The sequence below is a fragment of the Giraffa tippelskirchi genome, chromosome 4, assembly GCF_054371585.1.
Source record: "Giraffa tippelskirchi isolate mGirTip1 chromosome 4, T2T-mGirTip1v1.2.pri, whole genome shotgun sequence".
Classification (NCBI taxonomy): domain Eukaryota; kingdom Metazoa; phylum Chordata; class Mammalia; order Artiodactyla; family Giraffidae; genus Giraffa; species Giraffa tippelskirchi.
In genome coordinates, this window is record NC_137278.1 from 55836034 (window position 1) to 55957929 (window position 121896).

General features: G+C 41.9%; 2 protein-coding genes across 5 annotated transcripts; one reads left to right on the top strand and one right to left on the bottom strand.

Moving 5' to 3' along the window:
- The first annotated feature begins 8867 nt into the window (after positions 1-8867).
- Positions 8868-15094, top strand: SPMIP9 (sperm microtubule inner protein 9). 4 transcript variants are annotated; one of them, XM_081592943.1, is made up of 4 exons: positions 8868-8927; positions 10132-10168; positions 10904-10996; positions 14565-15094. In XM_081592943.1, the coding sequence occupies exons 2-4, from the start codon at positions 10142-10144 to the stop codon at positions 14985-14987; spliced, it is 543 nt and encodes a 180-aa protein (XP_081449069.1). In that variant the 5' UTR covers positions 8868-8927; positions 10132-10141; the 3' UTR covers positions 14988-15094. The 4 variants fall into 4 exon arrangements, with proteins under 4 accessions (XP_081449069.1, XP_081449066.1, XP_081449067.1 ...); XM_081592940.1 differs by lacking the exon at positions 8868-8927 and adding an exon at positions 9097-9380; XM_081592941.1 differs by lacking the exon at positions 8868-8927 and adding an exon at positions 9097-9178.
- A 23546-nt stretch (positions 15095-38640) lies between these two features.
- EIF2AK3 (eukaryotic translation initiation factor 2 alpha kinase 3) lies at positions 38641-121628 on the bottom strand. Its single transcript, XM_081592939.1, has 17 exons — positions 121139-121628; positions 104746-104875; positions 81263-81457; positions 78923-79056; positions 76366-76600; positions 75202-75364; positions 74104-74244; positions 73130-73252; positions 70948-71165; positions 70472-70584; positions 65017-65139; positions 60034-60183; positions 57542-58322; positions 54068-54235; positions 49616-49717; positions 43829-43891; positions 38641-39838 (listed from the first exon to the last, which is right to left on the bottom strand). Exons 1-17 carry the CDS (start codon positions 121447-121449, stop codon positions 39638-39640), a joined length of 3351 nt encoding a protein of 1116 aa, XP_081449065.1. The 5' UTR covers positions 121450-121628; the 3' UTR covers positions 38641-39637.
- Positions 121629-121896: the final 268 nt, after the last annotated feature.

A 121896-nucleotide genomic window follows, 5' to 3' on the forward strand; every position in this document is an offset into this window, starting at 1 on the left:
AACAGTTTAATTTTTTTATAATATTCAACTTTTAGAAGAGTAAGCTTCATTAATGGGAAAAACGTATAATACAGGGGCACTCAATACCTCATCCTTCACCTATATTCCATAACTTGAGCCTTCTTTTAATATAGAGAAGCCAATAATCTGGATGAATTTTTTTAAATGCTTTTGAGCACTGCTGAAATAACAATAAAATGAATTAAGAATTGCAGTCTAAGCTCTTTCTGCCAGTCACCATGCTAGACATGGCTGCATGTTCTGCTGTTGAATCTTCTTTAAAAAAAAGAAAAAATATATATATATATATATGAAAGTGAAAGTAGCTCAGTTGTGTCCAACTCTTTGTGACCCCATGGACTTTATACAGTCCATGGAATTCTCCAGGCCAGAATATTGGAGTGGGTAGCCATTCCCTTTCCCAGGGGATCTTCCCAACCTAGGAATCGAACCCAGGTTTTCTGAAGATTCTTTACTAGCTGAGCCACCAGGGAAGTCCTATATATATATACATATAGACCTGGGTTCGATTCCTAGGTTGGGAAGATCCCCTGGGAAAGGGAATGGCTACCCACTCCAATATTCTGGCCTGGAGAATTCCATGGACTGTATAAAGTCCATGGGGTCACAAAGAGTTGGACACAACTGAGCTACTTTCACTTTCATATATATATATATATATATATATATTCTTTTTTTAAAGAAGGTTTGGCTGGATCAGGTCTTGTTTGCTGCACACAGGCTCTCTAGTTGCAGCTTATGGCCTTAATTGTCCCAGGGCGTGTGGGATCTTGGTTTCCCGATCAGCGATTGAACCCTTGTTGGAAGGTGGATTCTTCACCGCTGGACCAAAGTCCCTGTTGAATCTTCTTAACAATTTGTTGATGTCAATATGATCCTCACCATCACTTTAATGAAGAATTCTTTCTCTTTTCTGTAAAGGCGATTGTGTGTGTGCTCAGTGCCTCAATCGCATCTGACTTTTTGTGAGCCCATGGACTGTAGCCCACCAGGTTCCTCTGCCTATGGGATTTCCCAGGCAAGAATACTGAAGTGGGTTGCCATTTTCTTCTCCAGGGGATCTTCCCAACCCAGGGATCAAAGGAGTCTCCTGCATTGGCAGGTGGCTTCTTGATCACTAAGCCACCTGGGATTAGGGAAACACAAAGATGATTATAGTGACTCTTTCTGAGGCCACAGTCACGGCATAGCCTGACCAAGATCCCACTTCTGACTGGGAGAGGCAATCTGGGAAACAGCTTGGATATTGAAACACTGGGATTTCCAATGACTTGTCAGTGACTTCCATCCAGCGACTGTCAGGAACCTGCCTGGGACTGAACAGCTGGGGTTGTGTCCAGTTGAAAAGAGAGAAGACACACAAGGGGGAATTGTTAGAATGGGGTGTCAAGAAGTACTGATCATAGGATTTGGGCTTGTGTTAGGGTTTTGAGAGAGAGCTCGAGGAAGCAGGGCTTTGGTCTGTATCGGACAATGTTGGGAAGCAGGTGTAACTCTATAATTGGGTACCACAATAATTTTTGTCTATCAGGAAGGAGGGTTAAGTTGAGAAGCAGAAGTAGCTCATTAGCCAAAATGAAGGTGTTTGGCCATTTTTGTGTGTTGGACAGGGTTCTTCCTTTGTCTGGGTTCAGACATAATTACAGAGTAGTCTTGTTTCTGCCTTGATCCACTGTAGTCACAGGGGTCTTGTCGAATGTGTGTGTTATGTGACTCTTCACATTTAGCAGGAGGATACCACAGCCCAGCCATGGGTGCCAGTCTCTAGGTTAGGAACCACTTTCACTTTCTCAGGCAATTTCAGGACACTGAAAGGAAGACCATCCCCTGGAGTGCAGCATACAGGTTGCCCTCTTCTAGAACCCATTGTCTCTCCAGATGTGTGGAGGCCGTACAGCCCTGGGATGGAGAATGTGGACTCTGGCCCAAGGCAGCTGGGGCTGCAATCCTGATTCTGCCACTTACTAGGCACAAGGGACCCTAAGCAAGTCACTTAACCTCTCTGTGCCTCATTTTCCTCATTTACAAAATGGAGAGAGGGATGAAAAAGGCTTTGGGTAAGGACTTCTTTGGTGGTCCAGTGGCTAAGACTCTGCGCACTCAATGCAGTGGAGGCCTGGGCTGGGAAACTAGATCCCGCAAGCCACATCTAAGACCCAGCACAATCAAAAAGAAGAAGAATCTGTGTTGTAGGGCTACGATGATGCTGTCACGACAGTGACCAGCACAGGGTATGTGCTCTGTTGTTTGTTACCAGCATCTCCAACTGTCCAGCCAATTCACAAGTGCCCGGCTGATTGTAGAGGCTCCAGCTGTTGTCATTTCTGCGGCTGTATCCCCTTTCCTGTCTGTGCTGCACACTCATCCACACTGACCTCCTTAAAATGTCCCTTTCATCATGTTACTATTGAGCGGTATCTACCACACTCATTCTCCTTCGCTGAGTACATCCCATTTGCAGTATGTGTCGGGCATCGTGCTGAGCAGGACCAACACAGCATTTTACTCCTTTCTCCTGCCAGCAAGGCATTTTCAACCCCCATTTGACCACTTGAGAACATAAGTAACTTATCCAAGGACACACTGTTGTTAAGTAGTAGTGCATAGGTGCATGCTCAGTCATGTCTGACTCTTTGTGACCCCATGGACTGTAGCCTGCCAGGCTCCTCTGTCCATGGGATTTCCCAGGCAAGAATACTGCAGTGGGTTGCCATTTCCTTCTCCAGGTCTTCCTGACCGGGAGATCAAACCCACATCTCCTGCATTGGCAGGCAGATTCTTTACCACTGAGCCACCTGGGAAGCCCAGTAAGTGATAGAGCTGGGTTCAAATGCAAAGTCATCTGACCCTCAAACTCTTTCCTCTTCGCACTCAGCCTCGTCTGAGAGTCCACACTCCTTAGCATTGAAGGCCTTCACTGTCCTACCGCAACCTGCCCTTCCAGCTTGACCTTGAAAAATTCCCCAGACAATCAAAGAGTGTCATGGAAGACCCAGCATTTACAGGTCTAGTCTGGGAGGCCCAGAGGGTGTGGAGAGGCAAAAGGCAGTTCAGATCTCTTGAGGAAGTAAAAAATACATACCTAATGGAAATAGCATCTATAAAGTGACTGATGTCTGCTGGAGTGTCTTAAATGTTCAGAGAAAAGGGGTGTGGGTGAGCAGAGGTGGACAGGAAATGGAAACTTCAGAGAAGGGCCAGGTTCTGGCAAAAGAAAGCTCTTCATTTAAGACTTGGTTTCACCACCACGTCTCTGCCAGGTCTCCGGGCCCTACTCTATACCGCATGGTCCTGCCTCCACACTCCCACCTGTGCTGGTTCATTCTTCCTCCTCCTCCCCAACCCCCCACCCCTACTCACCAGGTTATAAAGTGCTAGATGGCAGGAATCTGGTGTTTTTCTTTTTTTGCTTGCACCCTGTAGCATGTGGGATCTCAGTTCCCTGACCATTGAAAGTGTGTATGAGCATGCTCAGTCGTGTCCAATTCTTTTGTGATCCATGGACTGTAGCCCGCCAGGCTCCTCTGTCCATGGGATTCTCCAGGCAAGAATACTGGAGTCAGTTGCCATGCCCTTCTCCAGGGGATCTTCCAGACCCAGGGATCAAACCCACATCTCGTGTCTCCTGCCTTGGCAGGCAGATTCTTTACCACTGCACCACCTGGGAAGTCCATTACCATTGGAAGTGCAGAGTCTTAACCACTGAACCGTCAGGGAAGTCTCATGTTTTCCATTTTTTATCATCACTCCAACAACACACCCTTCCTACTACTACTACTACTATTACTACACACACACACACACACACACACACACACACACAACAGCAGCAGCAGTATCTAACACATGTCTCGCTCGCCTAAGGCGGTCATTACGTGTGTGTTGAACAAATGAAGCCAAATGCCCCACATTCTTGTCCCAATTTAACAACTTCCCCAGCTCTTTTGGCATCATTTCTGAAGTACCCTACACATCCACCACAGTGTACCAATTGCAGCCAGTCGATTGACTGTCTGCCCTTGTACAAGATCCTGGAAGGCTCTGGGTCTCAGCTCCCTCCTGAAAAAAGGCTGGGAGTGGCCCAGCCAGGATTTCCTTCCAGAGGAGTGTAGGAATCCTAAGAATCACCGGGGAAGCTTGCGAAAAGGTAGATTCCCTGGTGGGCTCCCTCTCCCAGAGATTCTGACACTGAAGGTGGCAGCAGAAATCTGGGTTTTAATACGCATCCCAGGCGACTCCAAAGCAGTCACCGCGCTGCCCTTGAAGAAACCCATAGCTTGGCGACGTAGGAATTTCCCAGGAATCGGGCATGGAAGGGGCTAGCAGACTGTGTGGGGAGCTGGCGAAAGCATCCGTGTGGGGACAGACCTCGCTGATGCACAAACAGCTTAATTTTCAGGGCCGTCCACTTCAAAGCTAATGACCCGGTGGTGAGCGCACAGAGAAAACCTAGAAGAGCGAGGCGGTGGGACTATCCCGCGGCCGCTCCCCCTCCCGAAGATGCTTCCGCTGCTGCTGAACTCCACGGATCGACTTTTGTTTGTTTGTTTGCTCTTGGCGTGAAGGGGTTTCTATTTCTACTGAGGGCCTTCCCGGCTCAGATACCCAATTTGGAAAAAGCAGCGTTTGCTAAACCCTCCGAGACTCCGGGCTCCCGGAGGGGGATCAATATCCCCACTGCTCTGGGAGAAGGCCTTTGTAGTGTCGACTCGCTGTTTGTGCTTCAGGCTCTGGGGGAAGGTTTGCTCCTAATTAAAGGCGTAAATGCTTTAATCCCCGGCCTGAGGGCTTCCCAGAGCGCATTAGGCGAATTAGGAAGGAAATGGATTGTAATCCCTTTAATATAAGCCTGGAGGAACTCGAGGGCTTCCAGAAGAATTTCCTCCTGTGATTTAACAACATTAGCAAGCTGAATTTGCATAGACAGAAACTGCGGGCCCAGGTTTTCCTTCAGAGAAAGCCAATAGGAATTTCTCTCAGATGAATGAAAGTTGCAATAATTAAGCTCCTTCAGCATATCAGATCAGGTGCCAAGGCACTGTGCACGATTTTCTCCTTTCTTTGCCTAGTCGCTCAGCCCTTTTGGACTCTTTGCAACCTTAAGGACTGTATCCCACCAGTCTCCTCTGTCCATGGGACTTTTCAGGCAAGAATACTGGAGTAGATTGCAGTTTCCTTCTGCAGATCTTCCCCACCCAGAGATGGAACCTGTGTCTCCTGTATTGCAGGTGGATTCTTTACCAGCTGAGCTATTGGGAAAGCCCCTTTCTCCTTTAGCTTTCCCTTCCAATCTATGACTATGTATTTTGTCAATAAGGAAATAAAGATGATTTGCAGCAACAGGGAGGGACCTAGAGGTGATCATACTAAGTGAAGTAAATTTGGACAGAGAAAGACAAATATCATAGGATATCACTTACATGTGGAATCCTAAAAAAAAAAAACAGATACGAATGAACTTTACAAAATAAAAATGCACTTACAGAGAGGGAGAAAAACAAATTCATGGTTACCAAAAGGGAAGGGGAGGAGGGATAAATTGGGAATTTGGAATTAATAGATACTCACTACTATATATAAAATAAATAGCAAGGACCTACTATCTAGCCCAGGGATATCTTCTAATAACCTAAAATGGAAAAGAATCGGAAAAGAATGTGTGTGTATGTGTGTGTGTATGTGTGTGTGTATGTGTGTATAACTGAATCACTTTGCTGTACACCTGAAACAGTGTAAATCAACTGCACTTCAATGTAAAAAAAGAAAAGAAATAAAGATGCAGAGGTTAATCTCCTCCCAGAGGCAGGAGGGGAGGATTTTTTGAGAGCCTTTGCTGTGCCCTGTGCTTTTTTATACACTGTTTATTGAATCCTGTCCACACTATTTTTTGTGTGTGCTTTTTAAACAACATTTACTTCACCTTAACTGTGCTTTCAGAAATACACTTGTGTTGATGTATTATGAACTCATGTTGGTGTATTATGAAATTTAGTTTATTTTAGCCCACACAATTTGAAGCTAGCACTTGTATATGATTTAGGCTTAAAAATAACAACAACCAGGATTTGCTTTCTGGTTTCTTTTTCATACCTAATGAGTGTGGAAAAGAGTCCCCCCCTGCCCCACACACATACCTGCTGTTGAAGGAGAAGGCAAGAACCATGAGAAATTTACCTGTGTTGTGTATTTCAGAAAAATAGCACGTATTGCACTCTAACTGTTGTTTTTATCAGACCAAATCTGGCCCTGTGCATGCGTGCATGCTCAGTCGTGTCTGACTCTGCAACCCCATGGACTGTCAAAACAGTGAAGGACAGCGAAGCCTTGCATGCTGCAGTCCATGGGGTCTCAAAGAGTCAGACATGACTTAGCGACAAAAACAATAATCACACTGTACAAACTTAAAAATTGGCACCACGTGATATTTTGCGTGGTCCATCACAAGCTTTACAAAAATCCCTGACTCTTTGAAGTCTGGTTGGAGGAATTATGAAGCATAACACAGTGTTTCAACTCTCAGTGAAGAAATAGGGACCCTGAGGTACGCTGTCTCAGAAAGAGAGATCCTCTTTCCCAAGAGCTGGGAATGGTACTCACCAGCCCACCTTGGGTCACCATCTTCTCCCTGAATGGCAGCCTAGAGCTGGAATTTTCTGGGAACAACAACACCGATTTAGAGCTGGGGTAGGACCAGCACCACTCAAACTACATGATTCCTGAAAGGGAGAGAAACAGCTCTCGAAAGGGAAGCTGGAATGAAAAATGGGAAAGTCAGAGATGCACAACATGCTCCCTCTCTTGGTTGCATGCCCTCACCCACTTCTTTCCTTGGCCCTTCTTGTTCCACTCTTGTTCCTGTCTTACAAGCTTTGCACTCCTGACCCCTGTGCTAGGAAGCCCTTTTCTCCAGGTCTTTCTCCACTGAACCATTGGGAAAGCCCTTTTCTCCTTTAGTTTTCCCATCCAATCTATGAATATATGTTTTATCAATAAGGAACTAAAGATGATTTGCTGGCAACAGGGAGGGATCTGCAGATGACCATACTAAGTGAAGTAAGTTTGGATAGAGAAAGAAAATGTATGCTATCACTTACATGTGGAATCCTAAAAGAAAAATAGATACAAATGGACTTTACAAAACAGAAATAGACTCACAGATACAGAAAACAAATCCATGGTTACCAAAAGGGAAGGGGAGGAGGGATAGATTGGGGATTTGGTATTATTAGATACACAGTACTATATATAAAATATATAAACAACAAGGACCTACTGTATATATGGAACTGTATAGTTGCATGGCTGGTTCTTTCTATGCTTAGATTGCTGCTTTAATATCTCTCTCCTTTTTGGACAACCTCCACTCCAATCTGAAGTGCCTCAGTCATTCTCTCATCTTGTTTCTTTTTTAAAAAAATTTTTATTTATTTGGCTATGCTGGGCCTTGGTTGTGACATGTGGGATCTAGTTCCCTGACCATGGATCAAACCCAGGCCTCCTGCATTGGTAGCGCAGAGTCTTAGCCACTGGACCACCAGGGAAGTTCCCCTCATCTTGCTTCTTTGCTGGATCTAATGGAGGCTGAATCACTTAGTAGTTGGTTTATTCTGTGTCTTGTTCACACCAGAATGTAAGTCCTATGCAAGTAGGAATTTCCATCTATTTTGTTCACTGATGACTCTGCAAGGTTCAGAACAGTGCCCAACATCAAATAAGTCCTCAATAAATATTGGTTGGGTCAATGAAAGGAGTCTATGGTGTATCTAGAGAGAAACCAAGGAAAGCTTTGTGGAAGAGGTGGCCCTTAGAGTGGAATTTGTGTGTATGAGAGTAAATATATTAACATTTATGCAAATGGTATATATATGTAAAGTTTATCATTTGGACCATTTTAAGTTCACAGTTTGGTGGCATTAGATACTTTCACAATGTTGCACAATCATCACTACTTTCCATTTCCAGAACTCTTTCCTCTTTTCAAACTGAAACTTGATACCCATTCCTCCCAGCTCCCTGGTAGCCACCGTTCTACTTTCTGTATCTATGAATTTGACCACCCAGGTATTTTATATAAATGGAATCATACAATATTTGTCCTTTATGGTCTAACTTATTTCACTTAGCATGTTTTCAAGGTTCATACATGTAACATGTTCCAGAATTTCCTTCCTTTTGAAGACTGAGTAATATTCCATTGTGTGTATACATCACAGTCTGTTTATGCATTCATCCACTGATGGACTATTGGGTTGTTTCCATCCTTTGGCTATTGTGAATAATGCTGCCAGGAATAGATGTATAAATATCTGTTTGAGTCCCTGCTTTCAGTTCTTTTAGGTACATAGTCAGAGGTGGAATTGCAGGATCAAACAGCAAATCTATCGGAGAAGGAAATGGCAACCCACTCCTGTATTCTTGTCTGGAGGATCCCATGGACAGAGGAGCCTGGTGGGCTACAGTCCATAGGGTTACAAAGAATCAGACATGACTGAAGCGACTTAGCACACATGCATGCACGCACGGCAAATCTATGCTTAATTTTTTGAGAAACCATCAAGCACTTATCCGCTTATGCACAGTGGCTGCATCATTTTACATTCCTACCAGCAACGCACAAGTTTCTCCCCATCCTCATCTACACTTACTATTTTTTGTTTTGGATTACAACCATCCAAATAATTGTGAAGGAGAGTGGAATTTTGACAGACAGAGGAAGGATAAGCCAGGCTTTCAGGCAACAGATGCTTGGAAGGGCTCTGGTATGAGGTGGATTCAGTCACACAAAGTCTGATGTCATAATCTCCATGAGATTCTTTTTAACCTGAAAATAGACCGATTCAGTAGAGCGTTGGAAAGCCTTGCATCCTGGGTACCCTTCGATGCTGCCAGGGTTCATGTTGGCTCAGGTGTGCTGGAATACCATCAGCTCTCCATGAGAGAGGGTGGGCCAGGGATAAGGGTACGGACACACAGGAGGTTGGCCAGTCACCCCATCACAATGCCCAGGGACTGTGACCAAAATAGCCAACATTGTATGGGTCAGGGTTTATCTCACAGACTGCTGTGGTGAGGGTCACAGCAGCAAGACTGTCCAGGTGGCAGGGACACTTGGAATTGGTAGGGCTGAAACATCATTATCCTTTTGGCAGAAGGAAGGGTAGGTGCTGTTTGCATTGAAGTTGGCCCCCTGTCTGGGAGAGGAGCTGTCTATGTACAAAAAGGAAGGGACACGGGGGCTATTTGAGGTCTGTCAACCACCCTGATGGTCCACGGTCCCTGAATGGAATGGTGCTCAGGGCAAGATGCCATGGGAATGAAATGGAGGAGCCATCCAGAACCTAGAGAGCCAAGTACATGAGGTGGAGTGGGCTCAAAGAGCTCCCCCAAGCCCAGGCAGAAAGGCCTTCCCACTAAGATATCAGGACTGGGGAGTGATTGGACCCATCCACGGCTGTTGTCCACTGAGAATGCAGAGCCTCAAAACCTTCACCCTGGATCCCTTCAGTCAAGCACAAACTATGTTTGTGCTTCTGCATCAGGATGCCTCTAAGTTCCAGGCCTGACCATTGGTTTCTCAGGGCTGTTCAGAACCCTGGCTCCCAGGGACCCCGTGCACTGGAGTCATCCCAGCTCTGGGAGCACATTCTGTTTGCATGAGTGCTAAGTCGCTTCAGTCATGTCCGACTCTTTGTGACCCCATGGACTATAGCCCAGGCTCTTCTGTCCATGGGATTCTCCAGGCAAGAATACTGGAGTGGGTCGAAATGGGCCAGGGTGGAAATGACTTAGCAGAACTTCGCAAATGCTATAAACTGGGGTTTATTTGCCTCCCCCGCTCAAAAGGAGATTGCTAAACATTTACTAGCACATCACTTGCCTTGCTATCAGATTCACCTCTGCCTGAGGGGTAAATCTGATGTTTTCAACAACTGTGATTCCCTCTGAGTCCTGGTGTAGCCCCTTTGCCCCAGGACCCCTGTCCACCAACCCATTTATCCCTGCTGTCATCACCAATGCCTGGCGATTGAGTAATGTGATTGGTTGGTGGAGGTTTAAACTATTTTCCCTGCCTGCGGCAGAAGTGAGGCTAACCAGCTTGTCTGTGTCTAGGTCCTCTGCTATGTCAGGTGTGGTGTTCCCCGGACAGGTGAGTGTTGTGGGCTTCTGACCGCTGTGACCACCTCAAGATTGGCAGCGTTGACAAACAGCCCTAGGGAGGGCCAGGCTCCTTGAAGCTCCCTCTGGTTACCATGCCTGCATGGCGTTTTTTTTTTTTATTTTTTAAATAAGCAGAAGAAAGTTAAGAGTTTACGATTTTCTGGAGAGTCCTTTACTTGCTTAGTGTACATCTATTGGTCACCCTTGGTGTGTCGGGCAGTGCACTGGGCTTTGAGGTTGAAGAGATGCCTAAGATTAAATCCTAATTGAGTATCCTTCACTAAGTCAGTAATAGCACAACATAACTGCTGTAGTGAGGGATGTAAAATGTGCCGTAGAAGCAGAGGAACAAGAGTAATTGTTGGAAGGTAGAGAGAGATGGGAGGGAGAAATTTGGGAGGGAAGGGATTTAATATGGGTTTTGGAGGATGTGTAGGAGTTTGTCAGCAGGTGAAGAATACAGCTCATGTTTTCAGCTGGAGATAAGAATATGTGCCAGCCACCTGGGAAGAGTCAAAAGCAGTGAGGCTGGGGTAATGGGCATAGAGTTGGGCCAAGGGGGTTGAGATGGTAGAGTCAAGTAGAAGCCAGACCATGAAAAGCTCCAAATTCCGGGCTCAAAAGTTAACCTTTGTCCTACAAACAATGAGAAGTCATTGAAAGCCTTAAAGTGGAAGAAGGACAGGATGAAATCTCCTGTTTAGTGCTCTCCCTTCACCTTTAGGCCCCTGTGGATTTGGACATATACCAAAGCTCCTACATGATGGACTACAAACTGTATGGGAAGCACAAATATGCCAGGGTCACATCAGAAGAGGTAAGAAGTCACTCAGTCCTACCTTCCATTCAATGGCCCACTGAAATCCTCTTTATCCATTTCATTGTGACATTGAGGGCACTTATTGAGAACAATGTCTGAAGCCAGGAGATCTAAAGAGGTATTCTGTGTGTATGTGTGTGTACTGTTTTATTTATTTTTTTGGCCATGCCTCGGGGCATGCGGGATCTCCCCTGACCAGGAATGGAACCAGTGGCCCCTGCAGTGGGAGGGCGGAGTCTTAGCCACTGGATCACTGGAAGTTCATGTGTATTGTTTTCAAATATACACCAAGTATGTCATCCATACAACACATAGTAAATAATAAACATTTACAGTTTAAATAATGTTGATAAACTCCAGTGTACCTATTATCAGCCAGCTTAAAACACATTAGAGCCCTGCATGCCCCTCCCTGTTGCCACCCGTCCCCCGACTTCCAGAGGTAATCTTTCTTCTGAGTTTTGGGTTAAGCACTCCCTTGTATGTGTGTGTGTTTTAAATAGTTTTACCTTTTATGTATGTATCTCTTTAAGTGGGAAGCTTGGCATGCTGCAGTTCATGGGGTCTGGAAGAGTCAGACACAACTTGGCGACTAAACAACAATTTCTTTAAATAAATTATTTAAGGTTGCTTTTTTTGAACTTGTTTATATTATTGGATCATATTATTTGTCTTCTGTGACTTCTATTGTTTTGCTGAACATTATGGCATGTTATTCATTTTCTGCTGTATAATATTATATTGCATGAAGATGCCATGACACATTTGTCCCCTCTCCTGTCAGTGGACATTGGGGTTATTTACTTTTTTGTGACTCCTCCCACCCACAAATACTGCAATGGAGATGAGGCAGGGCCTCCTGTGCAGGAGTTCACCCCTCCCAGGAGTGGAATTGCTCGTTGGAGGTGATATCACTGTTCCAAATCAGATGTATCAATTTACTTTCCCACCAGGACAGTCAGGTAGCTCTCCAATCTTGTCATTCCTTGGTAGTGTCAGATTTTTTCATTTTTGTCAACTTCAGTTCAGTCGTTCAGTCATGTCCGACTCTTTGCGACCCCATGGACTACAGCATGCCAGTCTTCCCTGTTCATCACCAACTCCTGGAGTTTGCTCAAACTCATGTTCATCAAGTCAGTGATGCTGGGCTTGAAATAATATTTTCTTGTGGTCATAATTTTCATTTCAGTGATTTCATCTTTTCATTTGTTCATGGCTATTTATTTTTCTGCTTATGTCATTTGTCCATTTTTCTATTGAGTTGCTTGTCTTTTTCTTATTAATTCATATGGGTTCTTTAAATATTCTGGACATCTTACATGTGACAGTTATATAAATGGCAAAATTCCAGTCTGTGACTTGTCATTTCACTCTTTCACTGAATGGAAATTCTTATTTTAATATAGATAGATGTATCAGTCTTTTCCTTTATCATTTGCTCTTTTCATTGTTGCTTAGTTACTAGGTCGTGTCCAGCTCTTTTGAAACCCCATGGACTGTAGCGCAACAGGCTCCTCTGTTCAAGGGATTCTCCAGGCAAGAATACTGAAGTGGATTGCCATTCCCTTCTCCAGGGGATCTTCTTGACCCAGGGATCAAAACTGTGACTCCTACATTACAGGCAGATTCTTTACCACTGAGCCACCTGGGAAACCCTTGCTTTTGTTAAGTCTTGTGTAAACTACCACACAATTGCACTCATCTCACATGTTAGTAAAGTAATGCTTAAAATTCTCCAAGCCAGGCTTCAGCAATACGTGAACCGTGAACTTCCAGATGTTCAAGCTGGTTTTAGAAAAGGCAGAGGAACCAGAGATCAAATTCCTAACATCCGATGGATCATCGAAAAAGCAAGAGAGTTCCAGAAAAACATCTATTTCTACTTCATTGACTATGCCAAAGCCTTTGACTGTGTGGATCACAATAAACTGTGGAAAATTCTTCAAAAGATGGGCATACCAGAGCACCTGACCTGCCTCCTGAGAAACCTGTATGCAGGTCAGGAAGCAACAGTTAGAACTGGACATGGAACAACAGACTGGTTCCAAATAGGAAAAGGAGTATGTCAAGGCTGTATATTGTCACCCTGCTTATTTAACTTATATGCAGAGTACATCATGAGAAACTCTGGGCTGGAGGAAGCACAAGCTGGAATCAAGATTGCTAGGAGAAATATCAGTAACCTCAGATATGCAGATGACACCACCCTTATGGCAGAAAGTGAAGAAGAACTAAAGAGCCTCTTGATGAAGGTGAAAGAGGAGAGTGAAAAAGTTGGCTTAAAGCTCAACATTCAGAAAACTAAGATCATGGCATCTGGTCCCATCACTTCATGGCAGATAGATGGGGAAACAGTGGCAACAGTGGCTGACTTTATTTTTCTGGGCTCCAAAATCACTGCACATGGTGACTGCAGCCATGAAATTAAAAGACACTCCTTGGAAGGAAAGTTATGACCAACCTAGACAACATACTAAAAAGCAGAGACATTACTTTGCCAACAAAGGTCCATCTAGTCAAGGCTATGGTTTTTCCAGTGGTCATGTATGGATGTGAGAGTTGGACGATAAAGAAAGCTGAGTGCCGAAGAATTGATGCTTTTGAACTGTGGTGCTGGAGAAGACTCTCGAGAGTTCCTTGGACTGCAAGGAGATCCAACCAGTCCATCCTAAAGGAGATCAGTCCTGGGTGTTCATTGGAAGGACTGATGTTGAAGCTGAAACTCCAATACTTTGGCCACCTGATGCGAAGAGCTGACTCACTGGAAAAGACCCTGATGCTGGGAAAGATTGAGGGCAGGAGGATGAGAAGGCTGGATGGCATCACCGACTTGATGGATGTGGGTTTGAGTGGACTTAGGGAGTTAGTGATGGACAGGGAGCCCTGGCGTGCTGTGGTTCATGGGGTCGCAAAGAGTCGGACACAACTGAGCGACTGAACTGAACTGAGACATCTTTTCCTATCTTGAGGTAACCCCACTAAAATTAATAAGAAGATCTATACAAACAAAGGTGGAACAGTTTCTGAGATTAAATTATTTAGGAGAAACAAAGTGCAGACTGGAATAATAATATGTATCACTGGGTACAGATGGAAGGCATCTGGATACATACATATAAGTTTACATGGACATAAAGTATTTCTAATAAGACACAGAACACTCTGATGACAGTGGTTGTCCCTGGAGATGGGACCTGAGAAAGAAGGAAGTTAGGAAATAGACTTTTCACTATAAACCCTTTTGTACTATTTAAGTACATCCTTCTGCTGTATATATTACCATTCAAAAACTATTTAATCTCTGGAAACTAAAGAAAAGTATACCCTGTCTCATTTATTTATTTATTTTTAAATTTAATTTTCTTTTTTTGGCCACCTTGCAGTATGTGGGGTCTTAGATCTCCAATCAGGGATTGAACCCATGCCCCCTATAGTGGAATCGTGGTGTCTTAACCACTGGACTGCCAGGGAAGTCCCAAGTGTGCTCTCTCTTGGAGACTTCCTAGGAAGAAGCTCTGTTGTTGCCTCTCTCAGCCCTCTTTTTGTGTATGATTTATTTCCACAGCAAGCAAAGCTGGACACCCAACTTCGGGGCAAAGAGTTCTACAGACCCACCCCCAGCCCAAACCCCAAGCTAGAAGATGGATACCCTGCCTTCAAAAGACCCCACATGACCGCCAAGGACCTAGGGCAACCTGGCTTCTTCCCATCACAGGACCATGTGGCCCCAGCGGAGGATGAATGTAGGTTTACCAGCATCTGTCCATCCGTGTACCCAGCTTCCCATGCTCTCTACCTGGCCCACGGCAACCCTAACCGGATTCGACAGAGTGCTGACTTCCCCTGTCTCCTGGAGCCTGAGCGCCAGCCTGCCCCAGACGTGGGCAAAGGCTACTTTCTACTGCCCGGCTGTGCCTGTCCTTATCACTGTACAGTCAAGGTTCCCATATTGAACCGATGGGGGCCCTTGATGCCATTTTACCAGTAGGCAGGCTGAGAACACCGTCCAAGGGCCCTGTGGAAATTTCTCCCTCTCACAAGGAAATCCCTTGAAGTATGGATCGGAGAACTAAAAATAAAACTCTGGAAAGATGATCCAGTGGCACCAAGACTCTGCTTGTTTGGCTTGGCCTGCCTGGTTTGACTTGACTCCCTGGCCTGCCCTGGGGCACAACATCCCCGCCATAGAAGGAAGATGGGAGGGAGGGGAGAAGGGAAACTGGTACGTATGAAGGGCTGGAATATGTGTGTTTCAGTATAAGTAAGAACCCTGCTGTAAGGAGTCTTACCAAAGGGAAGACAATCATGTTTCCCATAGTCATTGAATGTTGGGTATGATTGTAAACCTTAAAATGTTGTTGGATAACTTTTTACCTCAATGCTCTTAATTCATTCGGCCCTCCCACCCTTGTAGCAAACAGTAACCATGTAGAGAGCTTCATTTCCTATGTTTCTTCTTGCTCAGTGGACCTTGGGGAACACAAATGTAAGAGTCAGTTAGGAAACAGGCTAAGGTGCTATAACAAAGAGAACCAAAGGACAAAGTCTTGAATAATGTACTGGTTTGTCTCTCATCTAACAGTTTAGAAGTAAGCAGGTGAGAGAAGAGGAAAGGGCATTCTTTGCAGCAGTTTCCAGCTCTGAGTCCCAGGTGACTGCTGTGAAGTTCATTGTGTCCCCCATCCAAATTCATATGTTGAAATCCTAACCTTTAATGTGACTGTATTTGGAAACAGGGCCTTTCAGTTCAGTTCAGTCACTCAGTCGTGTCCGACTCTTTGTGACCCCATTGACTTAGGGGGTAATTAAGGTTAAATGAGGTCAAAAGGGTGAAGCCTTAATCTGAAAAGACTGGTGGTCTTTAAAAAGAGAAAGAGAAAGAAAAAAGTAAACACACACACACACACAAAGAAAGAAAGCTCTACACACACACACACACACACACACACACACACACACACACACACACGCTCCAAAGAAAGGCTATGTGAAGATGTAGCAAAACGTTAGCCTGGGAGCCATAAAAGAGGTCTCACCCTGCCAGATCTTAATCTTGGATCCTCCAGCCTCCAGAACTGGAAGAAAGTAAATTTCTGACTGTTGTACTTTGTTATGGTAGCTGAACAGACTCATATAGTGGCTGATTTTGTGACTGATAACTTTCAGTTAGCAGAGAGTTAGAAACAGGGCTTCCCTGGTGGCTCAGTGATAAAGAATCCACCTACCAATGCGGGAGACATGGGTTTGATTCCTGGTTCAGGAAGATCCCAATGCCGCAGAGCGGCTAAGCCTGTGTGCCACAACCATTGAGCCTGTGCTCTAGAGCCCAGGAACCACAACTACTGAGCCCATGTGCTGCAACTGCTGAAGTCCGCATGCCCTAGAGTGGTTCTCCACAACAAGAGAAGCCACCACAATGAGAAGCCCTTGCACCACATCAAAGAGTAGCCCCTGCTCCCCATAACTTGAGAAAAGTCCTCATTGCAACAAAGACCCAGCAGAGCCAAAAATAAATTAATAAAATAAGTGCACACTTTAAAAAAAAATGTAAGAAACAACCAGGGGGATTCGGGCAATGTCCCTTTTAGGGGCACAATGCAGAAATGACTCTCTTTACTTCGAGTCTTGTCCTCTTGGCCAGAGCTCAGCCACATGGTCCCACCCAACTGCAAGAAAGGCTGGGAAACATAATCTTTGTCCCGGGTGGCCATGCACCCAGCTAAAAGTGAGAAGTTAATGTAGAAGGAAAGGCTGGACTTTGGTAGATGATTATCCATTTTTGCCATGACACATGAAAAGGCTTCCCCTTTATAGGATCACATTAAACACTGGTGTTTCTGTAGGGAATCTTGTTAACATGCAGATTCCAGTTCAGTAGGTCGAGGATGGGGATGAGGGACTTCCCTGGCGATCCAGTGGTTAGGACTTCTTCCAATGCAGAGGAGGTAGGTTCGATCCCCGGTCGAGGAGCTAAGATCCCACATACCTCGCAGCCTACAAAACATAAAAAAGAAGCAATATTGTAACAAAGTCAATAAAAACTTTTAAAATGGTCAATGGATCACATCAAAAAAACAGAAAAAAATCAAGGGAAAAAAAAAAAAAAAGAATGAGGACAAGATTCTGTATTTCCAAACAAGCTACCAGATGATGCCAATGCTGCTGGGAGATAGATCACACTTCAGTAGTGATGCTATACACAGTACTCTATCTATTCCTTTTCACACTCCATTACTTATAGATCCAATTCTTTTTCATGACAGCCAGATAGTACATTGAACTGATAGATTTTGATTTATTATTTTCATATTGGTGGATAGTCATGCTTTTTCCAATTCCCTCTCTACAAATAATGCTGCAATAATTGTTCATAAACATATATCCTTACAAATGGTGCTTTGATTTCTATTAGGCAGAATTGTACAAATGGGATTTCCAGGTCAAACCATATGAGTATGTAGTGTTAATAGATCCTACCAAAACAGCCCCCTTCCTGCCAGCAGTGGGTAAGAGTGCCTCTTTTCTCATCTCCCCACCAGCTCATGGATATTATGAATCTTTAAAATTTTTGCCAATTTGATAAGATGGAAAATGGTATCTCATCATGTTTTTGTTTTGACATTTTTTTTTTTTGGCCACACCACAAGGCATAGGGAACTTAGTTCTTGGATTGAAACCAAGTCCCCTGCAGTAGAAGCATGGAGCATGAACTACATGGGACATTCATCAGAATGTCCCAGCATGGTTTTAATTTAACTTCTAGCAATATATTGAATCTTTTGGCTACTGAATCTAGCCATTGGGTTTCTGAGTTGCATCTTTCTCCCTTGAGTTATTTATCTTTTTTCTCATCAATTTATAGGAGCTTTCTGCACATTGGTCCTGATAAATCTTTATCTAGCACATCCTCCAAATATGTTCACTATTTAGTTTCAAATATAAAAGTTTAAATATGTAATCTGCATATATTTTCTCTGGAATATGTTGCAGAATGAAGAAAGGTGTGAAGAAGAAAAAGAAACCACCTATAATCCCACTGCTCACTGGCAACTTTGGTTGACTTTTTGATGCCCAGGGAGTCAAGGTAACTGTTAAATTCTTGTGCAGTGGAGCCAGACAAAACTGGAGTTCTAGCAGTTTGGGGGAGCCAGGCAAAACTGGGGTTCCTGAGTTCACAATTTACCACCTGAGGAGTATTCTAGAAACTTATTTCATCTCTCTGAACAGTAACTGACTCATCTGTAAGGGGTATTAATAATGCTCATACCTTTTGAGTGAACATAACACCTGTGATATAGTCTGTGTTCAGTTATATGCACATTTTACATGTTTATTTGCATATTTACAAATCTCACACTGAATATATTATTTTACATTCTGCTTGGTCTTGTTGCATTAAGTATACACACTGTTACTCAACCTTAAACATTCATAAATATTATTGCATGAACGCATACCATAATTAGTATTGTTCAACATCCAAGTTTCCAATGATGTATTTTCTCTTACAAATAACACCACAGAATAAACTTTTTTCTCCAGTTAGGTAGAAAAAGAAAGACAAAGTTACTGGGTCAAAGTATATGAATATGTTCTTGATGCATATTACCAAACCACTTACTAAACAGGTATAGTTTTAAAATTTTATTGAAGTTGATTTACCATGTTATGTTGTACCTCTTAGTCCCATACCCCAATCTCTTGCCCCTCCCCCTTTCCTCTTCTCACAGGTAACCTCTAGTTTGTTCTCTACGTCTGTGGGTGTGTGTGTGTGTGTGTGTGTGTGTGAGTCATGTCCAACTCTGTGACCCCATGGACTATAGCCCACCAGGCTCGTCTGTCCATGGGGTTTCCCAGGCAAGAATACTGGAGTGGGTCGCCATTTCCTTGTGTGTGTGTGTAACTGAATATATGTATAATGGAATATTAGGCTTCCCTAGAGTCTCGGATGGTAAAGAATCTGCCTGCAGTGTAGGAGACCTGGGTTTGAACTTTGGGGTGGAAGATCCCCTGGAGAAGGGAATGACAACCCACACCAATATTTTTGCCTGGAGAATTCCATGGACAAAGAAACCTAGCAGACTACAGTCCATGGAATCGCAAAGAGTCCACGACTGAGCAACTTACACTAACTAACTAATAATGGAATATTATTCAGCCATAAAAATGAACGAAAATTTGCCATTTGCAACAACACAAATGAATCTGGAGAGTAATATGCTTAGTGAAATAAGTCAGACAGAGGAAAGACAAATACTGTATGCTTTCACTTATATGTGGAATCTAAAATATAAATGAATCAATATAACAAAACAATTGGACTCACAGATATTTGTCTCCTCATCAGTTGTAAAATGCTTCCTACCTAGTATGTTCCTTTCTCCCTTACCTATTATATTCTTTAGTGAATCTCTTTTATCCATGATGCCTTTCAACATGTCCATAAAAAAGGTATCTAAGAATGCAATTGCACACTTCTCAGTACTTATTAATAAATAACATTTTCTCTAGTGTTGTCATGTGAATCAGCTGACTGTTTGAACATATAGTTTCTTCCACAAAATGACTTAGTTGAGGTGAAAACATGAATAATAATGCTTTCTTTCTTTCTTTTTTTTATGTCTCCCTCTCTCTTTACATATTTCTTTTTTAAAATATTTATTTTTGGCTGTGCTGGGACTTCGTTGCTGGGCACGGGCTTTCTCTAGTTGCTGCCAGCAGGGGCTACTCTCTAGTTGTGGTTCTCGGTCTTCTCAATGCGGTGGCTTCTCTCCTTATGGTGCGTGAGCTTGGTTGTTCCCAGGCACATGGGATCTTCCCAGACCAGGGTCCAACCAGTGTCCCTTGCATTGCAAGGTAGATTCTTAACCACTGGACCACCATGGAAGCTCCCTTTCAGGGGTTCTTAATCTGAGGTGTTCAGGAGGTCCCAGGCTTCATCATAGCCTTACAAGGGGTATGACTGGCTCTGCTCAAGATAGACGATTGACCATCCAGACATGCCTGGACAGCTCCAGGACTGGACAGGGCAAGAAGACTAGCTGAGCCCTGAGTCACATGGAGCAGGAGAGGACAGTGGAGGGGAATCCCAGGAGGGATCCGCTCAAAAGAGGAGGATGAGACCCCAACACGCTGCATATGAGGCACTTGCTCCACGTTCTCAAGGTATGAAGGCTGATAAATTTGGCTTCTCTGAGCACCAGCCACTAAAGTCCCAAGATTCCACCTCAGAAATCTCTTGACTTGGTTCTCCCTCCGGACGCCGCTGGAGAAGTGTCCTCTGTTGGCACAGGAGCGCCCCCTGCAGTTCCTCCTTGTATTAGCCCCAGAGGAACCTTAGGAAAAAGGTCGGATAGACCTGGGTTCAATCCCTGGGTCGGGAAGATCTGCGGGAGAAGGGAATGGCAACCCACTCCAGTATTCTTGCCTGGAAAATCCCATGGACAGAGGAGCCTGGCAGTCTACAGTCCATGGGGTGGCAAAGAGTTGGACATGACTGAGCAACTAACACTTAAAATTATTACTATTTTATTTATCTTGGTGGCTCCTGGGATCTGGCACATAGCAGGTGCTGGATAAACACTGAAGGAATGAATGGCAGAGGACAGGCTTTCCAAGGGGAGACACAGAAGGGAGGTGGTCCCAGGCCTGACCTCCAGGCATCTCTGTAGCTGCTCTCCATGCTCTGGCCTCCAGCTGCATCAGGCTCCAGACAAGGTGGTCTGTCCAGCTTCAGCCAGGGAAGCTCTCTGTACCTGGCCATGTCAGGTGAAATTACCTGGGCAGACATTCTCGAAGATGGCTCACACCTTTGCCCACTGAATTCTACTCTCTACCAATCAGAGTCATCTATGGGAAAAGCAAGATGGTGAGAACTTCAAATAAAGTTTGTCAAACCCCACCTGCCACTCCTCCCCCTCCCCCACAAATCTCCCTGGCCCCATGCCTTCCCAGTCCTGATCCTAGCCTGGACTGTTTGATCAATGGATCCAGGAGAAGCCTGCTATGGCCAACAGACATGGCAATTTTCTCAGCAGAAGGCTTTTAGCTCCATGCCCGGTTATTCCTGCAGCAGAACATGGCTGGATACTAGCAGCCACCCTATCTGTCTTCATTGCTCTCCATGTTTAGAGCTCCTTGAGGTCTCCAGGCATAGAATAGGAAGCAGGGTCTGTCTATGGAGGGGACCCATGTGCCAGCCCCAGTGTCAGGCCAGGCACATGCCTTATGAAACACCCATCATAACCATTGAGGAGATAATCTACCTCTCACTCTGCTTTGTAGCCGAGGAATGTCAGGGACCAGGTGATTTAGCCAAATGTCACAGGATTTGAAGCTTGGCTTCTTTCTTTCATGAAATCTCATTTCCATGAAAACCTTCAGTTTTCTCATCTGTAGAATGAGGATAATTATACCCATCTTACAAGGTACAAATGTGCATGTTAGTTGCTCAGTCGTGTCTGAGTCTTTTGTGACTCCATGGATTGTAGCCCACCAGGCTCCTCTGTCCATGGAATTCTCCAGGCAAGAACACTGGAGTGGATTGCCATTTCCTTCTCCAGGGGATCTCCCCGGCCTAGGTATCAAACTAGGGTCCCTGTACTGCAGGTGGATTATTTACCATCTAAACCAGTACATGATAACACAGGGAACTATACTCAGGACCTTGTAATAATCTATAGGGGAAAAGACTCTGAAACAGAATATATACATATAACTGAATACATATATAAGTGAATCACTCTGCTGTATATCTGAAACTAACACAACATTGTAAATCAACTATACTTCAATTTAAAAAAATAAAGAGGTGTACTTAAAAGAAAATTAAAAGAATGTACATGAATGGATATTTAAAAATTTTTGGTAAATGTTAATAACGCGTTTTGCTTCATTTGCTTGAGACATGACACAGGCACTGAGTTCCCCGCCCCCACCATGATGTCAACCTGATGGGATGTTTTTGTCATTCCTTGGCCTGGGGTGGGGCCTTGATGATGAGGCTGCAGAAACAGGACCGGGAGGCTTCTCTGAGATAATGCTAACAGCCCTTACATGTGTATATTCTTCAGCGTTTACAAAACACAATCGCAGATGCTATCTCCCCAGATGTTCATCTCATCTCTGTGACTTAGGAATTCTTAGCCCCGTTTCACAGAAGGATAAGTACCTCTGTGGTAGGGCAGGGTGGGGCTGCAGACCTCAGGCTTGTACTGCAGTGCGCCCTCTTCTGGATCAAGTGGCCATTCACTGTGGATTGGAAACTGAAGTCACGCCTAGCAGGCAATACTATCTGAGCACCTTGATAAAATGCTGATTCCTCAGCCCCACCAGATGTGGGTGGAGAGTCACTAGGTCTGGAGCAAATGTCAAGCATCTGCATTTTTATCCAGTTTACCTGGAGATTGGCTCCCTGGTGCTCTGAGAAGCAGCAGAAGAGAATGCCAAGTTCCTGGAAGTCTTGACAAGATCAGCCAGTAGTAAATCTCTGATGGAGCTAAATCACAAAGTGGGGTGCAGGAGATAGCATGGAGGGGGTGGGGGTGGATCAGAGTAGCATCTTTTTTTTTTGACCGAGACACACTGGCTTGTGGGATCTTCCTTTCCTGATCAGGGATTAAACCTGGACCCTTTGCAATGAGGGCTTCCCTTGGTGACTCAGCAGCAACCCGCTCCAGTATTCTTGCCTGGGAAATCCCATGGACAGAGGAGCCTGGTGGGTTACAGTCCATGAGTCATAAAGGAGTCGGACGTTACTTACAGACTAAACAACAAACAACAGCAATAACCTTGACAGAGAAAGCCCCGAGTCCTAACCACTGGACTGTGAGGGAATTTCAACACCTATTTAAATGTCTCAAGAGTGTTTTGGCCATGCAACAAGCCAGAATGTGTGCATTAATTTCCAAACATCTCCCTTGTGGCTCAGCTGGTAAAGAATCCACTGCAATGTGGGAGACCTGGGTTCGATCCCTGGGTTGGGAAGATCCCCTAGAGAAGGGAAAGGCTACCCACTCAGGCTATTCTGGTCTGGAGAATTCCATGAACTGTACAGTCATGGGGTCACAAAGAGTCAGACACAACTGAGCGACTTTCACTTTCAAAACATGTGTGTATGTGTGTAAATATCTATATCTATATATGTATATGTTTCACTTATAAGAAGTACTTGGAGTAGTCAAACCCATAGAGACAGAAAGAAGAATGGTGATTGCCCAGGGATGGGAGGAGGTGGGAAGGTGATGATGTAAAAGTTCTGGAGGGGGATTGGTGGTGGTTACACAAAAGTCTAAATATACTCAATGCTACTGAACTATACACTTAAATGTGGTTGGAATGGTACATTTTATGTTATGTGTATATTTTATCACACACAAAATATATAAATATGTGTTAAGTCACTTCAGTCATGTCTGGCTCCTCATGTCTGGCCACCGGGCTCCTCTGTCCATGGGATTCTCCAGGCAAGAATATTGGAGTGGGTTGCCATGTCCTCCTCCAGGGGATCTTCCTGACTCAGGGATCGAACTCACATCACTTTATGTCTCCTGCATTGGCAAGCAGGTTCTTTACCACTAGTGCCACCTGGGAGGCCCATATATAATTCAATATATATGAAAAGGAAGGTGTGACATAAAACCTAGAAATCATTAATTTAAAAAATTAGTACATTGTCTACACAATAAATAAAATTTCTGCATGGGAAAAATACCATAAATAAAATAAAAAGGCAAAGAACAAACTGGGAAAACATTTAGAATACAAATGAAAGAAGCATCTGAGTCCCTTACATACTGAAAAAGAAAAAAGTCCAACAATGCAGGAGAAAAATTATTTTTGAATTCAACTCTTTACTTGTTTGCAAGTAAAGTGCTCTGAGAAGCAGCAGAATATTTGTTTAATGGTATATGCCACGCACAAGTCTAAGGGCTGGGAATATAGCAAGAACAGTAAGACAAGGAGATTCCATACCAATTGGAAAAATGATAATAAACTAAAAAAGGAAAGCAAGAAGGCTGAGCACTGAAGAATTGATGCTTTCGAACTGTGATGCTGAAGTAGACTCTTGAGAGTCCCTTGGACAGCAAGGAGATCAAACTAGTCAATCCTAAAGGAAATCAACCTTGAATATTCATTGGAAGGACTGATGCTGAAGCTAAAGCTCCAATCCTTTGGCCACCTGATGCAAAAAGCTAACTCATTGGAAAAGACCTTGATGCTGGGAAAGACTGAGTGCGGGAGAAGAAGGGGGCTTCAGAGGATAAGATGGTTGGATGGCATCACTGACTCAAAGGACATGAATTTGAGCAAGCTCCCGGAGTTGGTGATGGACAGGGAAGCCTGGTGTGCTGCAGTTCATTGGGGTTGCAAGGAGTTGGACATGACTTAATGACTGACCAACAATAGGAGATGTTGGTAGAATTAACTATGGCCCAGTTGTTTGTACTGCGGCTAGGCTACTGGAGGAGTGCTGAAATTAATGGAAAACCTCACCCACATCTACCTCAAACATTAATTTGCTTATGAATCATTTGGGGGCTCCAGTTAAAGTGTGGATTCTGAACCAGCCAGTCTGAGGTGTTGGACCTGAGATTCTGCATTTCTGCCCACACTCTTGAGCCAGCAGTTTTACTATGACTGTTGAGGCTTGTGGTTCTCAGCCTTATTGTATCTGGGAATCACCCAGGAGCATAAAAAAAAGCCTGATGTCTGGACCTCACAGACAGAGAGTTCGGGTTTTTAAGGCTGGAGTGTGGCCGGGGGTTACTGGCATTTTTAAAGGTCCCATCTCTGGGACCTGTTGCAGCAGTATTCTAACCTGCTGCAGAGATGGAAAAGGAGAGCTTTAAAAATCATCCAGGGAGCGTTTTTTTTTTTTTTTTAATGTAGGTTCCCAGGTGGCTCAGTGGTGAAGAATCCGCTTGCCAAAGCAGGAGAGGCGGGTTCCATACCTGGGATGGGAAGATCCCCTGGAGGAGGGCATGGCAATCCACTCCAGTGTTCCTGCCTGGAGAAACCCGCGGAAGAGGAGTCTGGCAGGCTACAGTCCATGGGGTCGCAAACAGTCGACAAGGCTTAGGGACTAAATAACAACAGGTTCTAGGATAACCATTCCTAAAGCCTTTGATTCTTTAAACCTTAGAAAAGTTTCCCAAAGAAATGTGCGTTTTAGCAGGCACCCCTAGAGACTCCACTGCCCACGAACCGCGTTCACGCGGGAGGGCGCCCCCTCCCCCGCTCCGAACGATGCCCAAGGCCAGCGATTATCTGAGTCAGATACAGCGGGTTTGGACTCCAGGCTCATTTAATAGCTGCATAATTGCAGGTAAATTACCTTAAAACAAAACAAAACAAAGCCTTATTTGCCTTTCCCACTAAGGTTAATATAATGTATGGCTATTTCTGAAGAATAGATTCCACAAGGGGAATTTCTGTATCAAGAAGAATTTGTTTGCAAATTTCAACAGATACCAAAATTCATTCAGATGCATTCCTCTTTGCATTCCTAACACTGTGGAGAATTCTTTTTTATCACACATGCACCCCCACAGGTAAATCTTTCAAATCCTTGCCATCGACGAGTGGAAAAATGGGATCCCCGTTGTTGCTTTCGTATGAATTTCCCTGTTGAGCAGCGAGGTTGAGCTCTCTTCATTCATATATTTATTTTAAAATATTAACAATCCGCCTGGTGTGGCTGATTATCCCTATTGTGGGTAAATCCTTCGACTTAGTTTTCCTTTCCTCCGCTATAGAATGGAGGCAATACTATCTCCCAAGGTAGTTGTGAAGATTAGAAGAGATCTCATGAATATACAGTGCTTAGTATAGGAGTGCTTGTATAGTAGGCGTTCCAGAAATGTTTGCCTTTGAAACTCGCGCTGGAGCCCACCCTACCGCGGCCAGTAGGTCTGAGCCCCAGGCAGGTTCATTCCACCCGGGGGAGGGGAAACGGAAAGAGGGTTGGAAGTGAGAGGTAATTAACAACGCGGAGGTACCAGCTCCTCCGCGCAGCGCGCACCATTCGCGCAGGGTCTGTGCTCCATCACATCCCCACTAAGATGCCCTCTGTCCAGTTCGCCTTCCTGCATCTGCCCCACAGAGGGAGAAGCCACTGGACCGACTAGGTACCATCCAGTCAAACCCCACGGCCCGCGGAGCTCCAGCCTTCCCTCGGTGTCTTATCGCCCCCACGTGGTCAATCGGAGCTCTCTTCCTCCCCGACCGGTCTTTGCATCAATAACAATTCCTGGCGCCGCTCCCGGCTGCGCAGGAGCCAGACATCAGACCGCGGGCCAGAGAATAGATGTCTCATCCACATACCTTTGGTCTCCAAACCCTCTGGCCACCCTGAGCCCCGGCTCCCTGCGGAGTCAAACCAAGAAAGATTCTCTGGCTGCCCTGTTGACCTGAAGCTTAGGGTCAAAGTTCTGAAAGAAAGGGGGAATTTCCAGCACCACCCCCCACCTGCCTGGCCCCACAGGGCAACCCCACACGGCAGCTCCACACCCCTCGGCTAACAAAGGGCGTCTCTTGATTACTTTAATAGTAACCACACTTTCATCTTAACCTAACACATTATCCTCGTAATATCAATTGTCAGCCTCTGGTCTTTGTCATATGTATATTCAATGTCGGTAGTTTTGCAGAAACAGTATGATATTTATAAGCTACATGTTTTACTTTGGGATCTTTCCTGCTTTCATCTCTTGTTGCCTTCCTTTCTACTACTTGAGGGTAGTTAACAGCCAGGGGTTCTTTCTCTACCTTCCCCTCCCCCCATCAGATAATCGTCGATTTGCATATATGCACGTTTGTGTGACTCTTTCACTCAAATTATGTCACTTAATCCTCATAGTAACTCGCAACAAATTATGCCCATTTTATTTATTTATTTTTGACTGTGCTTGGTCTTTGTTGCTGCTCCGGCTTTTCTCTAGTTGCAGGCAACAAGTGTTCATTGCAGTGTGTGGATTTCTCATTGCAGTGGCTTCTCTTGTTGTGGAGCATGGGCTCTAGGGCACTCTGGCTTCAGTAGTTGCAGCTTGCAGGCTTGGTTCCTCTTTGACAACTGAGATCTTCCTAAATTAGGGATTGAACCCCTGTCTCCTGAATTGGCAAGTAGATTCATTTCCACTGAGCCACCAGGGAAACCCTATTTGTTTACTTCTGTTGTTGTTTTATTTTTTTGGCCGTGCTGCGGGGCATGGAGGATCCTAGTTCCCAGATCAGGGATGGAACCCAAGCTCCCTGCATTGGCAGTGGGGAGTCTTAACCACTGGACCACCAGGGAACTCCCAAATTATACCCATTTTAGAGTTCAGGAAACTGAGGTTATGATTTAGTTTTCATTTCTATTTATTGAGTGCTTACTACTTGTAGGATTCTGTGCTAAACCTTACATATCTTATCCCCTTGATCTTCAAAACCTGTTACTTGCAGTTGTGGAAACAGATAGAGAGCTCAAGGAAAATTATAATAAACAAGTAAATAGTTATATGGCTGATTGTGACTACAAAGCAGTCTCTCTTGTTACTTGTCACTCTTTGAAACTGCCCTCTGGATTGAAGGAAATTCAGAGAAGTGAAATTGTGGGTGGTGGGATGATAAGTGGATTATTACAAGCTTCCTGTTATGTGACTGTAGTTATTTTAACAATGGTGTTGGTTCCTTATGGATAAAACTGCCGTAAAAATATCTGAGTTGCAGAGGGCCCAGCAGAATTAAATGAGACCATATCACATCTTTCTAAACTATAAAGAACAGGATACAAAGATGAGATCAATTAAAATAGTGGAAATATAGTTTATTGGTTTCCTTTTTCTTGTTTTATTAATTGATTATTATTATTTGATGTTATCATTTTATTTTTATTTACTTGTTTAGCTTTGGCTGTGCTGTGTCTTCTTTGCTGTACAGACTTTTCTCTAGTTGCGGTGAGCAGGAGCTACTCTCTAGTTTCAGTGCACGGGCTTCTCATTGTGGTGGTTTCTCTTGTTGCAGAGCACGGGTTCTAGGTCTCACAGGCTTCAGTAGCTTTGGCTCCCAGGCTCTAGAGCACAGGCTCAGTAGTTGTGGTGCATGGGCTTAGCTGCTCCGTGGCATGTGGGATCCTCCAGCACCAGGGATCGAATCCATGTCCCCTGCACTGGCAGTTGAATTGCTTATCATTGAGCCACCAGGGAAGCCCTTGAATATTATTAATCCTGAAAATAGTGCATCTGTTGGAAGAGGTCAAACGATGGGTGAGATGAAGATTGGAGTTAATAATCTCTTCCCTTGACCCTCCTCCCCTACTTCTCTCTCCTGAGATAAGCAGTGTGGCATTTGATGTAGATACTTCTAAACTTTATCCTGATGAAAATGTTCCATTTAAGCAGATATAGAAGCCATTCCATTTGGCTGCAATCATACTATTCACACTCTTCTGCAACCTGGAGATTTCTCATTTATCTGCTTCACAGACATTTAATCATTCCATCTAGGCTGCTGACTCATTTGCAACATATCAGAGTATGAATGTATCTTCATCTATTCAGCCATTAGTCTGAGTATTTCTTCAAAAGATCCTTTTGAAGAAAGAACACCCTTTCCCCTTCATTACTTTTCAGTATCAAAGCCTCTCCCTGCCACTGGGCAAATTTGTGAACTTTCTGGGGAGTGCAAATTTCCTCTGTCTCCTGAAAGCACCTGAGTTCTGACTAGTGAACTCTGCGTTGTCCAGGTTCCTTTTCCTACCCATGTTCTTACTGCTAGCAACAAAGCAGATGCCAAGGTTGAGCTGATCCCAGCCTTGCTGTTATCCTTCCTGACATATTCTCTGAGTGAGCTCTTGTTGTTCAATAGCTCAATCATGTCCGACTCTTTGCGACCCCACGGACTGCATCACACCAGGCTTCCCTGTCCATCACCATCTCCCAGAGTTTGCTCATTTCATGTTCATTGAGTTGATGATGTCATCCAACCATCTCATCCTCTGTCACCCCCTTCTCCTACCCTCAATCTTTCCCAGCATCAGGGTCTTTTCCAATAAGTCGGCTCTTTGCATCAGGTAGCCAAAGGATTGAAGCTTCAGCTTCAGCATCAGTCCTTCCAATGAATACTCAGGGTTGATTTCCTTTAGGATTGACTAGTTTGATCTTCTTGCTGTCCATGAACAGTATGAAAAGAGTGAGTTCTAAAAGTCCTTATCTCCCAATTCATCCCACCCCCCTTCCCTTCCCCATTTGGTATCCATACATTTGTTTGTTTGTTCTCTGTGTCTCTATTTCTGCTTTGCATATTGGTTTATCTGTACCACTTTTCTAAATGAATTGTGAGATTGGGAATGGCATATATATACTATTGATACTGTATATAGCAAGTAGATAACTAATAAGAACCTACTGTATAGCTCAGAGAACTCAGTACTCTGTGGTGACCTAATTGGGAAGGAAATTTAAAAAAAGGAGGGGATATATGTATACGTATAGCTGACTCACTTTGCTGTACAGTAGAAACTAACACAACATTGTAAAGCAACTATACTCCAATAAAAATTGATTTAAAAAAAGTTAAAGTAGAACTACAAAAAAATCATAAAATAAAAGCTCCCTTCTTTTCAGGAGGCAGAAGACAGGGAGCCTCCCACTGCAACATCCCCTGGAGAAATCCTTCCATACCTAGCACTAAAGAGTGATGACAGAGGAGCGGGCCCTGGGCTCCTGGGAGCCAGCCCAGGTTTAATCACTGGACAAGGGGTGTCTTCTAGCTCCCACAGACCAGGCTCAGGCCCTTTGCCCCCTCTGCTGGGTGAAGGCCTCTCTCTCTCTCTCTGGTGACTCCTCCTTCCAGTCCATTCTCGTCCTCACTTGCCACAGGGATCTTAAGGATCACATCACATCTGAGCTTCCCTGGCTCAGAAACTTGGAATGGTTTCCCATTTTCTCCTGACTAAAGCCCCAGGTTTTTTTTTTTTTTTTACCGCAGAGACCTGGGAAATCCATTATTGTCAAAAGGCAGCAATCTGTCCCCAAACCACCTCCTCCTTCTTTTAGATTCTATGGAAGTTTCTGCACCAGAAATCCAAGAGCCTGGAAAGGGAGGTAGGAGGGAGGTTCAAGAGGGAGGGGACGTACGTATACCTATGGCTGATTCATGTTGATGTTTAGCAGAAACTGACACAGTACTGTAAAACAATTATCCTTCAATTAAAAATAAGTAAATAATAAAATAAACCATAAGAAGAAAAGAAATCCAAGAGTCATCTTTTTCTCCTCTACCACCTAATCACTGACTTTATTTTTTGGGCTCCAAAATCACTGCAGACGGTAACTTCAGCCATGAGATTAAAAGACACTTGCTCCTTGGAAGAAAGTTATGACCATCCTAGACAGCATATTAAAAAGCAGAGACATTACTTTGCAGACAAAGGTCCATCTAGTCAAAGCCATGGTTTTTCTAGTAGTCATGTATGGATGTGAGAGTTGTAGTATAAAAAAAGCTGAGTGCTAAAGAATTTATGCTTTTGAACTGTGGTGTTGGAGAAGACTCTTGAGAGTCCCTCGGACAGCACAGAGATCCAACCAGTTCATCCTAAAGGAAATCAGTCTTGAATACTCATTGGAAGGACCGATGCTGAAGCTGAAACTCCAATACTTTGGCCATATGATGGGAAGAACTGACTCCTTTGAAAAGACCCTGATGCTGGAAAGATTGAAGGCGGAAGGAGAAGGGGATGACAGAGGATGAAGTGGTTGGTTGGCATCACCGACTCAATGGACATGAATTTGAGTAAGCTCGGGGAGTTGGTGATGGACAGGGAAGCCTGGTGTGCTGCAGTCCATGGCGTTGCAAAGAGTCGGCCACGACTGAGCGACTGAATTGACTGACTGACTGACTGACTGAATTATTCACTTAATTCCAGTGTTCCTGGCCTTCCTGCCTCAAAAATAATTGTCAAGTTCTTCTATTTCTTTCCACTCCCATTACGGAGATCTCACTTTCTCATTCCTCCCCTCCCCACCAAAGCTTGGGTTGGGCTGTTCCTCCTGCCTTCTGCATTTTTCTTATTGCACCAGCCCGAGCAGGGGAAGCAGCAAAAGAAGCTACTCTCTTGCTCTAAAGAGGGATGCTGAGCCAAGGATGAGGGATGCTAAAGCTGTTGGAAGTAGCCAGTACATATTGCTCTAGGTTTATTATTTTAAGTCATTGCCCACTTGAGGAATTTAAAAGTAGCTCATGGCAGAAGCATTATGGGACTTGTGATGGTTGAATTTTTTTATGTCTGGCATGTTTAAGTCAGTCACTGTGGACCTGCTTGTGATGTTGTTCTCATGATGTCTGGAGGAGGGGGAATACCTTTACAGGTGGAAGACTGTTTTCTATTCCAGCTCTCAACTACAGATTTTCCTCAGCTTACCATGCAGTTACATACCCATAAGCCCCTAAGTCGAAAATGCATTTAAAACAGCCAACATTCTGAATATCATAGCCTCACCTAATTTAAATGTTCTAGGAATATTAGCCTCAGTTCAGTTCAGTTGCTCAGTCGTGTCCGACTCTTTGAGATTCCTGTGGACTGCAGCACACCAGGCTTCCCTGTCCATCACCAACACCTGGAGCTTACTCAAAATCATGTCCATGGAGTCAGTGATACCGTCCAACCATCTTATCCTCTGTCATCCCCTTCTCCTCCTGCCTTCAATCTTTCTCAGCATCAGGGTCTTTTCCAAGGAGTCAGTTCTTCACACCAGGTGGCCAAAGTATTGAAGCTGCAACTTCAGCATCAGTCCTTCCAATGAATATTCAGGACTGATTTCCTGGGGATTGACTGGTTTGATCTTCTTGCAGTCCAAGGGACTCTCAAGAGTCTTCTCCAACACCACAGATCAAAAGCATCAATTCTTTGGTGCTCAGCTTTCTTTATGGTCCTACTCTCACATCCATACATGACCACTGGAAAAACCATAGCTTTGACTATACGCACCTTTTTTGACAAAGTAATGTTTCTGCTTTTTAATATGCTGTCTAGGTTGGTCATAGCTTTTCTTCCAAGGAACAACTGTCTTTTAATTTTGTGGTTTCAGTCACCATCTGCAGTGATTTTGGAGCCCAAGAAAATACAGTCTGTCACTGTTTCCATTTGCCAGGAAGTGATGAGACTAGATGCCTTGATCTTAGTTTTCTGAATGTTGAGCTTTAAGGTAACTTTTTCACTCTCCTCTTTCACTTTCATCAAGAGGCTCTTTAGTTCTTCTTCACTTTCTGCCATAAGGGTGATGTCATCTGCATATCAGTCAGGCAAAATCTTCTAATACAAAACCTATTTATTATTTTTAATTGCACTGGGTCTTTCATTGCTGTGGCAGGCTTTCCTAGTTGTGAGCGGGGACTACTCTCTAGTTGCAGTGTGCACGCAGGCTTCTCATTGCAGTGGCTTCTCTTGTTGCAGAGCACAGGCTAGGTTCACAAACTTCAGCAGTTGCAGCATACAGGCTTGGTAGTTGTGCCACTGGAGTTCTAAAGTGTGGGCTCAGTAGTTGTGGCTCATGGGCTTAGCAGCTCTGTAGCATGTGGAATCTTCCCGGACTGGAAATTGAACCTGTTCCGCTGCTTTGGCAGGTGGGTTTCTATCCACTGAACCACTAGGGAAGTCCTCATTTTTTGAATATAGTACTGAAAGTGAAAAACAAGATAGCTGTCTGGGTGCAGAATGATTGTAAGTGTACTGGTTGTTTCTCTTTCTAACTGTGTGGCTGTATTCCCAGCATCACTAGAGAATATGTCACACAATGTATCACTAGCCCAGGAAGAGATCAAAATTTTAAATTCAAAGTATAGTTTCTACTGAATGTATATCACTTTCACATCACTATAATGTCCAAAGATCCTGTTTGAAAGGTCTGTGAAAGTGATGTGAAAGTTGCTCAGTTGTGTCTGACTCTTTACAATCCCATGGACTATCCATGGAATTCTCCAGGCCAGAATACTGGAGTGGGTAGCCTTTCCCTTCAGGGGATCTTCCCATCCCAGGGATCAAACCCAGGTCTCCCACACTGGTGGATTCTTTACCAGCTGAGCTACAAGGGAAGCCCCTGAAAGGTCTGTATTTACTTCCAAACTTCTTGGGAGAAAAGGTGAAAATGCGCCCCCTGGTGCAGGTAGGTACTACCTACCTGCCCCCAGGTACTACCTGGTACGGTAGTTGCAAGATGAGAATCTGGAGGGGGAAGTCTCCTTAAGCAAAGTGCCTTAGAGATCTAGTTCTGGAAAGAGCAAACATCCCTGGAAGTGATCCAGAAAAGGTCCAGAGTTCCTGCTTTGCCCTTGACTTACTCCAGGAGTAAGACTCAGTCACTCCATGACCCATGGTTGCACTGGAAGCTTGTTCTGTCTCCACTTCCTTGGACAAATACAATCATTTTTGGTGTAAATGCATCCATAGGAAAGTATCAGTGAGAAACAATCTGGAAAAAGAAAACTGTCTGGAACATCCTAAGTGTCCGCTCTTCTGCTCTCCTAGGAGGCAAAGGACAGGCTACGTAGCTCATTTTCAGAATTTCTCACAGTCTTCCTGACCTCTGGACCAGTACTCACTGCCAAGGTATTGCTTTCCTGACTGGGGGAACTTGGAAGCTGGAAGCTGTGCACATGTGCTTTCTCCCAGCACAGAGTCTGTAAGCTTGTGTGGCTTCCCCATGGGACCCCTCCCCTGGGGGGTGGGGGATGTAACCGACTTCAGTGAAAAATGGAGAAGGTAGTAGGCTAAAGCAACAGCATCAGGCAGAGCCAAATGGATGCTCAGTGTCCCAGCCCACTTTTCCTCTCATTTAAATTAAACCCTAAGATCTCATTCCTTTAGAAAACTTCCAGGATTTGAGATCTTTTTATCTGTTTTTAATATTAGGATTGTTGAACCATCTTTTCTCCTTCACTATGAAAATTATTGCTTATTGCCATGACTAGCACATTTCTTTTCCTCCTCATTTGGCTATTTCCTGAGGGCTGCAGCTGTGTAAGTTACATGTTATGTTCTCCAAATCCAATTTGACAAATATTTGATCAAGTACCACACCTTATACTGGATGCTTATGGGATTACAAGAAGGGGTACCTTTACCTTCTGGGATCTCAGCTATTAAGGAGATTGATTTGTACCAGTTACTGGCTCAACTGCATCCTGTGGGGCAAGTCTGGAGGGAGGGAGCTTGGAAAGATGTCAGAAAAGCAACAACTTAAAGGAGGAGAAAGTAGGGTTTGGAGTCCAGAAAAAGAGTTGGGAGACAATGCAGGAGACTCCATTCTGGCGACCCCTGAGGAGTTGTCAGGTTCTTGTGGCCCAGCCCCTGAGCTTCCAACACTGCTTTCCTACTGGTAGCCAGCAGAAGCACAGGCAGAATTAAGATGAAAGAAGCAGGGCTTGCTTCCCTGCTGGTCCAGTGGCTAAGACTCTGAGATCCTAATGCAGGGGGCCAGAGTTCTATCCCTGGTCAGGGAACTGGATTTGCATGTGTCACAACAAAGATCACAAACCCCGAGTGAAAGTGAGTGTTAGTCTCTCAGTCATGTTCAACTTTATGACCCCACGGATTGTAGCCCACCAGGCTCCTCCGTCCATGGGATTTCCCAGGCAGGAATACTGGAGTGGGACGCCATTCTCTTCTCCAGGGTATCTTCTAGACCTAGGGATCAAACCCAGGTCTCCTGCATTGCAGGTGGCTTCTTTACCATCTGAGCCACCAGGGAAGCCCAGGTTAGATACTTGCAAATCCTTAAGATAGCTTGGTATGAGGGAGTAGACAAAGACCTTAACTAGGGATTGGAATTCCTGGGATTTGGTCCCAGTTCTGCTCTGATTGGCTGTTATGGGATTACAAGAAGGGGTACCTGTACCTTCTGGGATCTCAGATATTAAGGAGATTAAAAGTTATAAAAACACCATGGCAGATGTTATTATTACCATTCTGATTGTAAAACTCAAGTCCAGAAAGATGCTGTGATCTGCCATGGTGTTTTTATAACTTTTAATTTTATTATTACTTTACTATATATTTTTACTTATTTGACTGCACCAGGTCCCAGCCTCAGCAAGTGAGATCTTTTTTTTTTTTTTTTCAGTTGCTGCATGTGGAATCTTCACTTACACCATGTGGAATCTGCAGCTCCCTGACCAGGGATCGAACCTGGGCCTTCTGTGTTGGGAGCTTGGAGTCCTAGTTACTGGACCACCAGGGAAATCCCTAAATAGCTAGCTTTCAGGGTGGTCGTGAGGGTCAAAGGGTCTGCAGCTGGAACTGAGTAGGCAGACTGGAAAGAAATCAACAGGATCCCTCAGTGGGGTGAAGAGGAAAATAGTAACTGAAGCAGGCTAAGAGAGGAAGAAAAAAAAAAAAAGAGTTGAACTGGCTAGGAGCCAAGCAGAACAGGGAAGAAAGACAGAGTTGGAGCCTCATTGAGCAGCAAGAATCTGGGAAGAGCACACAAAGATCTGTGACATGCGCCCAGCTTACAAATCGCTCAAACTCTAAGGGGCAGACATAATGTGTCTGTAAGATGGAAATAATCATGCATTTGACCCCTGAAGGTTGTGTCTGGCGAGTTGGTGCCTGGCAGCTCTGCACGCCACATGCCTCCATCAGACACATCGTGATCCCAACACAACTGGCATTGCTGTAGCCTTTGCTCTGCGCAGACTCCCTTTAGGGTTCAGTTCAGTTCAGTTCAGTCGCTCATTCGTGTCCGACTCTTTGCAACCCCGTGGACTGCAGCACGCCAGGCCTCCCTGTCCATCACCAACTGCCTGAGCACACCCAAACCCATGTCCATCGAGTCAGTGATGCCATCCAGGCATCTCATCCTCTGTCGTCCCCTTCTCCTCCTGCCCTCAATCTTTCCCAGCATCAGGGTCTTTTCAAATGAGTCAGCTCTTTGCATCAGGTGGCCAAAGTATTGGAGTTTCAGCTTCAACATCAGTGCTTCCAATGAACACCCAGGACTGATCTCCTTTAAGATGGACTGATTGGATCTCCTTGCAGTCCAAGGGACTCTCAAGAGTCTTCTCCAACACCACAGTTTAAAAGCATCAATTCTTCGGTGCTCAGCTTTCTTTATAGTCCAACTCTCACATCCATACATGACCACTGGAAAAACCATAGCCTTGACTAGAAAGACCTTTGTTGACAAAGTAATGTCTCTTTTTAATATGCTGTCTAGGTTGGTCAGAACTTTCCTTCCAAGGAGTAAGCGTCTTTTAATTTCATTGCTGCAATCACCATCTGCAGTGATCTTGGAGCCCAGAAAAATAAAGTCAGACACTGTTTCCACTATTTCCCCATCTGTCTGCCATGAAGTGATGGGACCGGATGTCATGATCTTAGTTTTCTGAATGTTGAGCTTTAAGTCAACTTTTTCACTCTCCTCTCTCACTTTCATCAAGAAGCCATTTAGTTCTTCTTCACTTTCTGCCATAAGGGTGGTGTCATCTGCATATCTGAGGTTATTGATATTTCTCCCAGCAGTCTTGATTCCAGCTTGTGCTTCCTCCAACCCAGTGTTTCTCATGATGTACTCTGCATATAAGTTAAATAAGCAGGGTGACAATATACAGCCTTGATGTACTCCTTTTCCTATTTGGAACCAGTCTGTTGTTCCATGTCCAGTTCTAACTGTTGCTTCCTGACCTGCATACAGGTTTCTCAAGAGGCAGGTCAGGTGGTCTGGTATTCCCATCTCCTGAAGAATTTCCCACAGTTTATTGTGATCCACACAGAGGCTTTGGCATAGTCAATGAAGCAGAAATAGATGTTTTTCTGGAACTCTCTTGCTTTTTCGATGATCCATCGGATGTTGGGAATTTGATCTCTGGTTCCTCTGCCTTTTCTAAATCCAGCTTGAACATCTGGAAGTTCACGGTTCACCTATTGCTGAAGCCTGGCTTGGAGAATTTTGAGCATTTCTTTACTAGCGTGTGAGATGAATGCAATTGTGCGGTAGTTCGAGCATTCTTTGGCATTGCCTTTCTTTGGGATTGGAATGAAAACTGACCTTTTCCAGTCCTGTGGCCACTGCTGAGTTTTCCAGATTTGCTGGCATATTGAGTGCAGCACTTTCACAGCATCATCTTTTAGGATTTGAAATAGTTCAACTGGAATTCCATCACCTCCACTAGCTTTGTTTGTAGTGATGCTTCCTAAGGCGCACTTGATTTCACATTCCAGGATGTCTGGCTCTAGGTGAGTGATCACACCATCATGATTATCTGGGTCATGAAGATCTTTTTTGTACAATTCTGTGTATTCTTGCCACCTCTTCTTAATATCTTCCACTTCTGTTAGGTCCCTACCGTTTCTGTCCTTTATTGAGCCCATCTTTGCATGAAATGTTCCCTTGGTATCTCTAATTTTCTTGAAGAGATCTCTAGTCTTTCCCATCCTATTGTTTTCGTTTTCCTCTATTTCTTTGCACTGATCACTGAAGAAGGCTTTCTTATCTCTCCTTGCTATTCTTTGGAACCCTGCATTCATATGGGAATATCTTTCCTTTTCTCCTTTGCTTTTCACTTCCCATCTTTTCACAGCTATTTGTAAGGCCTCCTCAGACAGCCATTTTGATTTTTTGCATTCTTTTTTCTTGGGGATGGTCTTGATTCCTGTCTCCTGTACAGTGTCACGAACCTCCATCCATAGTTCATCAGGCACTCTGTCTAGAATGGTCTTTATGTCTCTGGCACAGAGTAGAAACTGAGCTAATGTGCTTGGATTTATGAGTCCAGTGAATTTTGAAAAGGACTTGGTCCTGTCAAATCTTTGGGAGAGGACGAGAGGATGCCTATTTAGAACAGGTTCAGTTCAGTTGCTCAGTCGTGTCAGACTCTTTGTGACCCCATGAACCCGCAGCACACCAGGCCTCCCTGTCCATCACCAACTCCCGGAGTTTACCCAAACTCATGTCCATTAGAACAGGTTAGGAATAAGTTTTCTATTTTTTAAAATTAATTTTTATTGGAGTATAGTTGCTTTAAATGTTGTATTAGTTTCTGCTGTACAGCAGAGTGAATCAGTTATACATACACGTATATCCCCTTTTTTGGGTTTCCTTCCCATTTAGGTCACCACAGAGCACTGAATAATAGAGTTCTTTGTGTGATACAGTGTGTGTGTATGTGTGTATACGTGTGCTCAGTCATGTCTAACTCTTTGCAACCCCATGGACTGTAGCCCACCAGGCTCCTCTGTCCATGGAATTTTCCAGGCAAGAATATTGGAGCAAGTTGCCATTTCCTACTCCAGGGGATCTTTCCAACCCAGGATCTGAACCCTTGTCTCTTGCAACTGCTGCATTGTCAGGCAGATTCTTTACCACAGAGCTACCTGGGAAGCCCTGTGCTATAGAATAGGTTCTCATTAATTATCTATTTTATACATAGTATCAATAGTGTATATGTGTCAAGTCCAGTGGCCCATTTCATCCCCTGGCCCTTGATGTCCTTATGTTTGTTCTCTACATTTGTGTCTCTATTTCTGCTTTGTAAATAAGATCATCTATAAGGAATAAGTTTTCTTGAGAGTAGGGTTATGACTCTTTTGAGACCTATGATCCCATTTTAAAATCTGAAAAATTCCATTTCGGAGCTAGTTCCCTCAAATAAGAATCAACCATAAATCATTTCTAAAAGTTTTATTAAACCATTTAGACTTGAAAGAAGTCACAATAGTTAACACACTTTTAAGTGTGCTCTGTACACCACCAACCCAAATGGATTGAGTTCAGAATTTTTATAAATAAAAAATAAACCTATTTACAGTGAAAAATAAAAACATGTTAGCAAGTTAGATTAAACTGTTATCTATAATCAGTTCTGAGACAGTATTAACCTACAGTATTACATTTAAGACATTTAAGATTTCACTAGGTTTAAAAAGTCCATAATTGAAGCAGTTAGTTGTAATACATGATTCGTTTCTTAACTACGGCTTTTTTTCCTTCTCCAAGCCAGAATTTTTGACCAATTTACACAAAAGCTTCATTTTCCCTTTATTGGAGGTAAAAGTACAAAAAGCTCTTAAAAATCTTTCTCCCTAGACTATCTGAGGAATAAAGCTATTTAATGCTACAGATGACTCTAGAAAACTAGCTATATAATTTGTGCTTCTTGTCCTCCAAAATAATTCTGCTTCCTAATTCACACACCAGGGACAAAAATGGAGTCAGCTTTGTTTTGAAATCAGTTTCAAAACCCCCACAATCTCTCTAGAAAACGTCTTTCTAGAACAATATGGTTACCACCATGTAGGAACTTTCATTTTTCTGTACTATAAAAATATTTCCATTTTATAATTCTCTCTATACATTTTAGGGACTGCTTCTACCTCCCTAGGCAAAACGTGAGGACAGAATGCTTGGCCAGCCAGTTTCAAGAGACCAACGAGGGAAAGGACCACACGTGACAGCCCTCTCCTCGACTGGAGCGAAAATCAAAAGTTAGCTCAAATGAGGTGTGTGCTCCAAAATCCAGTTTAAAATCTGATTTAGAAAAGGCAGCCTAAAACGAAATCAAGTGGAGAACCATATTTTCAAGTCTGCAATTTTGGAAAAGCAACATTCCTTTGAAGCAGGCTATTCCGTTGTCACCTGTTAGGGGTGCGAGCGGAACTTAAGGCTAATTGCTGGGCAAAGGGCTGTGGGGGATGCTGGAGTGTCTTGAATGTTTCGCTCCGGACGAGCTCATGGAGCGAGACCTCTGTCTGAGGACCGTCTTTCCTGGAAACTCCAAGTCCTCGAAGATCGCGTTTTCAATGATGCTCGCAGCTTCTGGCCGTTCAGTAGGGGATGGGGACAGCATGTCTTGCACCATGGCATACTGAAAGATAAAAATTGTTTTGTGATCAAGGGGCCACTAAACCACTGCCTAAATCAGGAGTCCACCAAATATTATGTTTCTGTAACTATGTTAAGTTGGTGAGCCAGTTTCTCTTTTTTTCTAAATTAATTTTTACTGGAGTATGGTTGCTCTGCCGGAGAAGGCAATGGCACCCCACTCCAGTACTCTTGCCTGGAAAATCCCATGGACAGAGGAGCCTGGTAGGCTGCAGTCCATGGGGTTGCAAAGAGTTGGACATGACTGACTCTTTACCCTTCACTTTCACTTTTCACCTTCATGCATTGGAGAAGGAAATGGCAACCCACTCCAGTGTTCTCACCTGGAGAATCCCAGGGATGGCGGAGCCTGGTGGGCTGCCATCTATGGGGTCGCACAGAGTCGGACACGACTGAAGCGACTTAGCAGCAGCAGCAGCAGTTGCTCTGCAATGTCGTGTTAGTTGTGTTGAATGTTGTCAAACCTGGGTGTCTGGCATTGCAGGCAGATTCTTTACCATCTGAGCCACTTGATTCCATAGGGAATCAGTTATAGGTACACATATATCCCCTTTTTTTTTGGATTTCCTTCCCATTTAGCTCACCGCAGAGCCCTGAGTAGAGTTCCCTTTGCTATACAGTAGGTTCTCACTGGTTATCTATTTTATACATAGTATCAACAGGGTATGTATGTCAATCCCAATCTCCCAATTCATCCCACCCCATCCCACCCACCTCATCTCACCCTCCCTTGTCCATGTGTTTGTTCTCTAAGTCTGTGTGTGAGCAACTTCTCAACTCTGCCACTGAAATACAAAAGCAGCCACAGACCATATATAAACAGGTGGGCCTGCCTGTGTTCCTATGAAACTTTATTACCAAAACAGGTAGCAGGCTGGATTTGACTTACGGGTCATAGTTTGGCCAACTCTTGCTCCAAGTACACATGGACTGCTGCTGCTGCTGCTAAGTCACTTCAGTCGTGCCCGACTCTGTGTGACCCCATAGACGGCAGCCCACCAGGCTGCCCCGTCCCTGGGATTCTCCAGGCAAGAATACTGGAGTGGGTTGCCATTTCCTTCTCCAGTGTATGAAAGTGAAAAGTGAAAGTGAAGCCGCTCAGTCAGGTCCGACTCTTCTCGACCCCATGGACTGTAGCCTACCAGGCTCCTCCGTCCATGGGATTTTCCAGGCAAGAGTACTGCAGTGGGTTGCTATTGCCTTCTCCATACACATGGACTATTTCAGGTTAATTGGCTGTTTCCTAATATAAAGAGCTCTAAATCACATCTCTGAAACATAGTCTGACCTTTAAAATAAATTCATCTTACAACTGCATGTGAATGTACAATTACTTCAATAAAGATTTCAATTAAAAAATAACCATACCAAATAGAGACACAGAGAATGGACATGTGGACACAGAGGGACAGGGAGGATGGGATGAACTGGGAGAGTAGCGTTGATGTACACACACTACCATGCGTAAAAGAGATAGCTAGTGGGAAGCTGCTATATAGCACAGGGAGCTCAGCTCAGTGCTCTGTGATGACTTAGATGGGTGGGATAAGGGGGCAAATAGAGGGAGATACAAGAGGGAGAGGATATATGTAAATGTATAGATGATTCACTTCATTCTACAGTGGAGACTAACACAACACTGTAAAGCAATTATACCCCCAATAAAAAGAAAAATAAATCATGCCAGTGGTCAGTACCTAGCCCCTTTTCCTGATTTTTTTTGAACCACTTTAATATAACACAGATTCTTGTGAGTCCCCCAGGACCTGATTCACCACTTTGCAAAATATACAACAAATTAATTTTTAGTAAAATAAACTTCACTTTAAGTTAGCATATCTCTATATTGTTATAAAGTTCATTTTTAATGCAATTCTTCAATATACTTAAAATATTGAAAGATCAATTAGACTTTTTCCAATTTGATAATTAGCCACACATTTTAATAAACTTCAACTGAATTTACTAAGAAAATTCAAGATCCATCAGTGCATAAATTTTAAAGTGATGTGTTTGTGGACATAATATAAGTAAACAAAAATTGCAAAAAGAAACTTCAAAAGTTCATTACACACAGTTTTCACCATCAAGACCATTTTAATTTTCCCTTCCCACTATTCTGAATCATTTACTGTTTCTCTGAGGGGTGTAATTCCAACACACAAAATCAGTGGAAATGAATGACTTTTTTTTAAGAAGCTAGTTTTTAAGATCTGTCTCAAATGCACTAAGATAAAGAAATTAATGGCCTGATTATAATGGCAACTTGATTCCTATGAGGGTGAGCTCTTTAGGTTCAGCCTTACTGAAACGCATGCATGTGCTCAATCGCTCAGTCATGTCCAACTCTTTGTGACCCCATGGACTACAGCCTGCCAGGCTCCTCTGTCCATGGGGTTTTCCAGACAAGAATATTGGAGTGGGTTGCCATGATCGAACCTGCGTCTCTTGTATCTTCTGCATTGGCAGGCAGGTTCTTTACCACTGAGCTACCTGGGAAGCCCTACTGAAAGGCAGTTCAGTTCAGTTCAGTTCAGTCGCTCAGTCGTGTCCGACTCTCTGCGACCCCATGAATTGCAGCACGCCAGGCCTCCCTGTCCATCACCAACTCCCGGAGTCCACCCAAACCCATGTTCATCGAGTCGGTGATGCCATCCAACCATCTCATCCTCTGTCGTCCCCTTCTCCTCCCGCCCCCAATCCTACCCAGCATTAGGGTCTTTTCCAATGAGTCAACCCTTCGCATGAGGTGGCCAAAGTATTGGAGCTTCAGCTTCAACATCAGACCTTCCAATGAACACCCAGGATTGATCTCTTTTAGGATGGATTGATTGGATCTCCTTGCAGTCCAAGGGACTCTCAAGAGTCTTCTCCCACACCACAGTTCAAAAGCATCAACTCTGCGGCGCTCAGCTTTCTTCACCGTCCAACTCTCACATCCATACATGACCACGGGAAAAACCATAGTCTTGACTAGACGGACTTTTGTTGGCAAAGTAATGTCTCTGCTTTTAAACATGTTATCTAGGTTGGCCATAACCTTCCTTCCAAGGAGTAAGCGTCTTTTAATTTCATGGCTGCAGTCACCATCAGCAGTGATTCTGGAGCCCAAAAAAGTAAAGTCTGACACTGTTTCCACTGTTTCCCCATCTATTTCCCATGGAGTGATGGGACCAGATGCCATGATCTTAGTTTTCTGAACATTGAGCTTTAAGCCAACTTTTTCACTCTCCTCCTTCACCTTCATCAAGAGGCTCTTTAGTTCTTCTTCACTTTCTGCCATAAGGGTGGTGTCATCCGCATATCTGAGGTTATTGATATTTCTCCCGGCAATCTTGATTCCAGCTTGTGTTTCTTCCAGCCCAGCGTTTCTCATGATGTACTCTGCATATAAGTTAAATAAGCAGGGTGACAATATACAGCCTTGACGTACTCCTTTTCCTATTTGGAACCAGTCTGTTGTTCCATGTCCAGTTCTAACTGTTGCTTCCTGACCTGCATACAGGTTTCTCAAGAGACAGGTCAGATGGCCTGGTATGCCCATCTCTTTCAGAATTTTCCACAGTTTATTGTGATCCACACAGTCAAAGGCTTTGGCATAGTCAATAAAGCAGAAATAGATGTTTTTCTGGAACTCTCTTGCTTTTTCGATGATCCAGCGGATATTGGCAATTTGATCTCTGGTTCCTGAAAGGCAAGGTTGCTACAATCCCCCGATGGGCTGTCATGCAGCATGGAGCAGACTCCTAGCTGCCAGAACAGGGACTACACTCGCACCCCTGCAGTGGAAGGTCACATTCTTAACCAGGGAATTCCCCAGCCTTTGGTTTTAACAAGTTATATATTGTTGGGATCAGGTCACTTTCCTCTTTTAGACCTTAGGTCTCCTCATCTATAAAACTGATGAGTTGACTGCTGACTTTACATCCTAAGTAAGATTTTAAAGAAAATAAAAGATGAGAATTATACCAACCTCACGAGGATATTTTTGAGTAAATAGTGGTGGAAATTTGAGATCTCTTACATCAGTTAGGATCTGAAAAGAAAGAAAAGTGTTACTTATCTTTAAATCCAATTTGATATGTGGATCTGTTTAAACATAGAGATATTTTTTGATACTGTAAGAAAGGCTGAACATTAAGCAGATGGAAAATTTATCAATAGCTTTTCCTGACTTGATAACCTACACATCAGTGCTCCCTGGGCACAGATTTACCTGCCACCAAATCACCAAATAATTTACATATATTAGAACTGGACATGATCCTGACATCTGGATTTTAACTGAAAATGGACTCATCTGCATCAAAAATAATTCAATCATTCATGAACACACATTTGTGTTCTTAAGTGGGTAACTTTTTCTACTAGTCACTAATCACCTGTATTTGATATAAAAGGACATAGTGTTCTTTTTGAGTGAAGAAAACTAAGTCAATTGTGCTAAATTCTGAATATAAAAAATAAACTAGCTTTTTGGGAAATTTTCATACAAACAGGATAACAGTGGCTACTTTGTATGACTGCTTTGAGACTTAAATGAGGTAATTCAGGCAAATTATTTAGCACAGTGCCTTAAACTCCTTTAAAACATTTTTATTACTTATTTATTTTTGGTTGCTCTGGGTCTTCGTTGCTACACTTGGGCTTTCTTTAGTTGCAGCGAGTGGGGGCTATTCTCTAGTTGTGGTGTGTGGGTTTCTCATTGTGGTGGCTTCTCTTGTTGCAGAACACATGCTCTAGGCACATGGGTTTCAGTAGCTATGACACATGGGCTTAGAAGTTGTGGCTCCCGGGCTCTAGAGCACAGGCTCAGTAGTTGTGGCTCAGGGGCTTAGTTGCCCCACAGCATATGGAATCTTCCTGGACCAGGGATTGAACCCGTGTCCCCTGCATTGGCAGGTGGATTCTTTACCACTGTGCCACCAGGGAAGTCCCTGATACTTCTTTTGTAATGCATCAGTTTTGAGAAATGAAAGAAAGCAAGTATGTCTTCATATTTCTTGAGAAATAAGCTAAAATGTACTTAAACAAAAACATGAACTGGGTTGGCATTTGTCACTTCCCACTAAAGGAAAACAGAAACTTCACTAGAAGAATCTATGACGCAGGCCATAGAAGGGAGTGTTTCACCTGCTAATAGGTAGGTCGTACCAAACAATGTGCAGATAAATGTTTGAATCTTGAATCACAGAATTTTTAATCCCATGACATGCTTTTTTTTTTTTTTTAACCTGCTGCCCTTTGAAAGACATCATTAAGAAAATGAAATGGGAGGTCACTGGCTGGAATATATTAGTCACAATACATATACTTGGCAAAGGACTTGAAAAGATGATCAAGGTCATTAGTCACCAGAGAAATGCAAACTGAAACCACAATCTGATTGTATTGTACTCCTATCAGAATATCCCAAAAATGTAAAGACTAAAACCTAAGCGTTGATAAGGATGCCGAGGACCTAGAACTCGCCTACACTGTGGGTGAGAATATAAAATGGCACTTTCTTATACAGTTAAACCACTTACACATAATTTACCAATCCTACCTCCTAATTACCCAAGACTAATGAAAACAGATGTATGCCTACAAAGAGACCAATTTACAAATGTTCACAGCAACTTTATTTATTTATTTATGGCTGCGCTGGGTCTTCTTTGCTACGAACCAGCTTTCTCCACCTGCAGCACACGGGCTTCTCATTGCAGTGGGTTCTCTTATTGCGGAGCACAGGCTCCAGAGTGCAGGCTCAGTAGTTGTAGTACACGGGCTGTAGTTGCTCTGTGGCATGTGGGATCTTCCCAAGCCAGGGATCGAAACCCTGCTTCCTGCATTGGCAGGAGGATTTTCAACCAGAGGACCACCAGGAGAGTCCCACAGCCACTTTATTCATAGGTGTTTCCAACAGGTAAATGGACACAAGAACTATGGTATATATATCATGGAATATTACTTAATAAAAAGGAGAAACTGCTAACACACTGAGTAATGAATGAATCTTAAAACCTTTAAGGTGAGTCAAAGGCGGCAGACACAAAAATGTATATACATGTATGATTCCATTCATATGAAACTTTCTAAGACAAAACAGATTAGTGGTTGCTTGGAATCAGGATGGGGGATGAAAGAACAGGAGACTGACTAGGAAGGAACAAAAGGCAACTTTTGGGGATGATAGAAATGTTCTGTATTTTGAATGTAGTGGTCGTTACATGAAGGTTTAAAAGTATCAAAATCTCATAAAAATGTACAAAGTGGGTATACTGTACTGTATGTAAATTATACCTCAGTAAAATTAGTTTTTCGAAAAACACCTTGGTCAAATCATTGAATAGTCTCTTTTACATTCACTAACAGAATCTCAGAGGGGTTCTGGCTAAACAAGGCAGATTTTCTGGAATTCCCTGATAGTCCAGTGGCTAGGACTCTGCACTCCCACTGCAGGGGGCCTGGGTTCAATCCTTTGTCAGGGAACTAGATCCCATATGCCACAACAAAAAATCAGAGATCCTCTGTGCTACAACTAAGATCCAGTGCAACCAAATAAATAAATACTAAAAAAAAAAAAAAAGAGTAAACATGGCAGAATTTTTTTTTTTTTACTACATTTCAAAGTAAACATTTTCACTAAAAAAACTGCAAAGAAAGGAAAAACATTTTAAATCTTTAAAATGAGTGCAATGGAAGAAAAGATCACATCTTTGGAAAGAGAGAGAAAGTAGATGGAAACATAGTGTAACTACTTTAGCTCAACAGAGAAAGGTAAACCAGGGTGCCCATGAGGGATAAGGCCAACAGATGGGAAATTGCTTAGCTGTGTGGAACCTGCAGGAGGTGGGGGTGAGGGATGAAGATGGCTGTAGGAGAGCTGTCGGAAGTTCTGTATATGAAGTGATATTACATACCCCCATAGGCTACAAAGGGCTTCCCTGATGGCTCAAACAGTAAAGAATCTGCCTGCAATGTGGGAGACCCAGATTCAATCCCTAAGTCGGGAAGATCCTCTGGAGAAGAGAATGGCAACCCACTCCAGTATTCTTCCCTGGAGAATCCCATGGACAGAGGAGCCTGGCAGGCTACAGTCCATGGGACCGCAAAGAGTCAGACAGGACTGAGCAACTAATGCTTTCACTTTTCACAGGACACATAGGTTTGTTCTCTGAAGAAACTGAACCAAGGCATTCCAAACATAGGGCCAATACAGAGGCATGAGGATGAGTCGGGGGTGGGCATGGCAAACAGAACAAGTGAAGATCTGCAACAGTAAGACACTCTCCACCCCCCATCCATCCCAATTCTTTCTCAGGCAGGAGAATGAAGCTTCTTCTCTGGAGAGAATGAGGAAAGTCTAAGAGATGTTAACATGTGAGCGTTCTCCCCCACCCCTACCCCAAAGAAAGAACTGGATCATAACACTTAACAGTCATGTCCACTTCAGGTTTTTTTTTTTTTGGTTGCATGGCTTGCAGGATCTTAGTTCCCTGTCCAGGGATACAATAGGGGTCCACAGCAGTTGAAAGCTCTGAGTCCTAACCACTGCACTGCCAGGGAATTCCCTTTTTTGTTTATTTTTTAATGTCCACTTCTAGTTACCATTTTAGAGCGCCATTCTTAAATATGAACAGATAGGATTGTCAACATGTGAAACACACACACAAATCATTATAAAACTCAGAGATATTAGTAGGGAGAAAGTAAGTGTGACTATAAAGGGGTAGCAAGAGGGATGGAACACTTCTGTATCTAGATTGCAGTGTTGGTTACAGAAACCTATACAGGAGATAAAATACCATGGAGCTATATATAATACAAAGTACCAATGTCAAATTTATGTTGTACTATAATTATGTAAGATGTAACACTTAGGAGAAATTGGATGGAGGGTATCTCTTTGTATTATCTTTGCAACTTTCTGTGTATCTATAATAGTTTCAAATAAAAAGCTAAACAAAAAAACAAACAAACCAAAAGAAAGAGACAGTATGGGGGAAGAAATACATACAAACATATAATTGAGATTCTCAGCAATATGAAGAAACTGAATTCATGTAGAAAGAGTGCAAATGCTACAAAAAAGGAACAATCCTAGACAATAAAAACTGAATTGTCAAAGGAATTAGGAAAGTTAGAAGAACAAGTTAAGGAACTTCTGCAAAAAAAAGTACAAAAAGACAATGATAGAAAATAGGAGGGGAAAAAATTAGACATTTTTAAGAATAAGTCTGGAGTTCCAGGAAAAAACAAAAAAAATTAGAGAAGAATTTATCAAAAAAAATACGAGAAACTTACTAGACTGAAGGATTCATCCCTTCTAACTGGAAGAATCTACCAAGTGCTAAGTATAGTACGTGAGCAGGGGAGTGGGGGTGGGGGGGTGAGCGGGGGAGTGGGGGTGGGCGGGGTTGGTGGGGAGATCTGGAGGGATCTGAGAGGACTAAATTTCATAACGGCACTGATAAAAACTAAATCCCTAAAGCCCTCAGAAAGGATAGAACAGGTCCAAAATACCCCACATAAAAAAAAATGAAGATGCATCAGAATGGTATCAGCTTTTCAGCAGCAGTATTGGAAGCTATAAGAGAATGGGGCAATGCCCTCAAGGTTCTGAAGGAAAGTTATGTTCAATCTAGAACTAGAACCTAGTCAATTTATCAATTATGGGGGGGGGGGATTTTCAGATACCTGAGGACTCTAAATTTAATTTTCCCTCTCATACATTCTTTCTGAGAAATTTACAGCAGAATGTGCTCTAGCAAAATAAGAGAGTAATGTAAACAAAACAAACATGAAATCTAGGAAACAAGGGATCCAAGCCAGGATCCAAGCTGATTAACATTTGGGTTGCTCCTACCTTCTAGTCATTATGAAAATGCTACTATGAACATTTGTGTACAGGTTTTTGTGTGGACCTACGTTTGTATTTCTCTTGGAGAAACAGGAGTAGAACCTCGCAGAAGAACATGGTCATTCCATGTTTACCTTTTTGAGGAAGTGTCAAACTGTCTTACACAGTGGAATGTACCACTTTACATTCCTACCAGCAATGCATGAGGGCACTAATATCTCCATATCCTCGCCAACACTTATTTTCTGCTTCTGTTTTGTTCTATTATAGCTATTCTGGATGGTGTGAAGTGGTATTTCACTGTGATTTTAATTCACATTTCCCTGATGAATAGTGATGCTGTACTTATTGGCCATCTGTAATCTTCAGAGAAATGTCTATTCAAGTCCTTTGTCCATTTTTTAACAGGGTTGTTTGTTTTCTGTTGTTGAACTGTAGTCATTCTTTATATATTCTAGACACTACTTTTAAGACTTTCAGTACTATACTCCTTAAAGGCAATAGTCATGGTTTATTTTGAAAGGGGAAAGAAAACTTAACTATGCTTAGTTTTTCAGCTTTTAAGCATATGATTGTGTGGCCACTTGTTTTCTGGAAAATTCTCTGACCACCACCATTGCCCCTACTCTCTCACCCTGTGGTTCCCCTAGCTTTGCCCTTAAGAAAAATTTGAGTGCAAGATATGGTTAAGTTATGATGAATTTAAGCAACAGCAAGCAACAGACAATTCACCTCAACAATTTTTGAAGACTGAGCTTTCAATGGAAGCAAAGAGTCTACAAATTCTTTCTCTTCTACTTGCAGTTAACAAAGTTGCTGGTATTAAGAATAACTTATTTTTCTTTCACAATTCATTCTTTTGTAAATTGAAGAGTATTTTCTTCTGCCTTTTTTGAGAGGAGGGGAAGAACTTACCCTGACCCTTTCCATCTGAGTGCCAAACGGGTATAGTAATTCAAACAGAATGAGGCCCAAAGAAAAGATGTCCACTTTATGAGAGTAGCTGTTGCCATGAATCTGAAATCCCAAATAAAGAAGATTAGGAGAACATTCACAGAAATAGTATCATAGATGATCATACGGCATGAGTGAATCCCAACACTGACTTAGTCCCTACTTGGTTTAAATGTAATCCTGTAGGTAAAAATGTTAGCAAACAGTTAATCACCTCTGAAGCCTCTTTTCTTCAAGTCACCCACAGCAAGAGTAATTAAACTACTCAGCATCACAGAAGGAAGCCCAGGTATAGCTCTGAGATATGCATCAGTAAAATAGGCCCAGCGGAAGCCAGGAGACAGGAAAAGCTGCCCCCCTACCCCTGAGGTGAAGTTTTTCAAAGCCGGCACTATCTAAAGCAAATCTCTCATTTCTGACCATCTTAGTCCTCACCTAATTTTATGAGAAAATCTTCCAAACCACTCATCAACTGTGGTTAGCCCTCATTAATTACAGCACTTAATTATGGACTTCTCTGCATTCTCGGTTGTATTTTTCATGTGTGTTATTTCTTACTCTTCACAACTAGATTATAAAGACCTGGAGGGAAGGGAACTGCTTCTTTTGTATTCCTACCAACCAGAACTGGGCTAAGTAGAGAGAAGGCCTTCAGCAAAAACTTATTTGCTAAAAGGAACAAATGAATTACAACCCAACAGACTTTTAAACAGTCTCATTCAAATTAAAAGTGACCTCCTAGGACTCATAAGAAGCCTTTCGTTTGGGAAAATGAAACTAGGCACATAACTTGACGCTTAGCAAAGGCCAAGGAAGGCCGGAATTTTGAGAAAACTCACATCAATATTTCTTTTTATTTAGTTAGCTTTTAAATTTTTTGGCTATAGCATGAGGCATGCAGAATCTTAGTTCCCCAACCAGGGATCAAACACGGGCACCCAAAAGTGAAACAATGGAGTCCTAACCACTGCACCACCAGCCAATGCCCCAAGATCTGTTTTTAACTCTTATTTATCTAAAAATGCCTATTTTCTTTTACACGAATGACTTTTGTCCAGAAACATGATTTGCAGGTCATAGCTATTTTTCATCAAAACTGTATTTATTGGTTTATTGTCTTCTAGGGTTGAGTGTTACAGAAAACAAGCTCTTTAAGCTGTAACCTGTTTTTTTCCCTACCTAAATACTTTAATACTATTTTTCCTTTATCTTGAAATTCAAGATGTCTAAGTACAGGACTATATAAAAAAAGGCAATTGAATTAAAAAATGAAAATGTTAAGCATGAAAAAGAATACACTTGAATAATGCAAACAACTCAGGCAGTCTAGAAGGATACTGTACAACAGTAAAATAAAGGCCGATTCCTATGACTGGTCTCTAATAAAACCTTCCAAAGATAGTCTAATCCATTGGTTCTTAAAGTGTGGTCTATGGATCCCTGGGGATCCCAATATCCTTTCAGGAAGTCTACAAAAGTCAAGACTATTTTCACAATAATTCTAAGACATGATTTGTCTTTTCATTATGTTGACATTTGCTCTGCTGAATCTTAGCACGAATTAAGGCGGTGGCACCAAATCATACTAGTAGCAGTTATGTTCTTCAGTTTACATACTGGGGGAGTAGGGTGGGAGAAAAAAGCAAGCAAGAAAGAAAAAGAAAGAGAGAAAGAGAAAAGGAGAAAGCGAGAGAGTGAGAAAGAGAGAGAAAGAAAGAAAAAGAGGGAAAGAAAGAAAAAGCAAGAGAGAAATAAAAAAAAGAAAGTGAAAGTAAGAGATACAAAGAGAGAAAGAGGAAGAAAGAGAGAAAAGGAGAAAGAGAGAAAAGGAGAAAGAGAAAGTGAGAGAAAGAGAAAGGAAGAGAGAAAGAGAAAGAGAGAAAAGGAAAAAGAGAAAGCAAGAGAGAGAGAAAGCAAGAGAAAGAAAGACAAAGAGGGAAAGAAAGAGAAAGCAAGAAGGAAAAGAAAAAGAGAAAAAGAAAGTGGAAGTAAGAGAGAGAAGGATAGTTTTACTTAAAATATCCTTGCTGAAGCAATAAAACTGATTAATTTTATTAAATCTTGCCCCTTAGGCACACATCTTTTTAATATTCTGTGTGACACAATGAGCAGTGTTCATAAAGCAGTTCTGCTCCATACTGAAGTAAAATGCTGTCTCAAGAGAAAGCATTTATGTAATTGTTCCAGTTCCTATATGAACTTCTCATTGAGCTCTTCTCATCGAACGCCACTTTGACTTGAAAGTACTGGTAGACCAGCTGTGGTTATTCAGGCTTGGATACCTGGCAGTATTTTCTTAAAGATGAATGAAGTGAGAATGCCACTTCAAGGAAAACTGACAGTTGCTGCCAAAGTTAAAAGTTGAACTTTGAAGTGAACTTCAGAATTTTGGAAAATTTGTGTCCATCACTGGCAACCTGACAGCTTTCCTAATACTTAAAAGCCCTTTCTGCTGAGCTTGGTTGGTGATATTAAAATATTGATGATTTTTAAAAATATTATATAATGAGATTGAGAGGAATAGGAGAAGGGGGTGAAAGAGGATGAGATGGTTGGATGGCATCACCGACTCAATGGACATGAGTCTGAGCAAACTCTCGGGGATGGTGAAGGACCGGGAAGCCTGGTGGCTGCAGTCCATGGCATTGCAAAGAACTGGACATGACTTAGCGACTGAACAACAACAACAATAATGAATTGTGACAACTTTTGGAAAGACATATAATGTAGAGAACCAATAGTTTCCAAATGACCAACGCACAACTTTAAAAACTCATACATGGAAAAGAGGTCCATTCAAAGTGTGAAATGGATGTTACAGTAACAGAATACAAAATGTCCACTGCTATGGTTTTAGATTCCACAGGGCAAATGATTCTTCAGAAACTTCAGAAACTTTTGCTTATTGAGTTTTGGTGATGCCCACAACTACCTGAAAATGGTATTAAAATGTTCCTCCCTTCCCCACTGTTTGAGGTCAGATTTGCTTAATATACTTGAACCAAAATAACACAGTTCAAGGGATTAAATGCAAAAGCAGATACGAAATCTAACCCTTTTAAGTCAGACAGTAAAGAGCTTTACAAAAATGGAAATAAATACCGCTATTCTCACTAGTTTTCTTTGGGAAAATATTTATTTTTCAGAAAGTATCTTGAAGATGTGATAGATTTAAGATGGTTATTTTTAATTGAATTACTAAAATTTTATAATCTTCTGCTTTCATCTCTAATGTGGCAAATATTGATAGATATAATCTCACAAGAAAAATTATTAAGCTCTCAATCATATTTAAGTATAAACAGGCACTGGCCAAAAAGTCTGAGAACCACTCATCTAAGCATTTATAAGCTTGTGAATATCATCAGCGCTGGGGAAGCTACACTGAATCTCCCAGGATGCCCTGCTCCCACCACTTCTGGTCTCTGTGCTCTTCACAGAGATTTTGACACAAGGCAACACAGCTCAGCCTGTCCGCCTGTTTCCTGCTGTGCCTGTGGATTAACACAGAGGGCAGTTCGCTAAACTACCTCCATCTGTCTCTGAAAACAGCTCCTACCTAGTTCACATAAGGGGAAATGAGAGTTAGGTTTGGGAGGAGGACATTCAAAGTCTCCTCTAAATTTCTGGGACTTCCCTGGTGGTCCAGTGGTAAAGAGTCTGCCTGCCAATGTAACAGACACAGATTCGATCCCTGGTCTGGGAGGATCCCACCTGCCACAGAGCAACTAAGCCCACAGGCCACAACTATTGAGCCAGTGATCTAGAGCCTGGGAACTGTAACTACTGAGCCCATGGGCTGCTACTACCCGCTGCCTAGAGCCTGTGCTCCGCAATAAGAGAAGCCCCCACAACGAGAAGCCTGCACACCACAACAAAGAGCAGCCCCTGCTTGCCACAACTAGAGAAAAGCCCGCGCAGCAATGAAGACCCTGCAGAGCTAAAAATAAACAAACATTAAAATTCTGGCTGTTGTCAGGTTCTGGTCCAGAGGGCAAGCACATTTTATGCATTGTGAGTATTTTCTTTATCCACCCCCAATCCAGGTTGCAGGAATTGCACCCTAGCTGTATTGCCTGTGGAACACTACCGTCAGTTCTCATCATTTTCAGATTTTTATTTTATTGGGTATTTTCAATACAGCACAGATGGAGATTCACAGGGGCACATCCAGCTTGCTGCCATCCTAATTAATAAATTATTTAGGGACTTCCCTGGTGGTCCAGTGGTTAAGACTCTGTGCTTCCAAAGCAGGGGGCATGGGTTTGATCTATTATCAGGGTTTGATCTATCGTCAGGGAAGATCCTGCATGCCAGACTTCATGGCCAAAAAAAAAAAAGGACAAAGCATACCTAAAAAAACTATTTTAACAAAAATCTATTTATTCCTCAGAAGGAAAAGGAACAGCTCACCTGTTCTGGGCTCATATACAGCTTGGTCCCCACTTGTCCCGTGTGCCTGGCGTAACCTGGCATTGGGGTCAGAACCATCTGATCTTCCTCATCTTGGTCCATTGCTGTCACCAATCCAAAATCTCCAACCTTGACCACATCATCCATTGTAAAGAATATGTTGGAAGGCTGAAAAAAAAAAAACAGATAAAAGCACAGTGGGTGTGTATGGAGGAGAGACAGAAAAGAGAACTATTTAAATGGCTACAGAAAATAAATACAGGACACTTGATATTCTCAAGTATCTTTCCCTTTACAATGACTAATATGAAAATGAAAACAATCCTTCAATGCTAGACAAGTGCTGTGAATAAAGAAGAGGCAAGGGGAGCAAGTATTTATTGAACATCTGTTTAAATAAATCCTTCGAGATTCACATTTCCTAGTGTCTAGGGTGCTTAATCCTCAATCTCCTTATTCTTTTTTTAACTTTTTATTTTGTATTGGGGGTACAGCCAATTAACAATGTTATACCAGTTTCAGGTGAACAGCAAAGGGACTCAGCCACACACACACACACACACACACACACACACACACACACACGTATCCATTCACCCCCAAACTCCCTTTTCCCATCCAGGCTGCCACATAACACTAAATCTCATTATTCTATATACTCTCTCTTGGTAAGCTTCTCTACATTTCTGACCTAAAGGATGATTATAATAATAACAAACACAAACAGCATTTGCAATAGGCCAGAAGATGATCTATGTGGTTTATTACTGTTTATTATTATTAATTCATGAAATACTCATAACCCTTTCACAGATATGACAACTAAGGCCCAGAGAAGCTAAGTAATTCACCCAAGGTCACCCAGTTGGTAAGGAGTGGAGCAGGGTTTCAAACCCAGGCAGTCTGGCTCCATAAGAAAAGGGTATCTGCTCCACTGCCACATGTCCAATTCTTGCCCTATGGTAGCAAATCACTACTACATGGTGAATGAATGAAACAGACTGATCTTTGGGCTTGTTATGAAAGGGAAAGTAGGCCATCAAGGAGAATAATAAGAGCTCTTAACAACAACCTTTATATATATATATATTTTTTTTTTTTCCCCTCTGGCTGTGAGGCTTGAGGAATCTTGGTTCGCTGACCAGGGATTGAACCTGGGCCCCACATTAGTGAAAGTGCAGAGTCCTAACCACTAGACTGCCAGGGAATTCCCTTAACTACAATCTTACGTTGTCTCTTCTAATACAGGCTCCCATATACCGCATGAACCTTGTCCCGAATTCTAAACTCTTATATGCAACTGCTCATTGGAGACACCTAACCATGGGCTCCCCAAATTCAAAATCGTGCACAAGAAATATATCATCATGGGACTTCCCTGGCAGCCCAGAAGTTAAGACTTCACCTTCCAATGTGGGAAATCAGGTTGGATTCCTGGTCTCGGGGAGCTAAGATCCCACATGCCTCTTGGCCAAAAAACCGAAACATAAGTAATAGTGTAACAAATTCAATAAAGACTTTAAAAATGGTCCACAGCAAAAAAAAAAAAAAATCTATATATATACATATATATATATACACACATATATATATATATGTATATATATTATCATTTTTCCCTACAGCTTTCTCTAACCTCAGCTAACATGACCACCATTCATAGGCCTTTGAAATAAAGGGGAAAAAAAGCCATTTAGCTCATAAAATTTATTTTCACTAGGCTTCAAATGGGGCTTCCCAGGTGGTGCTAGTGGTAAAGAATCTGTCTATCAATGCAGGAGATGCTGGAGATGCAGGTTCAATCCTTGGGTTAGGAAGATCCCCTGGAGAAGGAAATAGCAACCCACTCCAGTATTCTTGCCTGGAGAATCCCATGGACAGAGGAGCCAGGTGGGCTACAGTCCACGGGGTTGAAAAGAGCTGGACACAACTGAGTGACTTAGCACACAACACCCTACTCTTCCTCAAATAACCTTGTACAAGAGATAGGATTAGACTGTGCTGCCTTCAATTTCCTCATTCCTCCCCTCTCTGGGCTCTGATGTCAGCTTCTATGTACCCAACACTAACAGACTTTGGTTCCTTTTGGTTCTCCAGCATCTATCCATCCCTCTATGCTTCCACCAGAAGCATTTGGAAGTGACTTTAGGAATTCCCTTCTTCTGGGCAGCAAGTCTATGGTTCATGTGGGATGTTATCTGGAGGTTGCATCTAGAGCTTGCATCCACCAATAAGCATAATCCCAGCCCCTGACCAGAAGACTGGTTTGGGGATGGGTATGTGTCCAGTATTTCGGTCACCTGATGTGAACAGCTGACTCATTGGAAAAGTCCCTGATGCTGGGAAAGATTAAGGGCAGAAGGAGAAGAGGACGTCAGAGGATGAGATGATTGGACGGCATGCAATGGACATGAACTTGTGCAAACTCTGGGAGATGGTAAGGGACACGGAGGCCTGGTGTGCTGCAGTTCATGGGGTCACAAAGAGTTGAACACAACCGGCAACTGAATAACAACAGTGTGTCCTTGGCTTATCAATTAGAAGAAAACCCACGACTTCTTCATCAAAAGCGGCAGAAAAACATACTTTTCTCCCCAGCACCTCCAAAAGACTTAAAACATGAAGCCCTGAGAACTGCTGGCAGTTATGCTGAGACTGACATGTGACAAACACGTGAACAAAATATAAAAAGGTTAGAGGGCCTAGAAGGCTTAACATTAGGCTCAATGACAGGTCAGAATGAATACAGTAAAGAGCTTTTCAACTGGGAATATATATATATATAACTGAATCACTTTGCTGTTCACCTGAAACTAACACAACATTGTATTACTTCAATAAAAATAAATAAGTACTGGAGAAGGAAATGGCAACCCATTCCAGTATTCTTGCTTGGGAAATTCTACAGACAGAGAAGCCTGGCTGGCTACAGTCCATGGAGTGGCAAAGAGTCAGACGTGACCAAGCAACTGAACAATAACAACAAACTGAGGCTGAGATGTGCAGTCACTCAGCTCCTAGGGGCTGGCCCAGATGGGTCTGACTCTGAGAGGTGGTTCAGAAAAGTCAAGTTAATCTTCTAAAAAGAAAAATAAATAAGTAAAGGACTTCCCTGGTGGGCCAGTGGTTAAGAATCCACCTGCCAATGCAGGGGACACCAGTTCGATCTCATGTGTTGGGGAGCAACTAAGCTCATCAGTTCAGTTCAATTCAGTTGCTCAGTCATGTCCAACTCTTTGCGACCTCATGGACTGCAGCATGCCCATGCACCACAACTAATGAAATCAAAGCACTCTAGAGTCTGTGCTCTGCAACAAGAGGAGCCACTGCACTGAAAGATTCCGTGTGCTGCAACAAAGACCCAATGCACTCAAATAAATAAGATCAACTTTTTAAAAAATAAGTAAACGAAATAAATGAATAGAAAAATAAAACGGGCTGAAACCCTTGGGTGACATGCCACAGATAACAGACCTTGAGGTCCCTGTGCATGAGCCCTTTGCTGTGCAGAAACTCCACTGCCTCTGCAATCTGCAGAAAGATGTGCAAACATACGCTCCTCTCTCTCGCCTCAATGGTGCAGCGGCTGTTCAGCCAGTCTTTGAGGTTTTCCTTTCTGCACAGCTGCATCTGGATGTACAGATACACCTTGGGCGAACTGGGCTGGAGTTTCCTCACTGAGCTTTTAGTGAGGTCTAAACTTAAAGTGGTCGGTCTTGACGGAGAAACAGACACAGTAGGTTCCAAAGAAGATTTGCTACCGGAATGCCGGAGCACAGTTAGTTTATTTGCATAATGGTTGCCCACAGAGGGTTGGTTCATTCTGGGTTCCTCTTTGCTGGACGCGTTATCACAGCCAGAATCTTCAAATACTATAGACGAGGAGGTTCGCTCCCTGGACCTTACGTAAGGAGAAGCTTCCGAAGGACAAAGTTCAAAGGAGTGCCCTTCATCATTACCATCCATGGTACCATCCTCCCCCTCGCAGTCTGTAAGGCAGCTGTCCTGGAGTTGGCATACCGCATCTGCTGACTTGCTCACATTTCTGTGGTCCATCCTGGAAAACTCCAGTGGAGAGAACTGGCTCTCTGATGAACTGGTCTGGCCGCAGGAAATCCCAACTGAAAAAGACCTGCTGTTGTGTGGCAAAGGAGCTATGATTTCAATACGTTCCTTTGTAGAGAAAGGATCCATTCTGCGTATTTTAACAGAAGGCGCATCCACGGGACTAGGAGAGCTGAGCGGCCAGTCTGTGCTAAGAGTGGGAGAAGTAAAAGGCACAAGAGTGAACATGTGCAGATTAAATTGCATGAACTACATCCTCTGTCTGCTTGTTTATTAATTTTTTTGCAGCATCTTTTTTTTTTAATTTATTTTTTACTGAAGTACAATTATTTTACAATGTTATGTTCTTCCCAAGTGGCGCTAGTGGTAATGCAGGAGATGTAAGAGATATGGGGTTGATCCCTGGGTCGGGAAGATCCCCTGGAGGAGGGCATGGCACCCCACTCCAGTATTCTTGCCTGGAGAATCCCATGGAGGGAGGAGCCTGGCGGGCTACGGTTCATAGGGTTGCAAAGAGTCTGACACAACTGAAGTGACTTAGCATGCATGCTGTACAACATGAATCAGCTATAAGTATACATATATTCCCTCCTTCTTGAGCCTCCTTCCTACCCTCCATTGATTTATTTTTATTGAGGTATAGCTGACTTACAATGTTGTAACTACACCCTTTGCTTCCAAAGCTTCAACTATAATAAAGCCAGTTACCAAAGGAGGACACAGAAATTCAATGAAAACATGCCACAGGACACAAAGTTCACAGTCGGGCCATTCCTTAATTGGAAAGCTTGATTTCCTACCAGAAACTGTTATCTGGGACTGTCATGCCCAGAGCAGCCATGTTCTATGTAAAACACAAAGCACAAAGGAAGATCAAGGCCGGGAACCCTCAGTACCTATGATTTGGAAGCCCCCAACCAAATCACAGCTTGACATACAGGGCCACTTCTCCTGGTCCTTCTGTGATTGGGCTATAGACAATGGTCACTGTAGCTAACTAGGTATCTCATGTGGATCTATGGCTGTGTTAGGTACTTTTAGGCAGAAATTTTATCCCAGCTCTTTAGTAAGTAGTCTATTTAGTAAGTAGGCTTCTTAGGTGGCTCAGTGGTAAAGGATCCACCTGCCAATGCAGGAGACACAGGAGATGTAGGTTTGATCCCTGGGTGGAGAAGATCCCTTGGAGGAGGAAATTCCACTCCAGTATTCTTCCCTGGAAAATTCCATGGACGTAGGAACCTGGGGGCTACAGTCCATTGGGTCACAGAGTCGGACACAACTGAGCATGCACATGCTCGCATACACACATGTACTCATGCTATTTAGGAAGTAGTCTATTTTTACTCCAGGCCTTTAGTAAGTAGCCTGCTTCTGTTTTCTTTTTATTTAGTAGTTTTTAAAAGGACCTTCTCTCCTAGGGAATAGCATATTTAACATAGGAATTATCTACAGGTTGCCTAAGTTCATGTATTTTTAAATGCAAGTAGTTTAAAACTACTTCAGAAAGGAGTTGTAAAATTGCTAACCTTCAATCCTAAGAAACTAAGTGAAAATTGAAAATAAAAAATGGAGACAAAAATCAGACAATGTCTCTCATTGAGAAAGGCTACTGTAAATCCCTCAGAGAATTATAAATCATAGAGCCGGATCTACCAATGAGTTTAGAAATTCACGTTCTGGACAAAAAAAGGAAAAAAAAGTTCATGTTCTAAAGATTAAACCAACTTAAGTAATTAGAGAAGATTCTAAAACATGATAACAGAATCAGTAATATGCTATTCTTTTGTTTAAAAAAAAAAAACCTCTAAAGTTATAGTAATAGAAAGGATATTTTATTCATGTAAGTCAAAGACTAACCTGAAAGAAACACTCATTTTTAAGTCTATGTCAAACCAAGTTACCTGTCATCTTTCAGCCAAATTTCATCCATTTTTTCTTGCCACTTTTCTGGTGGCGCTTCCAACCAAGCATTGAAATATCTCACAATTCCTGGGTGTTCAAGCTTGGCTAAGGCTTTCACTTCTCGCATTACCTTCTCCCGAGCCAATTCCCTAAAACAGAGAAACAAAGAAGACACTGACGGTTGCTCTGAGGAAGCAATTATATACAACAGTGCAAAATAATAAGAAAAGAATTCTTGCTTGATTCTAAATATCAGAAACAGAAAAATCAGCCTAGTAGCATAATTTCAAAAACTGACCAAGTGTATTAAAAAAAATGTATAGTATTTCTTTTCTCCTCTAGAAATAAGTGCTACAAGTATATCCATCCATTCAAATAAAGAGTTCTTAACTGACAAAAAATGAATGACTACAGACCCTTAAAGGTAATTGCTTAATGCTCATTCCTTAATAGGGGGATGAAGAGGTGGAAGTGAAGTATTCAGAAAAGAGAGCTCAGCCTGGCAGCTCTGGAGAACAGAGAAGAAGCACCCTGACAAGGTATATGCTGCTGCTGCTGCTGCTAAGTCGCTTCAGTTGTGTCCGACTCTGTGCGACCCCATAGACGGCAGCCCACCAGGCTCCGCCGTCCTCAGGATTCTCCAGGCAAGAATACTGGAGTGGGTTGCCATTTCCTTCTCCAGTGCATGAAAGGGAAAAGTGAAAGTGAAATCGTTCAGTCGTGTCCGACTCTTAGCGACCCCATGGACTGTAGCCTACCAGGCTCCTCCATCCATGGACAAGGTATATACAAGAATCCAAAAGGCTTGTATGTGCACCCTTCTCTGTTTAAAGCCTCAGGCTTCCCTGGTGGCTCTTACAGGAAGGAATCCGCCTGCAATGCAGGAGACCCAGGTTTGATCCCTGGGTCAGGAAGATACCCTGGAAAAAGGAATGGCAACCCACTCCAGTATTCTTGTCTGGAGAATTCCATGGACAGAGGAGCCTGGCAGACTACAGTCCATGGGGTCGCAAAGAGTCGGACATGATTGCGTGACTAACACTTTCACTTTCACTGAATATCACAGGCAGTAATGTTTACCCAGAAAAGCATCTGGATTTGATCTGCTTTGACACCTTTTCTGATGGCTCTAAGCTCACATTCAAGGGATTCCACCATCACCTGAAACAACAGAATTTTAATGAATATGTTACATCCTCTTCCCTCCCCAAGAGAGTCAGCTACTCCCACTTTTCTCTCTGGCCGTTATTACTGTTAATGGTCCTGCCCTGAAAATTCCAATAGATTTCTGAATTCTTCACATTCAGTGACCAAATCCTATCAGCTCCTCCTTTTAATTCCTGATACTCATTTCTTCCTTACTTCATAAGAATAGATGGGGAAACAATGGAAACAGTGACAGACTTTATTTTCTTGGGCTCCAAAATCACTGTGGTGGTGACTGCTGCTGCTGCTAAGTCACGTCAGTCGTGTCCGACTCTGTGCGACCCCATAGACGGCAGCCCACCAGGCTCCACCGTCCCTGGGATTCTCCAGGCAAGAACACTGGAGTGGGTTGCCATTTCCTTCTCCAATGCATGAAAGTGAAAACTGAAAGTGAAGTTGCTCAGTCGTGTAAGACTCTTAACTGCACTCATGAAATTAAAAGATGCTTGCTCCTTGGAAGAAAAGCTATGACAAACCTGGAAAGCATTTAAAAAGCAGAGACATTTTGCTGACAAAGGTCCATATAGTCAAAGCTATAGCTTTACTAGTAGTCATATAAGGATGTGAGAGTTGGACCATAAAAAAGACTAAGTGTGGAAGAATTGATGCTTTTGAACTGTGGTGCTGGAGAAGTCTCTTGAGAGTCCCTTGGACTGCAAGGAGATCAAACCAGTCAATCCGAAAAGAAATCAACCCTGAATATTTACTGCAAGGACTGATGCTGAAGCTCCAATCCTTTGGCCACCTGATTTGAAGAGTTGGACAAGACTCTTGAGGGTCCTTTGGACTACAAGGAGATCCAACCAGTCCATCCTAAAGGATATCAGTCCTGGGTGTTCATTGGAAGGGCTGATGTTGAAGCTGAAACTCCAATACTTGGGCCACCTGATGCGAAGAGCTGACTCACTGGAAAAGATCCTGATGCTGGGAAAGATTGAGGGCAGGAGGAGAAGGGGATGACAGAGGATGAGATGGCTGGATGGCATCACCAACTCGATGGACATGGGTTTGGGTGGACTCAGGAAGTTAGTGATGGACAGGGAGGCCTAGCGTGCTGCAGTTCATGGGGTCGCAAAGAGTCGGACATGACTGAGCGGCTGAACTGAACTGAACTCATTGGAAAAGACCCTGATGCTGGAAAAGACTGAAGGCAGGAGGAGAAGGGGGCAACAGAGGATGAGATGGTTGGATGGCATCACTGACTCAATGGACATGAGTTTGAGCAAACTCTGGGAGATGGTGAAGGACAGGGAAGCCTGTTGTGCTGCAGTTTATGGGCTGCCACAGAGTCGGACGCGAGTGAGCGACTGAACAATTCCTTCCTCATCTGTCTCCACTTCTGCTGCACTAATGCTCTGCATCTTAGGACTGAACTTCTTAAAAAAATATAAATCTACTGAACATGCTTACATGCTTGTCTCTTACTACACACCACCTCCACTTTGATCATGTCATTCTTCTGCTCAAAGGCACAAAGTTGACTATGGAATAAAATCTAAACTCCTCTGCCTGGCATTTCAGGTGCTGCAAGCCACTTTCCCATCTTTCTTCCATACTCTCCTCCATTTTTATTTTTTATTTTTGGCCATGCTGCAAGGCTTACAGGACCTTAGTTCTCTGACCAGGGATCAAACCCATGCCCTGAGCAGTGGAAGCATGAAGTCTTAACCACTGGTTCACCAGGGAAGTCCTACCCCTCCATTTTTACCCTTACTCCACTCCTGCCAGAATCCTTACTAATCTTTACACCTCTGCGAGCATTTGCCTAGAGACTATGCTCAGCCCATTTTGGCTGAGCTTCCTCTACATGTGTGTCCACCAAGGGACAGGCTCCCCTTGAACATGGTGCAGACCATCACCATCATCATAAGGCTTGCTTTCCTTGACTGCTTTTTGGCTACATCTGTGCTTTCTTCATGAGAACCTATTTACTAAGCTAAGCCATGGGTGACAATCTTCCTCGCTTTGCAGTTATTTGAGTACATATTCAAGGGCCTCAAATAGTTACAGGGTCTGAAGGGCAGAAGCCTTTCTTAATTTTACATCCTATGCAGAAGCTAATATATAGGAATATTTAAACTACTCAAAAATTATATACCAAAGAAAAGAAAATTATATATCAAAGCACTCATATTACCAACCAGGGTTCTTGGCTTCCTTAATCAATAGAAATTGATCAGAAGCCAGATAAGAAATTCAGGCAACGCTTTATGGGGGCCCCTGCTATAATACAGGCAGCAAGAATAAACGATAGGTTCCCTTGCTCACTCACTGCCTGAGGAGGGGCAAGCTGGTTCCTTACATGGGGTGAGTGTAGGCATGTGTCCAGGGGTTGCGCCAGAGGGGTGGCTTAGGTGGTCTGCCCACCCCTTAGGCGTTGCTGTGTGTAGAGGGCATGCACAGTACCCTGCTCTTGCTCCAGGATCTTCAAAAGCGGCAGTTGGGTACTTTGGTCTCTTTGTATCTTTTGTCCACAATTTGCCCCAAATGCGCATGCATGCATTTATTTATTAGTCCTATGTGTTAATAGTTTCTTTGTATGTTGTTGCTTGAGGAGAGGTGTGTCCAGGTGCAAGCATCGCAGCAAAGGGTCCCAGGTTCCAGGCTGTCTCACTCAGACCGTCTCATTCCTGTGTCTCTTTCTGTTGGACAGCACGTTTAACTATTCGTTAGAATGACAGTCCAGCAATTAGTGAACGCTTAATCAAGAATCCAAAGGAGAGGATGTCCCTGGTGGTCTAGTGGTTAAGAATCCACCTGCCAATGCAGGGGACACAGGTTTGGTCCCTGGTCCAGGAAGATCCCACATGCCTGGAACAACTGAGCCTGTGCGCCACAACTATGGAGCCCATGTGCCCTGGAGCCTGTGCTCCGCAGTAACAGAAGTCCCCTGCTCGCCATATCTAGAGAAAGCCCTCGTGCAGCAACAAAGACCCAGCACAGCCAAAAATAAACAAATTCATTATTTAAAGAAAAGAACCCATAAGAGGCTTCAACAATAGATGGCAAGAAAGGTATTACTGAAAGCCAATCATTTTAAGTAGCACACGTTCTGAGCCCAAAATTCTATTTTCAGGAATCTATCCTAAGAAAATAAATGTGATCAAAATTTTCTGTAAAAGATGAACGCTGCAAAGTTATTTTTTATTTCAACAAATTGGAAATCTAAGTATTTAATAACAGCAAACAGTTAAATAAGATATAGCACAAGTGTTCATTGGACTATTATCCAGTCATAAAACATCTTCAAAATATTTTAGCATTTCAATAACAAACCCTTAATTGCAAGGAAAATACTGAGCACACAACAAAGGAAGCAACAGATAAATTGTATTATATTGATAACTGTGCTGCCAATGAGGTAAATTTATGACCAGTAAAAAAAAATCAGAAGAAAATACCCTAAAATCAAAAGTGTTTATTACTGGGTAGAGCAGACATGGATTAGTCTTTAATACTATTTCTTATTTTCCACAATAAATATAGACTATTTTTCAATGGTGATATGTATTAAAATTTTGTAGTTATCAAAATTCACTGTGGGAATGCCCTGAGTTATTAAGAATCAAAAACACGGCATATTTTTTAAGAGGATACAAAGTGGTCAAAATAGATGACATTTTTAAAAGAGCTGATTACCTGGTGGCACTTAGGACATAAGATTCAGAAACTATGTTTTCTATAGTCTCTATGGAGTACAGTAAGAAGCACATATTGCCTATGAGATTAGATAATATAGTTCCAACTCCAAGTTTACTAAAAGTACCATCCATTACCTGTTGGGGAGACGGATTCTCTTGATAGCATAATTGCAGTCATCAACCTTGTTTCTAGCTTCAAAGACAACTCCAAACCCCCCACGGCCCATGCACTGAATTGGTTCAAAGTCTGTTAGATATCTTAAAAAAAAAAAAAAAAGTAAATTTATAAAAGTTTGTAATAGTTTTAAATTTCACTTTGTATAAAATAAATCTCCTAGAAATTATGTTAATAGACTGTAGATAAACTCTTATTTAGCTTTCTTTGCTTTTCTATTGGTATAAATGAAGCAAACACATTTTAATTTTTTCCCTGGGAAATTTATAAAAAGTTAAAAAGCTTCTGCTTCATGGGGAATCACTCGTTAATCACTTATTCTTACAGCAATTTTTTTTTTATTTTTCTTAATTTATTTATTTTAATTGGAAGCTAATTACTTTACAATATTGTAGTGGTTTTTGCCATACACTGACATGAATCAGCTGTGGGTATACATGTGTTCCCCATCCTGAACCCCGCCTCCCACTTCCCTCCCCATCCCATCCCTCAGGGTCATCCCAGTGCACCGGCCCTAAGCACCCTGTATCATGCATCGAACCTGGATTGGCTATCTGTTTCACATATGATAATATACATGTTTCAATGCTATTCTCTCAAATCATCCCACCCTCGCCTTCTCCCACAGAGTCCAAAAGGCTGTTCTATACATTTGTGTCTCTTTTGCTACCTAGCATATAGGGTCATCGTTACCATCTTTCTAAATTCCGTATATATGCGTTAGTATACTGTATTGGTGTTTTTCTTTCTGACTTACTTCACTCTGTATAATAGGCTCCAGTTTCATCCACCTCATCAGAACTGATTCAAATGCATTCTTTTTAATGGCCGAGTAATATTCCATTGTGTATATGTACCACAGCTTTCTTATCCATTTGTCTGCTGATAGACATCGAGGTTGCTTCCATGTCCTAGCTATTGTAAATAGTGCTGCGATGAACACTGGGGTACACGTGTCTCTTTCAATTCTGGTTTCCTCAGTGTGTATGCCCAGCAGTGGGATTGCTGGGTCATATGGCAGTTCTATTGCCAGTTTTTTAAGGAATCAGCCATACTGTTCTCCAGAGTGCCTGTACTAGTTTGCATTCCCACCAACAGTGTAAGAGGGTTCCCTTTTCTCCACACCGTCTCCAGCGTTTATTGTTTGTAGACTTTTTGATAGCAGCCATTCTGACCAGCGTGAGATGGTACCTCATTGTGGTTTTGATTTGCATTTCTCTGATAATGAGTGATGTTGAGCATCTTTTCATGTGTTTGTTAGCCATCTGTATGTCTTCTCTGGAGAAATGTCTGTTTAGTTCTTTGGCCCATTTCTTGATTGGGTCGTTTATTTTTCTGGAATTGAGCTGCAGGAGCTGCTTGTATATTTTTGAGATTAATTCTTTGTCCGTTGCTTCGTTTGCTATTATTTTCTCCCATTCTGAATGCTGTCTTTTCACAGCAATTTTAAAACTTTTCTGTCCTATCCAATACTTTCCATTATCCATCAAAATAAGTAATCCTTAATTCTCCTTTTATCTCCTGTGGCATTCTGTACTCAAGTAGAAAATGTATTTTACTCTTACGTCAGTGCCTGTATATTTTATGGTAAAGATTTTACCAGTCCTATTATATTTAAGTAACTTTTTTTTTGGCTGCACCATGCAGCATGTGGGATCTTAGTTCCGTGACCAGGGATCAAACCCGTGCCCCCTGTGGTGGAAGCATGCAGTCTTAACCACTGGACCACCAAGGAAGTCCCTTAAGTACATTTTTATCCAGAAATTTCTCTAGGAACCCAAGCTATCTGAAATTTGCTGAGATGCCTCAGAAGACAGTGTGCTCATCACGAAAGGTAATTGGACAGAAGCTAACTCACCATCTGGCACTTACAGGTAGACCTCCACTTTGTAGCTGCTGCTGCTGCTGCTGCTAAGTCGCTTCAGTCGTGTCCGACTCTGTGCGACTCCATAGACGGGAGCCCACCAGGCTCCCCTGTCCCTGGGATTCTCCAGGCAAGAATACTGGAGTGGGATGCCATTTCCTTCTCCAATGCATGAAAGTGAAAAGTGAAAGTGAAGTCGCTCAGTCGTGTCAGACTCTCAGCGACCCCGTGAACTGCAGCCTACCAGGCTCCTCCATCCACGGGATTCTCCAGGCAAGAATACTGGAGTGGGGTGCCATTGCCTTCTCCGCCACTTTGTAGCTATTTCCCCGTTAATGTCTAGCCTTGCTGCTCTGCTCTGTATATTCCAGTCAGCTTGCACCAGGTTTTCTCAAACTTGAGGGCTTTTGCTTCCACTATTTGCTCCAATGGGAACTTATTTGGACTTAATAAAACTCTATTCTTCATTCATTCTGCTCATCTCACCACCTCTGTAAGGCCTTGCTAGACCCCTGTCTTAATGATCTTATAGCACTTTGCATACAGTACATGGAATATTTAAATTAAGTTTTACTATTTTGCAGTTATTTATATGCAGCTTTCTCTCTCCGTTGCCACTGAACTGTAGGAGACTTGACTACCTGGTGGCTCAAAAAGTAAAGAAACTGCCTGCAATGCAGGAGACCTAATTTGATCCCTGGGTCAGGAAGATCCCCTGGAGAAGGGAATGGCAACCCACTCCAGTACTCTTGCCTGGAGAATCCCATGGACAGAGGAGCCTGGCAGGCTACAGTCCATGGGGTTGTAAAGAGTTGGACATGACTGAGCGACTAACAATCTTGACTGCAGGAAAGCATTCTTTTTTCTCTTTGTATTTCCAAAGTCTGGTTTTACTTGGCAAATAGAAGGTCTAACAAATATCTATCGAATAATACATGAATCAATAAATAAATGAATGCATGCATGTGTGCTGTGGAAGATATTCTTCCAGCCATGGAAGGGAGAGTTGAACTAGATTACCTTTGGTGTCCCTTATAAGGCTAAGTTTATTACTTTATGACTTGCATCCTCATATTAATTTAGCAGTTGGCTCAGCTGGTTAGAGCGTGGTGTTAGGAGGAGAGACAATATATCCCAACCCTCCATGGGCCAATTACTGCCCAGAGAATGAAGAGTAATAATCTGTATGCCTAAAAATAGCTACTCAAGGTACTTCAGTACAAATCCATCTCCCCCACTGCAAAAGCCCATGAAGTTCACGTCCTCCTCCTGGAGGGCCAACTGAATTATCTTCCTACATTAAAGAAAACACAAATATGAGAATGGATATATCTTTTGAAAAAGAGATATATCCATTATATCCTATACATGATTACAGACTCTATAAACATAAGTATCACCTTGACTCAGGTTCCAACTCAGGACTTAAATTCATGACTAAATCCAGAGTTCATGCTCTTAATGATGCTTAGAACATAGCAGGCACTCAATAAACACCAGGTATTACACAGAGCTCCGGTATTTTAAAAACAACCAGCATTCTCTTCATATTGAATAAAATGAAAGGAAAATTAAGTCTGATTCAATTTAAGAGTACATTATTCCAATTCTCTTCAGAACAGCCTTACAAATATATGCTTATTCATCATACCCCACTCACCCTCCATCTCTACCTGTCACTTACTCATGATTTATGGTTCAATTAAAATGTGACCTCATTTATGACACCTTCTTGAATCATCATGGTCAGGATTAGTCACTTAGCTCATGGTTTTTTTTCTTATATGTTTATGTTTTATCTAGTATCACCTTCCTCCACAGACCTTAAGCTCGTCCAGGTGATAAGCCCAGTCTTTTTATTGATATTTCTCCCAAAGCCTGAGCTACTGTCCTGTACACAGTTCTTCAGCATAGATGTTGAATGAACAATGAATGGCTTGGGTAGTGAATTGCCCGTGGAGCTGGTGGGCCCCTCTCCTCTCCCTCCCTGACTGCTGGTGCTGTTGGCCACTGACATATAAGTCAGCATCTGTATTAGCAAGGGTATTAAAGCCTTTACCACTTACTGGTCACCCAGTACGTTTTGCTAGAACATACTGATTACAGTCAATTCTCAGTTTTTGAGAATACAATATGAATGTAGCTTAGATAAATCCACAGATAATCAAAATAACACACATTTTAGTTGTAATTATTAGTCTTTTCTGTCATAAAGCTGTTCTTATCCTGGATATTAAGCGGTAAGTTTCATACAGAGCTTCCCCTTGTCCCCCCACATTATGCAAGTGCTAGGCATGATATCAAAACCAAGCGGAAATGTAGCAATAATCCATGGAATAAGAAAACCGAACCACAGCATCATTTCTAGTCCCACAAAGCATTAAAATCTGTACACTTGATAGATCTGCTAACAGATTCTCTACTTATATTTTACTTTCAAGTTATTTGAACTGGCTGCTTTTTAAGTAACCAATCTCTTTCTTCTGCTTTTAACAACGATCTATTCTATTGGTGTATTTCTCCCATTTTTCTGCTTTTTATTTTAGACAGAATAAGGATGAGATAACTAACTGAGGATTAAGTAACACAGGAGATTTATATCATACTCTAATAATATAATAATTAACATTATCATTTATATCATATTCTAGTAATGTAATAACTATCAATTATTAATGTCAAGCCCAATACATGGTAAACCCTCAATAACTAAGTTATCTGGATAACAACTTAATTTGGTGGCCATATTCTTTTTTTAATTTCAGTTTTACTGAGATGTAATTGACATACATGGTGGCTGTAATTCTAAACTTTTGTAACACTATACTTCTATCCGTCTTATATGCCACTTTGAATGGGTTTAAGTAACTTGAAGGATAAGTCTGTTTCAGGGCTTCCCAGGTGGCACTAGTGGTAAAGAACTCGCCTGCCCATGAAGGAGACATAAGGGAACAGGGTTTGATCCCTGGGTCTGGAAAATCCCCTGGAGGAGGGCATGGTAACCCACTCCAGTATTCTTGCCTGGAGAATACCATGGACAGAGGAGCCTGATGGGCCACAGTCCACAGGGTCAAAAAGGGTTGGACATGACTGAAGCGACTTAGTACACATACATTAAAAAAAAAAAAAAAAGTTAAACAAGATCTTAGTTTAGAGGTTGTTTCTTCTTTTTTAATTGAAATATAGTTGGCATATAATATGTAAGTTTCAGGTGCACTATATAATGATTTGATGTTTGTATACAACATAAAATGATCACCATGGTTAAGTCTAGTAACCATCTGTTTCCATACACAGTTATTGCAGTATCATTAACCATATTCCTTACACTGTCTATTATATCCCTGTGACTTATCATATAATTGGACATTTAGAGTACATGTTAAATGATCAACTACTCTAGTCTTCATCTATTTCGCCCACCAGTCCCACTCCTCTCCATTCTGGCAATCCATTTGTTCTCTGTATCTAAGGCTATTCCTTTCTGGATTTCAACAGTTACCAACAGAAGCTACAACACACACACATACACTTTAGCATAAGACTCTCACCGTGACACGTATCCAGAATTTTTTATGTCATTCCAGCTACTGTCATTAGCTTCTCCACTGACAGCATCATATTTATTTTCAGTTTGACACTGAGTTTCAGATTCCTTCCTTTGCTGAAGAGGTGGGGGGAAAAAAGTCACTCTCAGTACAAAAGCTGAATTGAAGTTAGCTAACAATATCAGGCTGTAAAATAACATGGAAGAACAAAAATACTGAGAAAATGTGTTAGAAGAACACAACAACAGCATTTTCTTTGTCAAAGGGAAGGGAAAGGATCAGGGTGGAGCCAGGGTTGAAGATCGAAGGAGGGGTGACGAGCTTATGGAAACAAAAGTATAGGCAACGGGGATTTTAGGGTGAAATTTAAGGAAATGTACCCCTTGCCCAGTGCATGGGCGCGCATGCACACACACACATACGAAGTTTTCTATAGTCTCCACACTTTGAAATAAATGAGATTCTAAAAAATGTCTTACTCTGTGAGGATGAGGATGGAAGAGTCTGCGTACAATGAAAGTTGTTGCTACGATACAAAACACGATGGTTCCAACTATTTCTTTCCACCAGTGTAAGAGAAGAACAGGGTCCTTTTTGCGGATGTTCTTGTAATTCGGATTGTCAAGAAATCTGACTGTGATCTGGGTGCTCCGTTTGTTTCTTTCCCTCTTATAGTATGGCAGATAATAACCATTATCTTCAAAAAAATAAACATTAGAAGTGTTTTTTTTTTTTAAAGACAAACCAATATAGTTCCATCATTAATTGCTAAAAATTATCTCATTTCCTATGACTTATAACATTTTCAATTCCTTTTTTTAAAGTTTCATCTCTTCTTTAGCACATTTCCACAGCCTCATTTACTGTGCTTTTTCTTCCTTCTACACAGATATATTTTTCTTTATTCCATAACATCATATATTTTCTTTCTATTGAATAATAATAAGACTAAAAAAAACCTCTTATTCATTATCTCATTAATAATTCAATCCTTTAAGTGGAAAAAAAAAATTAGTATTCAAACTTCCTTCAAGGATTTTAAACTTTCCTTTCATTTAGCCCCAACAAAATACCAAAATAACAAATTTTAGCATGACTCATTCTTCACAAGGAAAGGAAAACATTTCCACTGTGCTCTCTGGTTCATTTCAGGCTGTCAAAATGAGTCTGTCCTAGAAAGCAGCTTTCTTTTTAACTTCTGTTTTACACCATCTGGGCAGATTACACAGTTCTCTTTTACCTTCTATGTTGATCAATAACAGACTTAAGTGCCTTGTTTTGTTTTGTTTTTTTACTAAATCAATTTAAATTTTACAATAACTTCCCAGTTCTACCATCTTGGGTAACTAATTGATGAGGAGTCTATGTTTTTGCCTAATACAGATTTGAGGATTTTATTTTTTTAATGTTCAACTGTTCAAAAGACTTTCATATCTGAATATACCCTAACTTCCCCGGTGGCTCAGATGGTAAAGCGTCTGACTACAATGCAGCAGACCTGGGTTCAATCCCTGGAGAAGGAAATGGCAACCCATTCCAGTATTCTTGCCTGAAAATTCCATGGACAGAGGAACCTGGTAGGCTACAGTCCATGGGGTCACAAAGAGTTGGACATGACTGAGCAACTTCACTTTCACTTTCCTAAATAAATAGGAATGTGTTGCATACCAGATTTCACCAATTTTTGACTTTCATGCTAATTTTCCTTGTCTTAAAACAAAATTAAAATAATCCCATTGTATAGCATTTTCACATAGCTCTTAGGGGAAACATCTATTTTCACTGTACAGACGGATATTACATAGACTATATTATATAAGCTGATCATTAAATAAGAGGTAATAACAAGAACTAATGCTTACTGAACATTTACTATTTGCCAGACTTGGTGCTAATTAAGACTAAGCATTACTGGATTTCCCTGGTGGTGCAGTGGATAAGAATCCACCTGCCAGTGCAGAGGACATGGGTTCAATCCCTGTTCTGGGAAGATTCCACATGCTGAGGGATATCTAAGCCCATGTGCCACAACTGTGTTCCAGAGCCTGTGAGTCACAACCACTGAGCCACAGTTACTGAAGCCTGTATGCTTTAGGTCCCACAAGCCACAACTAATGAGCCCGTGCACCAGAACTACTGAAGCCCTCGTGCACTAGAGCCTGTGCCCTGCAACAAGAGAAGCCACCACAATGAAAAGCCCTTGCGTTGTCCTTGTAGGTAGCCCCTGCTCTGCATAACTAGAGAAAGCCCGCATGCAGCAACGAAGACCCAGTGCAGCCAAAAATAAATAGATTTTAAAAAATAAATAAATAAATATAGCAGTGTGTACATATCAAATCAAAAAAAGACTGCATTATCTCATTTAGACCTTAGAACAATTCGATAAATAGATATATAGGATTATTATATCTTTGTTTTACAGATGAAGGAATAGAGACATAGGTAAGTTAGGTGTGTCCAATCTAGCATGTGACAAAACCTCTGCAAACAGTCTTTGGAACCTTGGCCACCATATACAACATTTGCTTCCCAAGATATTTTATTTTTTACCCTCCAACTGATTACCCTGCATTTGAATTCTATTAATTAATTTCAAATTAATAAACTAAAATAAATAGAAAAATCAGACACCATTTTCAGTTCAAATGCAATCACACTTACCATAAGGATACTGCAAGATTGAAAGTGCACCATTACTGTACTCTTCATGAGAAAACTTATCATTACTAAGACATTTGTCAAATTCATCAGACCCCACCAAGACAGGAGTTCTAGAAGGAGAATCTAAAAAAAAACAGTGAAATCTTAACTGCTACGATTTTAATGAAACTGTATATGCCTCATTCATTCAAAACACAGATATTCAACCAGAGTTCAGTTTAAATATGTTAGTCAAACAATGGCCCAAGGTTTTTTCCCTTGAAAAGCAGTCTTGTAGAGAAGATGAGTCATTTATACAAGTCATTAAAATATGATGTGGTATATGTGATAAAAAAACATATACAAGGTACAGAAAGACAGCTGAAGAAAACAGATGGCTTAGTATTTGAATTCAACTCATTTGAATGTCTCAAAGAATATGATGTGATAGCCAGATAATGTTTCACAAATATTCTTAATTTAAATATAAACTAAATGATACCAAGGCATGGTCAGAGAATGGTTAAAAGTTTTTCTAACCTGTCTAGAGAAATATTTTATTAACATTGATTTCTACAGAAGCAGCTGTTGCTTCGATGAAATCGTGTTGTAAATGATTATTAAAATTCATTAACTTCTGAAATACCTTCCCCGTTTCTTAGCAAGTATGAGCATGTGTGCTCAGTCGTGTCCTACTCTTTGCAATCCCATGGACTATAGCCCACCAGGCTCCTCTGCCCATGGGATTCTCCAGGCAAGAATACTGGAGTGGGTAGCCATTTCCTCCTCCAGGGGATTTTCCCGACTCAGGGAGCAAACCTGTGTCTGCACTGGCAGACAGGTTCTTTACTTGCTGAGCCATTAGGAGGGCCGTAAGAAAGTACAGAGTATATAATAGTTGCGATCCTTGTGATACTCAAAACTAGGGCAAAGACAGTCATGATTAGGCCTCTGAACATCTTAATAACATTTATAAAAGTTCACAGTTCACTTACGAATTAGAGGTTTCCATTTGATGGTTGGCAAAGGAATAATAGCATTCTCACTACTGACAGATTCCAAGGCCTTGGGACTCGTAGGAAACTTTTCCGAAATTCTGACTGATGACTGCAGATACAGCTGGCCTCTGTACATTCCTAAATAAACCAGAACCCTGTCAATTACGTTTAGAATCAAGTGCCAATGATTTTTTTTTCAAAAAGGTTCATTTTGATTTAATAAAATTAGACGAATTTCAGTTATTTATTCATGTGCTACACAGCTCTTTTCAAAGACTCATGCATGAAGCACTCAAACTTGACCCAAAGGTTATTCAACAAAAACAGGGCAGGAAAGTTATATACAAGTTACAATGTTTCTCACTGGATAATCTTTGGTAAAAACTGGAAAACCCCTCTGGCAGAAAATTGAAAGAAATAATTGTACTCTTGGAAACTAATAGCTTCGATGAAGTAACTTTTTCTTTAAGAAAACCTAAACACCTATCATTCACAAGATACTAAGCATCATGTGTGTGACATTGTTACTCTTTCAAATTCTTGCATTTCACTGAGACTGAGGGGTGGGTACCACATTGATAGCACTAAAAGAATTTTATGAGTATTTGGTCACAAAATTAGTTCAAATAATTAGATTTTAGGGTTTTCAAAATGTATTATATTAAAGGCTTTCAATTGCCCAGCAGCACACCAGAATTTTGTTTTAATTTTTCAGATAAGCTGTATAGACGCATAGAAAAAACTAAACATAATCTTTAAGAGGGAGCAAGCTGATAGAGATACAAATACAAATGCAAAAAGTTTTAGACTTTGAGGATACATAACTAATGTGAAACCATGCTACGTAATGGTAACATTTTTAAGCCTTTTAAATAAAGGTCTAGGAGAAAAAGAATACACTAGAGTAATTAGAAGTTTCAGAACTGAAAAAATGAGAAAACACTGCAGAACAGAAATCAAAGTATAAATCTTCAGGCCAGAGAATGTACTAAGGAATTAAAACTACTATAGGCACACCTGAAGTAGGGAGAGACCATGTAGGAATAAAACCTGGATTCAACATGTATTATCTCGAGATAAGAGACATCCACTCACCCAAGTAAACACTGTTTTCTGTGGCTCCCCGGGCAGCTTCTACAATATCTTCTTCATCTTCTAAAACTCCATCATTGGGGGCGTAACTTGTATCATCAAAAAGACTGATGGGAATGACTTTGCCATCCTTAACCAACCAGGCAGATGCAATAGGAGTACAAAACTAAACAAACAAAAAAAATGGAAAAGAAAATTTAAATATCTTCAAGCAGTATTTATATGTATCCCAACTCCTGAAATACCATTTCAAACCACAGATTTATTTTAAAGATTTTCACTTTTCCAGCTTTTTTGTTGTTGTTCAGCTTTACTGAGGTATAACTGACAAATAAAAATGTATGTACTTATGATATCGTTGTTTAGTTGCTAAGTCATGTCCAACTCTTTTGTGGCCCATGGACTATAGCCTGCCAGGCTTCTCTCTCCATGGAATTTCCAAGGCAAGAATACTGGTGGGGGTTGCCATTTCTTTCTCTAGGAGATCTTCCTGACCCAGGGACTGAATCCATATCTTCTGTATGGCAGGCGGGTCTATACCACTGAGCTACCTGGGAAGTCATTTTTTATAGAGTGTGATATTTTGGTACATGTACACACTGTGAAATAATTAGCATAATCAACCTGATATATCCATCATTTCATAGTTATTTTGTATGTGTGTTTTAAGAACATTTAAGATCAACTCTCATCACTTCTGTTTAATATTGTAAGGATCCTCCATGCTGTTTTCCATAACATCTAGGTCCAAGAAACGCTGGTGTATGCTGTTCACCTCACCCACACTTGCTACCTTCTGTCTTTTTCATAATAGCTATTCTAACAGAGGGCTTCCTTTGTGGTTTAGCTGGTAAAGAATCCACCTGCAATGCAGGAGACCTGGATTCAATCCCTGGGTTGGGAAGATCCCCTGGAGAAGGAAAAGGCTACCCACTCCAGTATTCTGGCCTGGAGAATTCCACGGACTGTATAGTCCATGCGGTCACAAAGAGTCAGACATGACTGAGCAACTTTCACATTCTAACAGATGTAAAATCACAGATTTCTTAGAGCACAGAGAACAAGCTGAAAAATTGCAAAATGGCAGTCACCTCCCTCTTCCCAACATGTCTGGTCAGACTGAGAAGGAAAGGAACACATTCATAAATTCTCAGTGGTTCTAGGTACCTGGTATTCCCACTCCAGGTGTCCTTCCTTCTTATTAAATGCCATAACTTTCCAATCTGCAACGGAGACCTTTATCACTGTATCCATCATGACAGCTTCCTGCTCCTCCACATCTGAAATAATTTTAGACTGTTCTTTGTTTCCACTGGGCTTTAAGGTGCTTTCAATAAATCCGGCTCTAGTTTCCATGTCTGGAATATACCGAAGTTCAAAGTGGCCAACACTGAAATTCCACCTTAAATTTACAAAGGCATGTTTTAGAAATTTACATTTAAAAAAAGGGACCAAATAATAAAGAACTCTTGTAGAGTGAAGAAACAAACACTAAAATTTGGGTGATGAGAAAAGGAACAAGTAAACACAATCTTCCGGAAAAGAGTACACTATTGATTTAAGCCACAAGAGGGCATAACTTGGGTCATGACCCTTTAGAAACTGGTTCTGAGAGCTGTGATTCGACAACAGCTATGGGATAGATTTTTCTCTCAAAGATTAACAAATGTTCATATTTCTAAATCAAGGCGATTTTCTCAAAACACATCAAAGTCACATCAAAATGACGCAGCTTGCAGTTGGCCCTACTTCTTAATTAAAGTCTGGGCACATTTCATTCAAGTGTAGAGAAATTAACCCTTATTGGGATATCCCAATAAGCCAATGTAAAAGGCAAGATGAATACATCAGTTTTAGATTTTTATGAAAATAGACCCTTGAAAGGCAATGTGACCCAGTATACTAAGTCTGAAGGTCATAACACCTCAGCTCCAATCTTAGTTCTCTACTGACTGATATCTGGTTAGCCTTAACCTTGTCTGAGTTTTAGTGTCCGTATCTGTAAAGTGGTAGCAGTAATGTTTCCTCTATAATTAACATACAGAAAAATCACATATCTATTGACATTATAATAATCTTGACACTTAGATATAAAATGGCCCTAGAATTCTGACATCTGTTAAAAAGTAGATACTCAAGGAATATGGATCTCCCACGTCAGACTCGTCCCATTCTGATAATTCAAATTTTGTTAAGCTGAACATCTGCTCCTATGGTGGCTGAACACCCAACAAGCACTCAACATTTAGGGAAACAAAATCTCATCAGGAGCTCTGGTTGCCAGCAAAGCCCTAGACTTACAGTCCAGGGAATGAAGAGAGAATAGATTCTCCACTGAACTTGAGAAAAGTTTTCAGGAAACAATTATTGTGCATCAAATTAGACAAAATCTCAAAGTCTGGTTCAAAGTCTGGTTCACTTTCAAAAAGATAAAGATGGGCTCTCAAATTCTTTTTATTGCACGGCAATTTAGAATTTAAACATTAGGTTTAAAAAAAGTCAAGCATGTAATTTATGACCACTAGCATATCTAATCCAATCACGTAATTTTATCTTAGGTTTTTTAATATTTATTTGGCTGCATTGGGTCTTAGTTGCGGCAAGCAGGACCCTTTGCTGTGGTGTGCAGGCTTCTCTCTAGTTGTGGCTTGTGGGCTCAGCAAGTTGTGGCACGTGGGCTTATTTGCCCCGTAGCGTGTGGGATCTTAGTTCCCTGACCAGGGATTGATCCCAGATCCCCCCACACTGGATGGCAGATTCTCAACCACTGGACCACCAGGAAGTCCCTAATCATGTTATTTTAAATGTAAAAATTTACATTATTTGAAAAAGGAAACAAAAAAGTATTTGACCAAATAAATTATACGTTAACACTTTAAGAAAATAGATTAAAATATTATTTTAAAATTGAGGTGTAGTCAGACAAACCACAAAACTATACCGGAGAGAACTTCAGAGTCCAACAGGCCCAAGTAAAACAAAGCACATCAGCTTTGTCTTTCTATATTCAAAGAACTTTGACCAGTGAGGTTGCTGCAAAAAGTATCATTAACCTAAAACTAAGCTAATATATGGGCTTCCCTGGTGACTCTGGTAAAGAATCTTCCTGCAATGCAGGAGACGCAGAGATCTGGCTTCAAATCCCTGAGTAGGAAAGATCCCCTGGAGGAGGAAATGGCAACTCACTCCAGTATTCTTGCCTAGGAAACCCCATGGACAGAAACACCTTGGGGGCTACAATCCATGGGATCACCAAGAGTCAAACACAACTGAGCAACTAAGCAATAACAACAACAAAGCTAATATACAGTCACTGTATGGGACTCCTCCTGGTTACCATATCCAAAAGCACATGGTCGGAAGTTCAGCTCAAGATTTGTTAATATTAATAGTCATGAAGCCGTTTTAAATTTAGGGGCTACAGGGACTTCCCTGATGGTCCAGGGGTAAAGAATCTGCCTTCTGATGCAGGGGACGTGGGTTCAACCCTTGGTGGGGGAACTAAGATCCCACATGCCACGCATCACAACTGGAGAAGCCTGTGTGCTGCAACCAAGACCCAAGCACAGCCTAAATAAACAGATAAATCGAGGGGCTACATTTCTCTTTAAAAAGTAGTATGCTTTTGGAGAAACAAAACAGTTCAGAAAATCTCAACAAAGCCGATGAACTCTGGTCTTGCTGTACTTCTAAACATCAACAGCAATATCATCTAAATACACACTTTTCATTGCCACTGCGAGGTCCAACGGCTCTCACGGTTTTCTGGGTGCGCTGCAGAAGCAAGATGTCTTCTTCTTGTTCCATTTCATCATTATCCCACTGGCGACAACCCAGAGCTGAACAGATGTACCTCACCTGAAAAGAAAGGTGTCAAATTAGTAAAGAGAACACGTTCCAGGAGATCAGAGACAGGAAAAGACTCTCGATAATTTATAAAAAGTGAAAGGAAATTGAGGAAATGTGTAGAAAGTACCCAAGGATTAAGAAGCAACAGCTATACTGTTTAGCACAGGGACCTCTACTCGATACTCTGTAATGGCCTATATGGGCTTCCCTAGTGGCTCAGCAGTAAAGACTCCACCTGCCAAAGCAGGAGACATGGGTTCAATGGAGAAGGAAATGGCAACCCACTCTAGTATTCTTGCCTGGAAAATCCCATGAACAGAGGTGCCTGGAGAGCTACAGTCCAAGGGATCGCAAAGAGTTGGACACCTCTTAGCGACTGAACAACAATGACAGTGGCCTATATGGGAAAAATATCTTTAAAAAAGAGTGGATATATGTATAACTGATTCACTTTGCTGTATACCTGAAACTAACATAACACCGTAAATCAACTATACGCCAATAAAACTTTTTTAAATAAATAAATTTTAAAAAACTGGAAAAAAAAAAGCAGCAGCAATAGCTAGATTACCACCAGTTCCTAAAATGAAACATTCAGAACCATAGACGTGCCAGTGAATATTTACTTCAGGGAACCAGTCCAGGATTTAGACAATTTCAGTCATACTGTGAGCATTTCCATGAAGAAATGGAGAGCTAGTTGTGATCTCTTAGTAATAATACCATGAATAAAATCCAAGGTGAGCTAAAAAAAAAAAAAAAGAAAACCACCTCGGAGTTTCCATACAACAGAAGCATTTAGTTCTAAAAAATTCAAACCTTCTCTAACAGCTGTTAGCATTTTCAAGTACCTCCTTCAAATCCTCATTCAAAGGAAAGGGGAAATTCTTTGGACGGTATGACCAAAATCCTCATAAAAAGAAGCGTACCTGCTAGGATACCAGAATTTTGGAGCAGCACATCAAATCACAAAACTAGGTGCCCAGGTTCAGTCCCACTGTTTTACAGATGAGAGCACTGAAGGAGAGAGAGGACCATAAGGCCTCCTCAGTACAATACAGATGCAGGTGGCTGGAGAAGGCAAAAAAGCTTTCGAGAACAAGAAGGCCTTATGGGCCGAACACTCAGACAAGGAATCATCAAGTTTGAAAAACTCAAGGATCAAAGACCTTTTTTCTATTCTTCCTTGTTTTCAAGTCTATATACAAATATTCAAGAATTGATGTGTTAAGGGGTTAGAAAGAGATTTTTACCTTTCTAAAAAAGCATATTTTTAGTTATTCCCAACAATGGATTTATAAGACCCAATCTTAAGAGTCAGATTATTTCCTAAGAGCTAATAATGGAGAAAGCATAGGTCATTAACAGCATGACTTTTTCATCAGACAGATTTAAATCAGATCTGACTTGGAAGTTTCTGAACCTTTGAAAGCTTCAATTTTCTCATCCTAAAATGAGCATGAACTTGCCTCTTAGATTCTCTCATGACAGGCTCAAACTAGAGAAATAAATAAGTAGTAGCAATTATTCTCATCATCAGGATTATTATTAATCCTTGGAGCATTCCTCATCTATCCAAATAAAAATTTTTAAATGCAACCATTAGAAATATTGTGATGATTTCAAAATGATGCATGAAAAATGCACCTGACACACAGCAGACCACAGTTATTCATTCTCTTCCTTCTGCTATTTCTGGCTCTGCTGTTTCACTCTGTCATTTATTCTGTTATTTTGGATAAATTCTGTTTCTCTTAATAGTATTTCCCCCTTTCTACTTCACAAGTCTTTTATCAAAAGAAATGATATCCTTGGGGGAAAATTATAACAGACCTCAACCAGTAACAGTACAGTTTAAGTAATTATTTCTTCTATTCTTATTTAGTCTGACTTCCGGAGAAGGCAATGGCAACCTACCCCAGTACTCTTGCCTCGAAAACCCCATGGACGGAGGAGCCTGGTAGGCTGTAGTCCATGGGGTCACTAAGAGTCGGACACAATTGAGCGACTTCACTTTCATTTTTCACTTTCATGCGTTGGAGAAGGAAATGGCAACCCACTCTAGTGTTCTTCCCTGGAGAATCCCAGGGACAAGAGAGCCTGGTGGGCTGTAGTCTACGGGGTCGCACAGAGTCAGACATGGCTGAAGCGACAGCAGCAGCAGCAGCAGCAGCAGTCTGACTTCTCCCCAAACAAATTGAACATTTTTACTCACCTTTCCACTATATGCACTGAGTCCATACGTAGTGAGAGACTTTCCTCCAACCAAGACAACATCATCTCCAAATTTATAAGATGATTCAAGAAGTGATTCAACTGTAAACGGAACTGTTTCCATGCTCTCACGATCCCGGTCCCACTGGAAGAGGTCTCCGTCCAGGGAAGGAATAATCATCTTGTTCCCAAATACCTAAAATAAAAGCTAACTTTTAAAAGGATTTTATGAATGAATAAAGAAGATGTGCTACATATATACAATGGAATACTACTCAGTCGTAAAAAAGAGCAGAACAATGCCACCTGCAGCAACATGGATGGACCTAGAGATTATCACGCTAAATGAAGTAAACCAGACAAAGACAAATATCATATGATATCACTTACATGTGGAATCTAAAACACAACACAAATGAACCTAACTACACAAAAGAAACAGACTCACAACAGACACTGAGAATATGCCTGTGGTTGCCAAGGGATGGAAGGGTGGGGGAGGGATGGATTGGAAGGTTAAAATTAGCAGATGTGAACTATTATACATAGAATGAATAAACCAACCACAAGGTCCCACTGTATAGCATAGGGAATTATATTCAATATCCTGTGATATATCATAATAGGAAAAGAATATGAAAAAGAATATATATAACTGAATCAGTTTGCTGTACATAGAAATTAACACAACATTGTAAATCAACTATACGTCAATAAAACAAATCTTAAAAAAAATAAATAAAAGGATCAGTAGGAACTAAGAATCATGGTCTCAAGCCTGATGTACTTTGGCCTCCAGAGCAGCATACAAAGTTGCACAGCTTATCAACCAAAAGCAATTTAAAAGAACCATCCATCTCTCCTGGGGCACACAGGTACACTTCCGTATGGTTTTCCTCAAACTCTGTTCACGAGGAGCCAAGAGTGTTCCATAATAAGAGCTACCAAATGAGAGTTCTGTGACTAAGTGAGTTCAAGCAGAGGTTACTGTAGGAGTTCTTACAGTGATTACTATGCTAATGGATAATGTGATTTTCTAGTAAAGGGAAAGTTTATGCAACACTTTCCAGGACTATTTTATCCAAGCCAGTTACCATCAATGATTCAGGTCCAAGGAACACAGGTTGATTTGAGCAGCATCTCACTCTCTTTCATTCAATTTCTCAGATCTGCTATGAGCAAGAAGCCTGGTAACCAAGCTTAATGATTTCATGCTCTTACTTGTCCTTCCTTCTTTTAACAACGTTTACGGAGGGCCTATTATACGTCATAGGAAACAGTGCTGTGGTCTCAAGCCTGATGTACTTTGGCCTCCAGAGCAGCATACAAAGTTGCACAGCTTATCAACCAAAAGCAATTTAAAAGAACCACCTGTCTCTTCTGGGGCCCACAGGTACACTCCAGGATGGTTTTCATAGGAAACAGAATAGGAAAGACTAGAGATCTCTTCATGAAAATTAGAGATACCAAGGGAACATTTCATGCAAAGATGGGCTCATTTAAAGACAGAAATGGTAGGGACCTAACAGAAGCAGAAGATATTAAGAATAGGTGGCAAGAATACACAGAAGAACTATACAAAAAAGATCTTCACAACCCAGATAATCACAATGGTGTGATCACTTACCTAGAGCCAGACATTCTGGAATGTGAAGTCAAGTGGGCTTTAGGAAGCATCACTATGAATAAAGTTAGTGGAGGTGATGGAATTCCAGTTGAGCTATTTCAAATCCTGAAAGATAATGCTGTGAAAGTGCTGCACGCAATATGTCAGCAAATTTGGAAAACTCAGCAGTGGCCACAGGACTGGAAAAGGTCAGTTTTCATTCGAATCCCAAAGGAAGGCAATGCCAAAGAATGCTCAAACTACTGCACAATTGCACTCATCTCACACGCTAGTAAAGTAATGCTCAAAACTCTCCAAGCCAGGCTTCAGCAATACGTGAACCATGAACTTCCAGATGTTCAAGTTGGTTTTAGAAAAGGCAGAGGAATCAGAGATCAAATTGCTAACATTCACTGGATCATCGAAAAAGCAAAAGAGTTCCAGAAAAACATCTATTTCTGCTTTATTGACTATGCCAAAGCCTCTGACTGTGTGGATCACAATAAACTGTGGAAAATTCTGAAAGAGATGGGAATACCAGAACACCTGACCTGCTTCTTGAGAAACCTGTATGCAGGTAAGGAAGTAACAGTTAGAACTGGACATGGAACAACAGACTGGTTCCAAATAGGAAAAGGAGTATGTTAAGGCTGTATATTGTCACCCTGCTTATATAACTTATATGTAGAGTACATCATGAGAAACGCTGGGCTGGAGGAAGCACAGACTGGAATCAAGATTGCTGGGAGAAATATCAATAACCTCAGATATGCAGATGACACCACCCTTATGGCAGAAATTGAAGAACTAAAGAGCCTCTTGATGAAAGTGAAAGAGGAGAGTGAAAAAGTTGGCTTAAAGCTCAACATTCAGAAAACTAAGATCATGGCATCCGGTCCCATCACTTCATGGCAAATAGATGGGGAAACAGTGTCAGACTTTATGTTTTTGGGCTCCAAAATCACTGCAGATGGTGAATGCAGCCAAGAAATTAAAAGACGCTTACTCCTTGGAAGGAAAGTTATGACCAACCTAGACAGCATTATTAAAAAGCAGAGATATTACTTTGTCAACAAAGGTCCGTCTAGTAAAGGCTATGGTTTTTCCAGTAGTCATGTATCGATGTGAGAGTTGGACTATAAAGAAAGCTGAGCACCAAAGAATTGATGCTTTTGAACTGTGGTGTTGGAGAAGACTCTTGAGAGTCCCTTGGACTGCAAGGAGATCCAACCAGTCCATCCTAAAGGAAATCAGTCCTGGGTGTTCATTGGAAGCACTGATGTTGAAGCTGAAACTCCAATATTTTGGCCACCTGATGCGAAGAGTTGACTCATTTGAAAAGACCCTGATGTTGGGAAAGATTGAAGGCAGGAGGAGAAGGGGATGACAGAGGATAAGATGGTTAGATGGCATTACCGACTCAATGGACATGAGTTTTTGTAAACGCCGGGAGTTGGTGATGGACAGGGATGCCTGGAATGTTGTGGTTCATGGGGTCACAAACAGTCGGATACGACTGTGGGACTGAACTGAACTGAACTGATTACATGTCAGGGACTATTCAGTTGCTTAGGATACACAAGTAAGCAAAACAAATAAAAACAAAAACACCTGCCAATGTGGATCTCAAACTCTGGTTGGGGAGCTAAATAACATAATTAATAATTACAGACTATGTAGGGGATAAATGCCATAAGGAAAAATAAAAATAGAATAAGATAAAGGAGGAAGGGAAAGTGTATGCATGGAAGGGGAAGGGACTGTCATTAAGGGTTAAGTTCAGGGCACGCTCCCATAGAGAAAGTAACATTTGAGCAAACTCTAAACACAGGTGTTAACTCTGCTGATATAGGGGAACAGCCGTTGCAAAGGTCTTAAGTGGAAAGTACACGGTGACAACAGAAGGGAACAGGCTGGAGCGGCAAGGACAGAGAGCAAGCGGAAAGCCCGAGACTGTGGTGGTGGTGGGCAGTGGAGGTGATGCCGGTGGTTAGATTTGGGATGCAACTGGAAGGTAAAGCCAGTAGGATTTCATGGTGGATTCCCTGTACACATGAGCAAAAGAAAAGAGCCCAGGATGACTCTAAAGGTTTTGGCCAAGAACACCTTGTTTCTGGAGAAAGAGTTAAATTAGTACATGCTTTTGTGACATTGGCCTTTCAGCATTAACAAATAGATACAACTCAGGAATTCCCTGGCGGTTCAGTGGTTAGGACTTGGTGCTGTCACTGCTGGGGCCCAAGTTCAATTCCTGGTCAAAGAACTAAGATCCTGCAAGCCATGTGGTGCAAAAAAAAAGAAAAAAAAAGGACACAGCTTGACTTATTTCGGCTAATGACACAACTATTTTCCTGACTGTGAAGGCTCAAAACTTTGGAAAAGGAGCTATGAAAGAAGTATGAGTTTAAAAACAAAAAGCCTCCAAACAAATGTTGATATAAACTTAAAATTTTTTTTCTCTATGGACTTCTTTGTTCCTTAGGCAGCAGAATCTTTTCTTTAAAGAGATACTTACAGGGATATTTTAAAGAGATCCTTTTCTGTCACAAAGAGTTTTAAGTTGTTGTTCAGTTAACATATTCTTTCCCCCACCCCCTACCTCCAGGTTTGTCCCACACTCCTGGAGTTCTAGAAAACAGGTTGAAAAACACGACTCTAATCCACTTCTTTCCTTCATTTCATAGTTCAAATCCTTATATCTCTGCTTGAACTATTATAATAATCTCTTCATAGTTCTTAGCTGGAAATTTCCTCAACCTAACCTCTGCATATCTTCTAGATTAATCCCTAAGTCAGAGTTAAGCTTGTTATGACACTATTCAAAAATCCTCAATAGCTCTCCATTATCTTCTTACTAAAGACCCCAAATCCTAAGTCCAACATTCAAAGTCCTCTAAACACAACCTCATACAACCTTCTCCTCATCTTTCACCTTTCCCCACGTGGGTGGAAATCAGGCATCATTACTTAAGCAGGATATTTAATGTTATTACTGTTATTGTTCACTTATGTCATTGTCAATGTCATTCACTCTCCCTGGAACACCCTCCAGTACCAACTCTGCCCACTGAAATCCCATTTGGCCTTCAGGCTAGCATCACTTATGCTTTTCCTTTGAAATCCAAGAAAATTTTAGCAGTGGAAGTTCACTGACAAAAGTCTTACTACTATACTTTTTGCTGTTAACTCTGAGACAATATTACAGTCTTAAAAAGTGTTCACTCTACTGTTAAATATTCATTAAGTATGTTAATGTGTACACATTTATGCATATACAGTGGCTGTAAAATTAATGCACTCAAACCTAGTGGACAGATTTTATCAAATTCCATTCAGCAAAAGAACAAAGGCCTCGGAGAGACATGGCTGACTCCTGGGCTGGGGCAACGCAGGTAGAAGGTGAACCTTTAAAATCTTATTGGTCTGAAAAGTAAGAATATGCACACAAAAAAAGATGGGAACATGTCACTGACTACATCTGGAACTGAAGCACCAGAATGATTAACTACTGAATTATAAAGCATTGAAAAAAAATAAGGAATTTATGAGTCCATATTGTTAACAAATAGATAAAATAAACAACATATGGAAGAGAAGGGAATGCTTTTACTGCAATAAAATGCCATGAGTCTACTGATATATTTGAAGGGAGGACTGCAGTTGGAAAAATTAGCATCTTGCAGTCATCACAGTTAAGACTGCGTCAGGCAAAAATCAGCCATGGTGTTAAATCTAGGTGGAAATTTTGATGAGGGGCAGGATATCTGCATGGTCCTCAAGTATCTTCCTGCACTTCCCTAGTGGCTCAGTGGTAAGGAATTCGACTGCTAATGCAAGAGATGCAAGTTCAATCCCTGGGTAGGGAAGATCCCCTGGAGGAAGAAATGGCAACCCAGTCCAATATTCTTGCCTAGAGAATTTCATGGACAGATGAGCCTGGCAGGCTCTAGTCCATAGGGTCACAAAAGAGTTGGACATGACTTAGCAACTAAACAACAACAAAGTATCTTCCCAACTGCTTACTAGTTACAATAGATTAAAAACAAAAAAACATAAAAGTCATTATATAGTGGAGAATTTAGACAATACCTTGACTAGATGATCAAATGAGTTTGACAGACAAGAAAACCTAAGAAAAGGTTACCCATACAGCATTCTGAACCAAGAATGCACTGCCTGGATCTAATTATCAGGAAACATCACACAAGCACAAAAGAAGGAAATTCTATTTTATTTTTAAGTAAAAAGCCAGAGAGACAATATTTTTCAAAAATGTCAATGTCAATAGTCTGTGGGGAAAAAAATCCAGATTAAAAGAAGCTAATGTGACAAGTAACTGTACTACCTGACCCTAGACTAGATGCTACACTGGGAATGAAAGACACCATAAAAGATATTATTAAGTCAACTGATAAAACTGGAATACAGATGATATATTAAAAGTTGATGACTGTACGGTGATTACGTAAGAGAGTATCTCTGTTAAGAAATGCACACTGAAGCATTTAGGAGTAAAGAGTTATAATGGATATTTCATTTATCTTTAGATATTTCAAGAAAAAAAGAGTATGTTTGGGGGTTTGGGAGAGGAGAGACTACACATACAACTCAAATGATAGAGCAAATAAGTTTTGAGCAGATTAATCTGGGAATACAAGGGTTGGTTCTTTTTTTTTGAGTACTACTTTTCATACCAAAAAGTTTGTACTTTTTGTTTTTCACAGTACAAAACTTCCTGTACTGTGAAATTACTTCCAAATAAGAGGTTAAAGAGAAAACATACTCAGCTTTGAAGCTGTAATTAAACTCAGAAGGCTGTACCATGAAATTGAAGGTTCATCATAATTCTCGATATCTAAAGATGTCCAACTGTTTCTCTTTATTTTTAAAAAGTCTAAAATTTGGGGGGACTTCTCTGGCAGCCAAGTGGTTCGGACTCTGCACCTCCACTGCCAGGGGCCTGGGTTCGATCCCTAGTCGGGAACTAAGATCCCACAAGCCATGTAGCATGGTCAAAAGTAAATAAATACATAAATAAAAATAAACATTTGACTTCTAATGAGCTCTCAAATGACACTGGCATGTATACATACGTATACCACCGCATATTATCTTCGAGTTTTAACATTACTATTTTATTCTTTGCTTTCTTCTATTTCTTGATAACAACAGATAAAAAATTCTATTTTCAAAAATCAAAGTTTTTCATCTTTTGAAGAATGTTCAACTTGAAGTTGTCATTAAGAACAGATTTAGGTCATAGTTTACTTACCCTATGGTGAAGCTACCATAGTATTTAGCCAAAGTAATCTCCCATTTTAAGTTACACGTTAGTCAGAAAATCAAGAGTTTACTGTTCTCTACCTTCCACATTATATTCTCTCTTCTATTTACTAGAACAATAAATTCAAACTATGATAAAAAATAATAAAGGACATCCCTGGTGGGTCAATGGCTAAAACTCCTTGCTCCCAATGCAGGGGGTTTGAGTTCAATTCCTGGTCTGGGAACTAGATCCCACATGTTGCAACTAAAGATCCAAGATCCTACATGCCACAACTAAGACTTGATGCAGTGAAATAAACATTTTTTAAAAAAATGATAATAAAAACTTCAATAAAATGATAAAATTAAAAAACAGGTATTTTCTTGTAATGTCAACAGCAGCACTGGTTGAGGACAAATTGGCAGACCAGGTGTGTATCACTACAAGAAAGAGGAAGAGCGGTTAGTGTGCCTGCAGCAAACAAATAACATTTATTTTTACTGTTTCCTCTTCCATTAAACAACTTCTCTTCCTCTAAACAAGCAGCAGGTCCTTAGGGAACACAAAGGCTTCGAAGTGCAACCACCCCCAATCACTCCCCCCACCACACACACAAAAAAGAACAAACAAAAACCTCCATCAGAAGAACAGGAGCTAAAGTTCATCGTTGCTTCCAAATGTAAAAGAAAGTAAACTTATCTGCAATTAAAAATATGGTTTAAACAACCAAGAAGATGTCATGTGATTGACCATATGGAGACAAACTGCCTTATTTTAGCTGCTTTTTTTTTTTTTTTGGCCTTATTTTAAAAGAGGACAAAACCCAAAACAAAAAAGCATTATGATTCAAGCCTTGATCATGTCATATTTCTGGATGATGATTTTAAAGTTCACTTTCAAATAGCTGCTCTTCACTAATTGGCTGCTTGTGAGTCATACTCACGGCTGCTAACCTCTGCACCAATCTTTGTGAAGTCTTTGAGGCTGCAGCTGTGAAAGCAGATGGTGCTTTTTCCTTGAGAGCCACAAAAAGTGGTCGAGGCCTGCAGTTCAGGTAGAGAGATGACCTCACCTCTCAGAAAAGCATTACCTCACCCTCCCAGCATAGGAATGAGTCACCCGGAGAGTCAGCTGCAAATCTCTTGGTATAAAAAAAATGTAGGTTATGGTGATGCATTTTCACATTTCACCAGTTTGTCTCTGGAAGGAGCCATTTGTTCTGATTCGCTGCTCTGCATCTCAAACTAATTACGTGCCTCGCTTCCCACTTCAGTCATTTTCAAAAACACCCATGCTTATTATTTGGGGGTGGTGGCGGGGTTTCCCTCTATTTGTTTCCTCCTGTGAATAATTTTAAAATAAAAGGTTTGTCAAATCGACAGGCAAACTCGGGATCAAAGATCCAACCCCAGTCTTTAACCAGCAAGTCACAAAGCAGCTTAGTAAAAGTAATTCAGTTATCATTTCTGATCAAAACCTGAATGGCATAATGAATACCAGTGGCACCCGGAATCATGGACTGCTATTTGAAATCAGAATGTGAGGATAAGAACAAGTGGCAAGAGGAACTTCAGCTGAGAAAATAAAGGAACTGACTAAAAACAAAAATTCTTCTTATTTGAAAAAACATATTTTCATTTGGTTCTTCCTTCTTTTTCTATGCAATCACCTTCCCACCCACCCAGCCCCAACCTCCCACCATCAACACATACACTTTGGGTGGGTATATTCAACTTTAACTTAGAATGAAAGTTTTGAAACATCAAATGTAAAGATATGACTATAATAAAACCCCATGCATCTATGATCCAGTTTCAACAATCATCAACATTTTGCTACTCTCCACTCATCTGCTCCATGTATTTGTTAGGACAGTATTTTAAAGTCAGTCACAGGCATCATGTCATTTCACCTACACATACTTCAGTATTTGCTGCTGAGAAATAACTACCATGCCAAATGTCACATCTAACAGAATTAAGAGTAATTCCTTAAAAATCATCTAACATTCAAATTTCCCTGACTGTTGCAAAGACATACTATATAATTGGGGCTTCCTTGGTGGTGCTAGTGGTAAAGAACCCACCTGCCAAGGCAGGAGATGCGAGAGACGTGGGTTCGATCCCTAAGTCAGAAAGATCCCCTGGAGGAGGGCATGGCAACACACTCCAGTATTTCTGCCGTGGACAGAGGAAATCCCATGGACAGAGGAGCCTGGTAGGCTATGGTCCATGGAGTCTCAGAGTCGGACATGACTGAAGTGACTTAGCACTCAGAACTATATAATTCACTTGCTCCAACAGGAATATAAAGTCCACATATCACATCTGATTCTTTTTGTCCCCTATCAGGGCCCCTTTTCCTCCCTTTTTCTTGCTTTGATTTACTTGAGAAACCAGATTATTTATCCTACATAATGTCCCTCAGTGTGGATTTTGCAAGTGACTTAACTTGTTACTTTATTCCCAGTATTTCTTTCCTTTCTTTTTTCCCCCCTTTTCTTTTCTTTTTAAAATTTATTTGGCTATGCCAGGTCTTAGTTGCAGCATGTAGGACCTAGTTCCCCGACCAGGGATTGAACCCGGGCCCCCTTCATTGGGAGCATGGAGTCTTAGCCACTGGTCCACCAGGGAAGTCCCTATTCCCTGTATTTCTTTAAAAGGTGTAATAAGAACTGGAGCTTTGATCTGATGCAGCTTTGATGTTTTGGGACAAGACTACCTCACAGACTGTGCTGTATACTTATTATATTAATAATAGAGCTCAGACATTCTCATTCATTTCTGAATCGCCTATGACTGCTTTCTCACTACAACTAGAAAGACTGCATAGCCCACAAAGCCCAAGATATTTACTATCTAGACCTTTACAGAAAAAGTTTGCCAACCCCTGAGTTATGTCATATGTGTTACTATTAATCAGTGGATTCAGTGGAGTCAGTCTGGTCTGTTCATTTTAAAGAGTCCCATCAACTTTTCAACATTTTAGTATCAACTGAGGATCTACTACTTCAATAAAATGATAAAAGAATGACTTTCAATTCTATCATTCTTTATTCATTTCTTAGCTAGCATTTTTCTAACAAAAATAAGAACTTCCCTTGTTTGGCTTTAGATGCTGGATTTGCCTCTAGTTCCCTGATCAGGGATGGAATCTGGGCCTCCTGAATTGGGAGCTTGGGGTCTTAACCACTGGACCACAGGAAAGTCCCCTCCACAGCTATTTAAAAAGGTGTGTCTACAATAAATGCTGGACAGGGTGTGAAGAAAAGGGAACCCTCTTACACTGTTGGTGGAAATGCAAACTGGTATAGCCACTGTGAAGAACGGTATGGAGATTCCTTAAAAAACTGGGAATAGAACTGCCATAATACCCAGCAATCCCACTGCTGGGCATACACCCTGAGGAAACCAGAAATGAAAGAGATACATGTACCCCAATGTTCACTGTAGCACTATTTACAACACCTAGGACATGGAAGCAAGCTAGATGGCCATCAGCAGACGAATGGGTAAGAAGTTGTGGTACATATACACAATGGAATATTGCTCAGCTATAAAAAGGAACACATTTGAGTCAGTTCTAATGAGGTCGATGAACCTGGAGCCTATTATATAGAGTGAAGTAAGTCAGAAAGAGAAACACAAATACTGCATATTAACACATATATATGAAATTTAGAAAGATGGTAACAATAATCCTATATGCAGGGCAGCAAAAGAGACACAGATGTAAAGAAGAGACTTTTGGACTCTGTGGGAGAAGGCGAGGGTGGAATGATTTGAGAGAATAGCACTGAAACATGTATATCACCATAGGTAAAATAGATAACCAGTGCAAGTTTGATGCATGAAGCAGGGTACCCAAAATCGTTGCTCTGGGACAACCCAGAGGGATGGGGGGGAGGGCGGTGGGAGGGGGGTTCAGAATGGGGGGAGGGTGGTTCAGGATGGGGGGACACGTGCACCCGTGGCTAATTCATGTCGACGTATGACAAAAACCATCATAATACTGTCAAGTAATTATCCTCCAATTAAAATTAATTAATTTTTAAAAAGGTATGTCTCTTGGTCCCCAAACTACTGATGAATGTTTCTACCATTTTGGGGATCCTGCTTTTCCCATTCCTTCCCCTGTCTCCCCAATTCTTCCACAGTCAAAACAGAAAGGGTTTTGTTTTTTGTCTTTTTTTTAACATTTTCTTCTGCTTGAAGACTTTCAATGAGACTTTGACGAATCAAAGGATTCTCTTAGTGAGGCATCTGCATTCTAAGCATATTTGTAAATACTTTTAAAGAAGTCACACCAACCAGGAGGTAGGAAAATCTAGAAGAGAGCAGGAAAATCCTAAAATCCCACTAAAGCCAATCTATCCTTGAAACCCTTTTCTCTCTGATTCATCACTCTCTACTTGAATTTTAATATGTTAGGGATTCTACTCAGCCACAAAAGGGAACAAAACTGGGTCATTTGTAGAGACATGGATAGATCCAGAAACTGTCAGAGAGTGCAGTAAGTCAGAAAGAGAGAACAAATATTGTATATTAACATATATATGTGGAATCTAGAAAAAACTGATATAGATGATCTTATTTACAAAGCAGAAATAGAGACACAGATGTAGAGAACAAATATGGATACCAAGGAGGAAAAGTGGGAGTGGGATGAATTGGGAGACTAGGACTGACATATATACACTATTGATACTATGCATAAAACAGATAACTAATGAGAACCTACCATATAGCATCGGGAACTCTACTCAGTGTTCTGTGATGACCTAAATGGGAATGAAATCCAAAAAAGAGGGGATATATGTATAGTGGATTAACTTTGCTGTACAGCAGAAACCAACCCAACATGGTAAAGCAACAAAACTCCAATAAAAATTTTAAAAATTAAAAACAAGTGTTAGGGATTCGGAAAGGTTGGTTGGAGGTCATTTTCTCATCATATTCCTCAACCAGGTGATGGTTTCTCTCAGTTCCCAGGACACTAATACTTCTAACTTTTCTCTTTGGTGCAGACTTTTCCTCTGTGAGCACCAGACCCATATACACAAATGCCTTCTTAACATCTCTGCTTGGAGAGCTCTCAAAGTCACTCTGAACTCATCACATCTAAACAAATTCATGTTCTCCTTCTCTACACCTGTTCTTAAGTTTCTACTAATTCCTCCTTTGGTCTTTTAATTTCACAAAGACTTCCCTCCCTAAACATCTCTTCAATCCATCACTTTACTTCTCCCCACTTCCTCTGTCTCACTCCAATCCAAGCTATCCCCAGCTGTACCAGACTAGTCTCTTAACTAGTCTCCCCACTTCTGCTCTTCTTCCTCTTCCAGTCCATTCTCTATGGTTGTTGTTGTTCAGTTGCTCAGTCATGTCTGACTCTTTGCGACCCCATGGACTGAAGCAAGCGAGTCTTCCCTGTCCTTCACCATCTCCTGGAGTTTGCTCAAACTCATGTCCATTGAGTCAGTGATGCCTTCCAACCATCTCATCCTCTGTAGTCCCCTTCTCCTCCTGCCTTCAACCTTTCCCAGCACCAGGACCTTTCCAATGAGTCACCTTTTCCCATCAGGTGGCCAAAGTATTGGAGCTTCAGCTTCAGCATCAGTCCTTCCAATGAATATTCAGGACTGACTTCCTGTAGGATTGGATGGTTTGATCTCCTCATAGTCCAAAGGACTCTCAAGAGTCTTCTCCAACACCACAGTTCAAAAGCATCAATTCTTCGGTGTTCAGCCTTCTTTATGGTCCAACTCTCACATCCATACAAGACTACTGGAAAAACCATAGCTTTGACTATATGGACCTTTGTCAGCAAAGTAATGGTTAGTACAACAATGTAACATAGTATACTATGGTTAGTACAGACAATATACATAGTCAGTAGAGTATAGGAGAGATTGGTTTAGCAGGATTTTAAGAATTTATCTACTTTCTTCCAGATTTCCACAACTTCTAGCTGGTGTGAATACATCATAAGTATTTTATTTTTATTTATTTATTTGGCTGCACCAGGTCTTAGTTGCAGCACTAAGGATCTTCAATTTTCACAGTAGCATGCAGGATCTTTTAGCTGCTGCATGTAGAAAATCCCATGGACAGAGGAGCCTGGTGGGCTACAGTCCATGGGGTCGCAAAGAGTTGGACACAACTTAGCGACTGAGCACACTCATGGGATCTAGTTCCATGACCAGGGATTGAACCTGGGTCCCCTGTACTGGGAGCACAGAGTCCCAGCCACTAGACCACCAGGGAAGTCCCTTTACAAATATTTTCTAAATATAAATACTTCCACAATTAGAGATAACTGGCTTATAATACAAATGCCTTACTGTGCCAACCTTCTGATTCATCAGTCTCATTGAAAGTCTCAGCAAAACAGAATGTCAAAAAACCCTTTCCATTTTGACTATGGAGGAGTCTCTCCCAGTTAAAACCTTTCAGCGGCTTCCCATGGCTGAGGATGAAATCCAAAACGCTTCCCATACATTACGAGACCCCATGTAGCCTGACCTCAGCCTCCCTCTATGGACTCATCTCTACCTCGCCCTCAACCCTCATCCTAGTTGCCATCCTCCCCTTCTTTAGTGCTCTGAGCACACCATGATCATTCCTGCTGCAAGGCCTTGACGCTGGCCATTTCCTCTCCCAGAGCAGTCCTTCTCAGCATCTCTGTCCATCTCTGTTACAGCTCTTTGTCCTCACAGGATCTCAGTTGTAAACACCATTTCTTCTGAGCAGCCCTCTCTGACCTCCCACCTTGGGAGGTCAGGTACCCTTGCTAAGCCTCTCTTAGTTCTACCCTTCCTTGTGGCAGTTACCATAATTCAACTATGATATTTACACTATAATAATTTTATATCTGGCTCCCCTGCTAGCTTCACATAGTGCCATACAAGTTCCATAACAGCTAGGATCTTACCGGACCTGTGCATTGCTGTAACCCCAGCCGCATAGTCCTGTAGGACCCTCTGCAGCCTTAAAGACCAGTTGAGTTTTGGGTGTGTTAAAGTTCAAGTACCACTGACTCTCTCACTAGGGTTAAGAAGCAGGGACTTCTCTGGTGGTCCAGTGGTTAAGAATCCACCTTCCAATGCAGTGGATGTGGGTTCCATTCCTGGTTGGGGAACTAAGATCCCACATGCTGCAGGGCAACTAAGCCCACAAGCTGCAACTAGAGAGAAGCTCGCACATGGCAATGAAAGATCCTGTGTGCTTCAACTGAGACCCAACGCCGCAAAATAAATAAATAAATATTAAAAAAAAAAAAAAAAAGCAGCAGCGGTAGTCAGGTGCTCACAGTGCACTGAGCACCATGGTAAGTTTGCTCTCTATTATGATGGGCTTCCCTGGTGGCTCAGATGGTAAAGAATCTGCCTGTAATACAGGAGATCCAGGTTCTATCCCTGGGTTGGGAAGACCGCTTGGAGAAGGGAATGGCAACTCACTCCAGTATTCTTGCCTGGAGAATTCCATGGACAGAGGAGCCTGGCAGGCTACAGTCCATGGCGGGTCGCAAAGAGTCGGACACGACTGAGTGACTAACACATGATGTCTTTGTCCCTAAATTTCAATGAGAACGTTGAAATTAACGTGACAGGGAGAGTAGAGGAAGCTTATTTGCTGAACATTCGGTGTTCCAGGGAATCATACCTCAAGGATTAAGGAGAAGGTCTCATGGTTAACAACTAGTTAGTTGATCTAACATGAAGAATTATGAAATGTTTCAGTAGATTTGGATATTAGTCAAAGGCATCCTGTGTGACATGCTTAAAACGAAATGTAGATTTAAAGAAGAAGAAGCAAGAAAGAAAGAAAGTGCAGAAGAAAAAACAAATCCTGAAGTGATTTGGTATTTATAATCATTAAAGATTCTGAATTATTGCCCAAGAGCAGTGAGATACCAAGTAGATAATCATTTTTTCATTCTTTCTTTCCTTAACCTATACTTAACCTACAAAACAAAATACCTCAAGGAAAACTACTATCTTAACTGCTTAAGTATACTTTTGGTATTCATGGTGAAAAATAGAGTTCAGTAACTACCTCTGCCTTCACTTAGATTAATAAACATCCATAAAGTAGATAAACAATATGCACAAGAAGTCAGTTTCCTACAAAACAGAGTCAATCAATTTCTCACTTGACAACATGCGTGCTGGAATAAATTGATTTAGTTCACAGCACTGCTTTCAGCCACGCTAAGGGATGAATAAGACAAAATTATATCAAAGCACTGTTTCACTTCTATAATTAAAAGAAAAGCAATTAACCTAAGCAATTATTTAAATATTGGCTTGCTCCATGACTGACAGCGACTTTTCCAAATAAACTACCATCTGAGATGGTGCTCATCTAAGACTCACATTGTGCTAGTTTATGAACAAATGAAAAACTGCCAAATGATCAGACATCTTTCAGTATAAATTAGAGAATCTTTAAAAGAGATTACAGAGCCTCTTTTAATAAAGCAATGCTCAAAACGGTTTACTGATGGACCCTTTATGAACAAATCAAGTAACCATTAAAAATGTACTCTTTTTCAAAGGCTCCCTCCACCAATCCTCAGCCTCATGAAGGCCCGTCTTAACAAATGCAGTCTGACGCAGGGCAGGGAGGAGGTTGGAAGGCTCTCGGATTATAGTTGTCTGTTTATGCACCTGTCTGAAACAGAAAGGCAGTGTGTCCCTTGGGGAGAAACATGCCTAAAATAAAATAAAACAAAACCCCAAACTCTAAGTATAGACTTATAATAGAATTGTTTGTTCCTTTTAAGAGGAAAAAAAAAAGGGGGAGGACATTTTAACAGAAAAATGAAACAAAAAACAAATATGGTATCTCTAAATAAATAAAAGGTAAAGATATTGTCTAAGGACAGACTAGCTATATATACACAGTTATAATATGCATTCTAAATACAGATAAGGAAGGTCTTTGTATTTATAAGTGTGTTTCAAAACATAGAGAAGTAAACAGATAGTTCAAGAATCTGATGTCTACTTAATTTGGTGAACCGTGATCCTAATGCCATCTAGAGACCCCAAAGAAAAACCATACATACTACTGGTTACAATAGCCAGGACATGGAAGCAACCTATCCATTGGCAGATGAATGGATAAGAAAGCTGTGGTACATATACACAATGGAATATTACTCAGCTATTAAAAAGAATGCAATTGAATCAGTTCTAATGAGGTGGATGAAACTGAAGCCTATGATACAGAGTGAAGTAAGTCAGAAAGAAAAACACCAATACAGTATACTAATGCATATACACGGAATTTAGAAAGATAGTAACGATGACCCTATATGCAAGACAGCAAAAGAGACACAGATGTAAAGAACAGTCTTTTGGACTCTGTGGGAGAAGGCGAGGGTGGGATGATTTGAGAGAACAGCATTGAAACATGTATATTATCATATGTGAAACAGATCGCCAGTCCAGGTTCGATGCATGAGACAGGGTGCTCAGGGCTGGTGCACTGGGATGATCCTGAGGGATGGGATGGGGAGGGAGGTGGGAGGGGGGTTCAGGACACGGAACACATGTATAACCATGGCTGATTCATATCAATGTATGGCAAAAACCACTACAATATTGTAAAGTAATCAGCCTCCAATTTAAATAAATAAATTAATTTAAATAAAAAAAAAAGAAAAACCATGCTAAGGAGATCCAACCAGTCCATCCTAAAGGAGATCAGTCCTGAGTGTTCACTGGAAGGACTGATGTTGAAGCTGAAACTCCAATACTTTGACCACCTGATGTGAAAAAATGACTCATTTGAAAAGACCTTGATGCTGGAAAGGACTGAAGGCAGGAGGAGAAGGGGACGACAGAGGATGAGATGGTTGGATGGCATCACTGACTCAATGGGCATGAGTTTGAGTAAACTCCAGGAGTTGGTGATGGACAGGGAGGCCTGGTGTGCTGTGGTCCATGGGGTCGCAAAGAGTCAGATACGACTGAGTGAGTGAACTGAACTGAACTGAACTGATGTCACAGAACAAAACTTTAAAACCAGAAGTGAAGAACCATGGCCAAATCTCCTGAGTGCTTTGACTCTGCATATAAATCACTGCTGCTGCTGCTAAGTCGCGTCAGTCTTGTCCGACTCTGTGCGACCCCTTAGACGGCAGCCCACCAGGCTCCCCCGTCCCTGGGATTCTCCAGGCAAGAACACTGGAGTGGGCTGCCAGTTCCTTCTCCAATGCATGAAAGTGAAAAGTGAAAGTGAAGTCGCTCAGTCGTGTCCGACTCTTGGCGACCCCATGGACTGTAGCCCACCAGGCTCCTCCATCCATGGGATGGGCAAGAGTACTGGAGTGGGTTGCCATTGCCTTCTCTGATATAAATGACTAAAGAAAAGCAAATTGGATTTCAGGTAGTCCTTCTGAAAACTGAAAACAAAATTCTTAACTACTGTCAAAAGGATTAGATTTAAATAGATAGCCAGTGGAAATTTGCTGTATGACTCAGGGAACTCAAACTGTGGCTCTGTGACAGCCTAGAGGGGTGGAATGGGATAGGAGGTGGAAGGGAGGTTCAGGAGGGAGGGGACGTATGTATACTTATGGCTGATGTATGTCAATATATGGCAGAAGTCAGTACAATATTATAAAGCAATTATCCATCAATTAAAAATAAATAATTTTTTAAAGAAAGTATTAGATTTAGAACCTAGGAGCACATCTGCTAAAGCTAACAGAGTAAACTTTAGGTTCATCGCTCATTCTGACACACAGACAGAGACACACACACAGTTTTAGCTTGGTTTATATCTGAGGAAGTTTATAAATACCTAGTCAAGAGGAAAGAGTGGCAAATCAGATCTCTGTCCCAAGGCACCTCAACCTTCCTGCAGCTTACAATTTATCCTAAAAATAATGTGAAACCCTTATTTTTAATGGAACCGTCAATCTTTCTTATCCTCTGGGGACTTATTTTTTTTCCTTAACATAATTGAAACATCACTAAAGCAACATAATAAGCTGTTCTATATGCCTTTTGAGTCAGAAAAGGTTAAGGGCATCATCAGAGCAGGTTGAGAGGCACCAAGATATGTACCTAATGGTCATGAATTTGTGCTATTTTTAAAAGAATCCTTAAAGGTACTAAAAAGGGAGGTCAAAAAATTCCTCTAGATAATTTATAAGGGTGTTTCATGTATTTGATGGTACCTGAGCCCTGAGGTTAGGACAATCTTTAGAAATTTAGTCCTATCCGTCATTTTACAGAGAAGGAAATTAAAGCTCTCCTGAAATAAAGAACATGAGTTTGTGCAAGCTCTGGGAGATGCTGAAGGACAGGGAAGCCTGGCATGCTGCAGTCCATGGGGTCACAAAGAGTCAGACATGACTGAGCGACTGAACGACAGCAACAACAACCGAAATAATTTAGCCAATTCACATAGCCAGTTAACAGCAGCATATCGACTAGAACTAGCCCCTGAATCCTGGTGCACTCCACACCACACAGACTACAAAGTTCCTGTGATGCTCTTACTTTATTATTCAAGCAAAAGTACATGTGACTCACAACCAATTCCTCTAGCACTACTAACTTTAAAAGTTTCTTTACCAATGAGTTACCTGGGAAGCATCAGATCAATCAGTCACTTTAATAATCACTGCAGAGGACCTTCCTCGTGGTCCAGTTGTTAAGAATCTGCCTGCCAATGCAGGAGACACAGGTTTGGTCCTTGGTCCAGGAGGTTTCTATATGCCATCGGACAGTTGAGCCCATGCACCACAACTACCAAGCCTGCACTATAGGGCCCACATGCTGCAACTACTGTGTGCCTAGAGCCTGGGCTCTGCAATAAGAGAAGTCACTGCAATGAGAAGCCCGTGCATCACAACTAGAGAAAGTCCACAAAGCAATGAAGACCCAGTGCAGTCAAAAATAAATAAATAAATAAATAAATAGCAAAAAAAAAAAAAAAAAATCACTGCATAGAGAACACATCTTCTCTGGTCTTCTGGGTTTAATCTGTTTCATCTTCATACCACTCCTGATGAAAGTATGAAGAAACTGACATTCTAACAGAGGAGTCAACAAATGGAGACTTACTGTCACCTGGGTGGCTCCTGTTACATCTCCCCATCAGTTCCTTCTGCCTGCTGGGTTCTACCCAGTCCTTCTCTCTACACTACCTGCCCTAGCAAATGCTGAGCTTCAGACAGAGAAAATTAATTTTTCTCCCTAAAAGCTAACGACTGTCAAAAAATAGTCTATCAGATGCATTCAGAAGGGTATTGTCACGCTATGATCCAATCTGGGGCACTTCAAATAGCAGTTTTTGTTCCTCTTTTGGTGGTGTGTTGTCCAGTTTCCGAACATAACTTCTAGATGATGAGTGACACACACCTTGCTGAATAACAGGTGACCCAAGCTCACAATACAGTTCTCTCTCCTCGTTAATGTTTATAACCTTACCAACACTCTCCTAATATTTCTATTATATACTAGATCAGTTGGTCTCAAAGCATGGTCTATGGATTCTGTCTCAAGTGCAGACGGTCAAGTGGTTTTCATAAGAAGGTGGTGTTATTTGCCGTTCCCTGGGGTGATATTTGCATTTATGGTGTAGAAGCAACAGTAACTAAAACTGATGCTTTAGTCTGAATATAGCACCAGATTTGCAGTCCTGGAATCTTCACTTGTCACACACTTGTGACAAATTAGAAGAAAAACAGTTTCACTCAAGAATGTTCTGATGATACCCCAACGTTCATTGCAGCACTATGTACAATAGCTAGGACATGGAAGCAACCTAGATGTTCACTGACAGATGAATGGATAAAGAAGTTGTGCTACATATATACAATGGAATATCACTCAGCCATAAAAAGGAAAGCATTTGAGTCAGTTCTAATGAGGTAGATGAAACTGGAGCCTATATACAGAGTGAAGTAAGTTAGAAAGAGAAAAACAAATACCATATATTAACGCATATATATAGAATCTAGAAAGATGATACTGATGAACCTATTTGGAGGGCATCAATGGAGATGCAGACATAGAGAACAGACTTATGAACAAAGTGGAGGAAGGAGAGGGTGGGATGAGTTGAGACAGTAGTATTGAAACATACACATTACCATATGTAAAAGAGATAGTCAGTGGGAATTTGCTGTATGATGCAGGGAGCTCAAATCTGATGCTCTGTGACAACTTAGAAGGGTGGGATGGGGAGGCAGGTGGGAAGGATGTTCAAGAGGGAGGGGACATATGTATGTCTATGGCTGATTCATGTTGATGTACGGCAGAAACCATCACAATATTGTAAAGCAATTATCCTCCAATTAAAAATAAATTTCTTTAAAAAAGAGTGTTCTGATCAAACAATAAAAATTAATTTCATCAAGTTGTGACCAAAATACATACCTTTCTACTATTCTACCCAACCAACCAGGAGGTATACATTAAGGACTTCAGCCACAAATGGAAGCATGTTTTGAGAAAAAGCACTTGTGAGACTGAGTTTTGAGCTGAACTAGCAGCACTGCTCACAAAGCTCCATTTTTACTTGAAAAATTGAGAGAAAAGCTATGATTATGAGACTTGAATATCTGGCAGACATTTTCTCAAAAATAAACAAAGTGAACCTCTTACTCTGAGGAAAACAATTGACTATGTTAATGATCAAATCTAAGTTTTGCCAAGTGAAAATCAAAATCTTGTAAAAGCTGTATCTTCCCATGTGAGCTTCCCAGTACTTAAAGGATTTTCTCATGAGATTGGTGGGGATAATAAAAAGTTTGACTTTACAAAACATTCTACAAGGAAATATGTCAACATTTGGAAGATCTGTGTAACTCAATGAATCAATATTTTCCCAATGATGTTAGAAGATCATGCATGAGTAAAAAGCAAGACAGGCCAATGGATGTTACTGGAACAGAGTAAAACTGCTCATTGATATGATTTCAGATTCCACAGGGCAACTAACCTTTCAGAAACTTTCACCTGTTCTTGTGTAGAACCAAAAAACAATGATCACAATTATCTGAAAAGGCTCCTAAAATACTCCCTTTTCCCAACTACCTGTGGATTTTCTTCTTCATATAGCTCAACCAAAACAATGCAACATGTTGAAGGCAGAAGCATACAGGAAAATCAAGTTGTCTTCTATAAAACTAGAAACAGGACATTTAAAACAAGAGAGTCCCATAACCAGTGCGAGTCTGATATTTGATGCAGCACACCCAGAACCAGTGCTCTGTGACAACTTGGAGGGATGGGGTGGGGAGGTGGGAGGGGGGGTTCAGGATGAAGGGCAGACATGTACACCTGCGGTTAATTCCTACTGATGTATGGCAAAACCCATGACAATACTGTAAACTAATTATCCTCCAGTTAAAATAAATAAATTTCAAAACAAAAAAACAAGAGAGCCCTAATAAGCCACAGAAAATGGTAGGGACAGTGAGAAAACTGAATTGTAGTTTAAAAAACAGCTAATATAACTGCTATAGTAAGAAAAGCTTCAAGGTTGACCAGCTGCTTATAATTTAAACACACTCAATGGCACTCAGGTTATCACAACTATGTGTCATAACATGCAATTTCTCTTTTTGTCAGTATGCGTATTTTAGTTTGTAAAAGCACACATGCTTTACACCACTACAACACACCAGAATGTTACCTCAGGTGTAAACAGCTTACAGTCTTCTGATTTTGCTCATCATCTTTTACATCTAGTTTGAAAATAAAGCAAAATGTGCATGCCCAAGCATTATCCCAGGAGGACACAAATGAATGACTCTTCAGTCTGGGTAGTAATTCACTTGACTATTGCACCTGATTCAAAATTTGTAACTTAATTTATAATCAAAGTGCTTTTATATTAATAATTCACAACACAGAAGTTCACGATTCTCAACGGATGTTTTCAGCATACTGCTGGATAAGCAGCATGCATTCTGAAAGTCTACTCAAGGCTTAGCACACAGCAAGCATGGAGGTTGGGCAGTGCCATCTCCCTAAGTATCTGTCTGGATGCTCCAGAACACAATTCAACCTGGGTTTTCTAGAGAGCAGCGGGGTCACTGATGGCAGTTTTTCCATCTTAATATTCCATCACCACTAATCAGGTCATTCTTAAGCCCCTCATGCTAGGTTTTTCCAAAACTTGTTACCAGCTTAAAAGCTTTTTGAAAGCGATAAAGATTGATAATGAAAGGGGAAAAAAAGGGGGGACTTCCCTGGTGCTCCAGAGGAGCATCCCTGGTGGCTCAGACAGTAAAGAATCTGCCTGCAATGCATGAGACCCGGTTCGATCCCTGGGTGGAGAAGATCCCTTGGAGAAGGGAATGGCTACCCACTCCAGTATTCTTGCCTGGAGAATTCCACGGACAGAGGAGCCTGGCGGGGCTACAGTCCACAAAGTCACAAAGAGTCAGTCATGACTGAGAGACTAACACTTTCCCTGGTGGTCCAGTGGTTAAGACTGCATGCTTCCACTGCAAGGGGCTTGGGTTTGATTCCTGGTCAGGGAACTAAAATCCCACATCCCACAAAGTGAGGACCAAAAAAAAAAAGAGTGGGGGTGGGGGCAGGAGGAGGAAGAGTACCCTAGTGATTGTCCTCTAAGAACAAGGTAAAAGGCTGAGAATGTTCTGGAAAACAGATGACTGCTTCTATGTCAGCAGTCATAACTCAAAAGAGGGACCTGTTTTAAATGATTTAAACAAGAAGGTAGAGTGAAAAGGAAAGAGACTTCATCTGAGTTTAGACTAAAGGTGAGAAAAATAAACTTCTGTCATTTAATTCCCCCTAACCTGCTCCTCTCATCGAGGTAGGCAATGTCCTGACTTTACAGATGCAGATGCTAAAGCTCTGAGGGGCTAAGTCACCTGTGCAAGTTCGGGAGTCATGTGCCAGAAAAGTTTTGAAAGCAACTAACTGCAAATAATCCAATTTGTCTAAAATTACACTCCAAGAAAATTTCAGATGAATTATATTTAAAATTAGGATGGACAACTGAGGGAACACATAGGGAGTAATTTATGGGGTCTTGCAACATTTATTTCCAACTGTTAAAACACAGTTGTTTACATTTGTTTTATTATTCCTATGGACCTCATGATGGTGATGATGATGATGTTAGGAAGAAGAAATTATGATCATGTTACAGCTCAGATAATGAGCTTTATTGGTATAGCAGATAGTATCCTCAATTACTCATTTATACAATTAACTCATTTCAGACCCCAAACAATCCTAAGAAGTAGGTGACATCATCCACCTCATTTTACAGAAGGGGGAACTGAGGGAAAGAAGAGCTAAGCAAATGCCTCCAAGGGATACAGCTTGCTAGAGATAGACACCCCCACACCTAGGTGATCAGCTCCTGAGCGCCAGTCCTATAAGCATATATCTACTAGTAATAGCAGCAAGTGCTCATTTTAACTAAGTTTTCCTGTCAACACATGGAGAAGGCAATGGCAACCCACTCCAGTGTTCTTGCCTGGAGAATCCCAGGGACAGCGGAGCCTGGTGGGCTGCTGTCTATGGGGTCACACAGAGTCGGACACGACTGAAGCGATTTAGCAGCAGCAGCAGCCTGTCGACACATAACAGAAAAATTCTCACCTCTGGTTTGCTAAGGCTGGATGACACCAAGGAACCAGACCCCACGTCCAAATCCCACTGCTTTTTCCCACGATTCTCAGGATCCAAGGCAGCGATTCGGCCATCTAAAGTGCTGATGATCACTAATGATCTGTAAAATTCAAAATGAAAAGGACAGAGTTAAAAAGATACCAAAGGCATACACTCAAAAGAAACCAGCCTCTCCCGGACTTCCCTGGTGGTCCAGTGGATAAGGATCCACCTGCCAGTACAGGGGACACGGGTTTGATCTCTGGTCCAGGAAGATCCCATACATCACGGTGCAAGTAAGTCCATGTGCCACAACTACTGAGTCCAAGCTCTAGCGTCTGTGCTCCACAACAAGAGAAGCCACCACAAGGAGAAGTCCACGCACCACAACTAGAGAAAAATCAAAGAGCAGCAACAAAGACCCAGTGGAGCCAATAAAGAATGAAAGAAAGAAACCAGCTTCTCCCCAGGCCTCTATCTGTAAGGGCAGGGAGCAGGGGTACATCCCCATGACACTTGTAGTCTTTCCACCTCTGTCTTGAGCCCTCCAAGACAACTGTACTATGCCCTTTATCTGCTTGTCCCACTTATGAAAAGCCCCAGAGTCTGAGGTCACTCCTCGTCCCCACACTCTAATCCCCACCTGCAACTCAACATACCCTGTTCTGTCCTTTACTCTTGTATGTCCCCAACTCCTGAAGCCTTCACCCTGAAACAGCCTCCCCTGAACATCCACTCACCTTCTTGTTCTAACGGAAACCCGAGGACACTCCTTCAGAAGCTATGAGAATTTTTTTTCTCCATCACCCTTACCAGGTCCAGCGATGCGGTAAGTGTAGTCCTCGTACCATGCTACCATTTCTAGACTATTTTCTTTCTTTCCTCTCTAAAAACCCCCAGGATCAAATCATTCCATCCATTACCCCTCCTAATAATTGTCTTTTGATCTTTGGGTCGCTGGCCCCATTCCTTGGGAATTTCGGGCTCCTGGTTCATTGTCACTATTATCACATTCTGTGGGTTTTCATGAACTGTCTACCTTGCCTCCGCCATTCCCGTGATCAAACCCTAAGACCTTGTCATTACCTATCACAGCTTCCCTGTCCCACTGAAATTCTAAGCATCCAACCCCAAGCCACCAAATCCTCTTTTCAGCTCACCTCCTCTACCCCTCTGACCCCACCAGAATCTATTAGCTATTGATCCTACCACTGTTACCCTGAACTCCACTACCATTATGCCTTTACTTTTTCCTTATCCAGTTTTTTGTTTTTTCCTTAAAGCCAAGATAGTTTTTATTTACTAGACTGCACCAGTCTTAGTTCTCGCATGAGGGATTTTGCTGCCGAGTGTGGGATCTAGCCTCCTGACCAGGGATTGAACCCAGGACCCCCGCATTGGGAATGCTGAGTCTTAACCACCAGATTGCCAGCGAAGTTCCTCTTATCCAGCTTAAATTCCACAGCTTTCATCTTAAGCACTTCCCTGCTCATGCCTTCAACACCCTTTTTCCTCTCCTACACATCACACTGGACTAGCAGAACTCCAACCCGAGTTAAACTCAACTTTCTGCCTTTGTTCCATCTTGCCATCTGTGCGGTTGAAGACAGACATAACTGTGCTGAAAGGTCTCACTTTTATTCATTTATCAACATCAAAAGGGCTACAAATGATGTTCCACAATCATAATATGGTTCCCTAGTCTATCCTCTCCCACTGTTCTAGGTTAACTATTTCACTCTGCCTTTGTCCTCAAACTTCCTATATTACTTCTTCCAAGCTCGTGCATCTCAGAGACTAGGCCTCCTAGACAGGTGTTTACTAAGGAAAACAGAATTAATCAAGAGATTCCACCATCCCATCTCTATGTATCAGCCCTTGGGCCCATGAAATCCCCCTCACCTCCTTGTACTGCAAATGAATTGTCCACATTTCCATCCACTCCCAACACTTCCACTCAGGCATCAGGTCTTTCCGCATGCATATACGAGGACTTGCTCCTCAAAATCTCTCCTCTTGCTTTCCCATCAATTATTTCCCCTCTAACACGGCACTCCCCACCCCCAGCCATCAAACCTGCTACTATTTCTCCCAACATAAAAACCAAACCAATTAAACATAACAATAAACTCTCCCTGCTCCAGCTTCCAATCCATTGCTTGCCCCACTTTGGAACAAAGCTCCTTGAAAGAGTTGTTGCGTAGTCTTAGTCTCCAAATCCTCTCCCCCCTTCCTGTACTGAACTATTTCTAATCAAGTTTTTGCCTCTACCCCTCCATTGAAAAGGCTCTCATAGGGCTCACCCATGCCTTTCACAAGGACAAATCCCATTCACTTGACCATCCAGTAGCACATGATCAGCTACTTCTCCTGCTCTCTATCAACTACATTTTTTTCCCCTAGTTTATTGGCACTTTTTAAAAAAAATTGTAGCTGATTTACAGTGTTGCGTTAGCTTCTGGTATACAGCAAAATGATTCAGTTACATATATCTATGTTCTTTTTCATATTCTTCTTCGTTTTGCTTTATTATAGGATATTGAATGTAATTCCCTGTGTTACATCAAGAAGAACTAAAGAGCCTCTTGATGAAGGTGAAAGAAGAGAGTGAAAAAGCTGGCTTAAAACTCAACATTCAGAAAACTAAGATCATGGCATCCGGTCCCATCACTTCATGGCAAATAGATGGGGAAACAATGGAAACAGTGACACACTATTTTGGGGGGGCTCCAAAATCACTGTAGATGGTGACTGCAGTCATGAAATTAAAAGACACTTGCCCCTTGGAAGAAAAGCTATGACAAACCTAGACAGCATATTAAAAAGCAGACATTACTTTGCCAACAAAGGTCTGTATAGTCAGAGCTATGGTTTTTCCAGTAGTCATGTATGGATGTGAGAGTTGGACTATAAAGAAAACTGAGCACCGAAGAATTGATGCTTTTGACCTGTGGTGTTGGAGAAGACTCTCGAGAGTGCCTGGGACTGCAAGGGGACCAAACCAGTCAAACCTAAAGGAAATCAGTTCTGAATATTCATTGGAAGGACTGATGCTGAAGCTCCAATACTTTGGCCACCTGAATGTGAAGAGCCAACTCACTGGAAAAGACCCTGATGCTGGGAAAGACTGAAGGCAGGAGGAGAAGGGGAAAACAGGATGAAATGGTTGGATGGCACCACCAACTCGATGGACATGAGTTTGAGCAAGCTCCAGGAGATGGTGAAGTACAGGGAAACCTGGCGTGCTGCAGTTCATGGGGTTGCAAAGAGTCGGACATGAATGAGTGACTGAACAAGCCTGTTATACAGTAGGATTCCATCCATGGACAGAGGAGCCTGGCGGGCCCCAGTCCACGGGGTCGCAAAGAGTGGGACACCACTTAGTGAATAACACATACATTAGGACCTGGTTGTTTATCCTCCATCAACCACCGACTTCACACAGCTTCCAGGACACCATTCTCTCCTGATTATTTTCTCTCCATTCTATGCTTCCTTTCTCAGTCTCATTTCCTGGTTGCTCCTCATCTCTCCTATCTCCAGAAATATTCTCTACCTACATGTACTTTTCTTTAGTGCTATCCTAGATTAAAATATCATCTATTCCTGGTGGCTTAGAAGGTAAAGAATCCACCTGTAATGCGGAGACGCAGGTTTGACCCCTGGGTTGAGAAGATCCCCTGGAGAAGAAAATGGCAACCCACTCCAGTATTTTTGCCTGGAGAATCCCATAGACAGGGGAGCCTGGTGGGCTACAGTCTATGGGGTTGCAAGAGTTGGATACGACTCAACAATAACTACATACATTTGCAACTTCCAAATTTATCTTTCTGGTTCCAGGCCCCTTCCCTGAACTCTGGGTGTACATATCTAACTGCCTGACAGATTCAGACTGTGTAACAGGCTTCTCAGTGTTCACATACCTAAAATCAATATCCCCAGACTGATTCCTCCAATTCCTCAAACACACTGTATGTAATTTTCCCTCAGGGTCTTTGTACCTGCTTTTCCTTCGCATCCTGGAACATACACCCCAGATACGTGACAAGCTCTCAATAAATATCTGTGGAATGAAGAGATGTGTTGAACAGTTCTTCTGGGAATTTGTTAGGTATATTTGTCTACTTCTCAAAGATGATACAAATTCCAAGCATAGACAGTTATGTTCCTGGTTTGGATTATAAAATGTTACTTTTACCTATTCTACGTCATATACAATACATAGAAATTCAAAGTAAAGCTACAAGTTGACCAAGACAAACCAGTTCAAGTAATCTCCTTTGAAACCTTTCAAAGAAAATAAGACAAAACCAGTTCAAGTAAACTCCTTTGAAATCTTTCAGAGAACTTACTCATTTAGCAAATGAATAAATTTATCAAGTGAATAAGTGTTAATTTAATTTAGTTCCCTATCTATACACTAATTCTCACTTTGAATTTTTCAAGTAGTAACTCTTAGCCTAACTTATGAAAATAAAGATTTTTGCCATACTACAAACTAGTAATTTTAAATAACAAACCAAAAGAAAAGGAACAACTGGACTTCCTTCCCCACACATTATCTTGCATTCTAAAGAGATCTACTGGGAGGTGGAGAAGAAGGATATAGTGAGCCAAAAAATTATATCATAATGAAAGGTATAAAAAATTCATACCTGACAAACCACCATGGAAAAGAATATATATATATATATAGATAGATAGATAGATAATTGAGTATATTATATACTTACAATTGAGTCACTTTGCTGTATGGGTTCAATCTCTGGTCTGGGAAGAATCCAGATGCCGCAGAGCAACTAAGCCTGTGTGTCATAAATACTGAGCCCACGCTCTAGAGCCTGCAAGCCATAGCTACTGAGCCTGTGTGCCACAAGTACTGAAGCCCGCGTGCCTAGAGCCTGTACTCCACAAGAAGAGAAACCACCACAATGAGAGTTCAAAGCACCACAAATGGAGAGCAACCCCCTGCTCACTACAGCTAGAGAAAAGCTCAAGCAGCAACGAAGACAGAACAGCCAAGAATAAACATTTTTTTTAAAAAGATGCATATGTCTTATGTAAAGATTCTGCTTTTTAAAATAAACAAGATATTTTCAGATGCTGAATTGTATCTAGAGGGTATGTATGAATTCAAGCTAAGTGAAAGAAAGACAAACATGCAGGCAGGAACAATTAAGTCATCACACTCTTAACTGGCCATTGATATTTAGTGTAATCTGGTTCTTAGATTTGAATGGTGTATCCTTAATTCTTTTTAACTTCTCTTAATGGGAATAACAGAAATTCCCACAACAAACCCTGTCAATTCTTCTTGCATGCTCAGGCATGTCCAGCTGTTTGCAACCCCATAAACGTAGCCCACCAGACTCCTCTGTCCATGGGATTTCCCAGGCAAGAATACTGGAATGGGTTGCCATTTCCTTCTCCAGGGGATCTTCCTGACCCAGGGATCAAACCTGTACCACCTGTACCTCTTGCATCTCCTGCTCTGGCAGGTGGATTCCTTACCACTTAAGCCACCTGGGAAGCCCATGTCAGGTGTCAAAAAAAAAAATTCATGATCTCCAATTGCTACAATTTATGGGCTCTGTCTCAAGCACATCTCTGGAAGAGGGCTTTCCCTTCTGCTGCCACTGTCAATGAGTAACAGCTGGAGGGCAAAGAGATACTTAACAGTTGAGACTGTTACATCTTATCACATTTTTGGAGAGAGATGCTCTGACATACTATTGGTTGAGAGCCACATCAAGGAGACAGACACTGCTGAAAAACAGTCCTCCAGCTGAATGCAGAACAACCAGAGGTCAAAATGAGATACAGCACTTAGAACAAACATCAAGGCCTCCCCTTTCCTCAAAAAAAAAAAAACAGGGAGAATCTAAGGCCATTTATCTCCCCATGATCCACTCTATTTGGCAGTTGCTATGAATGAGATGAAAAACTCTTTAACTTAGTTAAAAATCAAAAGAACTACACAGGCAGCATTTCCAGTGGAAAGGATCAGAGCTTTGAAGTCAACCCTGTGTGCCCATCCCCACAGCCCTGCTGTTGTTCCGTTCATGGCTCCATTCAAATTGCTTTTTCATGGATAAAACAGGACGATTTCACCCAGCTCAGCATAACTCAAATTGACCTGATTACCAAAATAATCTGGAGTGCTTGTTACAAACCAGTAAAGGTTCACAGGTTCCCTCTGCAGAGGGGATTCAGAGATGGTGGCCTAACAAGTACCTGAGGTGAGTCTCAAGATAAGACCAGTCTGGCAAAGAGTGATTTACCTCAAAGGGCGATTGCTTGGAAGTAAAATAATAAAATAATAATAATAATAATCCATTACCTGGATGAAGATGGCCTACTGATCAAGATTATCAGCAAACTCTAGAAATTTCTCTCACTTACAGGCTGCTTTGGTTTACAAAGTCATTTGTCTGGATGGTTCAACAGCAAGCACTGTTCTCTCACTCATAGCGTGATTCTTCAAAGCCCCTTTCAAGAAAGGTTTGCAATGACCTCGTCCTGATGGCCAGGTCTCCTCCCCTCATCAGGTTTGTCCCTCCAGTGGTAGCCGGAACACAGTGCTTGTGCTCAGTCACTCAGTTGTGTCCAACTCTTTACAACCCTATGGACTGTAGCCCACCAGGCTCCATTATCCATGGGACTTCCCAGGCAAGAATACTGGAGTGGGTTGCCATGCCCTCCTCCAGGGGATCTTTCCAACCCAGGAATTGAACCTGTGTCTCCTATGTCTCCTGCATCAGCAGGCGGATTCTTTACCACTGAGCCACCAGGGAAGCCCTTAGCTGGAACACTGGCTGTTTCCCATTCTAGCCCAGTCCTTGCCCCCATCCTCACCTGCCATCCTGACAGCTTTCAATCTCCAAAAAGTAGGCCGAAGAGTTCTAGCTTCATCCAAAGTCCGTCACTTACTGTATGTGTAATCTGACAGCTTCCTAAACTAATGTAGTATTTACAGTTCATCCCTCTCCCAACCCCAGTTCAGCATTTTCAGCAGAGCATCACCACAACACATTCAGAAAGCTTCCCTTCTCTCCCCAGGCTTTCTGCATCCACCCTATCATTGAACATCTATATCAGAAATGAAACCTGCCTCCTCCCTCACCCCCTGCATTTAAACAACAGTCGTGTACTCTTGATCTGTTTTTCAAGCTTCCTTTAAATCTTTTCATTCTTCTTCAGTCCCACTGCCCTTGTTCTATGACAGATTCGCATGTCGCATTAGAACATCTTAAAAAGACATCCAGCCTACACAAAAACAAACCAAAAAAAAAAGACTAAAAAAAAAATTAACAGAAAACAAAACCCAAAATGAACAAAAAGACTTCCTGCCTCTGGTTTCTTCCTTCCTCTACTCTTTTGACAGTTTTGTTTCTATAATTGAGATCTGATCAACTTCCAAAGCTCCCTGTGCCCACCGAATAAAGGCCACACTACTTGGTATCGTGCATAATATGGCATAACCTAGGTTTCTAACTCTTTGAACAAAGTTCCTTTGTTAACTTGGCTCTTGTCTAACGTCTTTTTCTTTTCTTTTTTTGTTGGCTCATGTCTTAAATGATTTCATATGTCCCCCAAATATCACTTCTAATGAATTTTCCTATCTTTAGAGAAACTATTTAAGTGCTAGTCAAAATATTCAAGACTTCTGGAAAGAAAGAGCTAATATTACTAATTAAGTCTGGTATTTAGTTCCAGTGCAAAACCGAGAAAACTTGACTTTTTAATTAGCCTTCTCCTCAGTGAGTGGCCAATTTCCCTTAGGTTATTTGGAAAACATAGAACCAATCTCCTGGCTCCCCCACAAGCAGCTACATAAGGGTCCCAGAGTCCTGGTTTGGCAACCACAGCCCATGCTCACATCATCCCAGCAGCCAAGACCTTCCTTGACACTTCATGTTCAAGGGCTCGCTCACTTGACGTCTCCATTCTCTTCGCTCTCAAACTCCTCTTGTCATTATCATCCATTTCAGCACAGTTAATTCTTTAACACATGTAGCTCCCTCTCAGGTCTGGACTCAAGGACAGTCCGTGTATCCATCCCCAGCACCCAATAGCGTGGAGCTCCTAGTAAGATGCAGTAAATGTTTGTTGGTTGAATAAATTTTGCTGGGGCAGATACTACTACTCACATAAAACAAAAAAGGAGCTGAGAAAGATGTGAAAAGATGCGACTTGGCTAAGGTCATGCACCTAAAAGAGGTTTTGGGCAGAACTGTGAAGCATAAATTTCAGGGTTTTTTTTAAACGCTAATTCAACTATTCTGTTAACTATATGTCTGCATAAGTGGCGACACCTATATTACTATAACGTGCAGCTTTTATTCCCCCCAGAAATCTCATCAAAATATCACACATCCTGTTACTGCTCTGATGCAGAAATGCTCTTAGGCCACAATGAATACCAATTTTAAAAAATTTTGTTTGCTCTGACTTCCATCACCCAGAATCCCTGCCTATTTATAATTAAGTTTATCAGAGTCTGGTAAGTAAATGTTGAATTCTTTCATACAGTAACTTTGCCTGAATAAATTTCCCATTTGAAACAGAAGTAGGTGACAGTAGAAAGTTCTACTGATTGAATAGTTTCTACGTTAACAACTGCTTATTTTAGAATTGCACATTTCCTTTCACAGGAAAAAAAAAGTCACAAAATTAAAAATGTGATTGGGTTAAATCTGCTTTTTTTTTTATGCAACCAAGGATCCTCTGCCTAAAATATATGCTCAAAGGAAGCATACATTCTTGTTGAAAAAAAAACATATTAATTGGACTTTACTTCATAGTCCTCACCTACTAAGTAAATCTTCAGATCAAACTTCCTTTATTTAAACTTGTCACAAGACTAGTCATGCCCCCAATACAAACAAATATAGTGCCAAAAATTACTAACTATACAACTCTGACATATCAGCTAAGCCTTACAGAAATACAGTCTAAGTTTTCAATGTCATAAACCAAGTGAGAACAGCAGATATCCGTTTCCAATTAGAATTAAACATTTTCGAAGCACTTTGTCTGCTTTATTCTATGAAACCTTTTAAATAAAATGGTTATTGACAAATATAACAGGGTGGAAAACATTAAAACAATGTTTTTTAAACTTTTTATTTTGTATTGGGGTATAGCCAATTAACAGGAGGAGGAAATGGCAACCCACTCCAGTATTCTTGCCTGGAGAATCCAATGGACAGAGGAGCCTGGCAGGCTACAGTCCAAAGGGTCGCAAAGAGTCCAACATGGCTGAAGTGATTTAGCACATAGCCAATTAACAATATTGTGTTAGTTTTAGGTGAACAGTGAAGGTACTCAGCCATACATATACATGTATCCATTCTCCTACAAACTCCCCACCCAGGCTGCCACATAACACTCAGCAGTGTTCCATGTGCTATACAGTAAGTCCTTGTTGCTTATCCATTTTAAATATAGCAGTGTGTACATGTCCATCCCAAATTCCCTAACTATCCCTTCCCTCCACGTCAACCATAATAAGTTTGTTCTCTTAAGTCTGTGAGTCTCTTTCTGAAACACTTTTAAAAAAATTTCCCCCTCTCACACTTAGTTCTAAAACCTACCAGCTTTCCTTTCTGCATTTTAAAATGTTCTGTAATAAAAATATACAATCAGCTCCTATCCTACCAAAAAAAAAAACAAAAAAACGATGAGTTTCCAGACAGTATTTATGGAATGAAGTACCATGTGGAAGCCACAGCTTACAGCAGGTGATAAAGACAGGTCACCTTCTGCGCCCAAGAGTGTGAATACAGAACAGTTTCCTCAACCCTGTAAGTATCAAAGCCAGAGTTCAGGTGTCAATTACACTAAAAAGACAATTATAGACAGGAAGGATGATCCATTACTCACCAAGTATGTTTACTTTGGCTTATAGCATGCCTTGAAAGTTATGCACAAATTCTTTCAGTGTGATTCTTAAGTCCACTTTGAAAGTCTGGGGTCTTATGGTTGCTGAGGGGAAGGGACAGTTAGGGAGTTTGCGATGGACATGTACATAGTCTTATATTTAAAATGGTAAGCAACAAGGACCTACTGTATAGTACATGGAACTCTGCTCAGTATTATGTGGGAGGGGAATTTGGGGGAGAATGGATACATGGATATCTACGACTAGGTCCCTTTGCTGTACACCTGAAACTGTCATAACATTATTAATAGACTATACCCCAATACAAAATAAAAAGTTTTAAATAAATGAAAAAAAAAAGTCTGGGATCAGAAAAGTGAACAGATAACTGAGTTTCCTTTCAACATTGTATCCTGTAATTCTATTATTCAATGGTCATTTTAGTTGGAAAAAAAAGCCGAAAATCTGAGGAAGACTAGATTTCTATACCATTGATTCAGATCAGATCAGCTTATAAAGGATAGAGAGGAGAAAGAAATAAAGAGGAATTAAATCATCTTATATTTGGGAACTGTTTTCCTGTTACAACTCATTAAATCCAAAAATTCCAATTTATAGATGCACAAATTAAAGAAGCATGAGAGATGAAATGAACGTCAAATGTAGTGATACTTTTGTTAGAGGGGAATCAGAGGCAAAAGGAACATAATACTTTAAAAATTGGTGTGATAGCGATAACTAGTGCTTTACAACTTCCAAGGTTGCCAGATGTCAATCTGAGGATGCTCAACCTGTCACAAGAATGCCAAATGACATCTTGCAGTTTGCTTTTTGTGCTGAAGTCAGAAAACTGGTAACTCATCATTTAATGCCAACGTGCATGCACAAAACCGAACAGTGAGGCGAGATTTTGACTTTCTTCCCAACACTCGGCAATGACCGTCTCATTTAAATTTCAACTAAATGTAATGTTTAACAGAAGAACCGCTGACAACAAGACTGCTACAAGAAAAACAAGTTCATTTTAGCTACTTTTTGAAGGGAAAAAAAATAGTTTATTCACTCATTTACATGCCTGAGATGCAGAGTAAGCATTTAGATTGAAAATTCCATCAAGAGAAAAAAAAAAAAATGAGCAAGTTGCATTCTGCTTCTTGGGAGACAAAAGACAACCTGTGAAAAAAAAGATCTCAATTTCCCACCTCCTACTTTTAAAAAGTTTTGCAAAGACTATGGCTCTTCACAGTTATCTGCAATAAATGCTTGGTTAATCCAAATTTGCTCCCCTAATCTTCCTTCTTTAAATACACAGGATATTGGTTTATTATTATAGAACTGATATTCTCTCTTTTTTTTCTTTCACTTTTTTCTGTGGCGCACTTAAAAAAAGTCTTTTACAAACTACATATTTATCTCTTGCTGATTCTACCAATTTACTTACTCAAGGTTTCTCAAACTTTCCATACTATCTTAAGCTACTAGGCAGACTCCTAAACCCCAGCCCATCTTATCCTCACCAATTCTGTTTGCCAAAGATCTCTTATTCTCTGGCCAGCGAAACTCCTCTCTTTTCACTCTTTTTCTTTCTGAGAAAGAAGTAGTTCTGCTCGCCAACTATCTTCGCCTCCTCTCCTATTCCTTTCTTTTCCAACCTGTCTATATAAGCTCCCACTCTCTGAATGTATAAAGAAGATCAGCGATCCCAACAAGTTTAACAATGAGGGACTGAGGAAGTGGGGCCAAAAAGGATGAATCTTTTCTTTGGGGGGTGGGGGAGCAGGGAGCCGTGTAGCGTGGCTTAAAGGATCTTAATTCCCCAACCAGGAACTGAACCTATGCCCCCAGCAATGGAAGCTCAGAGTCCTAACCACTGAACCACTAGGGAATTCCCAAAAAGGATGAATCTTTAACCCCTTCTTTAAGTATGCTTGCTTGCTAAGTCACTTCAGTCGTCCAATTCTTTGCAACTCTATGGACTGTAGCCTGCGAGGCTCCTCTGTCCATGGGATTTTCCAGGCAAGAATACAAGAGTGGGTTGTCATCCTTGACCCAGGGATTGAACCCTCTCTTACATCCACCTTCATTGGCAGGCAGGATATTTACCACTACCTTCATCTTCTCGGTCCTCACCCTATGCCTCCTGTACAACCTGGCCAGCTGTACCTGTCTCCTTTGCCGGCTTATCTCTCCAAACCATAAAGGGCATTTCCTGAAGGTTTTATCACAAGTTTCTCTTTGCACAGTTTCAACCATTTACCCTGACATCTCTCCACCTGCAGGCCCTCAGTTTTCTACTTAATCTCTCCCTCTAGACGTCCTGCCAGCACTGCCAAGTTACCATGTCCAACACCAACCCAGTTACCTTTTCCTCTCTGTTCCCCTTAACCTTTCCACTTTCCACCTGTGCTCTACTTCCTAGCCATCCCATCTGCATCTTCAGCCGGCGGTGCCAAGAGAGGAGGAATCAATTTATTTGCCAAGAACCAAGGTTCCACCTGTGATCTCTCAACTCTACCCCCTCTGTTCTCTATCCACTGGACAGTGGACCTCTCATGGGCACTGCTTATAACATGCTCCTTTTGGTTTCCACACCTCAAGTTTTTTTACTGTACACAGTAATGCCGGAGAAATAGTCCCTAAGCACAAACTTAGATCAGGCCTGGCATTTGAGATACTCTACACTTCTCAAACTGTAGTGTGTGGGGGACTTTTCTGATGGTTTAGTGGTTAAGACTCCTCACTTTCATTGCAGGGGGCACGGGTTTGATCCCTGGTTGGGGAACTAAGGGAGCTTCCCAGGTAGCGCTAGCGGTAAAGAACCCACCTACCAATGCAGGTAGATGTAACAACACAGGTTCGATCCCTGGATTGGGAAGATACCCTGGAGGAGGAAATGGCAACTCCCTCCAGTATTCTGGCCTGGAGAATCCCATGGACAGAGGAGCCTGGCAGGCTACGGTACATAGGGTCACAGAGTCAGACATGACTGAAGTGACTCAGCATGCACCCATTCAGGGAACTAAGATCCTATATGCCAAGGGGTGCAGCCAAAAACAAACAAACTATAGTGTGCATGTGAATTGCATGCTGATCTTGTTAAAATGCAGATACTCATTCAGTGGGTCTGTGCGGTGCCTGATTCTGGATTTCTAACATTTCCAGGTGATGATGATGTTACTAGCATATGGCTGTATATATACAATAGGGCTGCAACCTATTTTTCTAGCCTTATCTTCTACTGCTCCCCGCCCAGCACATATGTATGTATGTCTGTAACTCTTTCGTACCTACAGGTCACTCACATGCACACATACACACAGATGCATACAAAAAAATAATGGGGGTGTGTGTATGCACTCAGTCATGTCCGGCTCTTTGGAGCCCTGTGGACTGCAGCCTATCAGGCTTCTCTGTCCGTGGAATTTTCCAGGCAAAACTACTGGAGTGGGTTGCCATGCCCTCCCTCCAGGGGATCTTCCGGACCCAGGGATCAAACCTGAGTCTCTTGCATCTCCTGCACTGGCAGGCAGATTCTTTACCACTAGCACCACCTGGGAAGCCTTCCCTAAACACACAGCTTCTGTGCCCCTCGCTGTTTCCTCAAATCCAGGCTCTGCTCACCACATTTCTACCCACTTTTGAGGAAGCAACTCATTCTGTCAGAGTATTTTCTTGTCTTCTTTCCTACGTCACCCCAGTACCACTCACTGAACACCACAAGAAACATGGGACACTGATAGCACTTAATTTGCATGGCTTCTGCCCTGTAATGTCATTACGGGTCATCTTTTTAATCCTCATTGCTGGACTGCACCTCTTGCTGCAGGACAGGGGCTATCTGGCTAAACTTTGTAACCCCCAGGCATCGTGGGGGGGCCTTTTAAGCATCAATAAACACCTGCTCCAGTGGATCTGTATTTTAAGAAAAATGAAACATACTACTCTACTTCATGTAACTCACTTTGGGCAAGTGCTTCAGAAGTTTAAGATAAATAAAAACATTCCTTCTGGATAGCTAATTCATTAGCAAAACCTCTGAAAACTCTGTCAAATGTTTGGCATTTTAAAATCATCTACATATAAACATTCAAAGGGTGTTTCTAAAATTTTAGTACTTCCCAGGTGATGCAAGCGGTAAAGAACCCACCTGCCAAGGTGGGTTCAATCACTGGTTGGGGAAGATTCCCTGGAGGAGGGCATGGCAACCCACTCCAATATTCTAGCCTGGAGAATGCCATGGACAGAGGAGCCTGTCGAGCTACGGTCCACAGGGTCACAAAGAGTTGGACACAACTGAAGTGACTTAGCACCCTCACCCAGGCATTTAGATCAAAGCTTTGATATTTAACTGAAAAATAAACCTAATTTGTCATAATCTAGTCATTACTACTTTCTTCAACTTAAGTCTGAATTTGGCAATAAGGAGTTCATGATCTGAGCCACAGTCCACTCCCGGTCTTGTTTTTGCTGACTGTATAGAGCTTCTCCATCTTTGGCTGCAAAGAATATAATCAATCTGATTTCGGCGTTGACCATCTGGTGATGTCCATGTGTAGAGTCTTCTCCTGTGTTGCTGGAAGAGGGTGTTTGCTATGACCAGTGCCCTTTGCCCTGCTTCATTCTGTACTCCAAGGCCAAATTTGCCTGTTACGCCAGGTGTTTCCTGACTTCCTACTTTTGCATTCCAGTCCCCTATAATGAAAAGGACATCTTTTTTGGGTGTTAGTTCTAAAAGGTCTTGTAGGTCTTCATAGAACTGTTCAAGTTCAGCTTCTTCAGCGTTACCGGTCGGGGCATAGACTTGGATTACCGTGATATCGAATGGTTTGCCTTGGAAACGAACAGAGATCATTCTGTCGTTTTTGAGATTGCATCCAAGTACTGCATTTTGGACTCTTTTGTTGACCATGATGGCTACACCATTTCTTCTAACGGATTCCTGCCCACAGTAGTAGATATAATGGTCATCTGAGTTAAATTCACCCATTCCAGTCCATCTTACTTCGCTGATTCCTAGAATGTCGATGTTCACTCTTGCCTTACTTTGCCAACAAAGGTCCGTCTAGTCAAGGCTATGGTTTTTCCAGTGGTAATGTATGGATGTGAGAGTTGGATAGTGAAGAAAGCTGAGCGCCGAAGAATTGATGCTTTTGAACTGTGGTGTTGAAGACTCTTGAAAGTCCCTTGGACTGCAAGAAGATCCAACCAGTCTATTCTAAAGGAGATCAGTCCTGGGTGTTCATTGGAAGGACTGATGTTGAAGCTGAAATTCCAATACTTTGGCCACCTGATGTGAAGAGTTGACTCATTGGAAAAGACCCTAATGCTGGGAAGGATTGGGGGCGGGAGGAGAAGGGGACGACAGAGGATGAGATGGTTGGATGGCATCACTGACTCGATAGACATGGGTTTGGGTAGACTCTGGGAGTTGGTGATGGACAGGGAGGCCTGGCGTGCTGCAATTCATGGGTTCACAAAGAGTCGGACACGACTGAGCGACTGAACTGAGTCATTACTACATTTAAACTTAAAATAGTTTCTAATCCAGTAACTCTCTCTGGTTTAATTTACCTAATGTTCCTGTTATCATTCCATCCATTAAATGGGATCTCACTTTCTCCTCGAGTATGCTAAGGTTAGTCATCTGAGAAATAATTTACCATTAAAATGCCTCACATGTGTGCCCAGCCATAAAAAGTGCTTTAAAACATGTATCTTGAAGAAACGTTTTTAAGGAGATGAAACAACTCGAACAAAACAGCCCTATATTAAATATTTCTATACTAAACCCTCTAAATATCAAAGAACTGCTGAAATTCAAACAAACAAAACCATAGCTTCTAAACTTCAGTGCGTTCAAGAATTGTCTGCAGTGCGTATTAAATGTGCAGATTCCAGTTTCTTACCCTGAGGAAGTCTAATCCAGTCAATCTGGAATGGGACTTAGAAAACCGTACAGTCAACCAGCATCCCCGGGCGGTTCTGATGCAGGTGTTCCACAGATCTCAATTAGAGAAATACTGACCTCAACCCTGGTGCGTGGACACTACAGGGATGTATTTAAAGAAACATGTTGAAATCTCTTTGTGAAGTTCTTTCCCCAAACAGCTGTCACACTAGCACAGACATAAGGTAATTCATTAAAGACAAAAACAAAAACAAGATGGGAGGGGGCTGTAAGTTGCTTGGGGTACGAGTAAAGCTCGAAAGCAATGAAAGAAAGAAAGGAACGTTTGTTTTCCACTTTGCACTCTGTTCTCCGAGCATCCTCCAGGTACCTTCGAGGATGCTGCTCGCACCAGGGAACTACAACTGGGCGCCAGGGAGCAGAGTGAGGCCCTTCTCTGGTCCGGGTGATGCGCAGGCGGCCCTGCTCTCTCCCCCAGGTCACCAGCGGTCCTCTGCCAGCTAGAGGTCGCGGCGGATGGGGGACTGCAGCTCCCGGATCCTCCGCGGCGCACGCGCATAAACAAGTCGCCTCCAGGGGTCAGCGCCCCTTACCTGCCGCACGGCCGAATATCGGGCTCCTCTTCCGGCTCCGGCTCCGGCTCCAGCGGCTCCTGCTCGCCTGCAGCCGCCGGCAGCGCCTCGGAGTCCTCCACCGTCACTTCGGCCGCAATCACGGCGCCCGCCGCCGGCACCCGCGCAGCCGAGGTGGGAGCCGCGGCGGCTCCCAGGCCGAACGCCGCCTCTGCTGTCGGTGCGAGGAGGTCAGAGGTGCGCCGCGCGGCCACTGTCCCCGCCACGAGCCCCAGCAGCAGCGGCAGTAGCAGCGCCCGTGCCAGCGACCCCAGGCTGGTGGCGCGCTCCATCAGCGGCCCGCCCCGCGAGCCGGCATGGAGATGTAGCCGCCGGCGCCCGCCTCTCCCGCAGATCAGAATCCCCGACCAAGGCGAGGACGCGCTGTGGACTCCGCCGCCGCCTAGACGGTCAGGAAGTCCAGCAGCTTTCCCTCGGCCACGTCTTAGCCCGGCCTCCGCCAGCGCCACCTGAGTGACAGCCTCCCTCGGACATCGCCCATTGAGCGATCTTTCCGCGCATCTGCTCGCTCATTGGCTGCAGACTCTGCCACTCTGGGCACCGACGCTAGTTTTGTTGGAGCAGGTGGGCTCTCCCAGGTTGTCAACAGCAAAGCTGCCAATCAAATTGTATTGTCTTTAGCCCGAGGCCCGCCCTCTTCCGGTCGCGCTTACCAATGAGAAACGCCCCTCTAGGCAGTTTTTTATCTGATTGGTTGATTTGGCAATACCCAGAACACC

Bases quoted from the DNA above. Each gene is read 5' to 3' on its own strand.
- SPMIP9 (XM_081592940.1), top strand. The intron at 10,169-10,903 runs GTGAGTGTTGTG...CTTCACCTTTAG, and splicing joins GTGTGGTGTTCCCCGGACAG to GCCCCTGTGGATTTGGACAT. The intron at 10,997-14,564 runs GTAAGAAGTCAC...TTATTTCCACAG, and splicing joins CCAGGGTCACATCAGAAGAG to CAAGCAAAGCTGGACACCCA.
- EIF2AK3 (XM_081592939.1), bottom strand. From the start codon at position 121,449: ATGGAGCGCGCCACCAGCCTGGGGTCGCTGGCACGGGCGCTGCTACTG. The intron at 60,184-65,016 runs GTAATGGATGGT...TCTCTGTTTTAG, and splicing joins AGAATCCGTCTCCCCAACAG to GGAATTGGCTCGGGAGAAGG. The intron at 54,236-57,541 runs GTCTGTTATCTG...TTTTTTTTTCAG, and splicing joins TCATGCACAGGGACCTCAAG to CCTTCCAACATATTCTTTAC.